We start from the raw sequence: 138956 nt of genomic DNA on the forward strand, positions 1-138956 counted from the left end.
TTATTCTTGTTACTACTAGATGACGCCAAAGTAAACAAAACTATAAACAAAGTTGCTTTGAATGAATTATGATTCATTACATCATCATCATTGTCATAGTTCTGAGTATGCCAGTGACACATTTATTGTTGTGCTGGCTGTACACACATCCATTGGATAAAAAAATTAAGCAATACTTTTGATCATCTATCAGATATACAGTGTAAGTATGGCAACTATAAATATTTCATGACATATAATTCACATATATAGCATGTATAGGTTTGGTAGGTTTGGTTAAGTAGTCCCCTTTCATGAACATTGTCATCATATTTATGCTAACGTCTGGTAGCACATATTGTGAGACTGCGACTCATAATCATCAGTGGATACCTTACGGATACCTGTACAATTGTCAGGAAAGACCTGCTCAGGTGGAATGAGGTCAGGTGACTGACTTAGCCAGTCAAAAATAATTTCTCTGTTCGGCCATTAAGCCAACATGTCGAAAATTATGAATAAAACCTGTTTAAAAACACTGTTAAATAAACCAATTTAAAGGTGTGTCGCGGTAGTATAAAACCATTAGTGACCGATTAAACCATTAAGATCAAAATGTTAAATAAATTAAATAATCATTAATAATTGAATCCTTGCCGTCACACATGCCACAAAAACAAGCAGAAGCAAAGGCGGATGTGTGTATGGGTAAACATCTCGTGTTAGCTACTTATCTTCATTTCCGGTTAGCATCGATGCTGCGTTCATTTCACCCGTTAATAGCAGATTCCACGTAAGTCAATGCTCTCTCAGCGCCAAGATTTTACATTAACTTTCCCTTCCTTGCCACTTTAGCATTATCTTACTTTTATACATTCAAAACATGAGAATATCTATTGTTAGCTGCCTTCTTCGTTTTTTCCCCGACTATCATTCCCTAATCTGAATGCTGTAGGTTCACGGGAAATTTGTTTTTACGAGCCTTCCATGGTTCCTGAATACGGCCTTACTAGCAGCTGCCTGTGCTGGTGCGATGTGGAGGAGGAGGGGGCTGGTGAGCTGAGCTGGAGGCTTGTTCAGCCATGTTAGTTTTCTCTGGTGTTCACGAACGATGAGAGAGAGGAGCCATGGCCTTGTCATTGAGCGGAGACGATGAGGAATATGATTCAGAGTCTGAGCAGGTCAGAGCTCTTACATTCCATTATGTAACATCACTGTATGCTTGTATGTTTTTTCCAAAGTGTAACGTTAGTGTTTGACAGAAAGCCTTTTGTGAGCGGGATTGTGTTTTTCTTCTTCAGGTTGAGCTTTCACCCGCTCTTCTTCTCTGTGTCTAGACGACTTGAAATGAGAAATGTGTCATTTAAACCTGCTTTTACTGTTAACTATGTTACATGGACGAATAGTCAGCTAAATGTACTGTACACAGAGTTAAATAGACTCGGGCTGCTTATCAGAACAGATAACCTGACCGTCCCAACACACCGTGTTCTCTCCACCTTGGACACCATCTATTATGTTAGCCACAACTGACCCACTTCGTACTGACCATCTCTTGATACACAACAGATTCATGTATTTTTAGCTGTGAACAGAACCTCAGCATTCTCCTTGAATTAGCCATGAGACCATCCAACTTTATATCAGCAAATACTGCGATTTACAACATGTTCTCTGACCTCCCACATTTCCTCTTAGAAAATGCCTCTCTTGTGATTAATTTCCTCTCACTTCCTTAACTTGATCCTCACCACTCTGCCTTTAAGAAGACTTTAGGCAATATGTTGTTTAGGCAGGGACCGAGGAGGGGGATGGGGAGAGGGAACAATGAAGTTGCTCTCCTTCAGTTGTTTGGGAGTCCAGTTGTTGCCAAACTCTTGTCCAGTGACCCCTCAAGCTCCCAGTGAAATGACATTTAAGAGTTCTTGGTTAACTTGTTCTGCACCAGAATGAGAATCAAGAAAATACTGGTGGTTTAAGCCGGATGTTGCACTCAGTATATTGTCTTGTGAAGTTCCTGAGGACAAAGTTTTGATATGTGAATGTTTTCTCATGGGGCTTATGAGATGTTGCACAAGTCTCCTTTAGACCCTTGGCCCGTACAACGCAGGAGAAATCTGAGACATGCTGACATAAGAGCCAGCGCTTTGTGCTTACACAATATTTATACCCAGTGATGGTTCATCAGAGAGTGTTGTGACACATTGTCGAAGTCAGTTACTCACTTCTGTGTGTACATTTGTACTGTACATGAGCAGGGAATGATCTGCCTTGTGACTTCCTCCCACTGAAGTCCACGCTGAGGCTGAGTCAGAAAACCACGCTGAGAATATAGGCAATGTTTTTGTTCACAGGCCTCAGGAACCAATCCCAAATTCCTGACATATTACTAGACAGGGTTACAGTAAAGACAGGCCAGCTGATAGCTTCTTTGTTGATCACTGGCTGGGGGATTCTTTTTTAAGCTGCTATATCTGGGTTCTTACTTTTACTTTTTTCAAGACATATGGGCTACGATTAATATTGCAATATTTTGAGGCTGTGTATATTTTTTCACCAGCTGTTTATATTAGCATTACTTTTGCTTTTGTTTCAAAAACATTACTTATTTTGACACAAGGAGACAACAGACAAATGTGACGGTGGGATCGTTTCATTTCAGAAGATTGGAGTTCACATGAGCGACTGTGTTGATGAAGCGCCAGATTGCGCTGTAATAGCAAGCGTTCCTCAAGGAATATTTCTGACATAACGGTTTCAGACCTGTGTAAGAATGCTGTCATTGTAATCAGTGTAAAATAGCAAGGTAGAGAGGTCCATTATGGAGCTGAGCACCTAAAGATTTCACTACATGTTGTACCATGTATAAGTAACTCACAACGAAACTTGAAACAACAAGATATTCAGGGAACAGATGCAAAGTTAAGTTATGCATTGACACTTAAATAACTTTGACTTTGAGACTCTGCAAACCAGACTTAAATCACTATCTTCAAAAAAAAACGGTTGTGTCAGACAAGGTCAGGAAAATAATGAGGCGACTGAACTCAAAACCAGTGTGTGATGTTGTGACAGTCACAACCACCCTGCAGCAGCAGCAGTCCTTCCTTTGATGTCCCCCTCACAAATTTCCACGGTCGTCATTTGGATTTATGGAAAGCTGTCAGATGGCTTATTCCCCATCACGTCTAAATGCTCCATCAGTAACAGCAAGCAACAAACAGCAGCTTGTGCTTGGAATAACATACAGCTTTAAAGAAAATATATCCTTCCAAGTTCACCCTAAAGGGAAATTATAATCCGGTAAGCATTAAAGGAACAGTTAACCCAAAAAAGAAAATGAATTCATAATTTTTTCATTAATTCATTATTGACCTCCTGCTTATGGAAAGTCTGGTTAAGGTTCTTAGTCCACGAAACATTTCTGGAGCTTTCTGCAGCATTCTCCTAAACAACTGAAGGAGATGAGGCGTTGTTTTAAAATGTAAACAAAAGGAAACTAACATAAAATGGCCCTATGGAGGTCGTGCAACGTAATCCAATCTCCAGAAGTCCCAGAGCCCAAAATTATTTTAAAATGTTATTTACACCCTCGATATACGGTCGATATACTCATGCACCCCCTTGCGATGGGGTGTGCGCTATTGCTTTTAGTTTAGAAGCTAAAGTGAAAACATGCACTTGATAACGGGTTTGATTTGCATCTTTTTAAATCAATTTTGGATCAAAGATGCTTCAAAGCAGTCTTAGTGTGAAGCTCCAGAAATGTTTTGTGAACTACAAAACTTCACCTGAATCAGTCATTTAACATTAGACCTCCAATGATAAATCCAACTATTGTGATAATCGGTTAATCATTTCTGTCATTTTTCAACAAAACGTGTTGGTTCGAGCTTCATACATGAAACATTTCCTGGTTCACTTTGTCATTTATTGTAGTACATGAAGAATCTTTGGGTTTTGGACTGTTGGTTGGACATAAGCAAAGATAATTGTTTAACTGGATATAATCCTGTCTGTGATTAATAACAATATAAGCAACTACATTTTGCCCCCTAAAATCAAATCTGAATATCTAATCTAGACTAAACAATGAATCTTGAAAATATCAAGCAGATTAAAAGATAATGAAAGTAATCATTTGTCAAGCCCTGTTCAAAAGGGCCAGAACTCGTTTCTCTTCTTTTTCTAGGTGTGTACATGATTCCAAAACCATTAGTTATCTTTTGCCTTGAATGTCTTGTTTTTATTTTCAACTAGTTTAACCTGTTTGACCTGTCCAAACCTGTAGGAATGAAAGCAATACAGGCTGACATGCCATGCAGTAAATCAGCGATGGATAGAAAAAAAGTGACATCAGAAAAGTGTTCACACTAAATTGTTCCCTCCTCCTGTGAGCTTATTTTTATCCGTCTGTCTTGCAGTCCTTTATTCAAACAGTTGCCACCAGCAAGGCAATCGTGTTGCCAAGGTAACCCCTCCTGCTAGAACAAGAATCGCTGTAATGGTCTGGGATTTGATAATGGTCCGTCTTATGATGTGTCTTATTTTCATGGCGGTTTACAGTTCTGCCATGGCAACAGGGAAGAGACTAAAAATAAATGCGAGAATTTCTTTTCCCTCACAAATCTGTAAAATGAGTTTAATCAGCAGGTTAGCTTCTCTTTCATTTACTCCCATGACTCACAGAGATTATTGTACAGTATGTTAATCACCAGAAATGTCAGAGCTGTAGAGCAGGTTTCAATTTGATTATATAATCATATGTGTGGTTTTGATCTGGTAACTTCTGCCAAGATTTTCATTTGATGCCATTTCAGATTCTGAAACAAATAATCCATTTTGTTTGTAAAATTTGGTGCTTTGTTCATATCTACTAAATGCAATAAATGTATATGTAAATGTTTATATCTGGCTAAATTGTTGTTTTATTTTTGGCCTTTTTAAATGCAAACAAACGGATCTGTAGATAATAAAAGTAATCTTTTGTCGGAGCCCTACACATATCATGTGTTTCACTTCACTAGCAGCATATGTCAGGTGTCTTAATAGCTAACTTATTCTTAAACTGTTTAAAAAAGACTAAGTGCAGATGTCCAGAAGCTAGTTTTTATTAGTGGCTTTTTACATGTGTCGTTATTTGCTAAGGATATGTAAATAAACCTAAAACATAGAAAACATGTTTGGTCTTGAATTTTCCTTTTCTAGCAGGTCGATTCTTGAAAGCTCCCCTTTGTTTGAATCATCACAACAAATAAACACACAGAAAGTTAGAAAATAGTAACAACTAGACATTCTAAATGGCTTGTATTTGTGAAAAAGCAGGAGGAACAGACAATTGTGACTAAAAAGAAGAAACAAATCCTTAGCATATTGTGTTAATTTGGAATGTCATGATTCTCCGAATCCACAGTTCAATTTCATTTTATATTTCAAGGTCACAATGCAATTACGTTTTCCATTAAAAAAAAAAAAGAAAGAAAGAAAAGTCAGCACTGTGCCACTGACAGCCACGCCATTGTTAGACTATCAAGTCTTGATTTGAACAGATCTTTTGTGTCATGCTATGACAAGTGTATTGCATTTTCAGTTTTTGCTTCTTATTTGGGAATGTACCTCACTAAGGCTATATAGTCAAATATAAAAAAAAAGAGAATGGAGGGTTTGTTGTTTCCAGGTATACATTTGTAACCCTCCACTGACAGACAGTCTCGACTGTGTCACTGATGCACTGTTTGCCTTCCAGCAGCGTGCGGCCAACCGGCCGAAGCCCAAGATGGGGCCAGCAGCAGCGACGCCAGCCCCCGTTAAGCTGCCATCCAACCGCAGCTCATCCGGAGCCAGGCGGAGAAGGACACGCTGCAGAAAGTGCGAGGCGTGCCTCCGGACCGAGTGTGGAGAGTGTCACTTCTGCAAGGACATGAAGAAGTTTGGAGGGCCGGGTCGCATGAAGCAGTCATGCATAATGAGACAGTGTATAGCCGTGAGTTACTTGCACATTGGAACATGTATTTTTTACATAGAGATATTTTGCACAGCTTCATAAAATTCTTTAAGTTAAATGTCTTTATTCCTGCATGTTCTTGATATTTTTTTCTCAATCCGTGCAGCCGGTCCTACCCCACACAGCTGTTTGTGTGGTGTGTAAAGAGGCAGGGAAAGAAGACACACTGGAGGAGGAGGAGGACAAGTTCAACTTCATGCTGATGGAGTGCTCCATCTGCAACGAGATTGTCCACCCCAACTGTCTTAAGGTACAGAGGGCCAGGCTGGGAACAGTCAAACTGCTCCACCTTAGTCGAGTCATACACTCAGTGATTCATTTCATTTCAAAGTAGTGTGCCAGGAATCCCAGGACATCTTAACATAATGTGAGTGACTCAGACGGTGGGACTGTAGTCACTGAAGGTAATTTGATGTGGAATGGGGTTGTTTATGTAACACACTCATCGCTCTTACATGTGGAGTTCTTATGGCTCGAGTGTGACACCATCATGTTTTGGGATTTTACTCCCACCACATGCACAATAAAACAGGAATCACTAATTAAAAGCATTTGCTGAATGACCAAAAGCTTCATTTATAGCCCGAGAAGGATGTGAGAGAGTAAACCTGAGTAGTTAAAGTGCTAAAAGCCTTTTTGTGTGGTAAAGGCAAAACAAAATGTAAAGCAGCACACACCCGGTTTGTAATTTTTACGTCAAAAACACAGCAGGTCGTTGCCGGCACATGCTTGGTCAAACCAGTTTTTCAGACAAGCCTTGTCTAGTTGTTTTGCAGCTGGCAACAGCAAGTCAGTATCTCTATTTGTTTCAGTTTTATTTACAACACAACCATTTAGACATTGCAGTTATTCAGAAATGTATTTAAGCCCCTCAAGTAGGAGTTCCAAACTCTACTTCCTTTTTCTATTTAATGCATGAAGCAAGACTCTGCATGTTAACAACAGCTGAGGTTAAACTGTGCTGACCTGCCTAACAAGTACACGCCACAGCAGTCACTTTCACTTCCCTTGTCTTGTTTGTGTTAAACAAACTGTGCATATGACTCTGGTAGAGCTTGTTTTTCTCGTCGAAGTGCAGCTCATTTTTCTCATTGGTTTATCAGGTGAGCGATGCCTCAGGAGTGGTGAACGATGAACTCCCTAACTGCTGGGAATGTCCCAAGTGCAACCACGCTGGGAAAAGTGGAAAAGTGAGTACAAGTATGTGTGAGTCACAGGGTTTAGATTATGTAACGGCTAAGAGTGTGGTGGAAGTGTTATAACAATGACTGCAAAAGATTTCATTGATTTATGGGTGATACTCATAGATAACCAAATTCACTTTCCCAAATTCTGTAGTACACTAAATGGTTTCAGTTAATATGTTTTGATCAGATTGCCACTTCCTGTTTATGCTTTCCTCATTTGTGAAAGTAATTCACATGTGACTGTCTGTCACAGAAGCAGGAAACCGCTGGTACACTGTGTGTTGTGTTTTGGTCAGAGAGAGTAGTATGCCTTGTAGCACAGTTGGTTTACCCCTGCGTGATAGGCTAAAGGTATAAAGTTGTCTCGCACTTTTTGTCCCCTCTGGTATTGAAGCAAAAAAGGGGTCCAGGGTTCAAGTACGCCTCCAACCTCCCTGGCTCTCTGCTGAGGGAACAGAAGCCTTTAAAGGAGGAGGGAGATGCTTCTTCTGCAGCCAAGAGGAGGCCGGACAGAGAGGAGACACCCAGGTACAGACCAGAAGAGTCTCTGCACCGACAGCCACCACTGCTCTCCCCCTGCAACCTGCCCCGGCCCAGGCCTGAGGACAAACTGAGGAAGAAGAGGAAGCTGTTTGATGATGATGATGATGATGATGATCTTGGTGTGAGAAAGAAGGTTTGTGTCATTTACACAATTTTAGATGCAAGTGTTTGGGAGTGATTCCTCTTTTACCAGAACAAATTAAAATAAATAATTCTCATACTATTTCTTCTTGCAGGAACGGTCAGATGATCCGTATTTTTCCAAACTTCTGCCGCAAATCAAAACAGAGGAGGATGACGAAGACGCATACGAGGAGCATAATGATGAAGGAAGAGCGCATCACTTCCGGAGTGCTCTAGAGAGGAAAGGGCGCTTTGGAGACGCTGAAGAAGACGGGGAAGACAAGGACTCCAAGAACGAACTTTTGAATCCCTTCATTAAAACTCCTATTGGTGACAGTGATCAGTCTCTCTGCAGCTCTCCGCAGGCCGGCCCGAGCAGCGAGGGTGGAAGTGAGACTCAAGAAAAGGGTCCTCGTCCAAAAGCTCGCCGTAAGCGGCGTTTACCTAATAGAGAGCTGAGCCGAGAACTGAGCAAAGCACTGAACCAGGAAATCCAGAAGACAGACGACTGCCCGGCCAACGAGAACCGCCAACCGCTCAAAGTGGAGCCAGAGACAGAAAACGAGGAACCCAAGAGGTTGTTCCGTAACGGCACTGAACTCGGGGACCAGAGGCCCCACCTCAAGACCAAAGAGATGAACGGGACCCCCTGGGAGCTGCGCCACTTCTACCCGAGTCAGATCACTCCACTGGGCTTCAACAGGAGCACTCCAACCAACCGGCCGGTGCCCCCACACTCCCCACCCAAGTGTGTCCAAATGGAGCGGCACGTCATCCGTCCCCCTCCGATAAGCCCACCTCCCGACAGACTTCCTCTCAAAGATGGTAAAACACACGTCATACAGCGCGAGGTCTGGATGAAGGTCTTTGGCTATCTCACACACCAGGAGCTGTGTGTCTGCATGAGAGTATGCAAGACGTGGAACAGATGGTAAATGCACAGCATACACTTAAAATGTCATGTTAACGTTTTTATGTTCAGCATCACAGATACTGCATGGGAAGAAACTCAAATCTTTCTGCACAAATTGGACAAAACTTTGAAGTGTAACATGCAGTACAAATCTTTCTTTCTGACATCCAGGTGTTGTGACAAGAGACTCTGGACCAAGATTGATCTGAACCGCTGCACTTCCATCACCCCACTCATGCTCAGCGGGGTTGTCCGCCGACAGCCAGTTTCCCTGGACCTCAGCTGGACCAACATTTCCAAGAAACAATTAAGCTGGCTTATTAACAGATTGCCGGGTACATGACTATGACTCTATGATTCTTGACCTACTGAAATATTTAGTTTCATCAGTCTGTTTCAGTATTTTAAAATGCTGCTTTGTCCTTCAGGTCTGCGAGTATTAAAGTTATCTGGGTGTTCTTGGGCTGCTGTATCTGCACTCTGCACCTCCAGCTGCCCTCTGCTACGCACACTGGATGTCCAGTGGGTGGAGGGACTCAAAGACGCACAGATGAGAGACCTTCTCTCTCCTCCTACAGACAACAGACCAGGTGAATCATTGTCACAGCTTATGGACGCGGACCACCCCAAGTGCACTGCGTTGCCTTGCGTGTTGCTATTGACAAAATACAAAAGCTGATCTGTGACGCTTTCCACCGACAGGTCAACTGGATAACCGCTGCAAGTTGCGAAACGTAGAGGACCTGCGACTGGCGGGGCTCGACATCACTGACACGTCTTTACGCCTCATCAGTCGGCAGATGCCTCTGCTGTCCAATCTGGACCTGAGCTACTGCAACCATATCAACGACCAGTCAGTCAACCTGCTGACAGCAGCAGGGACCACAACCAGGGACTCACTCACAGAAATCAACCTGTCAGGTGAGAACTGGGACCAGAGGAACAGCAGTGAAGAAGTGTGTAGAAATTCTAAATTCAGCAATTTTTTTTGTCTGCAAATTTGTGAACATAAACAGTTTAAAAAAAACAAAACACAAACCACTATATTTAGTGATAATATGTAGCATAAAAAAGAAAGGGTCATACAAAATGCACCTTTTTCAGACAATTTAACTGTAAAAGAAAGAAATAGTGTTGTTACAATACTGGAATAATTTAGTTCGGTAAAATACTTTGAGAATATCTAAATTTGATATCTTGGTCAATATTACAAGGACAAAATTGGGAAAACACTGACTGCATAACATTTCACAATGACGAGGTACCACTTTTCTTTACTTGGAACAGAGTGTGATAACATTACATTGAATTGTGCCATCCTGCTGTGCTTTCCCAATGTGACATATCAAAGTGTTTTCTGTCAGATTGGCTTTTGCTGTTTCACAGACTAAACTTAAATCAGTCACTCATTTAGCCATACTGGACATCCTTTATATGGATATTATAAGCTTATCCACACACACACACACCTTCCGTCTGTTCATTACCAGATCGTAGAGAAAGTGGATGGAGTATTTTAAGAATGCAGACTAGTGTGTCACAGCTCTTATTAATAATTTGATCTATGTACATTAATCAACCAAGAATGTACTTATGTCAACACTTGTGGCATAAGGAGGAGGAATTTTACGTACCTCTTTTATATTCCCTGCAACCTCTCTTGAATGCGTTATTGTAAAAGGTGTGCCATCCTTGTAAATAGGTTGTTTTTAAATTAATTGAATGTGCCCACTGGAGCCAGATTCAGCAGATCCCAGAGGACAGAGTTAGATGTTTGCTACATAAAGTGCTTTTATTCATTTCCATAACGGAAAAATCACATTCACACAAAAGCATAAATGATTACGTGTATTTCCCTGTAAACGCACAACCTATTTATTCCTGTGACATGTTCAGTGGTTGATTATCTTATATTCCCGTTGTCATGTTAACGTCAATTTCTCCCATTTCTCTTATTTCTCTCGACATTGTTGCTCTTAAGCTCTTACACTGTTATTTATTCACATCTTTCAGCCATTCATTTTGCATTGGAGGTTGTGTCTGACATTCAGCAAATATCCATATGAACATTTACCCCAAACTTTACAATTTTTAGATAAAAAAAAAAAAGGGGAATTAAATTTTTGGTGCAATAAAGAATCTAATGACAGTCTTCTCTCCACATATGACTGTTTTGTTCTCCAGATGTCCTCTGTTTATCTTCTGAAATGTTCTATTTCCCAGGGATCTCGTACATTTCTTGTGGTTATGAGGAGGAAATTAAATGATTTTCTGTGAACTCTCTATGCACTTGCCTTTTTGAATATAAAAGTTGTGACAGATTTTTGTTCTCTCTGTTTCCCCCCCCAGTTTGTAACCGGGTCACAGACCATTCCCTAAACTTTTTCAAGCGCTGCGGAAGTATATGTCAGATCGACCTTCGCTTCTGTAAGCAGGTGACGAAGACGGCCTGCGAGCGGTTCATCGCAGAGATGTCTGTGAGCGTACCGTTCAGACTGAAAGAGGAAAAACTGCTTGAGAAGTCGAGCTAGTTCCTAACAGGACAGAAAAAACAATTAACGGACTCTCTTTGCACTTAATGGAACATATTTTTTTTTTGTAACTGGTCCTGTTATAAGTCTCTCAGTGTCACGGTAAACAAACTGACAGATGCAGATCATTCACTGGACAGATAAAGAGGACGTTGCATGCATGTATTTGTGTTCAGATTGTACTTTTATAAAGACGTGCTTGTAATTGGCTGTTGGGTTGTTTATTTTTATTCTTTAAATATCCGAAAACACAGTATTTTTATACAAGCGTCAGTTTCACGAGTTTACAGTGTCTCAGGAGCTAAACGTTGCCGAGTGTGGCATGTCGGCTGAGCATTGTGTCCTTCCTCACTTTGCCTTCATGCAACAGTGTCCTCTATGTGCCAAAACCTGTATTTGACATTAATATAACTCTAGTTTCAAGCAAAAAAAAAAAAAAACCCATACATGTACAGTAAAAAATATTAGACTAAATTATCAGAAGTACTTACTGAATATTTAGAATGTATCTCAAGAATGACACAATTAGTTTCCCGTTACGCCCTCGTGTTTTCACGTACCTTCACACTCCTATGATTTGTTGAATGTTGTGATCGACGGGGTTTTCGCCAACATTTCAACATTAACTTATTGATTTTTTTTTTTTTTTTTATTACAGTTTGTATTTATTCATTTATTCAGTACCTTGACATTGGTGTCTCGGAGCTTGCAAATAATTTATCATGGGTGGTTTGAGCCTGTTGCAGCATCTAGTTTGTCGGTGGGCTTCAACGCGCTTCAACGAAGGTGCCAGGAAGTTGACAGTCGCTGTCACTTAACACGATGCAGTCGGCCTCACACATCTGGTGCTGCATACAGGTTCAGATAGAGAGCACCGTGAACGACTTTTGCAAATAACTCATTTGCATAATATGTTTGAATAATAACTCCATACAGTAGATATTGTGTGTATTTGGGGGTGTGTTGTGCTGTAATCGATCACCTCAGGTGAATGTGATAATGTTTATATTTGTAAATTCAAAAACTAAGTGCTAATATGCATTAAAAGAATTTCATTTGTACCATCGCTGAGTCGTGTTTTCATCGACGCATTGTGTTCTACTGTCGAACCTTTTGTTAATGGTTCCCTCGCGGAAAAAAGGCCCACGGAGGCGCTTTTAAGGGCGGACATTTTTGACCCGTCAAAGCAGGCACCGGCCAATCTTTGCATTTAGTAACAACCTAAGACAAATCGGTGAGTGAGCATGCACAAAACTTGAGCACTGGAGCTGGCTCACCTAAATGGAATGTGGCAATCATTACTGTTATTAATGCCACCTGTGCTTTTCCTGCTTTGATACATCCAAATGTCAGCTGTGAAAAGGGCGTGATGTGAACTGTTTGTTAGGCCGACGAGTCCAGAACCCTCAAACGATTGTAAAAAACAGAAATCCTGCAACCTGACAAGCTAAAACCAAAAGTGAAAGTTTGTCATCTTTGCCTTAAAAAAAAAAAAAAACCTTAAACCATACCTCAGTTATCATAGCTGTAGATTATTTTGAGCTGCTCAGTAAATCAACGGATCATCTCGGCTCTACCGATCTCTTTTTCCAAGATAGTACAGGGACACAGCATGTGATGCATGAGTATACAAAAACAGACTTTAATTAAAATCTTTTAATTACCAAAATAAAAAGTTCAACATTCCCAAATACAAAGACCAAATCTTGCACACAAGTTCACCCCTCTCTAAAGAAAAAGTGCAACCTGCTCTTCTACTGCTCGTGATTGTGGGGGACATCTTTTCTGTGATAGCAGCAATGTTGATTTTGTGTGGGGACAGTACAGAGCTGGATGCTTCTAAATGAGCAGGGCTGGGGCGAAAGAAAACCAGGGCAATTGAGCTTTATAGGTGGAAAAGATTTGGACTAACATAACTATACAGGTTGTTGTCATGCTCTGGTTAAAGAGGGACAAATAGTTCAGGCAGATCTATGCTCATTAAACACATTTTAAACACGTTTCAAATCACAGGAAGATGTAACTCCGTTATAGTAAACCCAATCCCAGGGACATGTCCCATGTCAGTAATCAGATATTACACCATTTAAATCAAATGGGAAAAAAATATAGATATATACATCTCATATGGATCAATATATGCAAATGTACATTAGCAAGTCATTATTTCTATATACTTTCTATGTCACATATGTCAGTAAACTCATCACTATATCTTTGAATAGTTAGTTCAATACATTTCTCCTACATGAGAAAATCAACTAAAATGCATTAAGACACTTCATTTCACTCCCAACAATACACAACAACAAAAATAAAAGACATTCAGAGTTTCACATCCACAGTTCAGCTGGAAATCAGGGAAGATGGTTTGATGAGTTAGCACCGGTTTTTGTCATTAGTCTCCACTAAAGTGCCGAGACGGGACAGAGGTGACAGCGGAGGTCGGCTATTGCTGTAATGGCAGACTTTTTATGAACATTTAAATGTGTAATTCCTTACAATAAGCGCCTCTATAGCAAAATAATGCAATTTATGAAAACTGATAATGCATCGACTTCGTCGTAAATCACCAATTTCAACCACCAATATTTTCAAACCACAACGGCAGAGCTTTTGCTTGTCCGGGGGCTAAATGACACCAAGTTTAACGTGACAAGAAAAACACACAAGCTCAATAGTTTGTCATTCCTTTTTTCCACTGACCTTAAAGGCATACTATGCAGGATTTGTCGGTGGCCATTTGTAAACGCACCATTCAAAAAAGGTGCAGTAACCGATTCTGGAGTCCATTACTGAGGCCAATAACAGGTCATTTCATTAAACATCACCAATTTCAAAGAGGGAAGTCAGACTACGCAAGTTGGCCCGGATAGTTTTGAATTTGTGGTTGGACGCTGTTTCATAAAGTTTAAAAGTGTCTCCTCACCCAGCAACTCACAAAATTGAGCAATTTCTTAAGGGAGTCTGGGGACAAAGAAGTTGCCAAAATTGGTTGATGTTTGCTTAATGTATGTTAACTGTCAATAATAACGCTGTCTTCATTCATAAATCTGGTGTGGAATGGATGAAATCAGCAAATGGCTGATAAATGTTGGCAGGTAAAACGCACTTTAGAAACAAAAGCATACAAGATACGCTTTCGATATAGGAAGCATGCATGCTGGAACTGCGGTGCCACGACAAACGGGCACTTCTTTACAACAAGAAACCACTTTGAGATTGCATTAAATGCTGAATTAACCAGAAGGCGCCAATGTTTCTCCTCATTCGACAATGCAAAATTGAAATGAAAATGGAACGATTTGCAGGGGACTCTGAGAATAATGGGTTTACTGGTTCAGTGGTTTGATCAGTTGAAACAGTCTGTTCACAAACATCTGGTGCCAACATTGGCAGGTTGAGAGAGACTACTGTCCATCTGGTCTGAAAAGGTCAGAATCGTTGGTATTTCATGACTTGGGAATGAGACTGAACAATCCAGCTCCTCTCTCCAGATCGACTGATGCCACAGCCAAAGGGCCGGGTCTATGCCGATGCAGACAATGCGACACACCTCAACACGCTCATTAGTGATGATTGAGAGGGATTATTTTTGTATGGGTCTATATATTGTTAGATTTGTTTTAGAAAAATCCTGCATGGTATACCTTTGGAAAAAGTAAGTGGCCTTCAAAACTCCATCAGTCAAGATTAAGTTATGACAGGAACTCGAGAATTAGTACACATGCTACCTCAGCCACTAATTCTGGTCATAGTTTGCAGTGGATTGTGAGTAGTGGTGCATTAACACAGTGTGAACAAAGTGCTTTCTGATAAAACGTGCTGAAGAATCGACAGACACGCACCGGCCCGACAGTCGGGGGCAGAAAACGGGTGAGAAGCATCGGGGCATGACCCATTATTTGGCACCTAGTTCGCTCACTCCCTCTCTCCTGACGTGGGGGTTCGGTGTGTGTCTGTCCTCTGTGTTACTAAGATATGTAGTCAACTTGCAGCAGTTGTAAAGAGAGGTGCTCTTAAGAATACCCAGCAGTGCTGAGCGCCGGCTACAGTTATGAGTTGAGGGTGATGAGTTGTTTTTTGACGAGACTGCTCGTGGCTGAGTGCCACACATTCTTTGCTTTGAAAATATGTAAGAAAAGTAAATCACTTCGGAATGAACACAGATTAGACATATGTTTACTTGAGGAATGACTCATAGGAGGGTATGGTCCTACACTGCCCACTGGTGAAACTGGAGTCGGAGTCTTAAGAAAAACACATTTCTCGTAATATTTCAATGTGCAAACAAAGTGAGAAATTAGGTAATACAAACATGGAACATCCACAAAATAAGTCTTTTGGGGATTTCGAGTGTTGTGAGCTGCATGGCTGATTTAAGGTACAGTCTCAGTCTGAGCTGCAGCTGATCTGAAGCAGGCAGGTGCGGCGGTGTTGGCATTAGGACTTGAAGACGTGCACGGCCCTCACGACGTACTGCCTGCAAATCGGGCACTCGTTCATCCTCTTGCCGCACTTGGTGCAGGTGACCATGTGACCGCACTCCAGGAGAACGCAGTCGATCATAGCATCCATGCAGATCCTGCAGAGGTTGTCGTCGTGGATCGTCAGCGGACGCTTCTCACCATCTGCAAGACAATGACACGGAGAGGTGACTGGAAATCTTAAAAAAACGTCACACAAAACAGATCATGCGCTGAGGAGGGACAAGGGGGCCGTTTCATGAAAGACCACATCCTATCCAGTGTGCCTTATCTTGGTAAAGTCATGCTCGCAATCTCCTTAAAAAATGTCAATGCCTGTTATGGCTGTGTGTCAAGATGTTACTATGACAACCACACAGTCTTTATCACTGGAAGCGAGCTGGTGAGAGCGTGGATACACACACCTAACAAACTGCAGTTCTCACACGTTGAACACATGAAATGATGACTAAGGGAGATTGATCATCATGGTGGATCAATGCTTCTGGAGCATGACAGGTGAAACTGAAATAATCAAATTTCTGTTCCTGGGCAGAACAAATGAACATTAATACTCATCCTCAATGAAACAGACCCTCACAATAAAAGACGTTCCGTATGGATGACCACATATATGAAGGGAAACTGTCAGAACAAGTGAGAATGGGTTCAAGGTGAATACAAATGTGGTGGAGACACTGTTTGTACGACGGTGAGGCAAGTCATAGATGGTATGTGTGACCTTGGCAACAGTGGTGAGGAATCTATAATCCTTACCTCCGATGGCACCGTTGCAGATAGGAGGGGAAGGAGGGAAGGCCACCACTTTAGTGGGGGAGGAGTAAAGCAAGCGAGAGATGTTTCAGCACGAGTCAGAATGAGAAAACTAATTTGAAGGACCCTGCTTATCATTATTATTATCATTACTGCTGACAGTATAAATTATTGACAGAAGAAGCAGAGGTATGAGGTCTATATAGTTAAAAACAGGATGTGGTATCCAGTAGTGACATCTAGAACAGTGTGCACAGAGATGAGTGACAGCTTACCTGTGGTTACAGTACTGCTCACATTTTCCACTGCAAGAAAATAAATTAAAGTTACTATAGCAATTTATTATAGCAAGCCGTATTAGAATATGTCCAAAACTCTTTGTTTGGTTGAGCCATTCTAAAGCAAATCTAATTAATTAAGACATATTATAGCCAACATCAAAGTAGAGTATTTAGTCAGGGTGACAAAGTTGATACCCACATGACTTCCTGTTCTCCTCCCTCTCTCTGTACAGTCTGCTGACGCGCTCCACCAGCTCCCACTTCTCACAGCACCCTGAATAGTTGACAAAGTTCCGGGCCAGGATCTCCTTCAGCTGCCTGACAGACAGGCCTTCGATGTCCCTCAAGCTGGAGATGTCTGAGAGAGATGCTCTGGCCCGACGTCGCGTCTGAGGACTGACCTAAAGAGGAGCAGGAACAGAGACAGTAGAGATGGAATATCATTGAGGTTTAGATTCCTGAGGCAAACAGTTTTAACAACCTTAAAGTGTTATTACTGAGGAGGCAGCCTTGTGCAAAACAGGGTAACACACGACACTCAGTGACAATATTTGCACTCAGAATCACTAAAAAATTTAAGTAGTCAGCATGAAGGATAGATTTAAAAAAAACAGCTGATATTTGCCATAATTCTCTTTGGGTTGAACCAACAGGATGCTTCTTGGAATAAAACATCTATAATTTCTTTTCATATTGAGCTTTATTACTGCTTTGAGCAAAAAAGCATTTGTTCAAATAAACCTGAAGTATATTAAGTGCTGCAATCTGCAAGATGCTGCAATTTTATTTTCGCAGCACAGGAGAAAGCTGTTTCAGAGAGCATGCTTAGCAAAACCTTCTGGCATAATCAGAATAAGTAGCAGAGTCTCCGGCCAATAAATAGTTTCATTGTTTCATATTCTTAACATTTGCATCTCATTTTCAACTCTTATATTGCTTTCCTTGCACTCCAAAAGTTGCGCCACTAAATCTTGTATAAAGCTGTGTCATCGAGTATTTCCACTTCAACTCCAGTAACAACATTTAGCAATAGTTCCGAAATGCATTCGCCAATTTTTTCAAAATCAAGTTTGATCAGTTATAGGTCACCTCGGGAGAGTTTTCGCTGGCGTCCAGGTTGAGGAGAGACACAGACGTGGCATCGCCTATATCCTGCAACACAAAAGCAGCGATAACAAACATGATTGTGCACTACATGCGAGGAACAGGCCAGTTAATTGAGGATTAGGATTAGACACTCTCAGACAGATCACTGATACCTCGGGAACAATAATGTCTCCCGCCTTCCATTCATAGAAAAGCTTACGGCCTCCTAAGCAGGCCAAGTACAAGTATTTATAGTGGATCCTGGCTGCTCGGAGCTGGGCTCGTTCTGCAGTGTCATTTATAGAGTTTCTCATTTTGCCCCTCTGCTTTCGAAAAATCCTGATCCGTTTAATTTTAGCTGGCTTACAAATTGCAGTAAAGCCAGGGTGGAAGGATGAAAGAATGAAACCTCTTTTTATCACTTTGTTTCTATATTTGTCTTTGGTGACATGTCAAGTGGTTCCCATAGACTTGTTTGTAGTAGCTCAACAAATGATGCACCTGAATTGATGACATGGTATAAGATCTGCACAAATAACCTAAAGACCTGTGGATGAACACTTACAAGGATTCTTCAGAGCTACTAGCTGTGTGACTGCCGGCCACCGTGACTAAAAATCCAGACTTACACTTGCAAATAAATAATTTCAGTTTTAAAACTTTGATGCAAGTTGTGCCTCGGCAGGATGTGGTTGATGCTTAGTGTTCATGAAAATCATTAATGGTATAAAGTCGGTCCTGACCTGGTTGGTATCAGAGCTATCACTTCTGCTGAGCGGCTCCTCCTGAGAGGCAACAAAAGTAGACAGCTCCGAGGCCGACTGCGTGGTAGAAGGTGTCGGTGTATACAGGGAACGCGAGTGAAGGCTGCCCGCGTCGGGGTCGTCCTCTTCCTCAATGCCTTGGTGACAGAGCACCAAGTCCACTAGGTCTTCCTTTTCCCTGCAGGTGTCTGTGGGGATGTTACGGAGTAGCAAGTACTGACGCAGGTCCCTGACTCGTAGGCGCATGAGCCGCGGCCGCTGAAAAGACGTCGCCTTCAGCAAGTGACATGTGGCACAAATGCGCAGATTCTCCTGAAGCACGGAGCACAGGGAGCAGAAGCTCTTCTTGCAGTCACAGCATATATACTGCAGAAAGAAAGAGTGGAAGAAAAAAAAAAAAACAAGATGGTGGAAATAAGGCACTATGAGATTTACAAACAGCTTCTACCATGTCTTACTGCCAAAACTCCCTCTAAAAGAATGTTGCATTCACTATAAAGACAGTTTTCCTGTGTTGTTTTTTTTTTTCAAATTCAAAAGTTGAATCTACATTTTAGAAAAAGACGAAGAACAGGAAAAGCCGAGTAACCATATTATAAAAAAATGTCTTGCTTTCTGTCACATCTGCTCTGCCTCTCAAGGCATAGAGACAGGACGCTGCTCATTTCTTCTAAGTGACAAACATCAAACGGTAATAAATGCAAGACGTGGGATTCGACTGGCACGGTGGAGCCCAGGGTTCAGAGAGAACGAGACCCTGAGCCATACATGAACATGAGGACTCCGAAGATGAAATTACAGAACAAGTATGTCGTCCATCTGTCTCTGCAATCAGCTAGAACAGCAGTGTTGTATTAGTAGCCTCTGGGTGAAAATCAAATTAACTTCTGCCTTTAATTCCCTTCATGCGGCAAAGGTTTGTTTCAGCTCTTTAGAAAACAGAGGTCAGACATACAATTTGAGCTAAAGGCAACACGACCACCACTTACTTTATCTTTCTTTTCGGGCAGGAAATTAAATCCCCCAAAAGATCACATTTTGTCAAAAAAGAGTAGATTTCAACACCTACTGTTCACTGAAACGTCACTGTTTTTATGTGAATTTATCAATGCAAAGGTGAATAGTGTGTTTGGGAACATACAATTTGAAAATGTTCTTTGGTGTAGTGACTAACATTCAAAATATTTTAACTAAGTAATAATTAATGTTTCATATAGACTTAATTGATTTCATTTTTGATCTCAAGTCCATGACCAGACAACATTAGAAAATAGGGAGACTCATTTCAAATGTAGCCAGTAATTAGTGATTCGGCCTTAAATATGAATCTTATATCTCCCTCTCATTACACACACACACACACACACACACACACCTTATTAACATCTCATTAAGTCAATAGACCAATTAACATGTACTGGCATCTAACAGAACATCCAGATACCTACCTTCCTCCTGAAGACCGAGAAGGCCTGACCGCAGGCCTTACATACAAGACCGGGGCTCCCTGAGCTGGTGGGCGGGTACGTGGAGTATCCCGCACTGGGGGCAAATCTGAAGGGTCCAGCACCGGCCCCAAACCCTGGCTGCTGGCCTCTGACGGCCCCGGTACCCATGACTTCATTCAGCAGACCACAGCATGAAGCCCACATGGACGAGGCCCCTGCCTGACAGGCACAAAACCCCTTCACTTTAGTGCTTCCTGTTCACATTCATCTCGTTGATGTTAGTGATGATACTTCAGCTATATGAAATATGAATGAGTGCATTTCCATCAGCCTCATTTACGTAAATGGTTACCACAGAGACAACTCTCACTGATCGTACAGAAGCCACATATGAGTGCTTATTATAGATGCGATGACTAAAAGCCTACAGCGTTAGTTTTACACAATAAAGCACACTCCGTGCGGACAGGAAGTGGAAGCAGCTAGAACTGTCAAAACAACACAAGCAGAACACAAGCAGACATTTAAGCTACCTGTGCTACATGCTAATAACATGTTTAATAACTAGCTGATGTTGCAACAGAAGAAGATAATAACTACACCAATTTCAAACAAATTCACCTACATAATTCCATGTTTAACATTACCGTCAAGTTGATGTTCAGTGACAGCTGTCAGATACCTGTCCGATCGTTTTGACGTTAACTAGCACAGGCTAGTTACCATAACGTCAGCTCCTCTTTATAATACGGCGACATTAGCTAACGTTAGCTAGCTGCTGCTAGCGATAGTCTAAGCAGGGCTAAAACTGGAGCGGAGTTATGAAAAGAAAACTGCACCTTCATTGCAGCTCCTGCTTGTCTATTGAGAAAATCCAGACTGACGGGGTAACCATTGCAATATGGAGAGTCACTTATTTAGCTGAACTGCCTGAATGCGCCTTCTTGATGCGATGAGAGGAACGATCGAGACCCGAGGACTGATGCTGCTGCTGCTGCTGCTGCAGCTTCTTCGCTTTGACGCTGCTTCAGCCTGCACGCAACTACATCTTCTTGCTGCCCCCTGCAGGTCATATGTAGAATTAAGCGACGTCGACCTCCAGCACGACTACCACCAGTGAGCAATTTTCCTGTGAATTCAGGGGTGATGTTTTTAAATTCTAAGAGAACAATCGTAAAAATGATTTGCAAATGGATTTAAGTACTCACTGAATCTGTATTAAAATGTGATATAAAATAAAATACCATCTGGCTTGTTAAGGCTTACTATTCTCAAACGGAACTGTGAAATTGTTTCAAGCATTAAGGCCTTTATGTTGAGGGTGAGAAGTTAATAATAATAGTAATAATAATAATATTAATAAAGATATACATAAGTTTGACTCTTGAATATTAAGATTTAGCCTAAAAATCCAAACAATAAAATAATGTATAATATTAATCCGCCCAATGGATAGAAATAAGCTTCACATTTTCAGCCTTTGCAACTTCACTTCCCCCATAGGTTTTTCTTTAACCATTGCCCATTTCTTGATACATGGTTGTTATTCTTTGATTTATCATCCTCTTACACAGTATTCTGTTCCTCCAAACAACATTTACACATTTACTTTGGTGGGAATCTTGTGAGCTACTTCATTGCCTTTTTAAATTGAAAATGTAGTCTGATTTGACAAGGTAAACACATCCAATTTAAGATCAAGTCTGGCTCCTCCAAATAATCTGTCCCTACTCCCAGGGACTCCAAAGGTAGGTCATATGTTCTATAACCAGAATGCACATTGTAATGCTTTACAACAATAATTCCGCAATTTTTTTTTATGTAGATTATCTATCTAATATAAACACACACACACACACACACACACACACACACACATATATATATATATTAAGCTCAAAATAAACTATTGTTAGGCTTTTATATTCTACTTTTGTTGTATCTTCATGGTATTGCTGATTCTTGTCTTTATCTTATGTGTTGTGCCTGACTGTACAGTTACAGTGTGATAAAACACAAATAATCTTGTTGAAAAAGTTGCTTATGCGTATGATGGTACTTCCGGTCCGGGCTCGAGCGCGCCAATAACAAACGTCCCCACCTGATGACGTTGACGTTGACCGACGCATCCCGGTGTTTTTGATTTTCAGCGCGTCTCCAACAACCGAGAAAGAGACTGATCCCATTTGAAGGTTCAACGATGGAAACCAGCGCCAGCGGTAGTTCGATGGTCATGTATGAGGATGAGTCGGTGGATGTTCGGTACGGAAACGGAGCTCAGCTGCAGCTGTCGCCGTGCGGATGTGAATTCTTGCTGGTGAAACCCGCAGACCCCTTCGGACATCCTCTTCAACCCACAGAGAGAGTCCGACAGAGGACAAGATTCACCATCAGCACCTATAAGGTGGAAACACTTAAGTATAAGCGTTTCTATAGGAAAATTTTGAACGCTGTTGTCAGTCCTAGTCCCACTCGTGTGTTTTTAGAGACTAAACTGGGTCTATAGGACGTGGGGGATGTTACCAGTCTTGCATTTAAAATCTTACTTGGATTAAAAGTATGCGAGTTTAAGTAGGTATTCGCATCATATACTTAAAACAGCAAAAGTACGTATTATGCAGAATGACCCATTTAACCTCCTGAGACCCGAGCTTTTGTCTGGTGTGCATATTTTATTTTTCCTTGCTATTTGGGATAAGTAGGACCTAATAAATATAATAACTAAACTTCGTTTTTGTACAGGAAGTAGTTTTTGTACAAAATGATGTCCTCATATGAGGACAGTGGGTTTATCATAACCTTAAGAAACATTCTTTGCTGTTTGGGACCAGAAGGGCCCAATTAGTGTAAATTCTAAATTGTAGCTTCATACCATAAGTAGTTCTCTCAAAAATCAATGTCCTCATATGAGGACAATGGGTCAATCTTACTGTATGACACAAATAGACACAAACATACATTATTATATTGCATCATGATACAATAAATAATGCATTCTAGGGTTGGTTAATCAGCCCAAATTCCCGATTCGATTCGATTCGATTCCGATTATTGAAGTCTCGATTCGATAACAAATCGATTTTCGATTATTAACGATTATCGATTAGATGTTCAATTATTAACGCTTATTGATGTTCCATTAAACATCAGTCAGCTGCTGAATTATTTGACTTCTCTTTTGAGTAACACCTCACAGCACCTTCAATATTGTATAGTGTTATATCAAAATTATTATTTTTTACTTTGTTTTAAATGTAGTCTTTCACTGTTAAAAGAAAGTTGCCAAGCTCAGCAGCCGGACTCATGTTAGAAGCATTGTACGTGACGAGAACCAGGTCGTGTTTCTCTATTCCCAACTCGTCTGCCATTGCTTTGAGAAACTCACACATATTTGCGCCTGTGTGGCTATCATCCATAGCTCTCGTCTGAAGTACGTAGGACATTAGCTTCCATTAACTGCTGACATAATGAGCTGTAACAGTCACGTATGAGACTGTAGCTCTGGATGTCCAGGCATCGCACATTATTGCTACCCTGTGAGCAGAGTTGAGGGACTCTTGCACGGAAAGCTTTGTCTCCTTGTAAAGATTTGGAATCGATTTGAGCGTGAAAAAGCTCCGGGATGGAACAACATATCTTGGCTTCAGAATGTGGACCATGTAGCTGAAGCCAGTAAGAGGAGGACTCCGGTTTGTATTACAATTTAAGAAAAAAATAAATAAAATAAATAAATCGATTATTGATTAGTCACAATTATAATATTGACAATTACGAGTCGATTATTACATTTCCAAAGATTGATTTAAAAAAAAAATAAAAATAAAAAAAAAAATATATATATATATATATATATATATATATATATATATATATATATATATATATATATATATATATATATATATTTTATTATTTTTTTTTTAAATCAATCTTTGGAAATGTAATAATCGACTCGTAATTGTCAATATTATAATTGTGACTAATCAATAATCGATTTTTTTCACCACCCCTAATGCATTTTTACATTGCTGAGCAGTTAGCTGGTAACGGTCTGGTAAATTTCAGCTACTTTTCTATAGATTATTGGTAGCTAATCTACACCAACATCAACATGTATTTGTTGATTTATGTTTTATATTTACAATATCAAATACATTTTGTGCAGTAAAATGTGTGAAGATGTGCGATTGAGTATAAAGCAACATAAAATGGAAATGCCCAGGTTCCAGCAACTCAGACACGTACTTAGATAAAGTAAATGTACTCGGGTACATTCCAGCACTGGTGATAGGCTGTAGTTTGCTGGGATGAATGTGCACAGTTTGGTTGTCCTCTGCATTACACATAGTCTCAGCTCACTGTATCTAAAATAATGATGTCACTTTACAGGAGTTATTGGTGGCTGCGTTGGCATTTCGGAATAAATATGCAAGTCGACCGTATCTACCAGAGGAACTCATCCCCGCTGAGTGCAAGAAGGTACCAAGAGCTTTCTCCTCAGTCATCTCATTAAGTCGTGTTTTGGCATTGATCTTAGAAACTGTACTTTTGCCTCCTGCAGCCTTTTTTCAGCATCGACTCTGACGTGCAGTGGCCTGAGTGGTCTTCCCGCGATGCTGAGCTCGTATCCGGAGGCAAGACCATCGTCAAGTCAGAGGAGGGCCGAGCTGTGTTGATGCTCTCGCCCTCAGGTGAAGAATTCTCCGTTGAGTTCACGTGCGGCCTCAGTCGGACTCAGAATCAGCACTGCAGCACGCAGGGTTTCAGAAGAGACTCTGACAGCAGCCCGGGCAATCTGATCCGTCAGACCACTAATGAGGAGACCAAAGAGGTTCATCAGGGAGGACGAAGCAGAAGGAATGAGTCTGTTAGATCAAGGTCCAGCTCTCCTCGGATTAACAGCTCTACTCAGCCAAAGGTCATTATTCCTAATACATTTTCTGCACTTGTATCATAGCTTTGATTAGATATTTTAATACCCTTCGATTCCCTTTGCAGCCAGAGGAGATGTTCCAATCCACTACAGTGGTTCAGCATCACTCCAGCTGCAACGTCGCCCGCATCTGGTGCTACCCTCTCTCCTTGGCTCGCCGGCACTGGACAGCTCGTATCTCTAAACCCGAAGACGTCGGCGCAGAGGGAGCCGGCGTTCTCACCCAGGCACTCAGCAAAATAAACATGTCAGACACATCCACTGGAGAGAGAAAGTCTTACCTCCCTCAGGCACTGCCTCTCACATGTCCGTCACCTCACCGGCACAGGTTGAATAATCAGTTGACCAGAATTAAACATTAGACACATGAAGCGCTGTTTGCCATTTTTCACTCGACTGATTAAGCTTCCTCACTCGTGTGTTTAAGGTGGAAGGCAAAAGACCCCCTGGCCCAAACAGAACATTCAGACCGAGATCTCCCAACAGAGCTGGTGAAAGTGATGTGGTGTAATGGAGTCACCTACAGGTAAGAATGCAGATTTTGAAAGTTAACAAGGAAGATCTTTTTAATTTTATGTTTGTGTACTTCACACATAATTCTGAAAAAGAACATTTAGAGGTGCATATTTTGGATTGAATGTCTACTATGTCTATTTAAAGGAACAGTTCACCCAGAAAGTAAAGTCAAATTTAGTCATTATCTACTCCCCCCATGCTGATAGAAAGTCAGCAAAACATTTCAAGAGCTTCACCGCAAAATGTCCAGCGTCCGGATGCTTGGATTATTCCAAATGAGCTGTATGGAGAAATTGTATGTATTTTTTCCATTTTAAAACGAGTCTCCATCTACCTCAGTTGTTAAGGAGAATGTTGCCACCCTGTTTTGCTTTGAAGCTCCAGAAATGTTTTGTGGACTAGGAAATCTTACCCGACTTTCGATCAGCATGGGATGAGATAATGATCCTCATCCTTTAAACCGCTTCAAGATTTTGTTTGAACACTTTGAATATGAAAACTACTCTAATACACTAACTTCTTATAGAACATTTTAAGTGTACATTTAGGATTTAGTATCTTCTTTAACCTTTCTTATGTAAGATCTAAGTAGTGATACCCAACATAAACAGCCTAAATCTATATTGAATATTGAATTTCTCCTATGTGGGATCAATAAAGGTACATCTTGGCTATCTTATCCTATCTTGTCTTTTGATATCTTATCAGATCTGATCTTGTCTTAAGTGTGTGTTTACCTGTATGTGTCCTGTGTAGGATACTGAGTGGGACTGTCTCAGTCGTAGAGGTTTCCCCTGGAGATGGGTCAGTCATCCGATCAAACGGTGTCCTCAACGCTTATTTTACCCATCACAAACCTGAGCTCCTGTCGGGGCAGGTAAATTCAGTATCTCAGTATCTCATCATAAACCCTCTTATCATCTTATCTTATCACATGCCATAAGAGTAAGCCACTTTATTTAAAGGGTAAGTTCGGTATTTTTTAACCTCAATTATTTTCCCCATACTTTTGTGTCCAAATGGCTAATGAGGACACTTTTTTTAATTGGTCCAGAATTTTTGAGACTGCAAAACAGGCTTCAGTGTTATCTCTCTGGGCAGCTGCACACCTTCAATGTACGTCTATCAACAGTGGTTGTTTTTTGCCACTGACTGGATCATTTTGTTAAGCTTGCTGGTTCTTGTACGTTATACTGGTGAGTTTCCTTTGTTTCTGTCAAGTTAATTGTAATGTCTTTTACAGCGATGAAATAATTGTGAATGTAAATGGAGTCTGGTGGCTTTGGCGAGAGCAATTTGGTGGCTGTTTTTATGGTTAAACAAAAATCTTTAACAAAAATGTATGTCTCTGTAGGGGTCCTTTCTGACAACCCCATTAGTTACTTAAACGCAGAACTGTGGGAAAATAGGATGTAGGTTGACAAAATACCAATGTTGCCCTTTAAATTAGCGCTGCAGCTAAAATGCAATGTCAGTCAAGCATCAACGTACCTGCATCTTTGTATAAATAGTCAATTAACTGATTGTTTGTATCCCTCAGGTTAAAGAAGTAACATACCATCTCAACAACCTTCCCCCTGACATTCCTGGTCAGCTGTACTCCATATGCTCTATTGTACGTCGTGCAAGCAGGTAAGCTTCTTTCATCCCCCTCTGATGAAAATGACAACTTTATTACGTCATTCCCTGACCATCACAGGGCTTTTTGACAGGATCCTCTCTTGCTACAACGACAGCAAGCAGTCACTTAAGTTCTCTTCCACGCCTAGCTGCTTGGAAGGACTCAAAGAAGTAGGCCCTGCTTTTACCCTGATATTACTAAAACTCTCCATTTTTTTTTTTCAAACTTCTAAACTGTTTATAATTTGGTTTCCAGGATGGACATTTTTACAAACCCGCAATGACTGAAGAACATCTGTCCAATCCTAAATCTGTTGTGCAGCATGTGAACGTCACACGGAGAGTAGAAAGTCGGTGAGTTATGTTTTTCTCATCACCTGTGTGGTATGAGTTGCTGTGTTTTGGAGATATCAGCCACAGAGGTGTCCGCACACTTCTTCTGTGTGATATGGAGGGAAAAAAAAAAAAGTTCCTACATGAAACGGCTCACAACGAGGTCTGTGGATCTTGAGAAACTGGGTCAGGATTTCTTGAAAGAGACGTTAACGTTGAGTGTATTTTTGGCTCACAACGAGGTCTGTGGATCTTGAGAAACTGGGTCAGGATTTCTTGAAAGAGACGTTAATGTTGAGTGTATTTTTTTTAAGTTTATTTAGTTATTCATTTGCACTTTGAGCACCAGTCTGAGTTGACCGTTTGACTGAGGTTTATATTCAGAAGAAGACGGACATCACAGATGCTGTTATCTTGAAAACCGGAATGAAAACAATCTAGATGGATAAACAGCACCATAGTTAAGAAGACAACTATGTATTTTTGATTTTAGAGTGACTGTCCCTGTTTTTAAAGCTGAATACCGCGTTAAAAGATGATGTCTGATGTTTCTTTCCATTCGATTTAGGACATATCTTGTAGCTGCAGAACTGGAGAAGATACAACGATTCAACTGTATCCTTAAACATTGAGATGAAAGCTTAAAGCGGCTGTGGACACTAATATATTATCACATCAGCTGGTTGCGTGGTTGCATGTCACCGCACTAAGGTGATGCTGAGGAGGATAGTGTGTGTGTTTCTTTAACATCCTGCGCCCAGTTCTGCTGGAGAACAACCACCTGCTAAGGAGCGAGAAGCGATGTGCAGAACCGGAGGGCAGCTCTGCGGAGGAGGTGACTCATGAAGCAGTGGATGAGAACTACGTCGCTGAAGCTCTTCAGAGAACATCCAAAGCCATAGAGGACATTGATGCTCTCATATCTGCAGCTGCGTTGACGTGAAAGAGTCATAAAGAAAAAAACTCCACTCTTCAAGCTTGACCTGCATTTGGGACACCTCATATAGAACGGTTTTACTGAGCTGACTGAAATAAAGATGCTAGCACGTGGCCTGTAACTTTTATTTACTGTTGATTGCAAAAGGCTTCATTTAACCACAGACTGCCAAAAGAAAAACTCCATTCAACTTCATTTAAGATGCCAGCATGCATACAGAAAGTATTTTCCCAGTTGCTAATAGCCACATTTTGTCACCATGCAGTCCCTTCCTGTTAGAGTTAGAGATAAGAAGTTGCAATGGTGCAAAATGAGTTTAGCACGTCGATGTTTCCTCCTACACCCATGACAGATTGTGGTTATACTGTAGAAGTGGTGACTGATTTGAAAAAGCCCCCCGCATGGCACTTTATTTCTGGGTTACAAACGTTCGACACATACAAAAGTTCATGAGTTTCAATGTAGGTCGTTACTTTGACAAGATGCGGTCTTGTGTTTAACCTCAGGTGCAATATGTAAATCAGGGCAAAATTGGGCAAAATGTATTTCACTCACTTCATAACATTTCATCAACTGTATTGACTTAAAAGAAAACAAGATTAAGTATGAATACATATATATATATACTAGAGCCCAACCAATGCTTGATTTTCAGGGCCAATGCTGACACCGATATTTTCAGCAACGATCCTTCAAACATGATTATTAAATGCTTGACAAAACCAAACTTTATTGTCAAAATTGGTATCATTGCACTGAAACAGTACACTTTGATGGGAATCTTTAAGGCTTTTTTTCTTCATAATAATCAGTGCATGTTGGGCAACATATACACCAACACAAATAAAACATATATCTATGATGGGACAATATTTGGCCAACCAATATTTTGGTCAGGTTCAAATATATTCTCTATGTTCCAAGCTGTTTCTCAGATTTTCACATTTTAAAGTTTACCCTCAACCAAGGAAAAGAAAAAAAACAATGGAAAAGAACAGTTACAGATCATTGTAGTAAGCTCATGTCTGAAAAAAAAAGCATCCAGTCAGAAAATGATGAAACCTACATGACTTTTCTCTAATTCTGATCTTATCATTCCTGTTACCGTATGTCCCTCGTCATGATTAATCACTCTGGATGTCAGAGCTTATCATAAAGATATATTCTCAATACGTACAAATTCCCAGCAACTGTGAAAGTTTATGTCTCAATAAACAATTTACTTTTACTTTTAACTTTTCAATCCTGATTTTGTTCTGTCTTTATACACAGTGTATTGATTTTTAGGTTACGTGTGAATCAGCAGGTGGGTTAGTTAGTCTTTTGACACACTAAGCAGACAGCACCTGTCTTTATTCACTCAAATGAGAACCAACTACTTCCTGTGTAGGTGGAGCATTTGTCTTTGGTGAATAACTGTATCACACTGACTCCGGCCAGACAGTCACACAGAGCTCTTCGATCAGGTGAGTGATTCCTAAACATTTTTGCCAATGCTTATTATATAATATGCTTAAAATATTAAAGGCATTGTAACTTGTGTTAGTTAATAGTTAATAAGGCCCTTAAGTCTTAAGTATTTTTCATCCAAATAAAGCAATCCATAAAGCTTAGTGAAGGCTTAACAATGTCAATTATAGAGCCTAAAATGCCGCACTATCTAACAAAATGTCTAACAACGTTTATGATGCTATTATCAACACTTCTATTGTCTTGTTCGTTTTAAATTGCATCTTATAAGGACTTTTAAGACCATATCAGCTTTTAATAGGACGTTGATATAAAACATCCCTCAATTTTCTCAAGAAATGCTCTTCATGAAATCTTACCTCATGGTTATGTCATGTTTTTGTTTCCTGAAGTATGCATGTAATGTTATTTATATTCATTCTTGTTGCACAGTAACCTCTGTTGTTTTCCCTTTGCTTATATCTCACAAAATTAGAAAGTGAAGACAAGATTTTTCAAGGAATTTTAATTTTTTTCCTCTCTACATAGAAGACAGAAGTCAGACATTTTGGGATTCATGGCTCAATTCAACACAAAACACAACTCTGTGCTGGATGATTCCTACAATCTAGCAATCCGAAAAAAAACAGTGTCTGCTGGATCATCTGTTAAAAATTTAATCGCTGCCTTAGAGGGGAATCAATCAGTTGCTGCCAAAACAACCCAAGGTTCTCCCACACCTAGCCCTGTCTTTGAGAGAAGATCTGCAGCTACGCTCACACAAAATGTGAAGCCATTTTCACTCACAGCACAATCCTTTAAACCTGCTGAAACCCAGACAAACAGTGACTCCTCTGGATCCTCTCATTCAAAAAATGTGGTGATAAAATCTGCACTGAAAGCAAAGACTAATGATTCCTGCAAAACCACTGCCCCTCTTGTTTTAGTCAAGCCAGCATGGGTTAAGCCCCAGAGCACCATACTATCTCTGGCACAGCAAGACAATGTTTCCAAAGTGGAAAGGTTGACTGATGGCAGGGTGGAAAACATCATCAGTGGTAAATCCCCCAGACCTCCGGTAAAGCAGAAACCTAACATCGGAACTTTTGGAATCCAAAATCAAGACCAAAGGGAGAGCAATGAGCTCACTGCTCCGAAGAGGCTCCTTCCTGATCTGCTCTCTCTGGGAAAACCTCCCCCGAAGCCCAGCAGGCCTCCAAGGGTTGAAATTCATCAATTTAGAAGGAATTTGCATGATGGTGAGAAACAATTTTAAATTCTGTTTGAATGAAGAAAATCATCATTCATTCTATAATTTCAAAAATGTCGGGGGTAGCTAAAGATTCAGTAAGACAGTTAAATTAAAGATGGCATTTTGTGTGACAGGGCCAAGGACGAAGATGCCACTTCCTGGTACTCCTCCACCTTCACGTTTGTGCCCGTCATCCAAACATGCAGCTGCTTTGTAAGTCTTCATGTTGTCAGTGATGGAATTTAACTTGGAGCGTTCACTCACTGTAAAGCAACAACACTTCATAGAGAATTTAGTATTTCCATTGCGTGCAAATTGACACTTCTACTCCACCGTGGATTCAGCCTTCGCAGTTGCAGCACTTTGCCTGTTGCCTCTCACAGGAAGCCGCTTGTCAGATCCTCACTGCTGTCAACGATACCCTTTGAGAAGTAAGACTTTCATTGTGCACAGTTGCAAAGACAAACCCATCTTTCTGTTTCTGACCATAATCAAGGAGTCAACAAATGGACATGGATGGGGGCTATGATGACGTCGGCATCCTGAACCATCCATCCCTCCCCAGTGAAGGTCCTACATCATTTATATCATTTTTCTGAGATATTCACTGACACAAGTCTGGTGGTTAGTGCCTAACTGTGATATGACATACAAGCTTATAGAGTGATAATGAGGGGCAAGATTGCTGATTTACTTATTGCCTTGTCTTCACAGAACATCCTTCAAAGACGACAGAGGTAATCCACTCATCCTGCCATTGGTGGCTTGCTGTATTTGAACGGTGCAATGACGAAAGCTGATCAGTGTGATCTCTTTTGTCTCTACAGGCAGATTTGAGCGATGAAAACATGTATGAAGAACTTGATCATAGATGGTAAGAGTCAGTGAGGAATGAGGCAAACATTATTTTATGCTCTATATACTGTATACCACATATCTATTTTTGATCTTTCCAAATGAGGGAACAAGCTGAGAAATTAAAAAAATGTCAGAAAAGAACAAGCGGAAATGAGGACACAAACCAGGCCAGAGAGGACAAACAGGCAGTAAGTTATTTTTTGTTGTTATAAAAAGTGTGTACTTGCTATGAAATTGGTGCTTGATTTAGTTTTGATGCAATGATAACTATGACAATCAGGATCTGAAAGGAACCATCAACTCCAGGCAAATGAAAGCGAAAGACATAAATGGTAGAGAAGAAGAGAATAAACAATTGAAACAACAGAAAGCCAAAAAGAAGAAGTATCAAAAAGAAAAGAAGAAATTCCAGGTAAAAGTACAAAGTACACTGTATTTACCAACACATTTAAGGCTGCTAACAACGTGACACGAGTATCTGTTAAATAAGATTGTGCAGAACAAAAGAAATACATCCTACAGGAGCAGTTCACCAAAAAATTTAAATTCAGTCATTATCTACTCAACCTCATGCCTATGGAAAGTTTAGTGAGGTTTAATAGTCCACAACACATATGCGAAGCTTTGGTGTTGCACCATTTTCCTCGACGACTGAAGTAGATGGGGACTTGTTTAAGGTGTAGAAGAAAAAAAAGAAAGCAGCTCGTCCGGCATAATCCAACTTCCAGATCCAAATTCCATCTCATATTGATATGAAAAGACATTAACATTCTAAGTCAAAAACATTAGCGCACACACCCTGCCTGAAGTTGGTGCGCAAGTTCAATCATGCGGTGCAAATGATGTCTTTTCACATGAAACTCAGAACAAAACGTGAAAGTTTTCATCAGCATGAGTGGATAATGACTCAATCTAGATTTCTGGGTGAACTTATCCTTTAATAAAATGAAAGATGATTCACGACTGACTAATTATCCTCAACCAGATTAACAAGAAGGGGACGAAAAACAAGGACATAAAAGGAGAAGCATCGGACTTGAATCAAGATGAGACTGTAGAGGTCATCCACATTAAAGGTACACCACGGGGAGAGTGGCAGGCCAAGAACATAAATGGCTACTACAAAACAGTCTGCAAGAAAAGAGAAGAGGCTGACGAGGAAATATGTACACAAACATAATGTCATTTATGCTGATGTATGGTCATATGTACTTTCAGATGACTATGCGAACACTAGGTCTGTCAATACAGGACATGGTGATTTACAAGATGCGGAGAAGGAGTGTGGATGGTCTGATGCAGAAGTTGAAGTTTATGATGGCATTGGGGAACGGGCTGTTTGCAGGTGCAGAATGCCTAGAAAATACACTGTACACATACACTGTAGGACAGGAAATTGAATTGAAAAGTGTCTTTTATTGTCATGAATATTATTGTGATCTTTGTGATTTTTCTCCTTTTTAGTGGGCTCAACATGCAAGATTGTAAGCTGATTTGTATCACTTTTAATTAATTTAGTTTACTAAAATATGAAAATATAACAATGATAATACGCTGTTATAATTTTTATCTCTCTCTTCTTTGAACAGTTGAGGAGGGAGTTTATGACAATCTGGCTAATCCAGACTCAAGGTTGGGCTGTTTTTGTATTTGTTGTAAATCAGTGGGTCAGATTTGGTCATTTGTTGCTGCAGAGGACAAAAGTTGGTTAAAGGTCTCTTTTATTTCTGGCATACTAATATGATCTCTTGATGATCTTATAATATATATACACACACCTTTTGTTGAATATTTCACAAAATATAGATTATGTATTGGGGACGCCTTGTGGTAAATCTGATTATTGCAGCAGTCACACAAACTAGTGCCAACGCTGTGTATTTAATCCAACATGACTCCTGATAAATACCAACTTTTAGATTTTTCAATTTACACTTATTGAGGATGACAAAGAACAGATCATTTAACAATTACCACAACCCTTTTTGCAACCATTAACTTTATTTAAATCATGTCTGCTTTAACCTACTACACTGCATCAATATAATTATTTTTTCTATTTTCATCAGCATCAGCGTTCCTCCTCTGCCACAACCAAGCACAGGCGAAGGTAGATATGACAGTACTTCCATAATATTTATGGCACTTAAGGTACATTCAGCTGACGGTCTTGGCATCATTGTTACATACTAAACATGACTTGTCTCTTTGCACACAGGTGTTTATGATGATATTGGTTCTCAGGAACCTCCACAGCCTTCTGAAGGGTAATATGTCAATGATATCTATGTCAGAATATTTTCACTCAGATGTTATGTCTCCAAGGAGGCCAGACTGCAAAACTGGTAGTACATTCTTATATTTTAGCTTCCTACGGTGTGCTCTCTATCTGATAGATCTGATTATCATTTTACACAGGTATGATATTTATGAAGACATCAAAGAAGGTATGTCGTGGACTGGTTACTCAAAATGTGATGTTAACAGAGCAGCAGGGAATTGAACTCAGATAATTTACTTTTGTACAGTTCTTTTGTTATTTCCGATTTTTGACGTGTGTTGTCCACCACTGTAGGTCAGATATTCATTAGAACTCACTGTGAAAAAACAATAAATAACTGCTTTTTTGTCTCCCTTTGTCTACAGACTGTGTCTATGAAAACTCAACAGAAGAGCACTGATCTGAATCCCGGATCATCAATATGCAGTGATTGTACATTTTCAAGAAATTATCAAAGAGCTTGGTTGATAATGAAACCCTTCAATACACAAATAACCTGATTTATGATTGATTTGACTGAATGTAATGTTGCAGCCTGTTTGCATCACTGAGTGTTACTGAAATGGGAAGTTGGAAGCTTTTGATGCTTTTACAAATATTGATAAATCCTGTTTATCCTTAGTAAGTGTAATGGTTGGGGAAAAAATATGCAATCATCAGGGTTTGTTTGTTTAATAACTTGTCACCACATGAAACAGACTGATCAATACCTTGGTATGGTTTATCCATTGTTGATGCTTACATTTGCTGTAAGTATTCGCATTGTGTTGTATTTTTTTTGAAAATTAACAATAAAGCTCCAATTGATTAATGATTGGTTGTGTTGAAGTTAATTTTGATCTATAGACATTTATTGTACTCTTTTAAATTAAATGATAGATGTTATATCTGAGATTATATATTGTATAATATATATATATATATAAAAAAATACTATATATATATATATATATATATATATATATATATATATATATATATATATATATATATATATATATATATAGTATTTTTTTTTCTGTGCCGCACTGTTAGACAGCTCCCTCTTCACATACCACAATACTGTCGCCAGGTCAGATGTACGGTTTAATCCCTGATAAGATTAAGAGGGATTAAGAAGGATCTGTCTGATCTGAGGTCTGTGGGAGGTCTGCTGCAGCTATGTCGCGACAACCCCTGTTGTCTGTATTCTCGCGAGGAGCCGCGAAGTTTCCGGTGTTGTGTATGTTCCTGGAAACATGGCGGCCAGCTTCCGCGGCCGTCCTATCCGGAGTCTTCGGATGCGAGGTGAGCGTGAAAAACTCGATTCAGTGATATGTGTAATTTCGGGATATTGCAAAAATAGAAATTCTCAGGCACGTGATGACCCTGGTTGGATCCCTCAACATGTCCGCTGTGTGTGTTTTTGACAGGTCGGAATGACAGCGGGGAAGAGAACGTACCGCTGGATCTGACCAGAGGTAAGCAGAGGCTTCATCACATCACACTGAAAGCGATTATTGTTCAAAATGGATGAGGAGCTTTTCTGCAAACACTAGCCCTGTGAAGTGAAAACTCGTTTAGTCTGTGCACATGTCCTGTCAGTGCTGCTGTCATTTCGTCAGTTTTCCCTTTCTGTTTCGTCTAATAACATTGCTAGCGATATCATAATAACAGGCGGTTGCGAGCTAACTAACTAGCTGAGTTAGCGTTAGCTAGCTGCCACGGCTAACCAGCCATGACGACGCTCTGTTGTTGTGATTGGTGTGAGTGGGCAAGATAGCCTGTTATTTAGCCAACCAACCATAAGTGATGTAGTCATGCATTGGTCATCGCTGGCTGTATGAGAATTGGGTTTCAAGGCTGTTAGCTGAGTAGCATTTATACAGCACAGGGTGCGCAGGGTGTTTTTTTTCCAGTGGCATTCTGATAAACAGTTGCACAGTCTGCTCAGATTTACTCCCCCAGAAACAGCTCAGCATACCAGTTTGTTTGCATGGATCAGCGGTCCTCTTTGTTTTTAGCACCCAGAAGCCGGTTTGAGTTTTTCCAACCATGTAAACTATGGCATGTTTTGTATTCGAAATGGCAGATGAATGCAGCACAAAAGGTCATCGAGCATTTTGCCCCATTGGCACAAGAAGAGATGGGGTACACTTAATCTGCTAGCTGTTTCATCCTAGATTTACAAAATGAATAGAACATGTATAAGATGTACCTCAGTCTTCCATTTCAGGTCTACATCTCCATTACATTATGGTGCTGTGTCACAAGAGTTTTGTACAATCCTGGATCTGAACACTAAACCGTGTTTGTGCCCAAGAGTTTAAGATCATGAAGCCTTGAATTTGTATGCAAAGTCTATGCCAGTTGTTTTATTGCTTACACATTCTTGCATGATGGGACACGTGCTCAGACTAGTCCACTCCTGGTCCACTTGCAAGAGACTGTAGGTACAGATAAATACCCATCACTGTCGCTGATGGACCTCTAATTATACACGACATGGACTTCTGCATGACATTTTACTCTTAAGATTGAAGGTCCGAACATGTTTTAGTCGTTTTCTCTTATGGATAAAAAAACATTTTCACATTTAGAATTGATTTGGGTAGAATTGATTCAGTGATTGTAAAGCTGTTTGAAAAAGTCCAATATTATCAAGCATTTAATTGTCTTTTCATGCTTGCATTGTTATTGACTAAATTAAACTATATCTTGCTTGTCCCCCTCTTGCCACTGAGAAACATATTATGACTGTGATGCATTAAGCTGGTGTATTCATAGTTTCTGCAACATTTATCTTTTTGTTTGAATGCAGTATCCGGTTGTTACCATGCAGACTAAACCACTGTTAAGGCACTCCTTTTTGCCAAGAGAATGCAGTTTTAAATCAGAGTCTGTCCTATCTGAAGAGTATCACAGTAGGCACCTAATAGTTGAAAGGAAGTAAAAAATAAAATAGAACACTTCCCTGCTCAGGTCTTGCTTTTACTGTCTAGACCTTGTTTTGCCTGTACACATCAAATTAGTTTGACCAGCTTAACCAACTTCCTTCCTGCAACATCTCAATTACGGTTCATTGACTGATATTGTGACAATACCGCTTCATGCTTGTCTTGGATACATTGTATTTCCTTTTTCCTTGTTCTGCAGAACCGTCAGAAAACTTTCGTGAAATCCTTCAAAATGTGGCCAAACCGCACGGAGTCAGTAACATGCGAAAATTGGGACACCTGAACAACTTCATAAAGGTAATGCTGTCAAGTTATTTTTACCCTAGTGATTCTTTATTTATTTTAGGCAGCGTTGACAACACCTTGACTCAGTGAAAGTGCCAAAGTTGCTGAGTTGTTATCTCCCTAAACCACCATGAAGACCTTGATGAAACTGTGGCTATGATCAGGATTTCTAAGCTTTCAAGAAGGTTGACTCACTGTTCAGATATCCATGAAGATTGACTGCCGTGCTCCCCTTCCTCTGTGGTGTCACCGTCGTCCTCTCCTTGATCCTCCTCTCTTGGGTGTTGCTGCCAGCAGGCCTAGCCGTGCCTGTCATTGTGACGCTGACAGTGAATGTAACAGGAGCTCTAGGGATGCAAAAGCACTCTGACCTAATGTGCATCAAGAGCAGCACTCTGCAACCTGAGATTTCTAATGTCTAGATATTGTTGTTATGACCCTGAGATACTCATTTGTAAAATCCCAACTTTATTCTATTTGTCTGTTTTAAAAGTGAGCCTTTCCTGCACGGATGGTAAGCTATAACGTTTTTCAAGTGCACACTGTGCGATGTACATCCGCATTTCTCATGAAAGCAACTAAATTATATTCAGGTAAACCGAAACATAAAAAAGATCATCAGTGAAAGTAAGAAGCATCAGAAAAGAGGTTTCAAATGCTGATATGGAGCCAAATTACTGAGCTGTGTTTGTCCCAGTTATCAACAGCTGACGGCTGGGATGCTCAGATTTATTGTTTGCAAATGAAAAGTGAAGATGGAAGTTATTCTTACATGTAAACAGTGGTTTGACATTTTGTTGTTGTTCTTAGAGTGAATACAGCCCTGATTGACTTGTGACTTCTTCCACCTGACACATGCATGCATAGTCTCCAGAAACATTATGTATTCACATTGGTGATTTCTGCTATCAACCTGCTGCCTTAAATCATGTCTGACTGTCTGTCATGGACATGTTTTGTCCCATCGTTAGTGGCCGTGCTGGCTTAGTGGAGCTGGCACTGTAGGTTGCTGCTGAAGGCTGAGTGTGGGACTGTAGTCTGTACACCTAACTCTCTTGTTTACAACTGACAGGAGGGTAGTAGCCATGGTGTGTGTGTGTGTGTGTGTGTGTGTTGGAGCACCATGCCTCCTGATTCCTTATAAGGGTTCCAGGACAGCGAGGGTGACCTAATCCCCCCCCCTCCGAAGAGTGTCACATGCCCCTCTCCCCGTCTCTTCTCTCCTCCTCCTGCCTGCTTAGGCTCTGACATCACAACCGGTTTAACACCCCCTACTCACCATGTTCATGCATCCCCTCCTGCTTCATCTCTCCTGCTCTGATCGGCAGTGTACAATGTTGGAGAGAGGGAGGTTTCATGTCCAGCTTGAACTGGAAATTTCCGTCCTTTTAAAACCTTGGCCCTATATTTACATGTTTTGGTGTGAAGATGATTCATACTTACTGAAAGTTTTGGAATTGGTCCATTGGATCGCCTCGGCTGGCAGCCACAATAAGGCTCCAATGGCTGCAACGTGATTCTTTATCCAACCTTCAAAGTCACATCCACTAAAGTTTTGTTTTTTTTTTACTGCTCAAAGGTTAAGGTTGTTAGCGTCTGACAACATTAATGAAACTATAAACTATTCCAATAGAGATATAAGTTCTCCTCTCTAGAGAAAGATAGTTGATTGTTGAGTCTCATTCCCATGTCATCAAATACTGACCCTTTGGTGTAGCATTTCAGGCAAAATAAATAAAGCTTTGGTATTTGACAACCTGGGAATGAGTCTCAACAATCAGCTATCTTTCTCCAGAATCGCCTTCTCTACCTTTCTCTTACCCACTCCCCTGCTGGTGCTACATCAGGATAGAAAAAGGTAGACTGAACTGCTCTGATGGAGCAGCACTCAATTGTTGGTAGTGTGCAGGTCCCTCAGGGTGCCTATAAGAAAGGTGGCAGCCACAAAATGTCAGCTTCCTTAGCCCAAGGAGTTCATTCCTTTGTGCATGTAATGACTTTCAGACGATGCTGTTGTTACTGTTGGCCTCCAAGTTGACATCGACTGTCGCTAAAGACTTATTGTTCTTGTAATGAACTGCTTCCACGTATATACAATTTTAATCTTGTATACAGCAGCTGTGTGTGGGCCTTTGATAATGATGGAGGACCCATGGTGAGGGAGCTGCTAAAAGTGGCTTCTCATGCTCTGAACAGGTTTCTTTGCCAAGCCTGGTAGAGCACAGAAAACAGAAGCAAACATTCAAAAATACCTATTGCTTAGTTCCTGTTATTATCACCCTCTCTTTTCATACACATATCCATATAAGCGCATGCCTTCATAAACAACAAATGCTGGAGGTGACACATGGCAACACCCACTGCTGGACCAGTGAATGCGTTGCCCCCAACTCTTTTGTAATCATAACCTCCATCTACCACCAGTGAATCTACTCCAAACAAGTCAGCATAAAACAGACAAGTGGAAAAATACAACAAGCACACCTGCATGGCTCCTGCAGAACTCACTTTGGAAATTGTTGTTTGTGCTATTTGTCAGTTTGGACAGTCACCTATATTGTTGCTTTTGATTCAAAATCTAAACAGAGACTCCCAGGTGAAGGAGGAGGCAATTTTGGAGTTACTGAATTCCCTAATAAACATTTCAAGGGGCCCTAGTTCTGTAATAATGCCTGTGCTAGGCTTACTTCTGTCCTTGTCCACAGCCATGTTAATGCATTCCTTGTATCAACCAAGTCATTCATTTTTTGTCCTTTCTCTGTGTTGCAGCTGCTATGCAGCGTAAGCCACCGTGAGGAAAACTTTGGGTTTACATACGAAGAAATCATCATTTGGTAAGTTTTGTCAGCTGCTAGTAAAGATTGTGCACCGTGTCCTTTCGTCAACATTTCATATTCATTAGCTTAAGGTCTGAATTGATTAGTTCATTTTGTTGCTAACTATAAAATGAATCACAGGCTATTTTGTATAATTGATTAATGATTAATTGAGTCATTTTCAATTAAAAAGTTTCTCTCTAAATGTGAACATTTTCTAGTTCTGTCTCCTCTATGACATTAAACTTAATATATTTGGATAAAGGCCAAAGCAAGACATTTGATGACGTCATCCTGGACATTTTTAACTATTTTGTTACTTTTTCTAAACCAAACACATATTTTATTAATCGAGAAAGTAATCGGCCATGAAAAAAATTACTCATTGCAGCCCTACATTAATTCAGGAGTGGTCGAACACTACAGTTAGAACATTACAGCCAAAACCAGAGGAAATGGGAAATTGAACATTATAGTCTAGACAACAATACAAAAAAACATGGACATCGCCTAGCCAGTATCCCTTTCATCGCAATCAAGTAACCAAATTAAACACCATTAGTCCTACAACCACGTATTGTAAAAAAGCCCAAATTAAGACCAACAACGGTGGATGTGGAACAAATATTTAAAATCACTGCTTTCCCATATGTTGCTACAAAACAGGGACACTGACAATAGTTTGTAGGTCTTAGTAAATCTTTTGTCATCTTTTGCAGTTTTGGGCTCATCTAAATGTTTGATTTTTAATCCCCAGTCTGCGGCTAGCTCTTCTGAATGAGGCTAAGGAGGTGCGGGCTGCAGGGTTGCGGTCTCTCCGCTACCTCATTAGAGACACCGTTGTGCTGCAGAAGGTCCTCAGACTACAGGTGGACTATTTGGTAGCCAGGTGAGATCCTGCTTTGACCACCTCAGTCAAACGGAGTGCTGTCAGGCTGACTTTTCATTTTGTCTCTCTAAGAATATTCCTTTTTATGGGAAGTCACTTAATTTGTTCAAAGCTTTGCCAGTACACTGAAATGTTTCTGCTTCAGTCACACTTGTTTTTTTGCTGCTGACAATTTATTTTTCTTTTACTGGCCAACTGTGTAAAAAGACACAGGCATGACTAATTATTTTTGTGTGCTTGTTTAGATGCATTGACATCCAGCAGAGCAATGAGGGGGAGAGGACTCAGGCTCTGAGACTAGTCCGAAAGGTACAATATTATTTCTTTTTTTCTTTTAATTCTGTTCCTCCTCAGCCATTCTTACTCTAATTGATTCAGTCACTGTTGTATTGCTCTTGAGATTGAGTGGCTGCAAAGTTGCCACCTGAAAGATCCTTGTGTTATCAGTAGGGTCAGTTTATGGACAGTAGGCACAAGTCTGCAGGCAAGGCTATTTATAGCTCTTGCTGTAGTTTACTGTAAACTCTCTTCACACATACACACTCAGACTCGTGCACACGCACATAGAGTCAGGGTCTGGTTTCAGGAAAGTACTACTGGCCATCCAGGCTGAAATTCAACCCCTGATTTCATTCCATGACATCTACTCTTCTATCATAAAATGCATGTCTGTTATTAATTTTTGGATTGTAAATTCTGTGACCCTCAGAATTCATTCAGTTACTGATTTTGTATTGTATAAAATCATCTTCTGCCTGGAAAATAATAAACAGGGTAGTTATTTTTCTGCTTCAGTTTGTTTGATGTTTGATGGTAAATTTTTTACCCCTCTCCCTCCCTCTCTGTAGATTATCACCGTCAATGCAATGCTGTTCCCCACCTCTATTGCAAACTCTCTAATTGCTGTGGGCACTGATGGATTACAGGAGAGAGACCGCATGGTCCGCGCAGCCATCGCAATCGTGTGTGAGCTAGGTGAGCACTTAGTCTTTTCAGAGGAAGAAACAAATCATCTGCGCAGTTTGCTGTGAATAACTGCTTTTTCATCTTAACACTGAGGCCTGTAATAGTGGATGTTTAAATGTAAAATCGGCTGTAGTTATCTTGTCTTTGGTTTCCATTCTATTTTATATATATATATATATATATATATATATATATGTATATATATATATATATATATATATGTATATATATATATATATATATATATATATATATATATATATATATATATATATGTATATATATATATATATATATATATATATGTATATATGTATATATATGTGTATATATATGTATATATATATATATATATATATTATTTTATTTTTTTTATTATATATATATATATATATATATATATATATATATATATATATATATATATATATATATATATATATATATATATATTTTTTTTTTTTTGGCCTTTTGGCCTTTTGGCTTTATTGATAGTACAGCTGAAGACTTGGACAGGAAACAGGATGAGAGAGAGGGGGAGTGACACACAGCAAAGGGACCCGGGCCGGCAGTCGAACCCTGGTCCGCTGCACCGAGGACAAAGCCTCTGTACATGGGACTCCCGCTCTACCCACAGAGCTAAACGGCGCCTCACCATTCATTTGTAATTCCAGAAAATGATCTGCACATGTGCATTCTGTCGCGCAACTGTTTAAATCCCAGTTACTGCAGATTATATCGTTCCTATCAGTGAAGTGCGCTGTAAGGGCCAACTAGTTGCCATCGCTCTCAGTAGTCCAATGGTCCTCTGTAAAACATTTCAATTTAAGTTTTTGGACATTACTATAAAATAACCATTAATTCGGTGCGCACAGTGGCTTTGTGAGAAGTCCTAAGGAAGGTGCGATGATAGAGGACAGGAATACCTTGGAAAATTTGCAGATAGTTATGAAAAAAAAGTCTCTAATATTACTGTCAATGATTTGCTGCTTCTATAGCCCTGAAGAACCCAGAAGTTGTAGCCAAAAGGGGAGGCCTCAGCACCATCCTGAAGAGTGTGATCGACTGTCAGCTGAGCCGCATCAACGAAGCTCTGATCACCACCGTCCTCCATCTACTCAATCACCCACGTACCCGTCAGTATGTGCGTGTTGACGTGGAACTTGAGGTACACACACACACACACACACACACACACACACACACACACACACACAGATATGAATACAAGGGAAGTTTATAAATGAGCCACTATGCTGGGAGTCATTCCAGTCAGGATTAGCAGCCGCAGGTTGCCCCTCTCTTTCCCATGGAGCTTACAGTAATCAGTTACAGCATTTCTCTGAAGACTCATTGTCCGTAAACAGACACCTGGGACAGAAACTTCTCATCACCACAGTCATAATATCCACATGGGTGTCATATGAGATCCAAAGCAGCTTAGTTATTACTGCAGGATGTTGCATGGGAATATTTAACAATTAATTTGCAGTGTCATAATGTCTGTTGTGTGTTCTTCTCATCCTTCTTTGGTGTGTGTTTGATCCTGCAGCAAATCCTCGCGCCTTTCACAGATTTTCACTACCGGCACAACGCAGACACGGCTGAAGGGCAACTCAAGTAAGTGTGTGTGTGTGGGTGTGGGTGTGTGTGTGTGTGGGTGTGTGTGGGTGTGTGTGTGTGTGTGTGTGTGTGTGTGCTGTTGTGGTGGTATGAAGAATGTCACTGTTACAGCAGGAGCAAAAAAATAATGTTCTGACATTTCCCTCTGTTTACCATTTGCTGTGTTCCTATAATGGTAACACCATGCATAAAGAAAGTCAAGTGTTTGTATCATTTTTTTTGTGATCTGACCCTTGTAATCAGGGCTGTTTGACTTCAGCATGACTTGCCTGAGGATATGCAGAAGCAGAAGTCACGATAATCCTTTCAGTCACTGTAAAAGATTTGCTTTTGATATTAAAAGATCTTTCATTGATTCTCCTTGACTCCCTTTGATGCATGTTGTATGACGCTCTGTGAAAGAGAGATCATAATGATGCTGTGTGTATGGAACATGGTGTCCTGTTTTTAACATGCGCGTGTGTTTTGTCACGTCCACAGGGAGGACAGAGAGTCCCGTTTCTTGTCAAGTAGAATGGCCATAGTTGCAGCCTTTCGCTCCTGGTCTGGTAAGGACTTCAGTGTTGTAATAAAATGAGTTATTTAAGTGTAAATACTTTGATTTATATCACATGTGATATACATGTGCTTTACTTTTGAATGCACCTTAAATGTCTTTCTCTTTACTCAGGGATTATCAACCTATGCAAGGCTGGAAATTCTGGGATCCAGTCTTTAATTGGCTTACTTTGCATACCAAATATGGAAGTTAGGGTAAGTATGGAAACACATGCAGCATACAAACACTGTTCTCTGCAGAAATGATGATGTTTATTCCACCAGGCTTCATTTTACAGCCTGAGTGTTATGTTAGCACAAATTTTATCTGAGAGCTTGGAGCAATCCGAGTAACAGCAATATCTGTACACTGATGTAATTCATCCAGATTCTATGGTCTGATTGATTGCCAAATTCCCACTGGACTCATGTATTGAAATCTATTTTCTAAAAACATAAAAGGAGTTACCCTGACATGCAATGATGCAAAATAAAAGCACTTAATAACAAGCCTTTTTTGGGAGGAGGAGGAGGAGAAAGTACAGATATGTATGTTATTATGTAGCGAGCAAAAGTAAAAACAGAAAGAAGTATACCAATAAAGTATTTGTATTTGTTACTTCCTACCACTGCTTTTTATTAGAAAGGCTGTGTGATTTACCGCACCCTCACGTAACCATACACATCTTCAACAACAACAATAATAACAGTTGTAATGATAATAATAATATTCAAGAAAGGGGTTCTGGTATCCGTATCGGGACGATATCCAAATTCAGGGGTCAGATTAGAACTGGAAAAAGGCGGTGCATCTCTAACTTCTATGACCTGAATTACTCCACTACTACTGGTGATGACATGAGCCTTATTGACCTGTTTAATTTTTTTGAAAACATGGAGTACTTGTCTGGCTGGAGTCACTATCAGAGTACAGAGTGAGATCCACTAAGAGGCAGCTGTGGCACAGAGAGATCAATATTCTCACTCTGATATTATCAGAAAAACAAGGCTACTTTCCTGTAATTTGAGTATGATGCTACATAAAAGTGACACTGAGATATTAGAAGTGCTTTTTGAGTGCTGGCAAATGCAGCTAGTGTTGTATTGAATGTGTATCTGATCGCTCTAATGTGATATGCCCTGCAGAAAGGCTTGTTGGAGGTTTTATATGAGATCTTCAGGCTCCCTGTGCCCATTGTAACTCAAGACTTCACGGAAGCTCTCTTAAGTGTTGGTGAGTAAACATCTTTTGTATCTTCAAACCTTTTTTTTTCCTTCCTCCCACTATATCGGTAAGAAGTAATTTGTGGTTTGTTTGTTTTTTTACATACTGCACCTAATCTGCAAATGCACTCAGGCTAAGTGGCTCTGTGTTCATGATAAAGAGCATACCCAAAAGTCTTGCACAAGAATGCTAAGGGCTGCGCAGAGTTTTTGAATGATGGTTTGGAAATCTGTCCTCATATTTTATAATGTCTTTGTCCTTGAACAAAAGTCTCAGTTTGAGAAAAGTGAATGATCTGATTAAGAGGATCACTGATTGAATGCAGACGCATAAAATGGTTTGTTTATATTTATTAACAACTTAAGTAATAAGATATACCTGAGTTAGAACCTGAATACATTCTTTGTTATTGTGGTCATGTAATACTATTTATGATGCTGTTATATTCCTGTTAGACCACTCTGATAATACGGGTTCTGAATGCAGATAAATATGGATTGAAGCTGAATTCTTTGTTATATATAAATGTTATGTGAATTTTGGAAGGGATCAGATCTGTCTCTCTTCAGTACATTTTGACTTTAGGCTTAACAACACTCTGGAATTATTTGAAACAATCCTACACCGCCAACACTGCAATCTAATTCCTCGTATGGTTTAATACCACTAATACTATAAAAGCCTTTTCCTTATCTGCAACTGTGCAGAAATAGCTGGCATAAACAGAGTGATTAGACGTGCAAAAACAAATGAAACTGTGCAGCGTTTCAATTGTTGATTTAGAATTTGAATGTCAACATTATAAATGAAACTTTAAGATGAAAAAGCTAATCTTTGCTGCGGTCTTCCTCAGACCCTGCCAGGTTCCAGGACAGCTGGAGACTGTCTGATGGGTTTGTTGCTGCTGAGGCCAAAGTCATCCTTCCCCATCGGGCTCGCTCAAGGTAAATGATAAAAGAGAATAGAAATGGAACAGATAAAACAAAATGTAACAGTTCAGTGTTTAAATGAACCATGAAACGATTATTTTCTGTTGCTTCATTAGGCCTGATCTGATGGACAACTACCTGGCATTTGTTCTGTCTGCCTTCATCACCAGTGGGCTGTTAGAGGTGAGCTGATCATAAGGCTAGTCTATAAAAAAAAAAGACTTCATGGCTTTTCTGATTGTATTTTGTTACACTTTTACTCCAAACATTCGTTCACAGCAGTTTTAGGTTGGAAATGTTGCCATTTAACCATATCCTCTTTGTCACTTTAGGGTCTTGTTGAAGTTGTGACCAGTAGTGATGATCAGCTTGCTGTCAGAGCCACCATTCTCCTGGGAGAACTTCTACACATGGTAATATTGAAATGCGGAAAGCATCTCTGAATCGTTTCTTTATATTTAGCATCAGTTGGCACCCTTAGGTCTAGCACACTGAAGAAGAAGCTAACTCTAACTCTGTCTGTGCTTTTGTTTCACTGCAAACTCAACATGGTTTAAGTCTAGAAGATTGGGGTTTTTGCAAAAGCCATCCTATTTATTGTGATTCTCATACTAAATGCATTTCTTCTTCTTCCTCCATGCACCTCTCTCTTGTTTAGGCAAACACCATCCTTCCTCATTCCCACAGTCACCACCTGCACTGCCTCCCCACCCTCATCAACATGGCCGCCTCCTTTGACATCGCACAGGAGAAACGACTGTGAGTGCAATGAGACATGCAAGTCTGTTGTCCCTTCAGAAATATTTTTCAGTCCTCACACGTTTATTTAGCAGAACTACAGGGTATATACTCTTTCAAAAAAAACTGCTTTTATCTGTAAACATCCCCACTTGTTTAATGTTGCTCCAGTCGGGCGAGTGCAGCGGTGAACAACCTGAAGCGTTTCCACGAGAAGAAGAAGAGAGGTTCGAAACCACACAGTCTTTACCTGGACCACATCATTCGCAAGTCTGTGTCTTCACACAACCGCAGAGAGTCTCACTCGCGTTCCCACAGGGACATCTATGTCATTAAGGTAAATATTTTTTGCCCTCTATTCCTCAGCATTATATTCATGAAATTTAAATGAGTACATGTTGGAAGAAATGCTTGATGTCATATTCATCTCTGTGCAGTAAGTACAAAGGTCTTGGGAGTGTTCATTTTAACTTAACAGCCAAATTCCATCACAAATGATAACAATACCTTGTTTCAATTTCAAAATTGTCCTATTTATATGTTATGTTTTAATAAATAGCAACCATAAAGCAACCCGTCCATCCAAGAGTGACCTGCATTTTCTGTAGACACAAATTAAAAACATGCAATTGAATTTCATTGCTCATTTGTTTGTTTCTTCATATGACAATTAAGCTTCGAAAAATGTGCAGAGCCAGCTGTGTGTAGCCAGCTGTTGTTAGTCAGCAGATGGCTTTAATGTGTTTTCTAACTGCTTCTTTAATCACGCTCTGTCATTTCCTATTTCCTCTTGTGTTAAACACACAAGATAGGATGTGAGAATGACACAGCTTTCCAGTATTAGAAGAGGCATGCTTTACAAAGCAAGGCTAGCTGTTTGTGCTAAGCTGAACTAAACGTACCAAAGAGGTTGTAGTTAACTGTAGTTTTAGGACAGATGCTGTTTTTCACAACAAAAAGCAGGTGATTGAGAATAATATAATGAACAAAATTATTGCAAAGCTTTTGAAATTCAAATTCTTTCTTTGTTTACATTGTCACATCACTGTTTTCTGTATTTGTGTGCAGGACACTGAAGAAGCACTGATGATGAACCTGAGAGACAGTCATATTCTCAACCACAAGCAGAACCTGGAGTGGAACTGGTTGCTTATTGCCACCATCCTTAAGGTCAGGCTGCTCTCATGTAACACAACACACCCAATGTCAGTTTTGTTTCTCTTGTCTGATATTAAAATGTTGTTGTTTTTTTCTCCCCCAGTGGCCAAACGTAAACCTCAGGAACAACAAAGATGAACAAATGCATAAGTAAGACTCATTCATAGCCATCGCAACATTGTAAATACTTCTCTGACATCTTGTTTTAAATACTTTTGTATGTGTTTTACAGGTTTGTGCGGAGGCTGCTGTACTTTTATAAGCCCAGTAGTAAGTTGTACGCAGGGCTGGCGCTGGACCACTCAAAGGCCAGACAACTCACTGTGGTTGGCTGTCAGTTTGTTGAGTTCCTCATGGAATCAGATGAGGTTAGAGAAGTCTGCACACAGAAACACACACTCCCCTTCTGCACGTTTCTAATTTTCTAACTTGCATCTCTTCTCTGTCACTTTCACTCTCCTCTTCTCACCATCACCAGGATGGTCAGGGCTACCTGGAGGACTTGGTGAAGGACATGGTGTCATGGCTTTCCTCGTCCTCGGGGCTGAAGCCTGAGCGCTGTCTGCAGAGCAATGGCCTGCTCACCACTCTCAGCCAACACTACTTCCTCTTCCTGGGGACACTCTCTGCACACCCACAGGGAGTCAAACTGCTGGAGAAATGTGGCCTGTTTCAGTGGTGAGTATACAGTAAAAAATAATTTCATGGGTTCTGGTTAAACTCAAATGCTTCATGAGTTTCAGAAATGTTTCTCTAAGATCCTGCCAATAACGCTTGTTTTGTGTCTTTGCAGCCTGCTGAATCTGTGCTCTGTGAAGAACCAGGATGCAGTGCTAAAGCTTGCTGTATCCACACTGGACTACAGTAGAGACGGTCTGGCCAGAGTGATCCTCTCCAAGATCCTCACTGCTGCTACTGATGTAAGAAAGCCACAACAAAAAACATACATAGTGTCATACATAACCAAAAAACACTCATAAAGCAGTGATAGGAAAAGCAGTACAGTCCAGTATTGGGTGTTACAGAGACTTGGAAGACAGTTAGAAAATTGCCAAGAAGAACAAAAAAAATCACATTTACACTGCATTGTCCCTACACCTACAATTTCATAAACATCTAAATGTCCCCTCTTTCATCCCACAATGCTCCTTGTCTAACTGAGCAGACGTGCAGGTTGTATGCCACCAAACATCTCCGCGTGCTGCTGCGTGCAAGCGTGGAGTTCTTCAGCAGCTGGGGCATGGAGCTGCTGGTCACACAGCTCCACGACCACAGCAAGGCTGTGTCCATGGAGGCCCTGGATATACTGGACGAGGCCTGTGAGGACAAGGTGACTGCTTTAAAAAAACACATGCTTCAGTTGTAAGATTAAGATACTTTTGATACATTTTCTTTTTCATCCCTCAAACCGTGAAAAAACCCAAACATGTATACTGACAGAGGCAGTGCAGAAATGTTAATGTTATGAAAGGTAATGACATTAAGTTGATGGTGTTTGTCTGACTCGTTATGTTTGTGCTGGTTCGCAGGCCAACCTCCACGCTCTTATCCAGCTGAAACCAGCTCTGTCCCACCTGGGAGACAAGGGCCTCCTGCTGCTCCTCAGGTGGGTGTTTACCACAACAGATTAGCTTACCAGACATTATATGTATCAGTCTTTGATGTAGTCAAGCAGCATGACTTACTTTCATGAATCCACTCTTGTTTCTGCTGTTTAGGTTCCTGTCCATTCCTAAAGGGTTCTCCTACCTCAACGAGAGGGGTTACGTCAGCAAACAGCTGGATAAATGGCAGAAGGTACTCTCAGGAATTTGGCATACAGCAAAATGAATTCATATTTGTGGACAAAATAGTACTATTTTTAGAATTTCAAGTAGCAGCTATGTTATAACAATAACCCTTCCAAACTGAAAAAAAAACCTTGCCCCCACTAACATCTGGCTTTTGTATAATGGGAATGATGAGAAAGAAGTGAGATGTCTCACTTCTTAGCAACTTCCGTCATCAGCTGCAGAAATAAATATTATAGAATTTTCAAAACAAGTTAATGTCTTCTGGGTCCTGCGTTGTGAGCTGTTTGATCTGATGTTTTCTGCTGTTCCCTGTTTTTTGCGGCAATTTTGTGACACACACACAAAAACAAGCAGAACAGCAAACTCGTCCACTGACGACAACTAGAAAGGAGTCAATTGTCAATTTTTAGCGGGTTTAACTGCATTTTAGAAACCTGCATACACACTCTAATTTTGGTTTTAAAACATTATAAGACCACACACTAAAGAGATCTTTGTTTTCAATAGAGCCTTTTGTTTTGTTTTCCCTCTCACCTAAATGCCTTTTTGATTGCAGGAATACAACCTAAAGTATGTGGATCTCATAGAGGAGCAGCTCAACGAAGCACTTACAACCTACCGCAAACCTGTTGATGGAGACAACTATGTCCGACGCAGCAACCAAAGGTGATGTGATGGAGCTTGTCATGACGTAACAGACCACAAGATTCACTGCAGAGTGCAGGCCTAATGTCTCTGGTTGTTTCTGCAGGTTACAAAGACCAAATGTCTATCTCCCTGTGCACTTGTATGGTCAGCTGGTCCACGATAAGACTGGCTGTCATCTACTGGAGGCTCAGGTAACTGCTTTCTTACAGTCAGTGTTCTGTGGTTGCACAGATTTAGCAGCTTTTCTTCTTCATGACTGTCTCTTTCCGTCTCCAGAGTGTGGTTCCTGACCTCAGCTACACGGTTCGCTCCCCGATGCTGGACACCTGGGAGGGCATTAAACAGCTGAAGGCTGCTCTCTGGGCTCTGGTCAGTATCACTTACTTTCAATCACTGTAATATTAATATCAACAGAGAGATGGTTCTGATCATAATGATGTTGTTTCTCCTCTCAGGGCAACATTGGCTCTTCAAACTGGGGTCTGAATCTCCTGCAGGAGGAGAATGTCATCCCTGACATCCTCGCATTGGCTCAGCACTGTGAGGTGCTGTCAATACGAGGGTAAGCTCATTCTTTTCTTTTTTTATATTAAGAATATATATATATTATTGTAACCAACATTTTTATGAAATGAATCAGGGTCTTGCTTAGTTAGCTCAATGAGTTAGACAACACAAGATTTTAACTTAAGTAACACAGTAAATAAATATCTAGTCTGTATGTCAGGTATTGGTGCAGTGTTGATTGGATCTGTGGTATTGTGGAGCCAAACAAAGAGGAAAACCAAATCAAAAGGAGAGGTGATCATCAAGAGACTGAGGAATCACCCTGAATGATGAAGGCCATTTTACAACAGATTTGGGCACCTAATCAGCTCCACCCATCTCTACCTGCAACGACCTGAGAAGAAAAGGAGCACTGACAGTCACAGGCTGTCACAAGCTACATTTAATTGTCATTTAATAGTCATGTTGACCTTTAACATCTCTCCAACAAAGCAAATCAAGCAATTGCACATATTCCTTCAAGTATACAATGGGTTGAGAGAACATATTTGTAGGTATGTATACAATTACTGACATTCTCTACCATCCACAGGACGTGTGTTTATGTGCTGGGTGTGATCTCAAAGACCCGGCAGGGTTGTGAAGTGCTGAAGCAGTATGGTTGGGATGCCGTCAGACACAGTCGCAGGACGCTGTGGCCTGTCACTCCAGAAGAGATCGATGCACAGCTGACCTCTGAACTGTCCTCAGTGCCAAGCACACTCAGTTTGAACTCTGAATCCACCAGCTCGCGCCACAACAGCGAGAGCGAGTCTCAACCAAGTACGTAGGACTCACATCAAATCCTTATTTAAGTAGCATGAACCAGCAAAGATTTGACATCATTTCTAGAAGTTGGCACCTCGTTTTCTTTGATGCACTTTGATTGAAAAACATGACTGCGGCTCTGATTTATAAACAGTTTGAAAAACTCTACGAATTGCATTTATGATCTTCTGACATCACAGTAATGAGGTATTTTTGATAAACCCAGGGAATTATTTGCCCTGTAATGCTTCCATTGTGTTTTTAATTCACTCCTTGTGCTCTCAGACATGTACATCCTGGACGATGACAAGTGTGACGTTCTGGACCAGTCAGACGAGCCCCCTTTCTATCTACACTCCAAACCAGTCAAGGACCGCAGCCCCTTCACGATCCTGGCCTCCACACGCTTCGTTCGCACTCGCTTCCTTAACTCCTTGTCCCTCCCCAGCAAGAAACTTCGCTCCACCAGTGACCCTAAGACGCCATCAGGCTCTCGCACTCCTACTGAACTCAAGACGGGGAGTATGAGGCGGAACAGGACAGTGACGGAGCCCTCTGTCTACAGCCCAAACCAGGGCGATGTCTTCACATCTGTGTTTAATGGCAGAGGGATGCCGAAGAGTCCCACAGTCAGCCTGGAGACGTCCTTTGTGGGGAACAGAGGGGGCTCTGAGGAGCAGCTTGTGGATGGCAGGCTGGCCAGAGGAGGAGGCTCAGGCCTCGGACTCAGCGGTCTGGGTGGACATGGGGTGGTGGAGCATCACATTCGGGAGAGGGAGCAGAGCAGCCGAGAGCGTCTAGCAGGAGATGGTGGCTCCTCGTCTAGTGGAGGCAATGTAGGTGGGGGTGGAGGAGGTGGCGGAGGTACGCAATTCAAAAGCCGCAGTCAGAGCTTTAATACGGACACCACAACCAGCGGCATCAGCTCCATGAGCTCCAGCCCCTCCAGGGAGACCGTTGGAAACCCTGAGCACCCCGAACATGAGCCAGACTCCTCTGACTGCGTGAGCCTGAACACGGTGGTGTCAGCCAAGACTGTCAAAACACTCTCCTCCCTCACCCCCCAGTCTCAGACCAACCACATGTCCACGCCGAAGTCCTCCACTGTCTCTCTGGTACCGCCCGGCTCCTCGCACACTCTCCCCCGCCGAGCTCAGTCTCTCAAGTCTCCCTCAGTGACCACCATCAAGAGCCTGGCTGACTGCAGCTTCATGTACACCAGCCCACGGGACGCGCTGGGCTACGCTACACTGAAGAGGCTGCAGCAGCAGAGGATACACCCGTCTTTGTCTCATAGTGAAGCGTTGGCTTCACCGGCCAAAGATGTGCTTTTCACAGACACCATTACTATGAAGACCGGCAGCCTGGACTCCAGATTGACGCCTCGCAGGTAAGTCAGCCATCAGAGGAAAAAAGAGGACAAGAATTGGATTCTTTTGTTGACATGAATGTGTTAACTCTTTTTCAAATTATCTGTTTGTCTTGGAGAAAAAACTCAGTCTCCATTTATGCTACTGTAGCTCTAGCCGCTGTGTGTCTGGGGGTGGTGCTTTCGGACTGCCCAGAGGTGTGAGTGTGTTTTCTGTGCACCTTCTGCTGTGTCCGTCAGGTTATCAGATAGGAGGGGTACCTGTCCAGAGCCCGCCGTCTTAAGTCCATACCGCAGGCTGTCCAGAACACTCGTTCCGCGGTGGGTCGACCACCCCAGCGCCCTACTCAGTAGAAATGTAGCTTCTAGCACCAACCCAGAGAAACGTCTCGCTGCTTTTACTTTAATAGATACTCCAGCGCTGTGCCCGCAGTTGTTTCACCATCGCTTTGACTCCTGCAACCCTGTAGTGTGAGTCTGTAGATTGGTCAGTTGTTAGTTGTTCCCTCCTGTTTGTTGAGTTGTAACCCTTGATAAAGGATGAACAGCAGAAATGTAGAAAGAGGTGTCATAATATAGACGTTGCTGTAGTGTTATGGTGATAGATAATAATCCTGCACAGCATTTAAGTCACATTCTATACAAATTATGAGGGAAAGAATGAACCACTTGATTTCTTGATTAATCCAATAGTGGTTTGGTCATTGAAAGGAAGGAAAATAATGAGAATAGAAATACACATAATTTCCCAGAGCCCATGAAGACATTTTTGGGTGTTATTTCTGATGAATTGATTATTTACAAAATAAGGTGACTACAAAGTGTCAGAAAAAAGTGAAGAATGTTTTAGATTATTTTGACACAACATTTTTAACTATATAAAACAGGACAAATCTGCAATTTAAAAAAAGAAAAGTTGGAAAACTATTCCAGGAAGAAAGGGCCTAAATGATAAACAAATTCGTAAGTTGTTGGCGAAAGAGTCGTTAGCATTTTTGCACTTCTGGTTCTCTCGTCTTGAAGTCGATGTTTTTTTCAGTGGGATTCAGATTAGATGCCTGAAGGTCTACGCTTAACACAAGTTTTACAGTTTTTTTTCACGTGTTGTTCTTCGACATAGAACACCCCACATTTTCATTAGAGTTTAAGTGTCTTAAAAAAGGTAAGTGGTTGAATGAGACTATAGGTTGTTGAGGACATTAAACAACATCATGCTGAACACGGACTCATCTACACTCTAGTCCGTCCAAACTATTCTAACTTTAACTCTACAACTTTTATCAATTTATAGTAAAATATGTATAGTATGGTGCAGGAAGCCGCTCAGTGGTGACATTGAAGACATGCAACTGTGATGAAGTTTGTTTAAAGCGTTATTATGATAGCTTTTAAGTTCTGGCAGTTGCATTCATGCTTCAAGACTCATAAAAGTGGAGCGTGTTGTATCTGATTTGTATCCTCTCTGGCTCCCCACATGTCCTCTGCTGCGAGTTCACCTGTAGCTGCTGCCCTGATAGCTTGCTACAGTATGTTGGGCTTTAGCGCCCCTTGTGATTCCCTCTCACTGTCTGTTCACTAAGTCTGTGTTTCTGTGTTTCTACCCAACACTTTTTCATTTATTCCTCCGGTTCCTTTTCTGTCCCAGTCTCTCCCCCCGGATCCTCTCACGCACCTCTCCTCTTGCCCTCCCTAGGTTTCTGAAGGCTCTGAGCTTTGCCTCTCTGGATAAAGAGGAGCTACTCAGTCCCATCAACCAAAGCACTTTACACCGCTGCTCCTCAGTCCGCTCGATGGTCTCTAGCGCCACCTATGGGTGTAACGATGACTATGTTGGCCTAGCACTGCCCATGGACATCAACGATATATTCCACATCAGAGACTCTGCCTACTTTCAGCAGAGGATCAGCCCGCCGTCTGAAGAGCGGAAACGCTTCGTCTTTGGCGATGGAGATGGTAACTGCAACTTCGTGTGTGATTAAATTCAAATTAAATCACAAAAGTATGCCAAGATAAAAGTTTTGAAATGGATGAGCGTGTTTTTGCTCACTGTGTTTTTTCCTTCTCCAGGTGATCGTCCTGCTCTCCCAATACTGAAGCAGCAGTTCAGCATCTCTGAGTTGATCGCGAGCCGAGGTGACGGCCAGAACCACACGGTGGGCTCAGAGGAGACGGGACTGCAGGATCACGCTGATGAAAACTGTCTCTATTGCGTTGGAGCCATAGTCCTTGGATACCCCACACAGCCACAGGTCAACAGCACACACCCTCGGACAGGTGAGCCTACACACACACACATGCGCACATTCATGTCGAAGCAATGTAAACTCAGAAGTTGACAAATGATGTTTTTTTCTTCCAGACTACATTGACTTCCCATCGTGGGGAGGGCAGAGCGGCCATCGTCTGGAGGTGATGCCTCAGTCCAAGTTCTCTGGGGTGTCCGGTTGCAGCGATGCTGCCGTGTCACAAGGCTCAATCTGCAGCACGCCCACACCTGGTGACGTTGTCTTGGGTAAGTCAATGATGAACCAATAGTTCTTAAAAGAATTTCTCCTTTTTTTTCCTTTTTTTTTTTTAACAAACAAAACACGACTTTTGTAAGATTACAAAAATTATTATTATATTTACAAAAATTATTTCATGCTGTAAAGTGCTGTAAAATTTGATAAATTCTAAGAGTATGTAGTTATATCATAAATACAACATTTCATTATTAGATTAGTTCCAAAACAAAAGATACATTAGTTTTTTATTTTCACCACAATGAATTTTAATTTCAGTTACTGCTACAATGCTGAATTGTCAAAAAGAAACATGAATCCCTTTCCCCTTTATTCATCATTCATTCATTTTTAGATATTAACTAAACTTTAAATATATTTAAACAAATAAAAAGTCAGCCTTCTGTTTCCAATATAAAAGAAGTAGCTGGTAGCTCCAGTTCTGTGCTTGAAAATGCAAAAAACAAATTAAACTACAGTCAAAGAACTAAAGCACAAATTCAACGCACAAAGCAGCCAAACACACCTTGAGTCGACTTGACTGGAAGTTCCCCTAAACTGCTTGACAAAACAAATCTTTGCAGCCAGTTTTGGAATTTTAGCGCAATCAGTACCCACCAGACAAGATCAGTCCACCATAATGAGTCAGATTAGTACTTACTCAGTGTTACTGCTTGATAGAGCTAGAACGATGCTGGCACCAATGCGACGCTGATATTGGGGAGTAAAAACACTGATTCCTCAAATGTGGTTACCAAAACACTACTACACATACGCAATGGAGTTAAATAAAGTTAAACCCAAATTACAAAATAAAATGTTAATGTGTAATAATAATCGTAAATTACCTCCATCACCTTCTACTGCAATATGCAGGCCAAAAGTTTTCATGTCGGCTGCTATTGGACGACACATTTGTCATACTAAAATCTCCAGTGCTAATAATTTTAGCCAACCAATATCTTGGTCGCGCTCTACTGCTTTAATGAGTCATATTTATTTTGGTGAATACTGAATATTTATGTGTCATTTAGGTGGCAAGGCAATATCAGAAGATGGCCCTGCCTCCCGAGTCTTGCTGAGGAAGGAGGTGCTCCGCCTCATCATCAACCTCAGCTCCTCTGTAGGAACCAAAGGCCACGAAACAGGACTACTGACGTAAAGACCCCTCCCCCCTATAATACATACATGCATAAAGATACATACATTTTGAGTTGCATTATGATTTCAGAGCCATAAAAGCTTTTGTTAAGGGTTGTTAAATTTCCCTGCAGGATAAAAGAGAAGTTTCCCTACGCATTTGACGACATCTGCCTGTACTCCGAGGTTTCTCACCTCTTAGCCCACTGTATGTTTCGCCTGACCTCGAGACGTTTCATACAGGAACTTTTCCAGGATGTGCAATTCATGCCAGTAAGAAATTCTACTACGCCTTCCCCTTCATATTCCTCAACTCTGCATCTTTGTGTTTACTATCCCATGCATTAAACTCTTATTTGCTCTTTTTCAGATGTATGAGGAAGCAGAGGCAATCCTGACAAAGCTACCAAAACCCGTCGAAGAGGACGTTGACCCTCCTGCAGAATCCTGATCACGCTCGACCCTTGTGTCCCCTGCCACCCGACGAACATGGAAATAATGACTGATAGAATATAAGATGTGGCTATAAGGATGGGGATTTTTTTTTTGTATTGCTCAAAACAGAGTACCATTGCCAAGGAAGAAGAGGAAGTGGTCATCGCTCGCCTGTCTTCTAGCCAACACAAGCGAGAAGGAAAGGACTTCGGTATCTGTAAACGAAATTGAACCTGGCACGCCTAATGCTGTCTCAGATTTTTTTTTTAACAGGAAAAAGGGGGAGCAGTTTAACCAAATACTGTTTTCAGATGGGCTGGCAATCTTGAGCAACACTCAATAATACATCAACGTAATATTTAAGGACAGGCTTGGATCAATAAGACAAAAGACTCGTGTTTAAATAAAAGAAGAAGAAGAAATTCTCTCAACATTTTATCTCTTTCCAGAGGTGGTGTTTTTCTGTAATGAAATGAATAAGGCATGTTGTTGTGTCTACCCAGTGATTCCTCGGACCCCTGCGTTCTTCTTTTCTCCTTATGAAACAAAACACTACAGAGGGGGTCCTGCTGTTTTTTTTAATCTGGAGCCTTCCCGGTTCATATCCCACCCCGACTTGCGATCTCTTCTAGCCAGAAATGTGCTTACGCTTCTCTCGCTTCACCACGTCCTACAACCTGTAGCCTCTTGTCAGCACAGACAGCCAATTACTTTTCTATTTTCTTGTATCTCAGACAATCAAACATCACTAGTATTGTATTTTCTAAAGCACTATACAAGCCACCATTACACAGTACATAAGGAGAATAGCATGTATTTCAGTGCTAGTTTATTCCATCCTTTATTTGCTTAGGACCCTTTCATATTTTCCTTCAGCAATTGTATTATTAGTAAGCATCTCAGGAGGTGGAAAGTTGGACGAGTTATCCATAGGGTGATTCGTTAAAGATTTCAAAATGACAGATGTTTCCAAAAACCTGCAGCAGCTACCCGACTCTACGCCTTCTTACCTCTGTGCTCCACTTCCACTGCATGTGCTACGAGCATGGCAAAGTTGTAACGTCACCTTAACGTGTTTCTTGCTTGTAAAACTTTTCTTTTTTTTTCCTGAAGAAAAATAGGTTGCCATTACATGTTGCCATCACATTGTAGGAATATAATTACCCCTGAATCTGTTTCCACAATGCAATATCACTGTCTGTCATTGGCTGAGGAAGGGGAGGAGGAAGAAGAAGAAGAAGAAGATGGAGGGGGTGTGATTACTAAAGGATTTGTAAAAGGTTTCCAGGGAAACGGGGGATCTCTGTTTCCATTGGCTTGTTTTTTGTTTTTTTTTGCTATAATGCTGCTACACAAATGGACTCATAGAGAGATGATTCATAGATCAGCTGAGTGATGTCAGATCCGATCTATTTATTATATGTCTGTACCATAGAGTGAGCTCAACCAGAGAAGAAAAAAAAAAAAAGTTATTTATATTTTTTCCTCGAGACTGTATTATAATTTAAAAAGATTTTTTTCTTTTTTTTTTTTCTTTTTTTTTGCCTGAATCGTGGTTTCCCTTGTATAATGTGTACAGTATGTTTTGGGGGCATTGATGACCTAAAGAAACATACAATCCTATCAAAGGGATGCATTGTTAATAAAACAAAATTTGAAATACCCAAAATATGTCATGCTCTTTTCAATACTTTTTATCTGTAGGTGATGAAGTGATACGACATAGATTTTCTTTACTTCTGACTTTTGAAAAAAGTCAGATGTTCGTCGAATGGTAATATTATTTCTTGGCTCAGTTGTTGTTCAAATAACCATTGTGATCCCATATGGCATCCAGTAATTGTGCAAAGCTAAGGGGGGTTTAGTGGGCACCTTAAGCCCATAGTATCTGACTCCAAGACCCCTGGCTGAGTGTCTAAGAGCGCCTGAAGAATTTTTCATTTTTCAAAGTATTACGACATGTTTTTTGTTTTGTTTTTTCTTTACAGCTGACTGTGAGAAAGCCAGGCAAAATGGCTGAGACAACTTTGGGGAAGCCCCAACGAAAAAGGCTTTGAGTTTCTTTGTTACTGCAGTGATCATTTAAAGCTGACACTGTTGGAAGGAGTACTCGGATCCTTCCGTAAAAAGTATTCGTTCATTCACTAGGCTCATGTAAAGTAAAGTACCTCAAAATTGGACTCAGTCATGTAATGTAAATATGTTTACTCAAGTACAAATTTGAGGTATTTGTACACAACCCAAGTATTTCCATATTCTGCTAGTTGGTGCTTCCAGTTGTCTGCATTTTGGAGCTAAATGTTGTAGTTTTTGCTCACTACATTTATTAAATAACTTTAATCAGAGCAAGAAATCAAATGTTTTAAAATAAAACTGAATACCAGAGCGATAGTCTGCCAAGCGGTATAGGTCGACCCACTGGATATATTTACATGTAAATATATGTGTTATTCACTTATACCATTTATTAAGACTTTTACTCAACCACTGTTCACATGGTTCACCTTTTACCAAATCATATTTCATCATGATATTGTTACTTTTACTCAGGGATGACTTTTGGGTGGTCTTTACAACACTGACTGTACTTATACAGTATTTACTCACTAGTTAGTTAACATACTGGGTTACATTCCACCACTGTTAACTTGGTATTTTACGCTAAATATGTGCGCATAGCTCCATCTATTCATCCTCTTCTTGATGCTGCCTCTTAACAAATAGGGTGTGGCTCTGCAAAATATTAGAGCACATTAGAAAATGTGGATAAAATGGAGAGAATGGGAACATTTCTCAAAGGGGAAAACATTTTGAAATAAAAATCATTACAGAAAAGTGTCCAGCTTTCGCCCGGCTGACTTTGCTAGGAGCTCGAAGATCAACAACAGGTGGTACAAATAGAAACATCCACACACATAAATAAAAATTCCATCCACAAGCTTTCAGCTGTAGATCACATTTTTACGGTGCTGAATCTCGTGTGCAGAGGCTCCTTTTTGTATCATAAATAACTTAAGAAAACTTCTGAATGTTTAAGCACATTTAATACTTTTTCAGTGACTGCACATTTTACAGCAATGCCATCATACTGCTGTTGAAGAAACTAAAATAAGAAACGGAGTGTATGTTCCATTAAATCACTCTACACAACATTAATGTCAAACATTCATGCATACAAAATAATTACATTTATTTAAAAAAAAAAGAGTAATTCAAGAACATTTGTCGACTTCCTGTCCCATCAAACAATTCCTGAATGAACAACAAATCTTGCCCAGCTTGCAGTGCTCTGAAGACAGACGTGTTGTCGAGACAGGGAGGTCGACTCTCATCGCAATCGTTCACTCACGCTTTGCTCAGAAATATTGCACAACTGTGTCGCTGTCTTCAGTCCCACTGGTCCGTTTCTGATTGAGGTACATAGTTAAGTTAATGATTTCCATACGGAGCTTATTACATGACTCTTTGCTTGCTATACCTGTCCTTTTCTGTGTCCACTCATGTTCAGTTTGTTACAGAGGTATTTACTCATGACAGCAGTTTTGTCGTCGGTGTTCAGAAACGGTCAATTCTCTCCTCTTTCACCTCCACTTCGCTTTCTTTCATTTTTGAAGGCCCGTCGACGTGTTTGGAGGGCTCCGTGCAGCTCGAGTCTGGCTCCTGTTTTGTCTCCGTGTCTTCATAGCTTATGTTCTCATACGCTTGTTTCAGATTGTTCTTCATCTCTAGCGCCCGCCTGGCCTTCTCTTTCTCCTGCTGGAGCTGCAGCAGCACTGCTTTGTTCACGCCGGGACCTGAGAAAAGGAGACATGACAACAACAACAACAACAAAAAAAAATCACAAAAAACTCTTCACACCTCTTTGATGCAGACATACAAAAGACCCTATAAAGTACGTACCAAAGTAGCTGAGCAGCACAGGTAAGAATACGAGTCCGTGAGCCATCCCCAAGAGTGTAATGATAAGGTTTAATCGGAAGAAGAAGATCTGGATGAGTTGGGCTTTGGCAAGCGCCAGCACGAGGATGCCCGGAAGGTTGGTCATGGCAACACCGGCAAACACCTAGAGGGTACAAATAAACATATTCAACACAGGCAGCTGTTACTGTGAAATGATATTTATACAAAAACTGCGTGTGGCACTAACTAACGAATATTTAATACCTCTGCCACAGAGGTTGTGTTTTCACCAGGTTGGTTGGTTTTGTAAACATTTTTGCAAATTCCTTAGGAAATAATGCACGGATCTTGATGAAAATCAGACATATTAAGGTGTCTGGTTTCTATGAGTGAGTACAATTTGACGGAGATCCTAATAAAAATCCAGATCTAGTGGATTTAAGTGTGTGTTATTTGATATCAGATGAGGCTTGATTCAATTAAAGGGTGACTGCTGGGCCTTGCCTTTCTAGTTACCTCTATAAATGACTTACCGCACTGCCCATGTTGGCCGTGGCCTCCTTTGCTCGTTCCACATGTGTGGGCTTTATGCTGAGGGCAAAGGATCTCGTCATATGGGACACAAACTCCACCGAGATGCCCACAGCCTGCAAAAAACACAGAGATTGTAATAAAGTCAAACGATAAACAACCATAAAAATGAATGACCTATTATCTTTTATGGAGCAAAGCGATGTTTTTTGTTAAGGTTAATTACATTTTCATGAACGTAAGTCACCACTGAAAGGTCGATCAAGAATTTTACTTGTGGGTTTCAAAAGTGAGAGCATGTTAAGTACAATTAAGGACATCAAAATGAACCTATGACACGTTATGTTGATGATATGGATTATGAACATCTTGCTCTACGGAAAATGAAGGATAAGACCACAGATTGATTTTAACAGGACATGGGGAAAATACAAAATGGACATTCCTGTGACTTCAGGACTCAAAAGCAGGGGAGTGTAACTAAGTACATTACTTAACTTCTACTTTTACCTGAGTATTTACATTTTCTTTCACTCCACAAATGTTGTAAATGTACAAAAAAACATCATTTTAACCCCTTTCATAGCAATGTTCTCACCGTGACCAGATTGATAAGGGCCACCGCGTTGTAATCGATGCCCCACAGTGTCATGACACCAACGGTATCCACGGTGATCATGATTATGGTAATGAGGTTGAGAAAACCAGATCGCAGATCCAAACCCAGCAGCAGACAGCACACCACGAAGGTCGGCACCAGACACTGAGAGATGGTGAAGAATCCCTCAGACACAATGGTCAGGTACTGCTCGTAGAAGACATTAGTCACCCTTGAAGAGGGACGGAAGGCAAGTACTAGTCAGAAACTACAGAAAGCTTAGATTTAACAGTCCTGTAAGTATTGAGAAGAGCTATAGAAGATGAGACGAATGCGCTTGGGAAATTAAAGTACATACGTGTAAGGAAATACTTCAAAGTCAGGAGCGGTGCCCGGTATTTGCCTCATGCCCATGGTGATGTTGTGCGCGAGCTCTCTGGCCCTCAGCAGTGCAGCAGTGAACTCCTGAGAGTTTGTTAAAGGCGTGTGGTAAGCCATGAACCGAGAGGCTGGGAACACAGGGAAGAAAAGATTCACTTAGAGCAGGCAGATTTAATAAGTCTTTTAAGAAGGGCCGAGTTAAAAAAAAAAAACAAACAAAAAAAAAAAAAACTGAAGTGATGCCGGGCATCAACACCAACAAGGCTGTGACGGGAGGTCCAGTCCAACCACGAGATGACTTACCTATGATTTCTCCAGTGTCTTTGTCCATCACCACAGCTTTGTCATAGGCTCCAAGACCACTGTTAAGAGACACACAAAGCCGTCAGAATGTTGTTTTTATTCTGTGATGTTTTTATGTGCGCAGCTACAATACACACCCTTTGGGGCACTGCAGGTCAGGCCTGTTACCCAGGAAGTCAGGGAGGAAGCGGTTGAATTTTGGCACGTTAGGCCTCGATGACAAAATACCCAAACAGTTGGACTTGCAGATATCTTTTACTGTTGAGACATGGGTAGCAAAGTAGGTGTTAATAAATCAAGTGTTAATATAAGGTACAAGGCAGCTTCATTCCTTCACTCTGAAGGAAATTCACAGTAAATAATGTGTGTTATTGTTGCGTTTTTTTCTCAGCAGTGATTCTCACCTTCGCTCGCGGAACAGAAATTTCCGATATTTGGACCACTTGTGTACAGACGACAACATCCGGATCCAGGGTTCAGCCAGTCAATATAATCGTCTACCCAGGAGTTAGCGGGAATAGCCAAGTAGGATCTACAGATCATCAGTGAGATAAAGGAAGGTGGATACACAAATGTCTGTGTTAGTCCTAACAGAATTGTGAGACTGAGATGCAAATCTTAAAAAAAAAGACAGTTTACACAGAATGACCAGTTTCATTTCAGTTACTGAAACAGGAGTAAACATTGCATTTGTTAGCAAGTATTTCAGGCGTGGATTAACACACATTTGATGTTCCACTGAATATTTAGAGCAGCAGGGTGGTGTGCGTGGGATTGACTCAATAAACTACAATGCCCACGTTAACTGTCATGAAGAAAAACATCGCTCGGTGCAAGGGTGTGACTCCTACACGGGTCTTTAACAGTTTTTGGGCAACAATGGAGCTCCATGGCACAGAGGACAAAGCTATATTGTGCTCTTTCAGTCTCATGTTTTTCTGGACAAATTCCCCCTTCATGAGAGAGCTTTGCTTGTTTTCCAGTAAGCAGCTGATAACGGTTACAATAAGACGGGCCCATAATTCCTTTTTATCTCAAGGAAGCAAACGTGTGTTGATAATTATAATCCCTCTTATCACAGTGTTCCAACTGCTAATTCAGGTAGGCTGTAGGCTGTTTGGTGGACGGAGGAGGGACGTAACAAATCTGTATCTGTTCTTTACTTGGGCATTTATTAAACGTCTTACTTTTACATTCGAGCACAAACATCTGTACTCTCTTACATTTTTTAATACAAGTTTGTCACTTTAGTTTTAATGCATTTGAAGGGTTATTGGCAATTACTTTTATTTTGCGCCATTTCAAGAGAGATAGGGAGGGAGAGGATTTTCTTATTTTTTTCAGTTTGTTGCTGCTCGGAACTCTTTATCAACCCAAAATGTCGGGATTTGACGTCAACAATCAACTACAGCTCGGACAAAACCTACTGATTCCACCTTTAAGTTAAATATTTTTTTCATTATATTAATATGGCGTGAGGTTCAGTTAGCTTTGCACAGAAATGGCTGTCAGAAAATGTCTGAACTTTATTTGTTTTACTTGACCGAAGATGCTGAATCATTATCTGGTATCTGTGCGTCTACTTGAGGAGAGAATGTTTGTACTGTTGCCCCCTCTGTTGGTGGAGAAACTTTTACCCAAAACATCAGGATACTTAAGTTTTATTAATGATATTAATTAGCTGTTTCATAACCATAACACGCTGTTTCCAGGGATTATTTTTCTTCATTTGATTGCTTATTAAGTGGATGTTTTGGGTGTTTGCTCTCTCTGCCTGGCACAATCAGTTAGAGGCACCCTTTATCTACTTGGTGGCGTTCATGTAACTGAGTTTATCATTAACTGATCTGATTGGCTGATGGCTTGTGTGTAAGAGGTTGCTACTACGATATCAGCAGGTTCAAGGATTTGTCAGTCAGAAATAAAGATGTGAAGGACAAGGTAGACAGTATATATCCCTCCTGCCCAGAATATGAAAGTGAGCAGACTCACTGATCAGGGAATTCAGTGGCGTACTGAATCTTCTGGGTTAGCGAGTACTCATCGCAGCCCACGCTGGAGCAGACTCCATTCATGCCTGCCATGGTGGAGAAGTTGTAGCCCTTTTTTGTCACAAAATACACAGGGACTCCCACTTCAAAGTACTTGTACAGGTACTGGAAATAGTCCAGCATGTACGAGCCCTGCACCAGAAACAGAAGAATCTTTGTAAGGTTACATTGAAGGAGGAGTGCGAAGGTGTTCATTTATGTCTATAAAGTGTGCGGTGCTTAGTGACCTTTGGCATAGCCAGCTCCTGATCCAAACCCACGGTCACATGAAACATGAGGAATAAGGATGCGCAAAACATGAAGATGAAGACCACCATCTGAAGAGAACACAGGACAGAATGTATTCATCTCCTCTCCGTGTTGTGAGCAACTTCATCTTTTGATGGACAGCACAAGTTCAACAGAATTTAGGGTAGTATCTTTACCACAATGATCCTGCTGTAACAGTTCAGCAGGGCAGGGGCGTAGTATTTTCTCATGAGTGGCAGCAGGAAGCCTTCATTTGGCTTGTTGGCACGCTGCGTTTTCACCGTGAGACAGCAGACCAGTTCACAGCGGTTGTTGTCCTGGCGCCGGGCGTCCAGGGACAGCAGCGCCACAAAGGCTGTCATCTGGAGGACGAAGTCCATGAGTACAGCCAGTGCAGCATACAGAGCGAAGGACTTTACTGCCGGCATGGTCGACAGGCCCCCTTAGATTGGCACAACAGACACAAGTAGAGATAAAGGCATTGTGTAGAAAGTTCAACAAAAAATAGGAAATACAGTCATTAGCTACTCCTCATCAGGTGAAGTTATGTAGTCCACAAAACATTTCTGGAGCTTCACAACAAAAGAGTGCAGCATTCTCCTAAAGAACTGAAGTAGCAAGGGAATTGTTTTAAATGTACAAAAAAACCTACAAAAAAGGAAACGTAAAGTGGTTCAATACATTAAAGTGCCATGACCGAATGATTTGCTATGACTTCTCCACATGCTTTTCTAAGCGGAAATGTTCAGTGTAGCTGCTCAGCTAAAAGCATCTGAAGTGGGTCTTTTCAAATCCATTTGGGATCTCCGAACATCCAAAGGCTTGGATTATGCTGGAGAACCATTTTATATTTTATTTTTTATTTTTTTACATTTAAAAAGAGTCCCCAGCTACTTCAGTTGTTTAGGAGACTTCTGAAATGCTGTTTGGCTATGAAGTTCCAGAGATTTTCTTTGAAAGATGAAACTGTTTTTTTTTTTTAAATATGCATTTACCTAAAAAGAAGCAGACAGACTCAGAGAGACTGCACAGGAGCATGCTGGGAGCCACGTTTCCAAGGATACGGCCAATGTGCTCCTCTCTCGTCTCTCCGGCTCTCCGCACATCCCTCTGCAGGGAAGAGTTGGGCAACATCGGTCAAATCGGTGTTTACATCTTACAAAAAACGCATTACTATTCATTTACGGTGCGCACTAATACACACACCTGGTACTCCAGGACGAAGATGAAGATGTTGTCGGCTCCAACGGCAAGCACCAGGAAAGGCACGACCTGCAGAATGACCAGCGAGGAGGGAATGCCGATCCAGGAGTAGAAGCCCATGGAGGCCAGGACTGAACAGCCGACCACCAGGATCCCACCAAGACCCACCAGGAACTTGGAGTCCACCTACAGCACACAGAGATAACAATCCAGCCATACATTCAACTTAGTAAACCTGTGTCACGTATCTTTTACTGTGTATCTTCATGGCCAATAAACCTGCCTCACATTAGAGATAAACCCTCTACAGCTGACACTGCAATGATAAAGCAGTTCTCCATATCATATATGTGATAAAGTACTGTTTCATAAATTGTACTTTCTTAGTGGAGGCTTTATCGTATGCCAGGCATGTTATATATCTGTGTTTTCATAGTAAAACAAGTTATTGAGCAACAGCTTAACAAGACTAAGAGTCTACTGAGTGAGGGTGTACACAGTCGTGCCTAGCGAAATGCTGGCGTCAGCATGCTAACATTTAATGTTTAAACATTTAATGTTACCATCTTCGATTAGCATGGTAGCACGTATGGGATCACAAAAAAAGAGTATGATTCAGCCTTCAGACATGAATGCTCTTGTGACAATGCATCCGATAATTGCTGACTAGTCCGGAACAAATGTAGCTGGCTTTAAATAGCTGGATAGAGATATTCTATGTTTTTTCCCCATCTACCTCTGTTCTTAGGAGTTTTGCTCTGAAATGTTTTGTGGACTACAAAACTTCCCCCAACTTTCCATTTGACTAGATAGTAACTGGTTTATGAGTAACCTGTCCCTGTGATATCTGAAGACCTACCAGTATGCGTTTCAATGAAGAATACTCCCCCAGTGCCACTGCAATGTAGACAAAGATTACAGCATAGCTGATCATGAAGATGGGGATATCCTCTGCTGTGGTCCGATTAATTTCATCCTCCAGAGACCTCTGCAGACAGACAGAGTGAAGAAGGGATTATAGTGAGGACATCAAAAAAAGAGCAGACAACTGATAAAAAATTTGACAGCAGGCCAAAAACAGATGTTACTGTACCTCTGCCATGAACGCAAAGGTAAAGTTGGTGTTGGGGTTGTTCCGGTACTCCTGGACCATATTAATAAACTCTTGCTCCCACTGCATCGCCACTTTGAACTTGACGTTGTCGCGAGCATAGTTGTTGAGGGAGAAGGTAAGGATGAGGGCCTCTGCGTCAGTGAAGTTTTCATCTAGGAAAAAACGAGATGCTTAATTTCCAACTGAGTGTTCTCATTGTACGGGTATTTCAATGTGTAAACGATGGTGCTGAAAGGCACTTACCTTTATAGCCTCCCACAGCCAGAAAGGGGAAGACTGGAGCGCCATAATCAGCCATGCAGCTCAGACCTAAATCAGTGATGTCCTTGAAGGACAGGGGAGAGCTTGAAAAGAGATGGAGGAAGGTAAGTGAAGCTCATGTTTAAATTCCTGAGCAACTGCAAATGAAAACGCTGTTCAATTTCAAACTCTATTTTGAGAATGCTTACTTGAGACAGTAGATTAAGTGGTCTCTCCAGTCCACCTCCGCGGTCACTCCGTTCTCAGTCATGTTCACCTTGGCGTTAATGTTGTTCACGCTGTTTTGGAAGTACTGCGGCAAGCTGTTGACGGCACAGTCCGTCAGGGAGGAGTTGACGGGGTTCAGTGGTGCGAAACACACATCCTTCAGACTGGCAATGCGGTTCAGATCCTCTGACCAGAACTCAATGTTCTAAAAGATGGGTACCAAGAGGCATTAATGTGTCAAAATCATACGGTAAGCTTTTGTGAACGATGTCAGCTGTTCTGAGCTCTTACCTGTATCCGTGTCTGGAGCTCCAGCAGCTGCATGATGAGCTCTTTGGATATAATCCCGCTAAAGTTCGTCGGTCCAAACAGCAAAGAATCGTACTGGTGGCCTTTTCTCCCCGGCGCTGTCAGGATCAGCTGGTTGGTCCTGAAGAAGGGGTCAAAGGTTGTGTCATGGAATTCTTTCTCCATGCGGGCGCGGCTGTTGGTAGCAGACCACAGCTCAACTGGGTCGGTGGTGAGCTCAATGGACTTGAGGCCGGCAGAGAAAACAGCCACGACTACAGCTGACAACAGGAGCACCTTAAATGAAGATGGAATACAAAACAACTGAGATAAATCCTTCTTTAATTAGCTGCCTCTTTTTCTGAATGGGGTGTAGAATTTAAATCTGTTTATGCATGTTAAAAATACTCACGGTGAGGGGATAAGTAGCCATGAGGGTTCCCCAGAACTGAAACTTTGAGCTCAGGAAAGCTTGAGCAACCAGGCTGTTCCTGTCAGTGCACGTCACCTCTGCGGGATCGATGAGTGGCTGATTCACGTCGTTGCTGTTCTGGTCTTTGCCTCTCCCCTTTCCCCTTCCTTTCTCCTCATCCTTTCTATTCCGCCGAGACCTCAGGAAGCACGCGACGAACAGGTACAGAAGGAAGGCAAATGTCAGGAGACAGAATAAGATGATAGAGACCACGAGGTAACCGTCCGCCCCCAGCAGTGTGAAGGGGCTTGTGGTTGGGGAAATTTGTATCATCTGACATGACTCTGTGCAGTCCTGGCAGGAGCAGGCCTCTCCTTCGGTCGGTGTGGTCTCGTTACACTTAAGAGCACGTCCATTGTAGGGAACCACACCCGCTGGTAGTCCAGTGGTGTTTCCCTCGTTGATCAGTTTGAAGTCGATGTCCAGCGGAGCAAGGCCGTTACTGGAGTCTCCCTGAAAGTCATACCAGTACTGAGGGGTGCACTGCGTGGCGCCATACGGGCCACACATGGTGCCGATGGCGAAGCCCCCTGTGGCCGGGATCCTGACATTCTTACAGGACCCGAAGGCGCTGTCGGCGAAGGTGGTGCTGATGAATGCCTTGTAAGCTACTACGGCTGTGTCCGTCGTGTTCTGAAAGGTGGTGATGTTCATGACCTTTGTAACTTCTACTGTTTGGGTCTGGTTGGGGCTGCAGGTGTTGATGCAGTGCAGGTGGGCAAAGTTGTCAGCGCAGGAGGGACAGCGGAGCAGTATGACCTTGGACAAGCGCAGACTACTTTCCAGGGATTTCAGCTGTTTGATGGAGCAACAGGCGTACGTGTTTGACTTTCCATTGTCCAGCATGGGACAGACCTGCGGCAAGAACAGGTTTGATTTTGCATTAATAATGATAATAACTTCAAGAAGGGGAAGGCAGTTCTGGTAAAGATAGTTGATTGTTGAGTCTTATTCCCAGGTCGTCAAATAGAATACACTTAATACTTAAGAAGAGACTTTATTCAGTCCTCTACTTCACTCAAACACTCGGCAGCACCCACTCACCTGTTTGAGTTTGAGGTAGTGGGCTCCTGTGAGGTGACGGGCTGGACTGTAGTTGAGACAGGGGACGGTGGGAGGAATGAGGGCAGTCGAGTCATCTACCAAAGGGTTGAAACCACACTCCTCGTAGAAAGCACAGAAGCCTGGCTCATGTTGGGCCTCGGACAGCACCTGCATGGAAGTGAAGAAGAAAGCACACTTGTGACAACCAGAACAGAGGAGGAAACAGTTTCTACTCAAGCGCATTTCATGTCGAACTCAAAAAGTTTTACAATTGCATGTCGTTTGGATCAAATACAGTGTTTATTTCAGGTACTTTTAATTTACTCATTTACTCTCATCTTTTCTTGGTCCTTTCTAAAATATTGCATTTTTACTCCACTTCATTTATCTGACAGCTTAAGTTACTAGTTACTTCAGAGATTGTGTTTTCACCCATGTCTGTTTGTTTTATAGTTGGCTTGTGAGCTGAATAACACAAAAACTACTGTTCCACGACATTTGGATGGAGGATGGGTCAGAGCCTGGAATAGACAGCATTAACTTTTGGTGCTGATCCAGATAAGGGGATGATTGAGACAAAGGGGACTGCTGGGCCATGGCAGAGGTATGCACTCTAATGGTTGCTATTAGAATTCATTAAGATTAAGATACTTTTACTTTTAACACTTAAACAAAATTTTTTCTGATTATACCTGCCTTTACTTAACAACTTTCTCAGTGTAGAAATTCTACTTAACAGAGTATCGTTACGCGGTGTTATTGATACTCTGACACAAGTTAAGGATCTCACTACTTCCTCCAACAGTCACTTTATTTCATTCTGAAAACGTGAAACATCATAAACCATAATAAATACTTTAAATAAAAAGTTTCGGGGAATATAATTTTAAAACGCTGCATGTAGCAACAATTTTTGCTTATCATGTTATCATTTACAATGTCATTACAGGGTCATATTGACCTAAAGAGTGTACGGTGTCCTCCCATGTCAGCTGATTAACAACACCTTGCAGGTTACAAGACACATTAAATGGAACATGTTCAAATATGTTCAACTTTGAATATGCTCACAATCAGAAATCAGTACAAATCGATACATTATTTTAATATTAAATTAACTCGTACATTTTTGCCAAGGCGTGAGTAAAATGTACAATAAATTACTCATGTGACGCTCACTATTAGACCTTTCCTGTTCATTTGTATTTTCCAAAGCCCTTTAAATTTTTTATCTTTACTTTATTAATTTACATGATTCTATCTTTCTTCAAACTCTTTGTATAAATTGAACTGTTGTTCTTTAATATATACAAAATGTAGACTCTTGGAACATGTGCTTCATCAAATGTAATTCATTTTAATATTCAAGTTAGGTATAAGTATGTTACAGAATGAATTAATTCATTCAGTGCTCTTAAGAGATCATCAACCAAAACCAACAACAGTAACAAAACAGTCGCGATTGTACATTTTCTCACACTTATTGAGATGAAAGTCATGTTAAAAAATGCCATCTTTTAAAGAGTACAACTAGTTTACATCAGATTATCTAATATGAATATAAATGTTATTATATAATTTGAAAATGAAGATGTCTGGAAAAATGTTAAAAGCCAAATGAAACACAGATTGAACAAACCCAATACACAAGTACAGGAAAACGTACAACACATTTCAATGTGTGCTGTATTTCTCTGCTTCTTGGTTTGATTTGTTTTAATTTCGACATTCAACATCTTCTATACAGTTCAACTTCCAACCACAGAAGATGTTTGATCTCAGGATCTCATTTATCTAAGTGACTTACTGCCTACAAAGCACTTCTCTAACCTTGTGACAAAGAACTCATATAATTTTCCCCCATGTTATTTATGGTCCTTTTGTCATTACAAACACCTGGCTCTGTATTTACATTTAAACAGTGTCGGGGAAAAGTGTACTACATGTAATTAAGCAAGAAGTTTAATTACGTTGTTCAATAGCCTGCTGATAGTTCAATGACATTCATTTATAACGTGATTCGATTGGTGAAATTACTTTTTTTCTTTTTAATGCTTGTGTTGTTTACAACTAAAACTATAAAGCAATTTGAGGTCATAAAAGAAAGATTTATTTTATTTTACTGTTGCCTCTCTACTGTAATTCAAAGCTGACGTTCCTTGCACTTTCTAATGAATAGTGGGGAATTTCATTTTTCACTTTTATTATTTCTGCTTCAGGCATGACCTGTGAACAAGTGGTCACTTTTTTGTATTATATTACATTTATTTGTTATTGTTTTGTATCACGTGCACATTGTCAGTTTGATATTTCTTTAGAAAGTAGTTTAAACTCGTTTTTCAAAATGTACTATAGTAGATTTCTCTCTACTGTTTTACTTTCATTTTGTACTGAAGCAATTCAGTGTCTTCTAATACTTTTCAATCCTGGTCACAGATCATATCCTTGTAAAAATGTGTAGTTTTGAATAGAAGTGGAGTCTGAGAATAAAGCAATGTGAGGTTATTATGCTGTTGCAAAAAAAATGGAAAGTGTAATTATTTCAATATTTTGCAATATTTTTTTTAGAGCAAAATGACCATTTATTTGGCATGTATTGTCACATAAATCAGGATTCCTTCCACGTCTTCAAATGTATTTTACATTTTACATCATGCCATTTATTATATGTCACTAGGTGCTTGCCCAGTAGGTGTATTACAGTTTCCCTAAAAAAGAAAAATTCCAAGACCAACTTACCACACATGCCAGAAAAGTAATCAGAGCTGCGACACGGACCATGATTCCTGAGAGTCTGTCAGCAACAGAAGTTTCAGGGTCCCCGGGTAGACTAAAACGGAGTGTCTGTTAATCACTGCCGCCCTATTTGTAGATACGTTAGACAAAGAAAGACAGTGAGAGGTGCTCTGTGGGGTCTGAGGTCTCCTCTCCTATCATCTGTTTGTCTGTCTGTCTGTCTGTCTGTCTGTCTGTCAGTGGTAGGGTTGGGGAGGGAAAAAAAAGCATGACATGCCCAGCGTCACCACTCCTGTGATGTCACACCTGTCTTATCTGGCCTGATGCGACGGCTGGCCAATCACAGCTGTGGATGATCAATTCCTCTGTCTGATAATTAACACAGAGTGATAGATGGATAGGGTTGCTTAGGAGATCCAAAGCAGCAGGGAGAAACTACAGGTGATTCCGAAATAACGACCGCACCCAGTTTTTCCTCTGAGTCATGTTTTGTTATTGACCCTCTGCAACTCATGGAGACGGATCAGCACATAGACTTTGGTTGGCCTGAATTATATCATTCTGCATAGGATAGAATTAAGCTTTTTTATTGTCGTAAGTACAGTACTTTACAGTGGGTCTGAAGATGACCTTTAAACCATAATCTATAGAATGTGACACAGCTCCCTGATCTATAACGTGCAGTGAAACGTGTGTCACGCCACTGATCCATTTTCTGTCAAATAAATATTGTTCTTACTTGCTCTTGCATCAAACCCAGTGTAAGCCTGAAGACGGTTGCAGGCCGCCATGCCCAGAAAACAAGACTATCACTTCCTGGATCCTACAATAGGATTAACTTCATAATTAATGTCCTTATCACATGTCAAGGTCATAGCTGCGATAAAACGTTTAACCAAGGCTATCAAGGCGAGGTGCGTGAGCATTTCAATTTGTGATAAACAGAGATGGTAAAATAGACAAGGAGAAATGGGGCAGATATGCTGATGTTCTTTGTTCTTTGGCATGCTGATAAGTCACGGCAACGTCTCAAATTTTGTAACTTGGAGAGCACACCAAAAACTGTTATACTGCTGTGTATTCAAAGCAAATGGTAACGTATTTATTAAACATTCATAACATTAACATCAGTGCTGCAACATACAACCATGCAGAACACGGACAAGCACCAGATGCACTGCATTTAGTGTTTATAGCAAGATGCTAATTTACGCAAAAGAAAAGAAAAGAAAAGAAATGTACTGTATAGTCTTGTAAGCCTTACCAAATTAAGGATAATGGACATGACAGATGCTATAATCAGTGCAGTTTTAATTCTTTTTTCAAATGTTTCTACCTTCTGGAAAATGTTCTCCTCCAGCACCATATTTCTATTTAAACTGATGGGTTCATAAAACATGACCAGCAACATTAGAATACATATTACACTTGTTTGTGTTGGTTTGTGAGACTGTCTATTTAACACAAGTATTGCATTCCATGCATGTTGCAGCCAGAACAGCAGGCTGGTATTGTTTTGACCGTGTGAGTATTCAGGAGTTTTCACACTGCACATTCTTAACCCAGGGATATCCTCTGCCCCAGTTAAGAGCTAGTCCTGGGATAACTTAGCCCCTTTTCACACACACACAACCACCCACACACACTCACTCACACACACACACACACACACACACACACACACACACACACACACACACACACACACAAAGTGTTAACCCAGGGTTAGCCTCAGCCCAGGGCCATACAGTTCTCACTGCATTTCTGCTAAGACTGTTGGAACTGGTGACAAGCTTGAACTTTCTGCCATCACATGTGACTACTCTGTTTACTTAAGCCCTGTTTCACATTGGCATCTTTTAGCCCCTGGTCCAATTGATTTTCAAAGGTTTACCATGAAAACTCAGGGCGAAACTTTCTCTTGCGCAGGGCCAGCAAACTCTGAGTTATCCCACACTGGGTTGTGCCAGATTTGTGCACATGTGAAAGAAGGCTCTAAATAAGGAAGAGTTGGTGACAAACAACGTATAAATCACTATGATTTTCTACAGTGCTTCTCATGATCAGTATAAAAAGACAAATCTAAAGTTAGTTGTAAATCAAACCCATTACCTACCTGAAGACAGTGGCAGGCCACCATACCAGGACTACATCCTAGAATAAAATCATCTTTCAGTTGAAGCTACTGCAAGAAATGTTGTTTTCTTTTTTTTTTTTTTTTTTTTTTATTGGTGAAATTAGGTGAAAGACAAGGTGACATGGGGGACAAGTACATCATACCACGAGGATCGACGAATACAGATAGTGGACATACAGTACAGATAACAAAAAAAAAAAAAAAAAACGAAACGACAAAAAGTTATTATATGTGTGTGTGTGTGTGTGTGTGTGTGTGTGTGTGCGTGTGTGTGTGTGTGTGCGTGTCTGTGTGTGAGTGAATGTGCATGCCTGCAAGTGGCTGAGAGGCAGATACTATGGTGTTATAAACGTATGTAGGTATAGATAGATGATACAATAAAAATAAATAAATAAAGTAGGGCTGTCAAACGATTAATTTTTTTAATCGCGATTAATCGCATTTTGTCCATAGTTAACTCGCGATTAATCGCAAATTAATCGCAATTTTTTTGGCACATTTTTTTCTGTTCTAAATGTACCTTGATGTATTTTTTAATGTTCTTAATACTTTTAACAACATAAGAAAGGGCAAATATGCTTGCATTATGAACATTTTTGGCGGGGGGGGGGCCTCTCTGCATCTGCCCTGTGTTTGGCTTGCAAGTGATATTTTAGACTCAATGTACTTCGATAGTAAGTCATTTCATGTCGATAGTACATGCAGATAACTTTTGTCCTATCGACCGAACCATCTGGCAGTGTTTCGAAAGTAGTTTGCCGTTCATACCGTAAATGACCAAATAATATACGGGTTTCAATTATCCACAGGGTCCCTTTAAACGCCGGTGCAGATGTATATTTTGGTAAATAACCGCCGATTCCAAATAAATGTCGGGTCTAATTTTTTATTTTTTTTTAAATTAAGGAAGAAGAGGTGTCCACTGACACTGCACGTTTTTCTTCTTCGCCTTTTTTACGCAGTGTGCTGCTTTCTGTCAGTCAGTATCACACTGATGATCACCATGGCTCCGGTGCAGCAAAACAATAAAAAGTACCACTTGAAATTCAAACTTTCTGTTAAAATATGCAGAGGAAAACTCGGGAGAAGCAGCCGCTAGATGTTTCTCTGTCGACCAGAAGAGAGTGAGAGAAACGGAGCTTGAGCGTCTGTCCGAGGAGGACAGCAGCAGGGCCAGGCTGCCTGCTGGAGGGAGGAAGAAGGCTAGCGAGGAGCCTGAGATAAACATGCGGGGATGAGTTATCAGCAAACGGGCACGCCACGAGAGAGTGTCCCGCAGAATGATCAGGACGATGGAGAAACAAATGTCCGCCACCGTGAGTGACAGCAGAGATGAGGAGTTATCCGTGAGTGCTGGTTGGATGAATCGTTTCCACCGTGTTTTTCCCGAACCGCCAACCCTGCTGCATCTTCTTCTGATTCCCTTTCTGCCACCCTCTGGATCAAGACTACAGGTGCCACTGACGGCCGTAAATCTTTCAATGCGCGTTTTGTTTTTTGTTTTTTTATACCGAGCGTTAATCGCGCGTTAAAAAAATTAACGGCGTTAAGAGGATGTTGCGTTAACGCGTTATTAACGCTATTAACGCGTTATTAACGCGTTAACTTTGACAGCCCTAAAATAAAGTATAAATAAGAAAAGAGAAGGAAAGTGAAACTGAAGGGAAAAAAAAAAAAAAAAAAAAAAAAAAAAAAGAAGAATAGATCAATAAGTTAAGTTGGGATTATAATAAACAAATTATATTATGTTGATGGTTATATATTGCAGAGAAGGGCGAAGCTGGACCGGGGTATCAGGAAGGCAAGTGAGGGGGCCCCCTAGCCGGCTCCCAGTAGCCCAGTTGGCAGCCCCAGCGGGAGACAGGCGAGGCGGTAGTGAAAAGGCCCCCCCACCCCCTTTTTTGTATCGTCTTATCTGTTGTTGTTGTTGTTGCTGTTCTTTTTGTTTATTGATTTATTGATTTATTTGTTTAGATTGTACATTTATTTGTTTAGATTGTACTTGAAATGTTGTTTTCTTCTTATTCTGGGGGCCCTTTAGACAAGAGATGATGATGGTGAAACAAAGTCAAGTTAGCCCCTGCTTTCCTCAGGTTGTAAGACCCTTCCATTCCTCCTCAGCACTCTGCCATAAATGATTGTCTCCTTTTCTAATGTAGATCATATATAAGTAATCTCTGTATTAAACTGAGACTATTTAATACCCACTTGAAAGCTGCATTATTTGTATCATTGTAGACTTTGAATGCTATTCTAAATGTAACGATCTGCATATATGCTCTATTTTTTGCGTAGTGTCGTATAAGGACAAATAAATAATCTTGATATCTTGAGATAAAACTTTCAACCGAGGCTATCAGGGCAAAGGTGCAGAAGCATTTCAATTATGCGTGAACAGACAAGGAGAAATGGAGCAGTTATGGGGATGTTCCCTGATCTTCGTATGCTGACAAGTCACGACCACACATGAGCACACCAAAAACAGCTACTCAAATCTCGCCAGTCATTTATCAGTATAAGTATCTTGTTTATCTACTTTAATCAGGTTGCAATATGAATTAGTGGCTGTGCAGCGCTAAACTCATGTTGTGTTTGTAGCTCCTTCTTTGGTGAATAAAATGTATTTCCATCCTTCATTCACTTATGACTTGTTTATTCCGAACTGTGTTGTGTAACACTCATAAAGAACGGGTGCCAGCACACTCTGAACTGCCCAAGGACAAGATGATGATGATTATCTCTGCCATGGATCTCTGCCAGTTGATAGATTATTTCTACAAACATTAAGCCCGAAAAATCAATAACAATCTGTAGTTGACAATTGAGCTTGTTTTTGCAGTGCTTGGATTGCATTTGGCTTTTGAAGAATCTTTATTTCCTGTTACGTGGAAAATCAAAAGCTTCTTGACAGATCTGAATGTGTGCCGCTACATTTTTAACTTCAGTGTAGTAGTAAAGGCTTGACAAGCAGTATTACATTAAGCGTCACATATTCAAGAATGCACAGAAGACTCACAAATAACATGAAATATTCATGTAAAGCTTTGCCACCTGGAGCATGTTTTTGAGAACAGTTTTTACATCAGGCACCAAAGAGACTTTTATGAGAAGAGGAAAATCTTTATTGATTTCTTTTCTTGACTGAATAGATTGAGTAAACAAGCTTTCTCAGAGGACATGCTGCTTTAGTTTTGCTTCAATTTGCAGGATCCTTTAACGTAGCCATCTTTCTAGCCTCAGTTAGTCAGGAGACAGAATAAGATGATAGAAACCACGAGGTAACCGTCCGCCACCAGCAGTGTGAAGGGGCTCGTGGTTGGGGAAATTTGTATCATCTGACATGACTCTGTGCAGTCCTGGCAGGAGCAGGCCTCTCCTCCGGTCGGTGTGGTCTCGTTACACTTAAGAGCACGTCCATTGTAGGGAACCACACCCGCTGGTAGTCCAGTGGTGTTTCCCTCGTTGATCAGTTTGAAGTCGATGTCCAGCGGAGCAAGGCCATTACTGGAGTCTCCCTGAAAGTCATACCAGTACTGAGGGGTGCACTGTGTGGCGCCATACGGGCCACACATGGTGCCGATGGCGAAGCCCCCTGTGGCCGGGATCCTGACATTCTTACAGGACCCGAAGGCGCTGTCGGCGAAGGTGGTGCTGATGAATGCCTTGTAAGCTACTACGGCTGTGTCCATCGTGTTCTGAAAGGTGGTGATGTTCATGACCTTTGTAACTTCTACTGTTTGGGTCTGGTTGGGGCTGCAGGTGTTGATGCAGTGCAGGTGGGCAAAGTTGTCAGCGCAGGAGGGACAGCGGAGCAGTATGACCTTAAACAAGCGCAGCATATTATCCAGGGAGTTCAGCTGTCGGATGGAGCAACAGGCGAACGTGTTTGTCTCTCCATTGTCCAGCATGGGACAGACCTGCGGCAAGAACAGGTTTGATTTTGCATTAATAATGATAATAACTTCAAGAAGGGGAAGGCAGTTCTGGTAAAGATAGTTGATTGTTGAGTCTTATTCCCAGGTCGTCAAATAGAATACACTTAATACTTAAGAAGAGACTTTATTCTGTCCTCTACTTCACTCAAACACTCGGCAGCACCCACTCACCCGTTTGAGTTTGAGGTAGTGGGCTCCTGTGAGGTGACGGGCTGGACTGTAGTTGAGACAGGGGACGATGGGAGGAATGAGGGCAGTCGAGTCATCTACCAAAGGGTTGAAACCACACTGCTCGTAGAAAGCACAGAAGCCTGGCTCATGTTGGGCCTCGGACAGCACCTGCATGGAAGTGAAGAAGAAAGCACACTTGTGACAACCAGAACAGAGGAGGAAACAGTTTCTACTCAAGCGCATTTCATGTCGAACTCAAAAAGTTTTACAATTGCATGTCGTTTGGATCAAATACAGTGTTTATTTCAGGTACTTTTAATTTACTCATTTACTCTCATCTTTTCTTGGTCCTTTCTAAAATATTGCATTTTTACTCCACTTCATTTATCTGACAGCTTAAGTTACTAGTTACTTCAGAGATTGTCTTTTCACCCGTGTCTGTTTGTTTTATAGTTGGCTTGTGAGCTGAATAACACAAAAACTACTGTTCCACGACATTTGGATGGAGGATGGGTCAGAGCCTGGAATAGACAGCATTAACTTTTGGTGCTGATCCAGATAAGGGGATGATTGAGACAAAGGGGACTGCTGGGCCATGGCAGAGGTATGCACTCTAATGGTTGCTATTAGAATTAATTAAGATTAAGATACTTTTACTTTTAACACTTAAACAAAAATTTTTCTGATTATACCTGCCTTTACTTAACAACTTTCTCAGTGTAGAAATTCTACTTAACAGGGTATCGTTACGCGGTGTTATTGATACTCTGACACAAGTTAAGGATCTCACTACTTCCTCCAACAGTCACTTTATTTCATTCTGAAAACGTGAAACATCATAAACCATAATAAATACTTTAAATAAAAAGTTTCGGGGAATATAATTTTAAAACGCTGCATGTAGCAATAATTTATCATTTACAATGTCATTACAGGGTCATATTGACCTAAAGAGTGAACTGTGTCCTCCCATGTCAGCTGATTAACAACACCTTGCAGGTTACAAGACACATTAAATGGAACATGTTCAAATATGTTCAACTTTGAATATGCTCACAATCAGAAATCAGTACAAATCGATACATTATTTTAATATTAAATTAACTCGTACATTTTTGCCAAGGCGTGAGTAAAATGTACAATAAATTACTCATGTGACGCTCACTATTAGACCTTTCCTGTTCATTTGTATTTTCCAAAGCCCTTTAAATTTTTTATCTTTACTTTATTAATTTACATGATTCTATCTTTCTTCAAACTCTTTGTATAAATTGAACTGTTGTTCTTTAATATATACAAAATGTAGACTCTTGGAACATGTGCTTCATCAAATGTAATTCATTTTATTATTAGTTATATTCAAGTTAGGTATAAGTATGTTACAGAATGCATTAATTCATTCAGTGCTCTTAAGAGATCATCAACCAAAACCAACGACAGTAACAAAACAGACGCGATTGTACATTTTCTCACACTTATTGAGATGAAAGTCATGTTAAAAAATGCCATCTTTTAAAGAGTACAACTAGTTTACATCAGATTATCTAATATGAATATAACTGTTATTATATAATTTGAAAATGAAGATGTCTGGAAAAATGTTAAAAGCCAAATTAAACACAGATTGAACAAACCCAATACACAAGTACAGGAAAACGTTCAACACATTTCAATGTGTGCTGTATTTCTCTGCTTCTTGGTTTGATTTGTTTTAATTTCGACATTCAACATCTTCTATACAGTTCAACTTCCAACCACAGAAGATGTTTGATCTCAGGATCTAATTTATCTAAGTGACTTACTGCCTACAAAGCACTTCTCTAATCTTGTGACAAAGAACTCATTTAATTTTCCCCATGTTATTTATGGTCCTTTTGTCATTACAAACACCTGGCTCTGTATTTACAGTTAAACAGTGTCGGGGAAAAGTGTACTACATGTAATTAAGCAAGAAGTTTAATTACGTTGTTCAGTAGCCTGCTGATAGTTCAATGACATTCATTTATAACGTGATTCGATTGGTGAAATTACTTTTTTTCTTTTCAATGCTTGTGTTGTTTACAACTAAAACTATAAAGCAATTTGAGGTCATAAAAGAAAGATTTATTTTATTTTACTGTTGCCTCTCTACTGTAATTCAAAGCTGACGTTACTTGAGCTTTCTAATGAATAGTGGGGAATTTCATTTTTCACTTTTATTATTTCTGCTTCAGGCATGACCTGTGAACAAGTGGTCACTTTTTTGTATTATATTACATTTATTTGTTATGTATCACGTGCACATTGTCAGTTTGATGTTTCTTTAGAAAGTAGTTTAAACTCGTTGTTCAAAATGTACTATAGTAGATTTCTCTCTACTGTTTTACTTTCATTTTGTACTGAAGCAATTCAGTGTCTTCCCATACTTTTCAATCCTGGTCACAGATCATATCCTTGTAAAAATGTGTAGTTTTGAATAGAAGTGGAGTCTGAGAATAAAGCAATGTGAGGTTATTATGCTGTTGCAAAAAAAATGGAAAGTGTAATTATTTCAATATTTTGCAATATTTTTTTAGAGCAAAATGACCATTTATTTGGCATGTATTGTCACATAAATCAGGATTCCTTCCACGTCTTCAAATGTATTTTACATTTTACATCATGCCTTTTATTATATGTCACTAGGTGCTTGCCCAGTAGGTGGATTACAGTTTCCCTAAAAAAGAAAAATTCCAAGACCAACTTACCACACATGCCAGAAAAGTAATCAGAGCTGCGACACGGACCATGATTCCTGAGAGTCTGTCAGCAACAGAAGTTTCAGGGTCCCCGGGTAGACTAAAACGGAGTGTCTGTTAATCACTGCCACCCTATTTGTAGATACATTAGACAAAGAAAGACAGTGAGAGGTGCTCTGTGGGGTCTGAGGTCTCCTCTCCTATCATCTGTTTGTCTGTCTGTCTGTCTGTCTGTCAGTGGTAGGGTTGGGGAGAGAACAAAAAGCATGACATGCCCAGCGTCACCACTCCTGTGATGTCACACCTGTCTTATCTGGCCTGACAGATATGCTGCTGTTCTTTGTTCTTTGGCATGCTGATAAGTCACGGCAACGTCTCAAATTTTGTAACTTGGAGAGCACACCAAAAACTGTTATGCTGCTGTGTATTCAAAGCAAATGGTAACGTATTTATTAAACATTCATAACATTAACATCAGTGCTGCAACATACAACCATGCAGAACACGGACAAGCACCAGATGCACTGCATTTAGTGTTTATAGCAAGATGCTAATTTACGCAAAAGAAAAGAAAAGAAAAGAAATGTACCGTATAGTCTTGTAAGCCTTACCAAATTAAGGATAATGGACATGACAGATGCTATAATCAGTGCAGTTTTAATTCTTTTTTCAAATGTTTCTACCTTCTGGAAAATGTTCTCCTCCAGCACCATATTTTTATTTAAACTGATGGGTTCATAAAACACGACCAGCAACATTAGAATACATATTACACTTGTTTGTGTTGGTTTGTGAGACTGTCTATTTAACACAAGTATTGCATTCCATGCATGTTGCAGCCAGAACAGCAGGCTGGTATTGTTTTGACCGTGTGAGTATTCAGGAGTTTTCACACTGCACCCAGGGATATCCTCTGCCCCAGTTAAGAGCTAGTCCTGGGATAACTTAGCCCCTTTTCACACACACATACCCACCCACACACACTCACACACACACACACACACACACACACACACACACACACACACACACACACACACACACAAAGTGTTAACCCAGGGTTAGCCTCAGCCCAGAGCCATACAGTTCACACTGCATTTCTGCTAAGACTGTTGGAACTGGTGACAAGCTTGAACTTTCTGCCATCACATGTGACTACTCTGTTTACTTAAGCCCTGTTTCACATTGGCATCTTTTAGCCCCTGGTCCAATTGATTTTCAAAGGTTTACCATGAAAACTCAGGGCGAAACTTTCTCTTGCGCAGGGCCAGCAAACTCTGAGTTATCCCACACTGGGTTGTGCCAGATTTGTGCACATGTGAAAGAAGGCTCTAAATAAGGAAGAGTTGGTGACAAACAACTTATAAATCACTATGATTTTCTACAGTGCTTCTCATGATCAGTATAAAAAGACAAATCTAAAGTCAGTTGTAAATCAAACCCATTACCTACCTGAAGACAGTGGCAGGCCACCATACCAGGACTACATCCTAGAATAAAATCATCTTTCAGTTGAAGCTTCTGCAAGAAATGTTGTTTTCTTCTTATTCTGGGGGCCCCTTTAGACAAGAGATGATGATGGTGAAACAAAGTCAAGTTAGCCCCTGCTTTCCTCAGGTTGTAAGACCCTTCAATTCCTCCTCAGCACTCTGCCATAAATGATTGTCTCCTTTTCTAATGTAGATCATATATAAGTAAGTAATCTCTGTATTAAACTGAGACTATTTAATACCCACTTGAAAGCTGCATTATTTGTATCATTGTAGACTTTGAATGCTATTCTAAATGTAACGATCTGCATATATGCTCTATTTTTTGCGTAGTGTCGTATAAGGACAAATAAATAATCTTGATATCTTGAGATAAAACTTTCAACCGAGGCTATCAGGGCAAAGGTGCAGAAGCATTTCAATTATGCGTGAACAGATAAGGAGAAATGGAGCAGTTATGGGGATGTTCCCTGATCTTCGTATGCTGACAAGTCACGACCACACATGAGCACACCAAAAACAGCTACTCAAATCTCGCCAGTCATTTATCAGTATAAGTATCTTGTTTATCTACTTTAATCAGGTTGCAATATGAATTAGTGGCTGTGCAGCGCTAAACTCATGTTGTGTTTGTAGCTCCTTCTTTAGTGAATAAAATGTATTTCCATCCTTCATTCACTTATGACTTGTTTATTCCGAACTGTGTTGTAACACTCATAAAGAACGGGTGCCAGCACACTCTGAACTTCCCAAGGACAAGATGATGATGATTATCTCTGCCATGGATCTCTGCCAGTTGATAGATTATTTCTACAAACATTAAGCCCGAAAAATCAATAACAATCTGTAGTTGACAATTGAGCTTGTTTTTGCAGTGCTTGGATTGCATTTGGCTTTTGAAGAATCTTTATTTCCTGTTACGTGGAAAATCAAAAGCTTCTTGACAGATCCGAATGTGTGCCGCTACATTTTTAACTTCAGTGTAGTAGTAAAGGCTTGACAAGCAGTATTACATTAAGCGTCACATATTCAAGAATGCACAGAAGACTCACAAATAACATGAAATATTCATGTAAAGCTTTGCCACCTGGAGCATGTTTTTGAGAACAGTTTTTACATCAGGCACCAGAGAGACTTTTAGTAGAGGAAAATCTTTATTGATTTCTTTTCTTGACTGAATAGATTGAGTAAACAAGCTTTCTCAGAGGACATGCTGCTTTAGTTTTGCTTCAATTTGCAGGATCCTTTAAAGTAGCCATCTTTCTAGCCTCAGTGTCTCTCTGTGGGCAGCTGGTTTATTCAGTAATGGAAAGTCATTCATCAAATAGATACATCTGAGTTTGTGTTATTTCCTTATAAATAATGTAAATGAAACCTTTTGTGTAGGTCACATTTAAGCAATCTTAGCATACAATATAAACATTTTGTTGGTGATGCACCGTATGTTTTTTTTTTTTTTAAAAACACACCAAGGAATGAAAATTACTACCCAGTCGGTCCTTAATGAGAGGACACAGACTAAATATGAATTATCTGAGGGAGAGAATTCAGGAGTGGACATACTGGGAGCAAGTGGTAGCCATGCAGATACTTAAAACAGCTAAAATGACCATTACTAGTAATACGCACTTGCACACCTGCACGCCCACACACACGCACTGTTGACTTTAACACTGGAGGGGAAAAGGGACCATTTTTCACAATTTTTTCTTGCTTTTCATACAAGTTAGTACCCCAGGCTGATAATACTTCTTTGTTTGTCAGTAAAAATGCATTTTATCTTTATTTCAATGCTTATTTTTCTCAATAATTGTACTTAAATTGAGACAGAAAATGTGTTATGTGCACCAACATCTTCCTTTGTATCTGCATGTTTTGGTAACATGCAGATACAAAAGATTCACACACAGGCAATGATTACTATAGAGATTATACTTAAAATGAATCTTTAAATTATAAATGTATTTTAAAAATCCTGCAATTTCAAAGAATACTGCAGGGTCTGATTCACTGAGTCTGATCATGCAGGCTTGTCCATGCTGTTATATAATTATGCAAATACAGAATGTGAAAATATAAATCATAATTCGTGACTAACAATGACTGAATCACTGAGCTTTTCCAGGCGGCGGGCTCAAAAGTCTCTGTTTCAAGTTTTTCAATATAAAAAGACAAATCTTACACAGAGAGCTGTAGAGAATCTCTCTCCATCTGCCTTCCACAGTACAGTGTGTCTAAAAATCATCTAAATTCTTTTTCTCGCATACCTCACAGATCTCACCTTACAGTAACACACTCTTCCCCTCTTTACGATCGAGTCCTTATCAGTTATTATTTATGATGCTCTTATTGTCCTGCCTTGACAGTGGAAAAAGCTGATAATCTCGGCGTGTTGGACTCCGATACAGGTAGATACAGGACAAGGGTAGTTTCCGCAGAACGTTCTTGGCTATCAGCTGCAAACTGTCTTAGAAGATAATAAAAGGTTTGCGTGATGGAGATAGGATAATCCTCGATATCTGCAATTACCATCAGATAGTCTCTTTTATCAATGAGGGTGAAAAATCACCGTACAGCTGGACTTGCTGACATTTGGGGAGTTTAGCAGGGGGGTTAACGTGTTTTCATTCTCTCATCTACCACTTACCACTGTCACTTCCCTGACTTTAATCTTTAACTTTTTCTATCGATGTTTGGTTTTTTACTGCTAAAAAACTGCTGATCCTCCTCCACAACAACACCCAGTGTGATCAGATAACCTCGGCTCTTTTCACCTCCCTGGTCTGGCACATGTACGCTGCTGTGTGGCTATTATGCAAGCCTGAACAGTTTCAGTCAGTCTTCTTTCATCAGCACGGCACTCGTCTACGAACCAGACTTTGCGTTTCTGTTTGGGTTTCATCTAGATGAACGATCTCCACATGAAACTCAAACACCGCAGCGTGATGTGCGTTACAGATTGTTGACATGGCATGGAGCGGTATACTGAAATCAGCAGCAAGCTGAAAACAGCATGTAAAAACTCTTAATACACCGCTGAGATGGATGAACTTTGTCCCTTTAAAGTTTGAACACAGGACCCAACATGAGAGTCTATCTCACCGTCAGTGGTAGAATGCAGCAAAAATACATTTACTCAAGTACTGTAGGCTACTTAACTACAAATTTGAGGTATTTGTCCCTACTTGCAGAGGTGGGAAGTGAGGAAGTAAAAACTTTGTTACTGTACTTTTTTAGGTATCGGTACTCGACTGGAGTGTGTTTTTTTCTGACAACTTTCGACTTCTCACTACATTTGAGCACAAAAATCTGTACTTTCTACTCCTTAGGCTTCAGCTTGCATGCCCTCTGCCTGGATAATCTTATTTTCTCAGTTGCTGTTGCTACTGAGTCTACCTTTAAGTTTAATAGTCTTTGAATTATAATAATATGAAGTGAGGTCCAGTTAGCTTTGACCAGAAATGGCAGACAGAAATATCCCTCAGAGGGATACTATTGACTTTTACAGTTTGAGTACATTTCAGCCTGTACTTTATGACTTTCACCTGGGTGAAGAGGTTGAATCAGTACCTCTACCTGAGTAAAGAATGTGTTTACCTCTCTTACTTGATTTTTACAGTGTATCTCAGAGGCAGATATTGCTCTTTTAAATCCACTATAGTTGTCTGGCATCTTTAGTTACTATTCAGATTACAATTCTTCACACACCCCCATCCGGTGAAAACCACGTATCTCCAGATGTTCGATATTGAACGTTTGTGATAAACCGAAGGATGAAGTGTCCCATTCCGTGTTGGGAGCTCAACCCTTAAGTAGACACACACATACTGCATGTTGGGATTATCATTGTCAACGCCTGTTTTGACGTGAATACCTAAATTGAACTTTGTTATTGTTTGATAAGCTGTGTTTACCCTGCTGTGATACATCAGTGTTAAAGGACTGGTTGACGTCTCCAGTCAGCCAGCATTCATCTCAGCAGGACTCTTTCATATCATGTTATCTTTACAGGTCAGGGCAGGAAAAGCACAGGAGGAATGAATATTAATTATGGCTCTGCTAGATTATTAGACTGTACCACTATATAGTTATTGAGACCCATTACAACAGAGCCATAATTAATGTTATAAATTATACCTGCTGCTTTTTTCTTTTCTTTTTTTTTTTTGAATAACGGCTGACTCGCTGGGTCAGACACTGCCTGCCTGACCAGACGTCTCATGACTCATCTAATCAAATATGAACCTGACGCAGTGAACGCTGAATGAGGAATGAAGCACAGTCCAAACACAGTGCCCACACAGTCTGAAGTGACACTGAGGGCTGTGACTCCTGCATGCCTCACATGAAACGCTGGCTAATGATTTCAAGGAAACGCAGGTGTGTTGTTAACCGACAGTAGGAGGAAGTAGGAAGCTGGGCGGATTTAATTCAAACACACATTTTCTCTCTTTTTTTTCCCTCTTTAATAAACAGGAAGGACGAGGGACTCACACCAGAAAATCAAGTACTGTGCTTGTATTTTACGTCAAGATTTCCTTTTTTTAATCACTTTTATACTTTTCCACTCTGCTACAATTTGGAGGCAAATATTGTGCTTTTTACTCCAGTAAGTCTATTGGATAACTTTATACAGCAGTTACTTTGCAGATCGCATGTTGCATGATCATTTCAAATAAATATATTTTATCAGCAACCACATTTAAAAAAAAACAAACAAAAAAACAGACTCCAATCATTACTTAGCTGTGTTTCTGATAGCAGAACATTTATTGCCAGAAAACTACTTTTGATACGCATTTATCAGATATCAGATACTTTACTACTTTTACTCAAGCCCTATTCATATGGGCGATTTTCACTTTCACCAAAGTAATATTTCAAAATGATAGCTTTACTTCTATTAAGTATTAATGTGGGTACTTTTTACAATCACAGCTTCAGTAGACATATGTAAGTATAATGAACAAAATGGACTTTAAGTATTCCAAGTAATGCCTTGTGCAGTAGAACGTTCCCTGGTGTTAACATTTCACTGTTATATCAGATGTTTTCGGAATAATATTGCTGTTGCATTAAACTAGAAGCTTTTAAGCACAATTTCAAAATAACGTCTAACGAGGTCAAAAAGCTCCCGCAACACTTCCAGGTTATGGAACTACTTTATTAGACCGATGTGTTTCGCTTCTGTCCTTCCTCGGGGCATTATGAAACAAATTACAAGCAGTATTTACTTAAGGTAGGAATGAAAATGAATTAAGTATATAAAACACAACCAATCATAAACATCAGCACACACACCATTTTCATAATTTTTTTTAATGATGACCTGGATGGCCACAAGCTCAGTCTAATAATAAAGTCGTTCTTCATACTACAAGTGTTGCTGAAGCTTTTTGAACTCATTAGTCTTTTTTCCTTATTGATGTACCTTAGAAGTAGGCAACGTTGTGCCTGAAACCCTCTACTCTGCCTCTACAGGATCATTTCTAACCAAATTCAAGTAAAATCATCTTTATCTTATTCAAGCATTAGAGGTAAGTAGTATATATGTCCCATGCAGAGGTGGGTTTTATGTAGGAATATGGTTATTACAGTGATAAAGACAAAGAACAGATTTGTGACATCACAAATGGAGATGTTTTATGCAGGAAAGCTTGACCCATTTTGACAAAGATAACTTGTATTTGTTTGTGGCAATTAAGAGCTCACAAATTCATACTGAGACTATTAAATGACTTTAAGGGCCTAATAACTATGTCCATCTCTTGTATTTAAGACATTACAAGGACAAGCAGACACCCAGCCAACATAACCTGAAATGTATTGTCAATCCAAATCATAATCTTTCTCTATTCAAACTGACCGATGAGCTTTGTTAATTGTTGTGTTTAGAAACATTATGTTACAGTTTGAGCAGCTCTTTAACTTTTTGCACCATCCTCTGCTGGACTTACTGGAGTTTATGTTGTTGATGTAACATTATATGCAAGCCTTGGAAATGTGTTTCAGGTCAGTGATCAATCAGTATCCCAGTGTTCATAAAATCAATACTCTACCAGCAGTGATTACACACTGAACAAAGACCCAAATGAGGAATTGCTCATTTTCTGCGGTATCGCTACACCAGCACCAGCTGCACTTACCCGGTCTCTTTCCTCTCTTTTTTTATCTAGAGAAAAAAATGTAGGTTTCTGCTTTGATATCTACAGTATACTAAAGCCTTTCTACATTTCTCTGTGATCAGCCAAGAAAAGCAAAAGGTTGAATCTCAGACATCCTATGACCACGTTATATTTATCTGTTAAAAGAAACCTAAAATGTTTAAGTCCTAAATAGGTCAATTTTCACCATGCTAGCAAAACTCGTACAGAATGGCAACATTTTTCAAGATGATGTATCCAAGTTAGAAATTGTGGTTTTCTGACAACACTGTTTAAATAATAGTGTAAATACACTGTGTTCATCGATTAGTTTTCAACTGGTTAACTGCCAACCAGGTTCAGATCGATTCATCTGTTTGAAGATTTTATGAAATAAAATATACTGTCAAAATACTCTGATTCCAGCTTCTTAAATGTGAATAGTTTGTGGTTTCTTTACTCCTCTGAAGATGAATATATTTGGGTTGTGGACAAAACAAGACATTTGAGGCATCAAATTGGGGTTTTTTCACTGTTTCTGACATTTTTCATACCATACAACTAATCAACTAATCATTCAGAAAATAATCCTTAGTTACAGCCCTAAGAAAAATGTGTCTTCATCCCGTCAATTTTGTGATTAAACCCTGACCTTAATGGAGAAATCTTACATGGCAAACAGGAATCTTAGGGAATCATGAATTTATTCCAGAAAAGTCAACATATCCAGGACAAAAACATTTCCTATCCCTATGAAAAATACATTAAAGGTGAAAAATAAAGCAAAATGCATGGCTCATTTGGAGAGTTAGGACAGTTTAGTTCTAAAACGTAACACAAAAGTAAAAAAATTAACATGCAACAGTTGTCAAAGTTCAAAAAGTAACCGACTACGTGAACTTTAAAATACAGTATGAAAAGGGGAGGAGTAGACATATCATTCAAAATCTGCGCTGTTTGTTAGGTCCATAGTCTCCAGGCCCGGGGAGGCCTCTGGGGAAGCCACCCTGGCCTCCTCCGGGCATGTTGTTGTTGTTCCCTGGCCCGGACATCATTGGAGTATTCTCAGCAGCCATGCCGGCAGCACCACCAGCAGGACCGGAATTGCCACCCAGCGAGGATCTGTTCATGGCCATCCCATGATTGCCCATATGCATCCTTATATCTTGCTCCCTGTTTTCATTGAAGTTGCCCCTGAAGCCCTCCTGCTGCCTCTTCATCATCTCTTCGTTGCGCATCCTCATCTCCTCCTCTCTCCTCCGGCGTTCCTCCTCCTGCCGGAGCTCGGCCTGTTTCCTCTTCTGCACCTCCTGACTGTGGAGCTCCTCCATCCTCCGCAGCTCCTCCTGGCGCCTCAGCAGGTCCTGCCTCATCAGCATCACCTGATGCTCGTGCCTGGCCGCCTCCATCTCAGCCTCCAGCTTCTCCTGAGCCTCCTTCATGTTGCGGTCCACCATTTCGTACTGCTGCTTCTCCATCTCCATCAGGGCCTTCCAACGCATGGCATACTCGTACTCGAAGGAGCCCGGCTGAGCGAATCGTGGAGGCTGCTCGCGCTCTTTGTGATACTGCTGGTTTTTGTTTATGATCTTTTCTGACAGTCCCTCCTCCTCATCCAACTGGTCCATAGGTTCCACTGTGATAGGTCGGGGGAAAGCTGTGAGAAGATAAGCACCATCACCACACTTATCCAAAGCCTTTCTTGCAGCTGGCTTCGAGGTGTACTCCACTATCCCCTTCCCCGTGGGCCTCCCTCGGTCATCCACTATGACCACAGCTCTCTCTATCTGACCAAACACCGCGAAAGCTTCTTCCAGCAGCTCGTTGGACACAAACTCTGGCAGATTTTTCACACTTAAAGCAGCGCCGTGTGTGGCAAATCTCACCCGGATGGGCCTTCCTCTGAACGGAGTATCATCCAGCTCGGCTCTGGCAATCTCTGCAATGATCCTGGTCTCCAGCCGGATGAAGCCGAAGCCCCTTTCCTTGTTAATAAAGATCTCATTGGCCTTGCCGTACTTGGCGAATAGCTTCTCGAGTTCCTCCTCAGTGACTCCGGTGGGAAGGTTACCTACAAACAGCCGGCTGCGCTGAGTGAAGGTTTTCTCCCCGGGCTTCCTGAAGCTCTGCAGGTCCAGGGTTAAGGCCTCATTGGGGCTAATATGTTCGCTGGGATCAGGCTGCTGCCCGTTCGTGTTCCCTCCGGGTCTTCTCTGCTCTCCCTGGCGGTTTGGGCCATGATTCTGCTGGGGGCCTCTGTTTCCTTGCATTTTTCGCAATTTGATTAAAACCCTGGTTTGTGTATAGCTCGATAAAAGGAGCAAATAGTGGCGCACAAAGAGCTGCGAAAATGGCGAAGCTGCGTGCTGCCGCGACGCTATTGTGACCTAATTTCCGTGCGACCTGTGTATATAAATCCGTGACGTCATGTGTGTGCGACGGCGCGAGAAAAACAAAAATCGTCTAGGCTTTTTAAACCTTATATTTTATATACCCAGTATTCTCTCATTTACTCTAAAATATAAATATATGTCATTTTCGTTTAGGTTGTATCGTTCTTTGGTCATTGTGTCACTCCTAAATCATATTTTGTCTTTCTTTGCACGCAGTTCTCGCGAGAATACGCGTTCGCCTTAAGGCAAACCCCAGTGATGTTTAGGGGGGTAATTTCGCGGGAATCGTATGTTTTTTGCTCGCTGACAAGAATTCAGTTATCAGAAAATATAGCTTATAACCTGATTTAAGACAAGTAATACCGCAGCTCGACTTTACCTCTGTAAAGGTAAGAGTGTTAAAAATGTCACATTTGCCGTACTCTCAGGAAAGTTGGCACGTTTTGGTAGAGCTCACGCAGCACGACTAGCTGTCATTAACGTTAAGTTATGCTAACATCCTTGACTTGCTAGAAACAAAAATAAAAACGCTTTTCTGGCAGCCATCAACTGTATATGTACCGACGTAGATGCAAACTCATCTCTTCATCTGCTTCAGGACAGTCATGTTCTCCGACCTGAGCGCCCAGACGGAGGGCTCCTCTCTGCTCTGCCGCCCTGCCTCCGAGGACCAGGGCCCGGTGTTTGAGAGGATGTCGCTGTCCTACAGTCTCTGCTCGGATCAATACAGAGTGGGGGAGAGGAGTTTTAGTCGCCAGTATGCTCACATTTACGCAGCACGACTCATGCAGATGAGGCCGTTGCTGTCAGAGAGAGCCCAGCAGAAGTGGGGTAAACTGAGGACATCTTGGACTCTAAAGCATCTGAATCATATGTCCATACATATTCTAATCATTGTCTTTTTCGGTCTCTGCCAGGATCAAATGTGCTCATCAGGAAGCTGTGTGATCTCCAGACAGGGGAACAGTGTTGCATTGTGGGAACCTTGTTTAAGCGTATGGACTTGCAGCCATCTATTCTGAGGGAGATCAGCGATGAGGTATGTAGTCATGCAAAACACACCAGCTGACGAAATATAAATCAGCTGCTGGCGTGTTTCATGTGTCCCTTCTTTGCCGCTTTTTCTCTTCTTCAGCACAACTTACTGCCCCAGCCTGCAAGAGCCAAATACATCAGTGAGACAGACGAGCTCATCCTGGAGGACGAGCTGCAAAGGATCAAACTGGAGGGCAAAATTGACAGAGACAAGTGTGTCACAGGTCAGGACCTTTCTTGTGGTCGAACCAACGAAGGATCACAGTAATGCGTCACTCACATACAGCTGTGGTCACGTCTCTTGTCAGCCATGGGGTCTCCTCTCTTTCAGGTAGCGTTATTGCAATATATGGAGCCGAGAGGAACGATGGGAAGTTCACAGTTGAGGACTTTTGCATGGCCGATCTTCCTCTGCAGACACCAAGGCCTGCACTCAGCTCTGACAGGTAAACACACACACACACACACACACACAGACAGCTTAAACGCTCGACTTTTAAGGTTAAAGATTCTAATGCCGTTATCTGTGTCATCCAGGTTTGTGCTCCTGGCTTCAGGACTTGGTCTTGGCAGTAGTCATGCCGACAGCATGCTGGGGCTACAGTTGCTAATTGACATGGTGACCGGGCAACTCGGCGATCAGGGGGAGCAGAGTGGGGCAGCAACCATTTCCAGGGTTCTACTGGCTGGAAACCTGCTCAGCCAAAGCACCCAGGACAAGGACGCCGCGACGAAGGTAGCTAGCACTGCTCTCAACCTGACACACATATATTTACATTCTGTATCTCTCTTACTAGTTTTACTCTTTCAGAAAAGAGGTTGAACGTTTACTGAAATACCTGTTTTACCCTCTCTTTGTGTCAAGCCCAAGTACCTCACCAAGAAGACTCAGGCTGGTAGTGTGGAGGCCATTCGTCTGCTGGATGAGCTGCTGCTTCAGCTCGTGGTGAGTCTGACTCATCGAATTGAAACAAGACTTATCATTCATAACAAATGACTGAATAGTTGATCATGAAAATCGTTTTTAGCTCCAAATTGAGTTGTCATAACTACAGAGAAAGTGTCACTGTGTCACTGCCTCCTGCTGTTCCAGGCCTCACTTCCAGTGGATGTTATGCCGGGCCAGTTTGACCCCACCAACTACACCCTCCCACAGCAGCCTCTCCATCGCTGTATGTTCCCCCTGTCCTCGGTGTATCCCACACTACAGTTGTCCTCCAATCCATACATAGCTAACATTGATGGAGTGAGGTGAGCAACACCATACACAGTCACTATCTTCCTTGCTTCTAGTCTTAGTAAGTGTGTGGATCCTGGAGCTTGTTTGTTTGTTATTCCCCAAAGGTTCTTGGGCACATCAGGTCAGAATGTCAGTGACATTCAGAAGTACAGCAGCATGGACAGTCACCTGGAAATACTTGAGGAGACGCTACGACTCAGACACCTGGCACCCACAGCGCCAGATACACTCGGTTAGTCAGACAAATTGATGCAGGATATGACAAAAACCTTTTGCGTGATATTGGTTCGGATTGTCACAATGTTTTCTTTGCATTTTTATGTCAGGTTGTTACCCATTTTACCAAAAAGACCCTTTCATCTTGGAGGAGTGTCCCCACGTCTACTTCAGTGGCAGCGCTCCAACTTTTGATTCCAAGCTCATTAAAGGTCAGTGTGTAATCTGAACATGTACATCATAATATTCTGTCTTTAGACTGAACATAGAAACCCTCTTTTTTCATTTGAAGCTTCTCTTTTCATGATTTCAAATAAAGCCTCAAATGTCTTCATCTTCATCCTACGTGGTGGTTTTGGCTTGTTTAAATAGATAAACCGTCTTTATTGACTGTAAATGAACCAAACTAGCGTTTTATTTTATAAGACACATTTCTACAGTCATTGTGGTTATCAAACTGATGACATCTTAATGGAGCACGGAGCGCAAAGAAAAAGCAGACCCATACTATGATCTATTTTTTAATTACTGAAGAAATTTACTATAGTATTGCTCAAGCAGAAATCTGTGTGTTTGTATTTTGTGAAAGCACCAATAGTCATCCCTACAGTATTGTCTCGATATCAAGGTATTTGCTCAAAAATATTGTGATATTTTATTTAATGGTCCAGTGCTAGCATTTATGAAGTGATTTGTGGAGATTTCAAAATATTTTGATACATACGGTGTATCCAAATATAGCCAAAAAATATTGTGATATTATGTGCAGGCCGTATTGCCTAGCCCTACTGTTTTCCTTCTTAATAATGTGCCAACATATTTCCTCTTCTCCTCTTCTTCTGCCAGGTCCGGATGGCCAGGAGGTCCTTTTGGTCACTATTCCAGAGTTCAGTAGCACCCAGACAGCTTGCCTGGTCAATCTACGTACTCTTGAGTGTGAGCCCGTCAGCTTCTCAGCTTTCTCTGCTGACGAGGATGAGGAAAGTGAGATGAACATCAGCCACTGAGGGTCCACATCCACACACGACTGCAGTCCACACATACACATTCAGACTAATTTCTGTTGATCACAGACTCATCACATCAACATTGGGCTGATTATCACACTCCTTGTTACACTGCTATCAATGTCATGAAGATCAAGGAATTGTTGTTAAACAGAAATCAGTGTTCACGAAGCTGCTAAAAAAAGAGAAGACTAGAGTTGTGTATTAACAAGCGTTTATTTGAAAAATAACTCTTCTGACCCAACTTGTCTGAGGAAACGTGACAGAAGATTCTTTCCCTCTGACTCTGTTACCAGCTTTGAACAAATGCTTTTTAAAACCTTTAGTGACGGTTTATACTTTAAAAATATGTCTGCCATGGATGAAAACAGTGTAAATAATTAAACTCTGGTGAAGTAAAAAAAAAAGTCATGACTTTTGCTTATGTGTATTTGACAACCCTACAATATAAAACCTGTTCATGAAGCAAAAAGACAGAGCAAGTCAGAAAAATGCAATGTGATCTGTCAAAGTGAACTATGATTAATTAACAGGGTCCATTTCTATGAAGAGACACTTTGGTAAGTATTAGATACACTATCTTTATACAATGAATGTAGTTAATATTCAGCACCTTGTCATTACTTATACACAAACCTGTGACCCTTGTGTGATTCTTTATGAACCTGCTCAAAGTACAACAAGGCAACAAACTACAGGAGGAGAGAACAGCTGTGTGTTTACTGAGTCGTGTGTGTTTAGTTTAATAGTCATCGATCTTGTACTCATAGTTATAATCCAGGAAGGAGTCTGTGAAACCGCCAGGTGTCGAGGACTGACCCTCCCCTATGACCCACGAGTCGTACCAGGATGTGGTGGTCTCTGGTGTTGTGGGAATTGTAGTTGTCGGGGGCAACGTCGTTGTCGTTCTTAACCTCAGTAATCTCTGTTGGCGAAGGCGACGGAGACGAGCTATCCTGAGCCTCCTCCGCCTCTCGGCGCTGATTCTTGAGTTCTCTGAATACCCGTTGTTGCTGTCAACCACACGCCTGTTGCCATTAGTGACTGCAGGGTTCTGTACTCTGTTGTTACTGTAGCTGAGTCGGATTGGCTTGTTGCCGTGGAGGGCCATGATCTGTAGATAAATGATGAAAGACACTTTAAGAACAGGGTTTATACGAAGTCTTGAAAGTTTAGAAAATGCTTAATTTTAGACTCAACCAATTTATCGATTGGCCAATATTGGCCTATCACAGATAATATCGGTACCGGCGCAGTATTGTCTGAAATGTGGCAATGTGAAAATATTCTTGTGTTTTTAATGCAGTGAGATTTTAATGCAAAAAAGATGCTGGGGGTAGTTTATAATAAATTACAATCCCAGGAGAAGTTGACTGTTTCAGTGCTCTGATGTCATTTTGAACAATAAAGGGTTTGGTCTGTGCCTCACCTGTTTAATGCGGTCCCAGTTGGACTTGGCCAGGTTGAAGCTGCAGGCGGTTGCTCCTGACTGGTAACCCACCACACAGAGTTTGGTCACAGGGGAGAAGCCCTCAGCTCGAGCCGTCACGCGGTACTCGCCCGGGTTGAGCAGCCGCCAGTAGTCCCCTGTTGGTGCTACAATGACAGAGGAGATAGACCTTTTGTTTCAAGCACAGAGGGTGTATGTTGTGGTTCAAAGTTAAAACATGTTAGAGTCAGTAAGGGGAAGACGAGAAATCCGTCAACAGACCTGTGGTGACATCATGGTTTATTCCCTCTACAGACACTGTGGCATTTGCAATGGCGTTCCCTTGCTGGTCCTTCACAATGCCCCTGATGCCACGATGCACCTACATAGAGAGGGCAATAGTTTAATAAACCTGTTTATTAAAGAGTTAAGTCATGCTAGCAGCTCTGCATTGCGCTAAATGCTAAAAGGCTCACAATGACGATGTATAGAATCTACCTGTATAGCTGGTAGAAAATGTACCATGTGCACCACCATAATTTAGCATGTTAGCGTGCACATTTTGTTTTAATCGGCTCCTAACACAAAGTACAACTGAAGCTGATGGGAATGCCTTTCATTTCATTCATTCATGGAGAAAGTGACATTTTGAACTGATGATGATGGTGCTGGATGAAAAGTCAGGGGATCACAAAATTCAAGAACTCATCCTTCGGGGCCAATTTATATTTGTATCAAAGTTCTTGGAAATCCATCCAATAGTTGTTGAGAGTTCACCAAAAGCCAAACGTGTAAAATGGTGACAGAGGATCAATGCATCCACTTGGGATGTCTTGGCAGCAAAAACGTGTTACCTTACTAAGTATATTTGTCTTACTTCAGGTCAAAACTATCTCATTATACTTAAACCCCCCCCACTGCTGGTGGAGTAGCAGTGATAGACATTATCATCCTATTACAAGACGCTGTGCCATCAAAATGAGTTTGAAGCTGTTATTTTATGGGGAAAAGTTACATAATGTTTTTATATAAGAAAACAATTAGCAAAAAAGTTGCCTTCCATTAAGGTAAATGGAACTCGTTTGTAGATTTTTTTTTTTTTTTTTACTTGTTCCAAGCCAGAACCACCTTGCTAGCATACTTAATTTAGAAGTGGCATTACGGACATTGACTTCCCTTCAGCCATGCTGCTAAAATGACTGAATACGAAAGGTTGGCAAGTTGAATTGGTTCCAAATGTTGCTAAAGTTAAAATATGATGAGTAACATTTGACCAAGTGTTGCTCAATTCAATCTTCTAAAGAGCTAACTCCAAAAAAGTTGGGTTGCATGTAAAACAGAAATAAAAGCACAGAGCAATGATTTTAAAATCCAATCCAAAACCTGTATTCAATTAAACACAGTACAAAGACAAGATATTTAATGTTTAAACTGATGAACATTGTTTTTGTAAATACAAACATAATTTGATTCCTACAACATGCAAAGCGAGAAGAACCACAGCATCCTGGCTTTTTTGGAATCAGAGCTGTACTTAAGTGCCTTTGATTGCATACGTTCTCATAAAGACGCTTAACTATGCATTCCAACCATGAGAGTTCAGAGACGCCAGTCAGTATATCATGTGTCTCATGCTGTGTGAGTATGTGTGACTGACCTGCTCCATGAAGATGAGCATTGCTTCTCTGTTCTTCTCCCACTCATGCACCAACTCATTCTGATGAGGGAACTTATCACATCCCAGGAATATCGACAACTCAAAACAGTTTGTGTTCAGATAGCTGAAATCATTCATACCTGGAGAGGGGAGAACACGCACATTAACCTCAGAGCCTGCACTACACATATTGTCCACCAGAGTGTGTTATAAATGCTTGCAGACCTGCAAAACATATGATGAGCCTACTGGCATCCACTTACTTCCTGTGACTGGCTTCCATTTGGCCCGGTTGACGATGCCATGCCCCCCTGCAGGAGTGCCTCCGTGGCAGGAGCCGTGGTAGTTGTGTGTCATAGACAGGTGTGTAGAGGCGTACGAGACAGCCAGCCATCTGAACAGGGACTCGTCTGCAATCACCCGAGGCTCATCCTCAGGCTCAGAGTGCTGGTAGCCAGCGCTTCTTCCTCTATCATCCTCTTCCTCCTCTCTGTGGCCGTAACCTTGGTTGTAACTGTGGTCATAGCCGTGGTCGTGGCCGTGGTCGTGGCCGTGGTCGTAGCCGTGGTCGTAGCCGTGGCCGTAACCACGGTCATAGCCTTGGCCCCTCCACTCCTCCTCCGGCTCTGCGTATCCCCTTCCCCTCCAGTCCTCCTCTGGCGCCTCGTGATAGCCCTGTCCCCACTCTGTCACATCAAAACCTTCATCTTCATACCTATGAGAAATGATTGTAGTTAATTAATAGGATTGTAACTTGGAGTGTTTTGTGGATGACAAAGGTGGAGGTAAATGAGATCTTAGTAATAAGAGTGTGAAGCAGGGTGACAACAAGTCATACTGTCTCTTCTTGCGGCTGTGGGGTTTCTGGCTCTCGGCAGGCTTGTTGAGACGAAAGCTGTCATAAGGATAGGCCACAATTGACTCCCCGCCCTGGAAGTTCGCACCCAACACAAATGGATAGCTTTTCATCCAGGAGATTATGGCCCTGGTTTCCACAGCAATCTGGAACAAAAACAGGAAGATCAGGATCACACAAACAGTGGAGAAAAAAACTAGGTGAGCAGTATATCCTCATCTTTGTTTGCTGAGTACACCACAATAATTTTTATACAGAACAAAGGTCTTTATTTATACTAAAACATACACTTGCCTATGAGGAGAGGAGTTTTTAAGGGGAAACTCAGAGAAGTCTACAGTAAAATGTAATTGATTTTTGTTCACTACAGTAGGGGTTCTCAACCTTTTGTAACTTAACTCTTGCAACCACCTTCCCAAATAAATGAAAACTGAAACATAAATAAGGATAACAAATATAAGATGTTATCATATTCAATACTTTGCTCAGCACTTATGAGTGCTCGTGTGGTCAAGCTCAAAAGAAGGAGCATGAGAATATGAACAGATGTTTCCACCGGATATACAAACTTTCTTTGATCATGGAGTGTAATGTAGCTTTACAATTTTGTGGCTTGTCACAGAACAAAAAAATGATCATATGATACATGCTGAATTCACAAGAAGGCCCATTTACAATGACATCATCACATAGACTGCCCCCTAAGCACCTCAAACTGTGGCTGACTTCCTGCGTCCCTGGGCGCAGGGTTGTCACCGGCAAATTTTTCATTTAAAAAACTGATCCATTTATGTGTCACCACATCTGAGGGAACATTAAAAGTAGCTAACTCTTGCAAAACGTTTGCTTCTGCCTGATGATGTGCTGTAATTAGTACCATATTCAAACGTAGACGGTCAATAAAAAGATGCTTCTTATTATATGAATTCTTGAGCACACAGATATAATTATAACAATGACTAGTTTTGCCCTAACTGGAGATCTTCTGTCATCAGCATTTTTGAATATCCTGTTCTAAGACACAACAATACCCTGGTCCTTACTGAGCTGTTGAAATCAAAGCCCTCTGGTATGGGTATGTGGTGATTGGGGGTGAGTTTGGGCACCATGCCCTTTTCTTCAGCATCCCACAAGATGCTATTCAGGTCGGGGAAGTTCTGAAAGATGTCAATGCCCTCGTTAGTGAAGTGCCCCGTGGTCCATCCGCTCAGCTCTGATCCCTGCGGGGGAAAAAGTGAGATGAGCTACACATGGAGAAATGTCACCCCAGACCACCAACACAGCATGATTCACTGGCATTTCCCGTTTATTTCTCTCTTTGTTACTTTTTGTTTGTCAGTTAAGAAACATTTTTTTTTTATGAGCACAATCACTGACCGCCTCAAAAGCTTCCTCATGTCCGTCAGGGTTGAGCGAGGGCACCAGGTGGATGCGTATTCCCTCGACCAGCTGCTGGGCTCTGGGGTTTCTGTCTTTGTACTCTTTGCACAGGTACTGCATGAGAAGCAGGATCATCTCCCGTCCCACAGCCTCGTTTCCATGGAGACCCGCCGTGAAGCGAAACTCTGGCTCACCTGCAGAGAAGACCAGACAAGACTGTAGTTATTTGTCTCCTTACTGTAATCAGCTGACTTCCACCTGGTGTTTATTAAGATTTACAAGAATCATCGGTGGTGCCTTTGAGACCCAACAGTCCTCTGGTTTTGATAGAACTAATTTCAGACTGTTGGGACATTGGAGAAACAACTACTGGTTTTGGATTTCCCTAGAATGAAAACGCCCTTTTATAATTTGGTATTGATTGTGAAATATATTGCATGATATGCTGTGTATAAAACATTTTTATTTGCAAATTTCATGGTCATATGAACACATCCCCACCTATTTCGTGCTCTGTCGGGTTGCCGGAGATGATCATGGCCATTATTTCCCGTCCCTTAGAGCTGCGGCCCAGGCTGTAGATGCTGGTGATGTTGGGACACTCGTCGTGCACCGACTTCATAAGCTTAACACATGAGACGAAGGAGACAGTCAGTGTTGAAAGTATCGACTATCATTATATTAACACATTATTTCTGAAATAGCTGATGACTATTAAAACCATGAAACAAATATGCAGCCTATTAAGTTAAAAGATAAATTCAACAATACACAGTAGGCCAATCTGATTTATCTGTGCTACTGAAAAAACATTACAAATCATCAGTTGTTCTCTGAAATTTGGGAATAAGATGGACTCTGTTCTTTTTCAGTCTAATGTTCATGTGGGAGGGTCATTTTGCCTTCCTGGTTTAATGTTGAATTCTTCCTGGGAAATCATGTAGTCTCTGGGAAAATAACTGAGGATTTCTTGTGGCATGCAATCATCCAGCAGACGATGTGAGGATGTAAGGGGTACTCACTGTAACCATGTCTGAATAACTGTGGTGTTTGAACTCCAAGTAATCGACAGGAGTCACTTCGTTTTGCCTGTACTGAACATCAGCTGGATCTGTGAAACAAGAGCGAACAAAATGTGTAATTAATTTCACGTGTGTGCTCATTTTTTAAGTGGGTTCATGTTTTTGAGTCTCACCATGCACGGGGCAGCCGAGGACCTCCAGCCTCATACACAGAGAGCCGTTCCAGCTCTGAGGAATGATTCGGATGTAACGGGCCAGCATGGGCTCTGCCAGCTGGTTCATCACTGGAACGTCCTTATCACTGTTTCCAAAGAACAACTTGGCCAGAGAGAAGGAGGTAATAATGAGTCAGAGAAAGAGGGGGGGAGCAGGATGCAATATTAACTTTTTGTTAAGTGCTAGTTCCAATTTCACTGACCACTCAATGGATTCCTACTGGTTTTTTTTGCTGCTGAGTTAAGCAAATCTACCAGCCACCAGCATATTTCACCAGCATGTGATGTGGTGCATGAGGAAGTGGCATCATTTTAGGTGAACTCACCCAGTCAGCGTATCCATCGTGGATGGTGGTCCATTCTCTGCTGTCATTGCTGAAAGCCAGGAAGTAGGACGTCACAAAGTCATTCCTGAAAGAAAATGATGAGAAGGGTTACAATGATATTGCGATATTTTTGGCGATATCTTGATACACAATATATATTTAGATATTTATCTCAAACAATACTTGAGGCGACCAAATTTAATTGATATTGTACTTTTGCATATCATCACGTCTGAATCAGATTTCTGATGACTAATCATCAGTAATGTCGATATAATGTAATATAAATAAAGTGCCTAAAGGCAGGTAGTTGAAAAGTAAGACACCCTGAAAGTACACTTACGCCATATCATGATATAACAATATCAAAAATCCAAGACGATATGTAGTCTCATATCAGAATAACAATACAGTATCCATTTGCTGCCCAGCCCCAACATCCTCAAAGCAGTACGTTGAGTTTAAAAAAGGGCAGTGTCTTTTTTGTCTTACTCAATAGCAGAGTCTCGTCCTTGAGTTATGACCCCTGTAAACTCTGTCTCCTTGCGAGCGTCGATCTCAAACCAGTGGTTGCTGTCCTCTGAGTTTGCACACCACGCTCCCCCTCTCATGTCATCTTCATCGTCTGAGCCCTGGGAACCACAGAGACCAGAACACATACTGCTAGGTCCTTTGACTCGGTAACAGATTGAGCTCACACACTTTACTGTGCAAATTCAATCCACATATCAGCTTATCATGCACTGACATGCAAGTTATTTAACTCTGCACATACATCACAGATGCCATTATCATTCTGAGTTCAAGGAGGGTAGACAGCAAAAACCTTCAAACAGTTAATCAGCTGATTTAAACATTGCTGAACATAAACTGCCAAAGCAGCTAATGGAAATGACAGACTCAGCAATAACAGTATTTTCCGACATGTTTCCAGTAGCTGGTGCTTATTCTGAGGCTTGGCTGTATGTAAGTGATAGCTGTAGTGTATGTAAGCAGTCCTGCTCTGATTGTTGTGTACCTGCATGTTGAGGCGCGCCCTCTGAGGTGCAAAGCTATACTGAGACATTGACGAGGCTGTGAGCTGGTCTGGCTCGATCTTATGGGACTCCATCCCCAGGGGAGGACACTCTGCCACGTACACAATAGAGAGAATCGAATGATATGTTATTAATTGTATTAGCAAAGTGTATGCAATGTTTTCCAGCTTCACTCAAACTTACTCTTTGGCTCTTTGAAGACACGAGGTCTGTTCCTGGCCCGCTCCTCTGCCTCCTTCAGCTTCTGCACTCTCTCTGGCAGAGGTCAGAAAAACAATCTTAATGCCAAATAAATTGTGCTGTCTTGGCTGAATATTTCCGTTCCCTCCCTGTGCCCAGAAATGATCTAGGAACTCATCATTATTTTGCAGATTTGATATGCCAAAAGCCCCCAAGATGAACTGGGGGGCTGGAAGGCAGTGGTAAAACAACCCAGATGCTCTAATTTCCCTCCCAGTCCACTGTGCTCTGAACACAACTCGGATCATCTTGACCCAGAGGGTTTACTGTTGAAGAAAACAACTGAATCCCATCTATCATTGTCGTCATTTATATTTTGAAATACACCGACCTGCGTGTCACATTGACACGCTAGTTTATTGCGTCTAGTATGCCTGCCATATGTCTTACTGACAGTGGGAATGTGAAACATGTTCAGCTCATGTATAGGCAGACAAGCACATGCACCCACTGAGTGATTTCAGGGGGGCGTGGGTGACCTGTTCAACGGGTGGACGAATAGTTTGTAGATGCTTTCGTGCTGACCAATGATGAAATGTAACATAAAGTACATTCACATTTACCAAAATGTAATCTTAACTGTAGCTGCAAAGCTAAAAGCATTAGCGCACATTCTGTCTGAAGTAGGTGACTGTGCATCCAGGAGATAATCACATCTTTGCAGATTGATTTGGGATCTCAGGGCTTGAGACTTGGATTTCGCAGTATGACCTGTATTGAGGCATGTTGTGTTTTTTCCATTGGATTTTTTCGTGTTTTAAAACAAGCTCCCAGCTGCTTCAGTTGTTTAGCAGAATGCTGCAACGCTGTTCTGCTGTGAAGCTCCTGAAATGTTTTTTTGACTATTACATTCAACTTTCCATCAGCATCAGTTTGAGTAGATAATATCTCAATTTCATTTATGGGTGAACCTTTGACTAGACTTTTACGGTACCTCTTTTTTTATACGTCCACTCCACTTCATTTTTATCTGCAATCAGATCAACAACAAAAGAACCCTGATTCCAGTTGTCAGAGAAATGCAGAATATGGGATCCAATAAAGGGCCAGCCCGATAATCAGTTGACTCATAGTATTTTACTTTTGATACTTAAGTACATTTAATATTGACTTTAAGACTTCACTCAAGTACTATTCATATGGCTGACTTTCACTTATATTAATATCTTAACATAATATCTTTAATTTTGCAATGCAATTTTATTTGTAAAGCACATCTAAAGCAATATCCTGAAAGCAATTCAATGTGCTTTCCAGGATAATGGAAATACATCATCCAGGCTATCCAGATACAGCGAAAGAGAACAGATTTACACTGCAAAACTGTAGAAGTACAGGTAGTTTTTTTTTGTTGGAGTTTAACAGCGTTGTTAACTGCTGACCTTTCTTTCAATAAAATTCAACTCTGATCCTTATTTATCAGTTGCTAGGGTGGCGGGGGGAGGTGGACTTTTTTTGGCCTCTAAAGGGGGAATATCTGAAAACTTTTGAGATGATGTAAGTGTCGACACACATCTGCATTTGTGCCTCTGTGTCACAGATGAGTGCTTCAAGACTCATAAACGTCTGAATTTATGCCCAAAGTTAGCTAAAAATGCTTTTCACTTCAAGCACAGATAGCAGCGAAGCGTCCACACAGGAAGTGCCCCATTGACACCGGTCTCGACAGTGTTGTATATCATCCTCTCCAGACTCGCCTTAACCGCCGCCTAACCTCACTACACACAGCCGACACGTGGCAAAAAGGAGCTGAATTTGATGTGCATACTTCAGAGCAAAACATTACAACATCATCTGCCTGCTATTCACCCATGGTGTGTTTTTTCTTTGTTACTTTTTACGAATCCACTGCATGCACATCATTCTCAGTTGACCCCCCTCCCCTCATTCGCTTTGCTTCAGCCCAGCTCACAAAAGATTTATGACCTTTTGTTTTTTGGCTGATCTCCATTTTGTTTCGGAAGGATTGAACTCCTGTCCCTGCCAAGCAACTTAAAGCAAGTATCACAGGCCTCCTGACATTGGCATGGCGGGAAATCACATCTGCATTCTGCTATCACAGAAATGTGATCAGAGGCTGGAGACACATTAGAGCTGTTGTCTCTTAGTACTTTTGAACTGAGGTCGCAGGCCACGTTCTCTGCATTGGCAGCGACAGTATCGCATGGAGTCTGACATGACTGTGCAGAGAGCAAGAATAAAAAAAAGGTCTACATCTGGGTTTTCTTACCTCTCTCCTGCTTCTCTCTTTCTTTTTGAGCTCTCTCCCTCTCCTTCTCAACCCATTTGTCGTCTGTCTCGTCTTCTTTCCTCCCTGTGGAAACAGGAAAATCAAGGATAATTTTATGTAAATGCCTTTAAATAAACTAGTGTTTATGCATGTCTTTCTGGGTTTTAGCAAGCCATTAGGAACAATAAACAGTAAAAAGGTCACAAAGGAGCAGTTATAAATCTGGAAAGTTGTTGACCAGAGTTGTTGACCAATTTTCATTGCTGCCTGTTTTGTTGGCAGGAAGTCTCACTGCAGATTAAACAGTGGATCTAATATACAACATTTGTTTACTGATTTGTTTCAGTTGTGTGTGTGTGTGTGTGTGTGTTATGTGTGCACATACTTCCATATTCGTCGTAATCCTCATACCACGTTCCTTCATAGGGAGAAGTGGTTGTTGGCTCCTCTGTGTAAAAAAAGACCAAACATGGAGTCAGACGCCTCATTCAATCACTGAGATGCATCGCTACGTCACAAGTAAGATTTTATGAGAATACATGGTTTACTATGCAAAGTTTTCCAGGTTAGTACAGCCCTGGTTTACGCAACCACGACAACTGTTTTCTATTTGGACGCTGACATGTAATTAAGTTGTTAAATCTTTAATTTACATTTACGAGAATCATAGCAGAGTTCGGATTTGATGACTGAGTAACGTTTTGTTGACTCTGCGGAACCAAGCAAACCCACCCACTACTGTTTAAATAAGTAGGGCAGGTTTGCTCACAGTCTCACTATAATGTTATTCCCATGTGTTGCTCATGATTTCTCATCTGCTTCCACCCGAAAAGGCACAGATGGAATGGACATTTCGTCTACATCTCAAGCCTATAAAGATTTCTTACTAGTTACCTGCCTAATTTCAGTTCAATTTGATGTATTTCTAATGTGTTTAAAGGGACCGCAGTTACCTGGTAGGGTTTCTACTTCGATTTCAGGGCTGACTTCTTTACCATCAGGGAATGGAAGATTATCTGGAGCCTCAACTGCAGGGGTGTAAAAACAAAACAATAAAATATTTAAAAGGTCAAACAGGAGATTAAATTAGTGTCAGAAGCAGACGGGGCAACAGGAGAAAGTAACTCTGAGTGTGACTGAATCAGTGGAAACGTTGGAAGCGCAGGGGTGCTGTACAGTTTGCTGGAAACACAGAGTAATGAGAACATGTCATTCTGGTCCAGAGTGTCGCAGAGCCACAAGACCCACTGTTTCCTACATCTGATCCTGTGGAAAATTAGTTCAGTCACTGCTGAAGATGAAGATGGAGATCCTGAAAAGGATATTTGTACCTGGTATTACCTATTCAGCTTCATACAAAAATAGTAGAACAACGACTTTTGATTATCAGAGAGCTGACTTTGGAGGATCCTGTGCAATAAATATAATCTAATGGGTGTTGATTTTGAATTACAAGTTGTCTAGAAAAAAATCACTGATCATTATTTAAGATAACAAAGCAAGCCGGTCTTTTGCTTCAACAACAGTGGGTGATTAATGATTACTTGAAATCTTTAGCTGCAATTCATAACAAATGTTTTGTTTGCTTGGTTTCTTTAACTTCGGAGCCGTTCTAGAACTCATACCATCCAGAATGGTTGACAGAATGTACGACAGATCATTTAAAGACCACATCAAATCAAGTTGTTTAGAAAAATCGGCAGCTTTTTGTGTTTTCCCAAGCAGGATTTTTCTAATTTAAGGAAATGTACGAGTCTTTTTCTACAAGCGTGCAGAGATGAGTCATGTGGTGTTCTCTCTGATTCAAATCAAAATGTTATTTACTGATGGAGAACAACTTCCTGCACTCTTTCTTTGAAACACATTTTCAGCCTCAGATCTCAAACCTAGAATCACTGATCAACTGTATGCTTGGCTATTAGCAGCACAGTAAAATAAGCAGCGATGAGGCAGCGTGGTGCGTGTAGTAATCAAACTTGAAACCGCTGGTGAAAAATGCAGTGCAAACAAGCCCTATAACTAAACAGTTGTTCGTGCAACATTATTTCTTGTTTTTGTCTACTTTATCAGCTGACATCACAAGCAATTTTGAGTTCATTAACACCAGCACGTGAGTCAACACAACTAGCTGGCCCTAGAGTTAAAGCAGCTATATACAACTTTCCTTTTTGCTGATTCTGGTGGACCCTGTGGACGAAATTGGTAAAAGCACCATTGCAAAGCTCTCGATTTGGCTATTAGAGCCAGAAACACACTACATGTTTTATCATTTTGTGATGTGTGTGATCACTATGTGAGACTACATTCCCTATTAACGTTATGACTTCATAATAATGCGCTGTTGTTAAGATAAAGCTCAATAACTATTGTAGGCCTGTTGTTCTGCTGCTCTCCAGTAATACATAGGAATCACTGCCGTGCCACCAGACTACTGATCAGCTTCTTTCCTCAGGCAGTGAGACTCTGCAATTCATCCTCAGCACTCTACCATAAAAAATGGTTTTCATTTTTGGAATTCAACCTGGTAACAGGCAATAAGAAAAACTAAGAACAATACAGAAATATCAAAATTCTTGCTGATGGTCTCATTTGCTTATCTGTATCATATAAAGGCATCTTTATTACGTTGAGAGTGTTTGATAACCAGTTAAAAAAGGTCCTCAAAAATATTTTTTTAGTTTAGTTTCAGTCTTCTCAGCCTCAACATTTGTTACAGTTATTATTAATCGTATAATCTGTTTTTTTTCAGCACCTACTGTCTCTACTCAAATCATTTTCTTTGTTGAGATAAATGATCATCGCAACGATAATGGTCCTCATTATGGTTTCATCTCAAGCTATTCATGTTTGATAAACTGTCACCCCACAGACATTCTGATTCAAAACAAAGCAAGAATATGAGTCAGACATACATGTGGCGTCCCAGTAATCACTGTCATCTGTCCCTGCCTTCCCATCAACCTCGGGCGCAGGGGGGGTAGGGTCCACCTCTTGCCAGTAGCTGTCATAGTTGTCAGTCACAGGAGCATATGGTTCCTTCTCCTCTGGTTTCCAGTAGTCATCATAGTTGTCAGGCGCTGGAGTGGACAGCTCTGTCTCCTCTGGTTTCCAGTAATCATAGTTGTCAGGTGCTGGAGTGGACAGCTCTTTCTCTTCTGGTTTCCAGTAATCATCATAAGCGTCTGTTACTGGAGCAGATGGGTCTTTCTCTTCTGGTTTCCAGTAGTCATAGGGAAGATCTGTCATTGTAGTCTCAGGCTCAGGCCTGGAGGGTGTGGGATCAACCTCCCAGTAGTCATCGTCTGGCTTCCAATACTCGTCTGACAGAAAAACAGATGGAAAGGTAGACTAAGATGTCAAGACTAAAATATTCAAATGGTTATTCGATTTAGACACTTTTTACACTGCTTTTTAGTTTTAAATGGGTTGTGAATGTAATATGCAAGGCTTAAAATGAACAAAACATTCTTAGAAATACGATACAGCTACCATGATACAAACTGTTCCTTCTCATTTTGGGGAGATCGAGAATTGTCTTTTCATTGTTCATCACCCCAAGCGTTTATTTCACTAATTCCTTTTACAATTAATACAAAAAAGTCCTCAATGAGTGACACATGGTTGGTGCATGGTTGGTCATCAAGGTGTTGACTATGTAATTCTCTTGTTTTGCCCAGTAAATGTGCACATTTTAAAAAGCTTTCAAGTGACATCACTTGACGCAGTAATTGCGCAGCTCCCTCTGGAGCCTAATAAGACTATAAAAGGCTTTATAAAACTTTAACTTTTATAAAACCTTCTGCATACGCAGCCAAACTTCCAAGGAACTGTAAACACAAATAGACTTTGATGTTAGAAAAGGGTGGAGCGCTCTTTAAATTCTTCATGCTTTGCCTTTTTTGTTGTAATAATGGAGGAAAGTATTGGAACAACCCAGTGGTATATTTTGAGATATAAGGTATAAGGGTCCAAATAATTTTTTTTTTTTAAAAAACAATGTGAAGGGTATTGCCAATCCCATTTATTTGTGTGTCACTCACCAACATCAGGATAGGGGTAGTCTGTATATGGCTCAGTGGGTGGCTCAGTCGGGATCGCTGGAGGCAGCAGACAGACACAAGGTCAACAACATTCATCCAAGTCATTCAAGTACAAACTTGGCTCACTGCTCTGTTCTGTCCTCACGTGTTGTTGTTGTTGGTGGTAGAGTTGTGGTCGTCTGCCTGTCCTTCTTCTTTCCCTTCTTGTCAGTTTTGGGCTTTTTGGTGGCGTTGGGGTCCTTATTCTTTTTCTTGTCCTTCTTCTTCTTTTTGCCTTCCTCTGGCGCTCTCCTCACCCTGCCCAACAAACCTGGAAAGAGGAGGAACACAGGAAAAGAGGGAGGTTTTACATAACTAGAATACGTATTCATGCATTAATGATGAATGAAACTGAATTCAAAATGAACCCTCTTCAGCTGTTATCACTTTATTTTTCATGTGCTGAAGACCAACATTTTCTCAGCAGGTCAAACTCTTTCCAGTACCAATCAGATTGTTAATCTGAAAAATTGTTAATCGACGATTCATAATGAGGACTGAAGTGAAAACTCCAAGCTTATGCAATTCTGATTCTTATTTTTTTTTTCTTGTTGTATCTCAATTATTTCTTTCCTGCAAAGTCATAACTCAGCGATGGCAGGGAAAATCCAGACAGCCAGAAGCATTTCAGTGGTTGCTTGAGGTCCATCAGTATTTCCCCCTGAGGTTGTCTGAAGTTCTGAGGCACTTCATGGAAAACACTTCTCTCTCTTTCCACTCGTTGTGCTCCGTCAACCACAATTAAGTTTTCTTTGATGTCACTAAATCCGTCCAAATACCCAATAAACGTATCACTATCACCTCAGCTACATCCTGCCATAAAGCAAAAACCCATCAGTGAGACTCATCAGAGGGTTAGTTTGGATTTCAAGCTTAGTTAGAAAGCTCCGGAGAAGAGGTCTATTACACATATCGGGCATGACTGTGCATCAGAGTCAGCATTAATCATGTGGGGCGCACAACGGCAGTGGAAAAGGTCAGTGTCATAAAAATCTGCCTGCAAGATGCTTGACTCAGTGTCTTCTCCTCTTGTCTGGTGTGAGCCAAAGAAATCCATCTAGTCTAGTTGTTCCCTCCTGTGTAGTGGACAAGGGAGGACCTGGACTTGCTTGTACCTGTTGGAGCTGTTGGCGACCGAACAGTTTTTGGGAAGTTTCATTTGTTCACTCACAGTTTTTCACACACAGGCCTGAAATACACATGCATGCACAAACAGGACCTATGTCACATGCATAAATGTATATAGCGATGTCAGGTCGAGGTGTCTGTCATGTAGTCAGGCACCCTGAGCAGTTAGGAGGCTCAGTGCCTTGCTCGAGGGCAGCCTGACAGTGCCCAGGAGGTGGACTACCGGCTACCAGTCCACGCTACACGCTGACTGGTCTGTGCAGTCTTGAACTAGCCACCCTCTGGTCCCTAAGTCCAGTCTCCACAGACCGAACTACAGTCCCCCCAACCACCACCCTATCTCATCTCATCAAGGGTAGGAGGGCTTCCAAGGAGCTCCATTCATTGGACAGTATGCACTCAAATACTGAGCGTTGTTTTTGTTGAGTTTTTTTGTCTTTTACTAAGCTTTATTGCCCAGCTTGAAACATTTGTTGGAGAGTAATCAAAAAGTAATCCGTTGAACAGGTGATGTTACTTTGAGGAAGTGATTAAAAGTTATATTACTTGTTCTGGGCTGACCAGTAATCTGTCACCGAATACATTCGAAAGCAACCTTCCCATTGCTGTCTGCATTCTATGGTTAAAATGACGTTCTTCTCCACTCACCTGTCTGTGCAGCCTCATCTGTGTCTCTCTTGTGCTTGTTGCTGCTTCCCAATGGGTCCACTGCGAGTCCCTGCTCACTTTCTGGGTCATCCAGGGACTCATCTCGCAGCTGATCCCCTGCCTGCCTCTCCTCTGCAGTCTGCCGGAGAGAAACTATCCCCCCAGCACTCTCCCCTCCTCTGGGGATCAGTAGGCAGCACAGGGCCAGCAGAGCCACAGGCACAACCACAGTCTGGCTTCTCATATCTGCTGCTCTTCCAACTGCAGAATCCTTTGGTTTGGAGCTTGTTACTTCTCGCGCTCTCTCTCTCAGCCGTCCAGTGCCGAATCCAACGCCGTCTCTCCACCAGAAGACTTAATTTTCACCCTTTTCCTCCCTTGCAATGTGATCCACACTTTTTACTCCAGCAGGGAAACTTCTGGAGCTCCTCACAGCCACAGTGTCAGGCACACTCAGACAGGGCTAGACAGAGATGGAGTGGGAGGGGGGTAGGGATAGGCAGGGAGGGAAGGGAGGTGGGTTAAAGAGAGGGAGACAGAGGGAGAGGGATGCAGAGTAAAGTAGCAATCCAGTCAAATGAATAGACTGAGTTCCTAATTGCCCCGCAGCTAGGGTCAGCTGAGAAAACAGCATAAGGCCAGAGGATTCCCCTCACCTGGCTGACGAGTCACAACAGGTGCAGAGCTCAGACAGGAGATGGGGGGAGGAGGATAAGGGAGGGCAGGTGAAGCCTCAGACAGCAGGGGTGGAGATAACAGCTCCAGCTCTTCTTCGCCCAGAGCTCCTGCTGAATGCGTCGCCGGAGAGCTTTTTGCCCTGCAGACTCACCAAAGAGCAGAGCTGCAGGAGAGAAGTGACTCCCAGGACACTGAATTCCACAACAAGAGGAGGAGGAGAAAGGGGGAGGTTAGGGATTTTGTGCGTGTGCGTGTGTTAACAAAACCAAACACCACTAATCATCAGCAGGAGGAATTCAAAGAAAATGAAAACAGGCAGGAGTTGAACATAAATTCTTTTTCAGTCCAGGACTTGTTTTAGTTGGGAGAGGATATTTGCTTTCCATCTCGTTTCGAGGTGCTCCGTCACTCTTTCCTCAGTGTGTTGCGTAGCTCACTGTCTGCTTTCTGGAGAAGAAGTTATGGAAGGCAGGGGGGCCACGGAGGAGCACACACACAGGACGGGAGGATTGTTTGAGCAGATGACAGAATTATAACCTTAAGATTTGGTGTTTTCTTTGCCACCCCCCCCCATCTTCTTCCCCCTCAGTATACTGTTTGGAGAGCTTGTTAGGGCCTTGAACGTCTAGTATTTCCAGTAGTCTAGTCAAAGCACATCCTCCTGTCCTCCCTGGTAATCTAGAGCTGTTCTCAGTGCTCAGTGACGAATGATAGATCCATACAGGGCCCGAAATGAAGCTCGAGGTGAAGATGTAAGACAGAAATGACGACAATTTTGGTGAAACACCCAAATTCTCAGCAACATCAGACTGTGCAAAATATGCCAGAGTAACAAGGGGTTATTTGTGCAGACATTCCTACAAAATGCAATGACCTCAGCTCCAGTTTTTGCTCCAGTTTAAAAAAAGAAAACTCCATCATCACCTGCACTCGTCCATGAGAGGAGGATTACTATCCAGGAAAGTCTGATGTTAAAGCAAAGCAGTCTGTTAAAAACACTGTACAGCTCACTGAAGTCCTGTTAAGTCTGCTCAGACAGTCATGAGAATGACTTCCTCTGAATGGGTCTCAGACTGAGGAAATATTCAGACTGAGGGAATATTCAGACTGAGGCACAAACACCTGCTTGAGTAATTTAGTGCAAACACACTCAGATTGTGAAGAAAATACAACAGAAATGCACTGAAATGAAAACTGACCGTCCATGATTGGATTTTGAGAAAACTATTGCAAAGTGCAACCGTATCCGTGGAGGATATGACTAATACTGTGAAGAATTCAGCAGATAATTCAGACTACAGTAAGGTCAAGCAGAGGCCCTTTCTACTGGCAAGGAGTCAGCCACACACAGGGGAGCCTGCAGGAAAGCTTTTCTTCTTTTTTCCCCCCTTAACTATTTCACAATACAGACAGAAATCTGTACCAGCACTGTCCTCAATAATAAGAGCCAAATTAGAGCATGAAAAACAACACGTGAATCATTTCAGTTACTCAAAGGACATGGATTGGACACAGGCCACAGCAGCTACTTCTAATGGGAAATATTCCTTTTATAATGGAGGGAAGATGATATGGAATATGACAGATCTCATTGGCAAACATATTGTTCATGTTTTAGCTAGATAGCTAATTCATTTTGTAAAATGTGATTTGCTATCAGAAAGAAGGCCTAGGTAGTGAGCTATACGGCGGCAATACATGTTAGCTCTACTATTGACCAGCTACATGAAAGCATGACTATACAGGCCTAATATGAACTTAACTTAAATAATAAATGACACACATGCTTACTTTTACAGTGAAAAGTTGACGTCATACAGATGAAAAGCACACACATTCTCAAGTTAGGACACAGCCTTACCTGTTCTGACGTCACGTTAACCTACAGTATGTTAGCTAGAAGCATTTTAAAATAAACCTAGCTTTTGTCTAAAAACCCAAAAGTTGCAACCAAGACTTTGTTTTAATGCTAAAATGTTGTTTCCAAGTGTAGAAGACTCATAAAGTCAGTTAAATGACTCAGTAATGTCAATTAGCAGTTGGAGCAATTTCTGTCTACAGCTATCTAACAATAATTAGCGGTTAATACTAGCTACCATTAGCTACTGCTAGCTCGCAGCAAAAGCCTGACTAATGTTGGGTGTTGCTGCTTATGAGTCATGCTTTAATGCCTTAATAATGGAAAACCAAGTGGTGGAAGACATATTCAGATGTATTACTTAAGAAAAGGTAGCAATAAGCTAGCTAGCTTACATGAAGAAAACTGTTAAGTAACTTAGTGGTAGTTCAGGATTGGCTACTTAAAAATAAAGTTGCTACTCAATGCAGAAAAATGGTTAGCAGTTATTATGCTTTTGTTGTTATTGTTTAGATTATGTATATCATTGGATTATTATTATACTTTTACATTATCTTGCAGCAGCATTTTATTGTTGGATGTTAGCTGGATGAGCTTAAAGCTAATTTACTGTTTTATTGGTAGGTTGTTATTAATATGGTATATAATAATGATAATACATAGTTCTTTTTTAACTAATCATATTTTGTAAATGTTAAATCTGTGTAAATGTTTAATTTGAGAAGCAACTAGTAACCGTAGCTATGTGATGTTAGCAAATCAAAAAAAAGAAAAAAGAACAAGACATACAGTGATCATGAACGCTTGAAGTCCTTAAATTGACTTACATGACAAATGTTCACACTTGCCATACTTTGCACTTAACTAGCGCACACACTGTAGTTTGATTGCAATGCAGAGAAAAGACAGCAACACATTTTCCTGATGGAGTTTGAAATGGATGTGACATCACTTTTATTTGCTTTTGTAAATTCCTGTCAGTCAGATCCAGCAGGAGCATACATTAATTTCAGGGTCTGTGTGCAGCCTTGAGCTGAGCGTCAGCATCTACTGGGCAGGAAACAATGACATCAGAGAAAGAGAGTTGGGGGGAGGGAAGGCAAGAGAGAGCAAGAGTGAGAAAAAAAAAGCTGTATTCCAGCAGGCTCACTAGGTACAAATGGAAACAGACTTATAAAACCCCATCCTGTTCCTTTCTCTTCATTCTCATTGGGCATGTGGACACCTAAACACTCCAGCAGGACATCTGACACATGAGGAGTGTCTGTATATTAGATCATTAACCCTTCAGTGGCCTTCTGAGTTACATAATCGCTGTTCTCACTTGATTTGTCCTTTGCTTATCACTGAAACCGCATGCACATTAAAGAACACTTACACAAGCACAGACGGACTATTAGCAGATATGAAAAACGGTTTGTGTGTCATTTCGACACACATTAGTGATAAAAGGTTGGCGGGAATATTTTTTCCATCCTGTGTGTGTGTGCTGTGATTCAGCAGGTCTGCCGTAGCCCAGTCATCTGGCACCGTGGGACTGGAGCCATGAGTCTGATTAGGCACAGATGTAGAAGCACACAGCACCAAGATTCCTCTGGAGGTATCCCAAATTCATTGACCCAGGACCAAAATCTCCCATTTGTGATCACTTACGAATATTTCAACATCACACCGCCATGTCCCTGCATAATGGCAACACAAACGGGAAAGAAACTTACTGGAATTTATGTTTTATCTGGCTTTAATGCCACCTCAGTAATTATTTTCACTGATTATAGATGGAGTGCAGACTGAAAAGTGTTGGACTCTGGCTGAGACTTTCAGGAGTGTCTACACAGCCTGCCAGCACTGGTGCTCCTCCCTAATGATGAAGCACCAGAGGAACTTATGAGGTTCAAACAAACTAAACAAGCAAAGGGAACATAAATAAGGATTAAGTTTGAATTTCACAGCAGTTAACTGACACAAATTTGAAGGCTGAAGCACTGACAAGCAGTTGGTTTTGTAAAACAGAACAAAGTTTGGCTTCTGCCACTGAACAGACTATAGAGTCTGATCGTTATTGAAGTACATAAGGGTATTTTAGACATGCAAACATGTAAAAGAATCGGTGAGTAATGGAGGACATGTAGATGGTGAATGTCCTCTTTCAGTTTTGGTCCTTCAACTTCAGATCTGTTAAAGTGTGCCCTCTAGTGTCTGAACATCAGAACATTACCTAACTCCAATCTACATAGTAATTCTGCACAATTTGAAGTATTCAAGATTGTCAGTAAGCAAACTAAAACCCTTGATTGGGGTGCTATTGTCAAAGTAAAGCAGTAACATCTTTGAGCGGTTTCAAGCTCTTTATTCACTTTCTATGCACGTTTTAGACCTTAAAAAAAAAAATACATACCAAATGATCATTTCTTCAATGCAACTTTCATCACCCATTTCACTCCTTTTTTCTCTATTTTGTTATAAGAGGCTGACTCAGGTAGGCCAAGAATTGATGCTTCTGACAAAAAAGTGTGCATTGTGCTTGTACTGTATTTGTATAATGTTCAACATCCAATATTAATGCTTAATACATGCCAACACATGCCAAAGTTCAAGCATTTTCAAGGATTTCCAGCTCCCATACAAACCCTGGACTTAAACGATTATTTGATAATCAAAATAGTTTGAAATCTATTTTCTTTGATCAACTTAATGATTAATTTACAAATTGTTAAGGCTCTAATCATTTTCTGTTAGCATGATACAGTAGTACATTTATGCTAATAGGGAAAACATATTATAGAAGTGCATATATGCATACTATCAGTAGATAGTGTGCAGAAGTTCAGTGAATCCACATTGAAAAAACACATTAGTTTTTAAACAGCATTTATTTAGCTTTCTCCATACAATACATTTAATGTACAACAGCACATACTGTATTCTGAAATAACTCTCAGTATAAAATAGGGCTTCTACAATCAAGGTACAGTCATAAAATGCTCTGAGGGACATGACAACGACGGCAACAGTAAACACCTTCATATAAAGCGCAGGATCTTGAGAGAAGTGATTGTATTTGCCGAGCTGCTGCTGCTTGTAGGAAGCAGAACTTCACACACCACACCTCTCAGAGCATCCGACATCCTGCAAGAACCCGTTTTTTGTTTTTGTTTTTTTTTCTCTCTTGGTTCTGGTTTCACAACTGAGGAGATTCCAAATGATGATCAACGCATAAGAATATGATCTATTACAACTGCTGAAAATATAACTTTTGGTAACATGAGAGGATAAATCAGGCCTTGTTCGGATACTGAATATATACCAAGGTCAAAGCATACACCGTATTATGACTGCTAATCAAGCCTATATCTTTACAATCATATAGTGAACTGTTTGTTTGTGACTGTAGCTGTAAAATTGTTTCTGAGTGTTTTCCGGACATCAAACACTTAAACACAGCAAAAGTATACTGTACTATCACTGAAGCCACAAGAAAACCAGCTTATTTCAAACATGGTAAACATCAGCCAATTATAGTTCGTTCGCAAACGTTTTAAAAAAGGAATTTTTATCTGCAGCTGTGCATCAGAGCGTGTGAGGGCCTATATAGTGTCTATAAATGTGTCTTTAAATAGAATACACGTAACATTGACCAGCTTTTGTGTTAGTTTGCTATTACGTAGTGCTTCAGGTGTCGAATATACATTATATAACATGTCCAATTGGTATGAGAGAAGGCCTAGGAGGAAGAAAACATAAAAAAAAAAGAGTCTGACTTAAGAGGCCAAACGAACATCAGGAGAGAGAAAGGAGAGATTTGTCTCAAGTCTTGAGGTAAGCAATGTGTTTCAGTATAATGCCCTACAGACAATCATACAGTTACAATCATTAATTCTCTATATACAAACTTCCTGATTTACATACACTGTACTGCTCCTCAGTTTGAAATTTAATAAAACTAAATGTGAGATTATATCCGTCGTGCACTTTTTTTTTTAGAGCAAGGAGGGGAATCCGCAAAGCCTGTTTTGCAATGAGGTGGGCGATAATGGACATTATGGCTATTGAAGATGGCCTGTTTCCTCTTGCATACGTCACACATACTATCAAATATCTACAACAGTGCAAATTTTCCTGTTCAGTCACAACACTCGCAAACAATTGGCTAAACTAAAACAGCTCATTTGGTGGAGAACGGAGATGGCAAAGCATGAGTACGAGTAGATGTTAACAGAAAATGTACATGCCTGTGTATTTTATGTATGTATCCATTAGGCCTGCATGTTTTAAGGGTCAACTCTTTTAACCGAGTTTCATGAGTGGAGGGAGTCTACTGTGGCACGGTGGCTCAAATGAAAGAAGAAAAAAAAAAAAAAAAGGGATGCGAGGACCGAGCAGCACTCTACCTCACATGGCTCCACTGGATGTAGGCACCTTTTTTACTTTTACCTTCTTAGAAGACAGGGTCAATAACATGTCAAGCCAATCCCACATCTCTTCGAAACATACTCTGCGCCAACCTTAATGTGTGTCTACTGAAGGAGACTTGATGCAAATACGAAATAAATGTGCTATCGTAGTAACAGTTTGCGCACTCATGACACTACAGACTGTAACTGAGACATGACATCAACAAGCTTTACGAAGAAGAGGAGGCTATAGGATGCTACAGTACTAGTGCTACCTGAACATGCTACTGATTGAGACTACAGCGATGGGAGGCGGTTTCACATTAGCACAAAGCAGGAACCAGCTTTGCTGAGCAGCTCTACCCACTCCAGGCCGCACAGCCGTGTCCAGAATAGGGATGCAGCGATTAACAGTGTTCACTATTACCACGTTTTACCAACATAGTGATTTTTTAAGGCTCACCTACACTGAGTTTTAAGGTTCATACTCTCAAAAAAGAGACACTATGGTACATTATATTTCAATGAATAATGGATGTGCAGTGAGGAAAGTTAGACAAAAATAATAGACATAACTTTGGTTAATGGATACTTTAAAGATTCAGAATATTCAATGTTGATAGGCTATTACTTGTAACCAATCGTGTAACCGATCGTCTGCTATGTTTGTCTATGCAGGGGAATCCAATTTGTTTGTGTCCGCACTGTTTTTTTGAAGGGATCGGATCTGATTTTGGGCTCAACAACATACGTATCTGCATGGGTTGCTGTGGTACCACTTAGGCGCCAGTATCTCTGTACGCTGGTAACGCAGCTTTCCAACATGGAATCATCACACTCTGCACTCATACCACTGTGAAGTCAGGGGGGCAGACAGTTAATTTCTGCTAGTAGCAGCACGGATTCTGCCCAGCTGCTCTGATGCACTTCTGTTTCTCTGGATTTGACGTTGTGTGTGGCACTAAAAAAGACACTTCGAAATCCAATACGAGCGGCCAGAGCTTCTCGACTGAAACACATCAGAACAAAGTACTTGCAAGTGTGGTTTTGATTCAATATGCAAAAAAGCATTTAAAGGGTGCTTTTTTTTTTATTTCCAGACTTCCTAAAATCAACCTGGATATACTCTGGATATACTCTGGATATAATCTGGATTTACTCCCCCCCACAAAAAGTGGGCTGGCAGTTTGAACATAGCCCAGGTGTTATTGAATGAATTGAATGAGACCACTGACCAAAATGCCATGCAAGAAAAGTTCAGTTAAGCAAAGTTACACACGCTGTCACTAGGGTGGCAATGTTCACTAAACAATTACCGAGGGTCCCAACACTGCAGAAAAAACCTTGAGTTGTTGTTAAAAGAGCATTTTGCATACACAAGTCAATCATGACCAATCTTCAAAGCTTGCCTAAAGAAGGCGCTGCTTAAAAGGTCAAACACTTTGATTTTTACTTTATTTTTTGTGTATTATTTCTTACTGTATTATTTCCATATTGAAAGACTGCAACTGTTAAAACCTAAAGCCAACTAATAAATGTTGTGGGATCAAAACAAAATAAAACCTTGGGTTAAACATGCTCATGTGATTTCATACTGCCATAGTGTTGTGAAATAAATTAATGCATTATAATCTTGAAACCAGAAATCTTCCTCAGACTATAATCGTACCATCAAAATCTATAATCGCTGCATACCTAGTCCAGACCCTACGTGTGGTTTTTACAGAAGCAAACCAAAGAGTGTGTTTTCTCAGGATAAATCTTGTCCTCAGAAATGTTATGTACCATTTTGAAAATGAAAAAAAAGTACCGTCTTTGCAGCTTGATGGATCAAGTACTTAGTAAAGCTGGCTTATTGTGTGTGCAGAGGAAAGCACCCCATCTGTAGTCAGTTCCTGTCATATGACACACACGCACACATACACACAAACAAACAAACACACACGCACACAAACACACACCCACGCACATACGCACAAACCCTGAAGTTAGGAACGATTTCTATCATGACACAGCACGGTCGTTTTGATTATCATTGAGTAAGAGCTGCGATTGCATACTGTACCATACATCTCCGAGGAGAGGCACCCTTCATCAATATCAGCTCAGTCATTTCATTTCACACGCACGCACGCACACACGCACGCACGCCACACACTGGAATAAATTTTGAACTGGTCAAATAAAATTACAATCACATGCTTTATAACGGAATGTAGAGAAAGCTCATACCAGACTTCTACTTCAGCCGGGACCAAGCAAAACACACAGACTCTGTTATGAAATGTCTCTTCGGGCTTTTAACCGCGAAAGTTGATAGGATTTCCGATGTTCTGGTTGAACTTAACGGTTTTAAAAATCCTTCTCAGTCACTCAGCCATCAGTTTAATAACAAAGTTCTAAAGTTATGACAGCTGTCCCTTCAGAAAAAGACTAAAATAGTTATTCTTTAAATTATTTAAAATAAATTCCCCCATATTAAGTGGGAGCTCTTGAACTAGTCTAGCAGACGCCTGGCAACCATGAGTACAACAGCTGGCTATACCTCCACACATCTGGACTGAGTATGCATTCTTGTACACACAACATTTATTTCATCCGCACTCTAACAGAGAATGCAAAGTGATCAGACCTTCAACGCAAGCTGCATTCAAAGTCTACTCTACAATATATGAGAACAGCCTCTACTCGCAATTTCTGCTCCCTGCTCAAAAAAATCTGTAACCTCTCTGGGTTTTTTTCTATTTGCCACTCTCCACTCATGCTGTGAGAAAACCTGCTTGTGTTTGCTCTGTAGCTCTGGTTCATTTCTCTCTTATCAACATAAAGTTAACAGAGCGTTTAACATTATGCCTGAATGCTGCCTTTAGCTTGCATTATGAGCCGTTTGCGTGGAGTTTTATCTTGGAACAAGAGAGAACGCCAAGCCTGTTAAGAAGCCACTCCATGCCATGCTCACCCTGCAATGCTAACATACCCTGACTGGGAGACGCTAGGGACTCAAGTGTGTACGTTGTGAACTTCTAGGCAGGTCGAGTTCAACCACAAGAATTTGGCAGCTATTGATTTGGCTACTAAATCCACACAAAAGTGCAAACATTCACTTCCTTGTTGTTTTTTGTGACATCTTGTGTTTCTGACCTGCATCAGCTCTTTATATTGTCGGTTATATGTTCTCTGTTTAAAAAAAATAAATTAATCAATTAAAAAAAAAATATCACATAACTCTGAAGCCCCCCCCCCCCGCCAAAGCTTTATCTGATCAAAGTGCAGCACCCCAGCATCAGTAGAAGGAGTTTAAGTGTTTGAATGGGTTCAGATAGCAGGTCCTAGATCAGGGTCTGGTGGGATTCTAGCTCTCTGAGAGGAAGCCACTCGCACATAGATATACTCACAAACAGGATTTCTCACTCACACACACACTCACACACACTCACTCACGCACTCACGCACACACACACACACACACACACGCACACACACAGAATCTAGCTTAGATGAGTCTGGCCTCTCCCTCCATATCTGGCGGTAGATCACACACTCCTGTGAAGTGCATCTCCTTTCCTTTGCTTCCCTGTCCGGTCCCGGCTCTGGCCCCTCGTTCCCCCAGGCTAGGAGACGGCTGTTGGGCCTGAGGGTCTGGCGACGTCCCACGGGGGATTCCACCTGCCCGCCTCTCTTTCAGGAAGACCTCTAGTCGGCGCAGCATCTGCTTGGGGTTCTTTTTGGCAAACAGCTCCACCTCTGAAGGGGTAGAAAACACAGACTGTGGGACTCAAGCCGGGACAACAATCTGTGTTAACTGTGTTTCTGCAATCTGAGCACTGAGTTCAACACACAGACCCGTGACCGATGATTTAAAGAAAGAATTCAGTATTTTGGTTACTACATTGATTAATTTTTTTGGTTGAAAGCTTTTATTAATTTTTATTTATGTTTTTGAGCTTGTCATATTCAGCCCCAACCATCACTGATTCTGAGCCTTTGAGGCAATTTATCAGCTCCCTCTGGAGACAGTGAAAATGTTTAAACAACCTTTTGTGCTCTCCAAGAGCTGTAAAGAAACTTTGATGTGTAAATTAAGTGAAATTCCCTTTAACTGCTGCACTCACTTTATCATAAAAATAAAAGAATTAGAGGAAACCCCATGCAGCAATTTTATCTCAAATGCAATGAATCTGCAACAGAATGATAGATGATCATCATTATACTAGGCCTGGGCGATAAACCGAAAATTTACCGATACTGAAATTTACGACGATAACCGACGTCATTTTGGCCATGTCGGTATATTCGGTGTCATAGGCATAACATCCACTAGGAACAGGGGACATGTTAGGTCCGCTTGATTAATCTACCCCGGCGTATACCGATGTGCTTATTTTACATTAATTTGATGGCAAACTCCGCCTGCTGATGCAACACCAGCTATGCCAGGTTAGTAATCAAGTGAACCCACTCTCGCTGTGAGTCGCGGACAGTTTGTGTAATGATGCTGCGTTCAAAGGCTGCAACAGGCCACTGTCTTCGGCCGGGCCGGTACATTGATCAAACATTTATGTTTTGTTTTTTATTCACTCAAAACGACTGTATTTCCAGCTAGAAAACGCGCATCTCTCTCCTCCCTCCATTGTTATTTGCATTTGTGTCTCTGCCTGGTATGACACGTGAGTGTCCTAATGCTGGAAAACGTGACTTCTCGCGTACGTGACGTCACTCCCCGAGACGCAAGAAGAAAGCAAAAATATATATTTTTTACTAAGGAAAATGACAAAACTAGTAACACGTTACCGGCATCACTGATTGTGTAGCTTAAGTGCAACAAGGAGCATGAAGATGTAAAGAAAAAAATAAAAACAGTAGAATTAACTTTGAGCAAGTTTGGAGGAAAGTCGGAGGTGTGGACCCATTTTAAACAAGTCGTGGGCCGTGATAATAACATTTGTCGGCTTTGTCGAGTGCATTAAGTGCGGCACTTGTTGCATTATTCATTAAGATTTCTGTAGTTCAAACAACTCGCAATTGTAGTCGAGAACGTCAGTTATAACAGCCCACGTATTAAACTGTTGTCGGGTTTAAATCGGTCTCGGGCTCATAATTACATTCAATGTGTCGGGCCGGGCTCGGACACAACGTGCACGGGCTCGGGTCGGGCTTGATTCTAAGCTCTACTCGGGTCCAGCTGAGACTTTAGGGAGGTTCACCCAGTGTGAGCAGCAGGAGGACGGTTAGCTCACCTCCCAGAACATGGCACTGAATCGCTGGAAACTGATTTAGGGACTGTCATCAAATGACTAAATATATTAATACAAAATAATTGCAGTTCTTTCAATCTTCCATGTCATGGGGCCCAGTGACTCCAGCAGCAGATTGTATTAGTAAACTGGACGAATGAGACACAGCTATGTTTATTGTACTTTAGTGCTTCCTCTATTTTATATGAATATTAATATGTAGAAATCTTGATTTTTTTTCTCAATAGCTTCCATGTCATGTGACTCTCTGACTTCTGAAACAGATTCTGTGTCTATCAAAAATATATAATGATAAAGAAAATAATGGTAAAAAAGTTCTCTAATGCTCAAGATGTTAACATATTATTAAGCAGCAATGTCAACTTCTCTACTATTTTGTCTCATGTCTTAGATTCTGATTCTGAAGTCCTCAAAATGTTTATTTACATCCAACCTCTTCCACCACCTGCAGTACAACCACGTGATTCAATTCGAAGAAATAAAAAAGCGAGAAGCTTAGAATTTGTTTACAAGGGACTGTATATTTTATACTTTTAAACTTGTTCAGTTGTTGTCATTTCAAGTAATCTGTGCTTTTCAGCTGTTCAATCGTGTGCTTATCAGTTGTTCTTAACTACTAAATAAATAATATAGATCTTAACTACAATGTAGTTTTACAGTCCTTTAAAGTGGCATTTCTGTAAATACACAGGATTTTTTTCCCTTTTTTTTAGGTGCGGGGGGGGGGGGGGGGGGGGGTTTTACTTATTGTTCATTTATCGTTATCGAGGTGAGTTGCTCAATATATCGTGATATTGATTTGAGGCCATATCGCCCAGCCCTATCTTATACTAAATTAATTAACAAATAAGCATGATTTTTTAAAAGAAATACCACTCCATTTCTTTTACCTTTTAGTACAAAGCCAGAGTCAGCAATGGTCTTCTGTTGGGTCTTCCACAGTTGGTACAGGTGCAGATACGTGGCAACGTAAAACTCATTCAGCACACCAACCACTTGCTGACGACGATTGCACTCCCTGTTATGTAGAGAAGACAGAGAGGAGCCCTGGTATGAAGAGATACTGTGACAAATAGAAAGAAGATGCAGTTAAACAAAAACTGAGGACCAGTAACTCACTTGGACAAGGCTTCCTCTCTGAGTACTTGCAGAGCAATGCGGGTCATGTTGATTGACATCACACTGAATGGAAAGTTCTGAACCAGAAAACACACAAGGAAATTTAGGTCCACGGGGAAAACTTACAAAGGCTACAAGAGCAAGTCTTGGAACATGCCTGTCTTGCAGCCGACTTTATTGATCCCTGAGGGGGAATGCTTATTTTTTGCTATAGATCTCTCTGAAGGGAGACAAAGGTCAGGGTCAGCTACAAAGCCGCATCCCCGAAGAAGAGGAGTTTCAGTGTCTCTCTGAAGGATTGGTGAAATCTGAGTTCTCAATCAGTTGTCCAAAATGAACATAAACCAGGGTCTCTAATAAATCAAACACATGCATGCATGGAGTGAACTGAAGTGGGGCTACCTGTGTAGGGTGTTGTGACAACTTATAGATGTCTCTAGCCAACGGCAGAGTCTCTGGGTCCATCACAAAGTACAGAGTATGCATCAGTCCCAGGAAGCCAGTGCCACGTAGGTCAGTAGCTGGGTCTGTACCTGAGGTGCAGAAATCAAACCAACACATGGAGTCATAAGTTGCTTTAACACAGCCTGCTGAAGAGGGGAATGTTGTGCTGTTTAAAGTGTCTTACCCTGAAAGCCGATGTTTTCCCAGTGCGCCCCGAAGCGAGGACAGTCCAGCCTGCTGCCTATCAGCCTCTTATAAATGGTCTGGAGGACACGCATGTGAACTGTTTGGCTATTGTCCACATGGCCTGTAGAAAATCAGTGGTTTAATAGAAATACTCATGAGTTTTACACCTGGGATGATCACACAAACACACACTCACACTGTGCAATGGCAAAGACCAGATCCCTCTCCTCCAGGAGTTCTCTGTGCAGCCGTGGAGGTCCGAAGAGGAAGTGTGTGATGGCGGCCAGACCAGTCCTGCGAATGGTTGGCTGGATGTTTTTCTACAAATGCAAGGCAGGGGACAAAAATACAGCACAGCTTTAATAATCATAGTTGTATGTTGTGAATACAATTCTTAATCATTAACATTATTTGGACATTTATAGCATAATGACCAGATTTGGCTGCAATAATTGTATGATGCCTTTTTCACTGTGTTTACACTACATTGTTCACCTCGGTGCAGTCTTCCTGTGGTTTGAAGCCACTGCAGATAAAGTATGTTTAAGGGGAAGTTTATTCTTCTCTTACAGTGAGACAAAATTGTTTCACTCATACACTATGCTGAAATTTACCATATGAGTGATCACAGTGCAGGTAGTTTTTGTTTTCCAGCCTTTATTTGTTCTATAAACTGCTCCCGCTGCTATTGTTTAAGAGTTGGCCAATACTGATATAACAGTTTTGATTTGAGATTTTTTTGGTATGCTGCATCCCTTACCAGCAAGTCCCCAAGGTCTGTGGTCTGGAAGTACTGCAGGGCTTCATTGAAGGAGATGATTGGGGTCGGGTTTGAGTCCTCGGTGAGAGCTGGTACATTGCATAAAAAGTTATTCTTTTAGAAGAGCAACAAAAAAAAAAAAAAAAAACCCCAAAAAACTACAAAGTTATAATTCTCAGGATCCAAACAGGTAAAACAGCAAGATAGATATGACCTGGTTGGATGTTCTCCAGAGCCTCCCACTCCTCTCTGGCCTTTTCCAACTCCACATTTTCTTCTGTACAGATAGTTAAAAACAAGGTAAAAAAAAACACCAAACCAACACAAGTCAACTGTGTCACAGACATCACACAGAAACTTCAGAACCGATAGGCGACAGAGACATTATAAGATAGGAAACAAACCACTTAAAGCATTTTAAATAGAAAACTCTGTAACGCAAGACATGGTGGTTGTATCACACATATCCCACCCTTTCCCCTAAAAAGTCAATAGTCTGCTTTTAAAAAGCTAAAACAGGAAATATCCGCCAATTGTGTTGTTGCACGAGGCGAGCGCACAGTTAAGATTCAGGGCAAATTCTGACCAACTTGCTGACAGGAAAGAGTGTGGCAGACACACTTTGAACATGTATGGAAGAGGAGGAAATCTACTAATGCAAATGAAATAAAAAATAAGAAAAAACATTTTGTTCAAGTCCTCGGGTACCATGACCTAACGTCATCACGTCACTCTAGATTGAGCCATAAAATCGTGGGCAAGGCGTAGTAAAGGTATAACCTGTGGGACAAAAAAGCATTTTAAACCTTATTTTGGGGCAAAGTGGTTTACATCAGCCTTGACTGATGATTCTCAACATTTGAGCACTGATAGTGGAGCTGTGACTCTCTCCCAATTAATTTAGATAAGGACTTGGGGCATTGCCAAGATGGCTGCCGATTGGCAAGACTCACCTAAAAGGATTTTGTAGGGGATGAGTATCAACTCATCCAATCAGCTATGGTACAAAGGGCATTATCTATCTTGTTCATTCTCAGTCATAAATCCTCTCTGTCTGACGCATGCCACTGAGTGCCACTGAAACCCTGTGCATCCTCCAGGCAGACAACCTGCGCTCCTGAGGGAGGTTTTACCTGCAACTGCTGCCTGGTATCTAGGATACACTCACAAATCCCTGTGGGAAGTGGATGTGAGACAGAAGAGGTTGTGTGAGAGTATGTGTGTGTTACCTGCAGGCTTTGGCTGATCCTCTCCGGTTGCCAGGGTCTGCAGAAGACCATTCTGCTTCAGTGCTGAAATCTGGACAATTATCAAACAATAGATTACCCTACATTCAAGCAGGGCCATTTCAGTTGAAGTGAGCTACTAAGAACAAAATTCAATTACCGGCAGGGATCTGAGTGGAGCGCTGCCGTTGGTGTGGTCTTTGACATTATGAGTAATTATCACTCCATTCATGACCTGAGAGGAAAAACATTCATTGAGGCAATTTCTGAATAAAAGACCCTTGAGAAAAAACAAATTACAGTGGATCAATGAGAGGTGATATTTAACTGTACTCACAGGCTTATGGTTAGAGTGTCCATTGGTGATTTCCTCAAATGGTTTACATTCTCGAGACAAACCGTTCAAGCCCTAACAAAGAGGGCAGCAACACAGAGCAGATGCTTCAGACATGTTCACAATGCAGAAGTAGTGCAGCTTCCACTGCACTTAAAATAGGTAATCAATTACCAAGCCATGCTTTAAAAATCTCTCTCGTTTATATGACATTCCTGAAATCAACAAGCCAAATAAAATCTCAAAAAAAAAAATTGCTTTATGCTCTTTAAAGGAACAGTTAAAAGATGAAAATTCCGTCTTTTTCTACTCCCCCTCATGCTGATGAAAAGTCAGACGAAGTTTTATAATTCACAAAACATTTCTGACGCTTCACAGCAACAACTTAAGTGGATGGCAATTGTGTTAAGACCTTAAAAAACGACCAAAATAAAATTCCAAAATACAAAATGGCTCAATACTGCTAGTCCGCCGTAATCCATCTGGAAGACCTGAGATCCCAGATCGATTTGAAAAAAAAAATAATTTTTACTTGTTTTAAGCTGGAAATCTTCACTGAAGCTCCTAAGCTAAAAGTACTGGCTTGCACCCATCTGTAGTGGGTGCAAAAACTTGACCACGCATCTAGCATAAAAACAAAATCTTTGGGTTCTTAGGGATTCCGTAGACCTGTATTACGTGGTTTTAATGTTCTCAAACAAGTCTCCAGCTACTTCAGCTGTATAGGAGAATGCTGCAACACTGTTTTGCTGTGAAGCTCCAGAAAGGTTCACCTGACTTTCCATTGGCATGGGGGTGAGAAGTAATAGGCATAGGATGATATGAACATTTTCATAGTTATCTTGGCCAAAATAATTGTGTTTCACAATATTAACTAATTTAATAATAAAAACTGCATTGCCTTTGTGGCAATTCATAATAAATAGGGAAATTGTTGGACTGTACATCAGTGATGTAGACACATATATAAGGATATACACACTCATCCACAATCAACTTTTTTTATCACAATTTGTAATAAAATCTTTCATTTTCCTATCTTCAGCAGATAATGGTTACATTTTCATCTTTGAGTGAACTGTTCCTTTAAGAATTGGCCAGTTTAAGGATGCACTTCCTTTGAGGATAACTGTCCCTGCCCTGTTACGTTGCATTCAATGAGACTGGGGAAATACTTATCCAACTGTTTACAAAAGAAGCGATACAGAAGGCTAGAGGCCAGGCAGCAAGTAATGTTATGGCTAGAAAACCAAGCTGGGGATAAGGGAAATGCCCCTTCAGCTGCCGACATGCCAACATGCCAACATGCAAAGTGAGCCAGACCACAGATTACAGCTAAAGCAGAGAGAACAGTTGACCTTTGGAGGTTAAGTTAAACACAGATCACAGAACTGCTTAAACAAATTAGCTCTTAATTGTTTAACATGATACAACAGTGTGGAGTAGTAGGGGAACATTTGTCTATGAGGGGGGCTAGACTACATCAAGATGGCAACAATGGTCATACAGCACCTACTTCTATTTTGTTGACCAACAAAGCAGGTTTAGCATGCTGTTCTAATGGTGTTAAGTTCTGTGAACCCAAACACTGGAATGAGATTAAATGTCTTAAAACTAAACTTAAGACCAAAGGTGAAATAATATTACCTCAGTGTGGGATGTGACATCAATGTCTTCTTCCATTGCATATGAGTGTGGTGGCTGGCAAGGGTGTTCCTGATCTGGCCTCTAAAGGCTTCCGTAGTCATGGACTGAGATGGGCTGAGGAGCTGATGCAAGGACCACCATGGTTTCTGTAGTGCACATTTGTAGTGACTGCAAGTATTTCCACTTTTCTCCACATAAACACAGAAAACCTCACAGTCACCAGTATGATTTCACAGAACTGTCACTGGCAGGAGAAATCCATGTTGTGCACATCATATTCACCTTTTCAGTGCAACAGTGATGATAGCGTGTGTGTTTAACTACTCCAAAGTCTAACCTTGAGTGTGTACACTGAGAGGAATGCAGGTAGTGCAGGTATCAGTCTACAAGAGCTGACAGGAGGAAATGGCGATCCATCAATACACACGTTTCCTGGAAACCTGCCTCCTTCCTCTCCGCCACAGATCTGCTTGGCCAGTGGGTGCACTCGTCAGCCCCATCAGAGGTGCAAAGAAGTTGGATGATGACATTGCTTTTCAGGGCTGGGCTCACCCTGTCCAAGACACTCCATTACTTCGGCACTTAAGACAAATCCAGTACGCACCTCCAGGTACCAGTCCAGTTGCACTTTAATTTACGTGCACTGCAGCTGTTTTACGTCTTCAGCCTCAAATGAAACAGCAGCACATGTCCAAATTAAGAAGTGCAGATGTCCAGTGTGGCTCATGGATAGAGTTCTTGTATGGTCCTGAGGAGGGGCTGTCATATGTACACAATATCTGAAAATTAGAATAAAGAGAGTGATTTACAAGCATTTCCAAGTGGCGTCATTGTTGCAAGACTTGTTGTAAAAACAACCAGATTGCTTTCTGTTTTCCTTAGAGTAGCAACTACAAATAATACAGGACGAAACTTTTTTTTCCTTCATCAGTTTCTCCATTCATTTTTCTCTATAATGGAGACAAGACGGCAGAGAGAGATGTGCCAAGGAGCCAGCATGACTGGATCGCCAGTCAGCCTTCATTTCCCAGTGGACTTTGTGACTGGTGGCAGACAAAACTGTATGGGGAAAGCAAAGTTTATGGGTAGCCAATCTAAACACTACTGGCATCATTACGCTATAGCCATTACATTACTTCATAATGATACATTACAGCAAAAAACGTGTCAATAGTCAGTTTACCTACACAACATTTTAAAAAGTCTGTCGATTAACACAAAAATCAGCACTTTTACTCTTTACATGTTTACACTTTAAAAAGTACCCAAAAGTCTAAGATATCATGTTTAAATATAACTTTGGTAAAAGTGAAAGTCATCTATACAAATACTGCTTGAGTAAAAGTCTCAACGTATCTGATATCAAATGCACTTAAGTATTAGGTAATGTTTTTGTCAATAAATGTACTTAAGTACTCAAACTACAAGTAAAATGTAAACTCTACATATATTAACATGTATCTACTGTATACATTTGGTCAACTATTTATCTGTTGAACCCAATATTGAGCATTTTTCTGATTGTCAGAATCAGCTGTTTTTTTGTCCAGTTGCCAATAAGAATAATTTCATTTGGCTCTGATACAGCATGCAATCTGAGGTAACTAGCAACTAACGTTATCAAATACATGTAGCAGAAAAAAGTACAATATTTGCCTTCATAATGTATTGACTGGAAGTGTGAAGTAGCAGAAAATGGAAATACCAGTACCTAAAATTGTACTTTGGTACACTACTTGAGTAAATATACATTCCATCATTGCGTTTACCATTTGTGGTTCAACTACACTACAATTCACTCTCCATTCTCCACTCACATTTATTTGACAGGCAGCTGTACTAATTACGTTATAAGAACGAGAATTGTATTTTCGTCACATATATATAACGAGCTAATGTACCAACAGTATCAGACTCACGCGCACTTTTATTTTTCATTTCATCGCATGAGTTAAGGTTAATTTAATTTGAATAATTTCAGTAGTACTGTAACTTTCACTCAGGAAACAGTTAAAGGATCTGAATACTTACTCCACCAGCGTCTGAATCGCACAGATTTTTTTTTCTAGTGGCAAAATTCGTTACAATTAAATGTCAAAGTCGAAGTACAAGAAGAGTATCGCGACAAAAATCCCAAAACGTGTCGATAAACTCCATGGTCGCCAGATGACAGTTGACTGTATCGCAGCTTTGACAGCTACAGTCAGCTAGCCAACATTATCTGTAGCAACCAACAAGCTAGCAATATGTCAGCTAGCAACCCCGCAGGCACAAAGACGCAGCTAGAGCTTCTCCTCAAACCAATACCGCAACGACTGCGTGCAAACCGACAAAATATGACCGCGAACAGCTGAACGATTTTTGACACGATTTTTAAGTGCAATTAAGTAGTTGAGACCTCACTAAGACAAGAAAAGCCAGCTGTCAGGCTAACTAACGGGCTAGCAGTAGCTCTATTGAATTGTAACGGGGATGGAGTACTGTGCCCAAATCCGACGGCACCAAACGGATTAATCTGATTTTGTCATTAAGGTATAATTAAAACGAAACAAAACATAGCATGCTGTGGCCTGTCCGACTATATTATGCGATATGAAGCATTTCAAAAGTACCTCAGTTTCTGACTGTTTCTCCCTCCAATCTCAGCTTCCCTTCCCCCGTCCAGTGGCTACGGTAATTTCAAGTGCATCTTGGGAATTGTGGTTTCCTGTGTCGGACTGTAGCTTCATTACGTCATTGCTCTCTCACTCTCTCTGATACTGAGAGGAGGGAGCCTGTGACCTCCTTTTCTACCTCCCATCAGCACAGATACACTACTAGCTCAAAATACAGAAGAACATAACAATTTTCGCCTAACCAAACTGTTAAAATGTTGATTAATACAACAATTATGCTATGAAAAGCCCTATAACATAAAGAACTGATGTGGTTCTGATGTTTCTAATCAAGCAGGGCTCAGACTGGGACCTGCATACAAAAGTTGGTCCTACATATGGTTCAGTTTGGCCTGCTGGATCCTTCTAGGGAAAAAATATTTAAAATGCATTTTAAAAAACTCATAATGTTTAAATGGTTTATTTTTTGTCAGGTTAAAGAATCCCCTGCTATTTACTTTTCGTAAGTACTGTAGGGTAGTTTAGTAGCTACTTTTTTGAGGTGATTTAATCATTTCCTGAGTACTGCTATTTCATTCCCACTTTTTACTTCCACTCATTACATTAACAGATAAATATTGTACTTTTTATGCACTACATCAATTTGACAACTTTAGTTAGTAGTTACTTTACAGGTTACATACTGCACCCGCCAAATCAGTGCATTTTATAATTGGATCGGTTAAAAGAAATACTGATTTCAGATTATCTAAAAATGCTCAATATCAGTTGACAGGAGAAGAAGCCTCTTGGACGAGAGTGGATACGTCTTCAAGACACTGAAACAAGTCCAGTTGCCTACGATATAGCACTTAGATTAACCAGTTGTCTAGGCGAACGTGTGGTTAAAAATGCAAGTAGCCAATCTCTCCAGCCTAACATTAGCTACTGTTGCTCTCTGTTAGCAGAGTGGGGAGAGGCACTGAGACAAGGCCCTCGACAACGTGCATACTGTCATAGTCCTTTGGACAGTTGCAAAAGAAGGGGGCAAGGTTTCATTTCCACATCACGGTTTAATCTGCTCACCAGTAAAAAAGTGATTATTACATGTTAATCGCTGCAAATTGTTACAGAGAGCCCCTTTAAAAAATAATCAGTGCCAGAGATTCGACATAACTGCAAGATTCTGCTGGGCTTCTTTTTTTTTTGTCCTGGTTGTCTCATTACACAACACATTTTCCCTTTCCCACCCCAGAATTTCTCCGCTCATTTCATTACACAAATAATGCAACAAGATCTCTGAGTATCTACAACTCTCCTCACATCTGTTTATGTTCAGATTTTAAGGGGTTTCAAGCAGATGTCAGTTATTACCCCTCTGGAACATTCTTTCAAGGAAAAAAAAAAACAGTGTTTGTTTTGCATTGCGCAAACCAGCTCTTGGAATTATTCTGCACTGGTGTGTTTTATTTAGAGAACACTGGAGTTTGTCTTTGGCCTTAATTCTAAAAGAAGTGAATATGGAAAAACAGCTACCATAGTTCACAGGTTCAGCTCTCTTCGCAACATCCTTCAGGCCTTTTAGTGGTGTGTCATAATAACTCTGAAGTAGTGCTGGTGAATATCTCGCAGCCCTCTTAATCATGTGAGACAGAAAGTGAGAATCCTGGCCCCGGCACTGTGCACCACATCCAAGAAAATGAGCTGTTACAAAACATTTTGGATCGATAAAAACTGCACAAAATGGGAGAAATGTTACACAACTGGCAATAATGGAGGACAGATTTCCTGTTTGGGACGAAATCCACTGTTAACTTGATCTCAGGGAATGTGCTGCTGGCTCGCGCCGAACTGCTCGCTGCTGGGCTCCTCACACATCTGAATGGCCAAACACCTGCTCGTTCTGGCACACTGTCAGTCTGAAAGCCCATCAAGGAACAGGAAGACATTTTTATGTGCTAGATTTTAAAAGAGAACCTTTAAATTTGGCCGTCTCCTCCCTTGTAGAAGTGGAATTATTACGCAATTGCTGTGTATTTTCCAGCTTTTCTGTTCAGTTTTGTGTTTTGTTTTCAGTCTTTCGAGCCAGCCATGACCACTGACATGTTTTCTGGGCTTTTATTTCTCATGCATCATGAAAGGACAGAGTGATCATTATCCAAAACGGCTTTTCTTCTCCTCCACCAGCATTGTAAAAGCATAAAGGCATAAATATCACTGACATTACAATTGTTTATTCACTTGGCAGTTGTAGTAGTGTGATCAATAAATCAATAAATAAAACACTGAAATAAAAGTGCAATTTCACAACAGAGAGGGGGACAATAACTGGAGTGTTATCATAAGGAAACAATGTGCAGTTTGTTACATGTTTTACTGCTCACACTGACTCCGCAAAGGTGGAGCGGAGTGAACGTGTCGGAAACAATCGAGGCACACAAGTGCGTAAGATCTCATGACAGATTTTCTATTAAGAGGGGTAGGAAAAACACCAATTTGCCAAATGAAGCCAACATCTGTGCTCAGATTTTCACAAGCATCATCTTCATCACGACCTCCTTGATTCTCTCTGGATTTTCGTATTCCTTCAGCAGTTATAAGCAGGTTTTTATGATTCAGTAATGAGCAGGGCTTGCTCTCCTTCCACTGCTGAGTGCACGGTGCCAAAGCTCGAGAGGCACCTTGTGTCAGCAGGCATGAGCCATCTCCATAGAAACATTATTAGCCATCCTTTGCCTGAGGTGGTTGGCAAAGTCCACCTGCGTCTGAGAGAGCACTCTGTTTATGATTGTCTTTGGGATCCAGCCCTGCAGACGACACAGACAAAGACAATGTCAGACTGGGTAAGCTTGCTGTTTTGCATTTTTTAGTCAGTGGTAGAGGAGGTATTCAGATCCTTTAAAAGTACTGTCCCCACACGATAAACATACTATTATGAGTAAAAGTCCTGCATTGAAAATGTATGTAAGAATTGTCAGAAAAATGTACTTAAAGGATAACTAAAATGTAGTCATTCCACTCAAAGCAAAGACGGAAGAAGTATCATTGTCCACCAAGCAATAATGGATCAAACAATATATATAGCAAAAGGGTGTTCTCTAAACAACTGAAGTACGGTAGATGGAGAATCATTGTAAAATGTGAAAAACAACCAAGGAAAACAACAAACAATTAACTAATCAGGAATAATCCAAGTCACCAGAAGACCCGAGATCCCAAATTTCCTCAGTGCGCGTTCAAGCTTGTGCACCCACTGCAGACGGGGTGCATGCTAACACTTAAAGCTAAGCAGCTACAGTGAAGATTTCAGCTTTGAAACGGGTATAATGGAAGACTTTACACATGTCTTGTTTTATTTTAGTTTTTTACATTTTAAAACAAGCCCACTTCAGCTGTTTAGGAGAACGCTGTTTTGCTGTGAAGCTCCAGAAATGTTTCGTGGACTATGAAAGTTTACCTTACTTTCCATCAGCGTGGGGGTGAGTAGATAATGGCTGAATGAAAATATTTTTGGTCCCTTTAAGGTATCAAAAGTAAAAGTACTCAATGCTTTACTGTTACATTATACCCGCAAATGTTTATTACCCATGCAGTAACCCCTAAGCAGTTTTGTACTGTTGTAATTGGTTGAAGTGGATGTAATTTGCAGCCAATGATGTTCCTCCTGAATCAATCTCCTGATTATTTTCTCAAGCTGCACCACCACTGAGGGGGAACACCAAGTCAGTTGTCCCAGAGCCTAGGTCAGAGGCCCCTTGATGTTTGGTTTGTAAAATGTCAGAACACATTGACACTTTTACAGTGTTTTTGTCTCACCAATGGTCCAACACTGACATTTATTTATTTTTTTAAATACATTGAAATTAAAATAATTTCATCTAGATGCATAAAATAGCACTGGAGTAAACTACACTACAAATGAGTACTTAATTAAACACACTTGGTTACAATCAACCACTGCTTTTAGTTCTTGCATACGTCTCAGTGTAAGTCAGTGCAGACATGGAGGTCACTTACCTTTAAATCTATATTTAGTAACCAGGTGAACTTGGTCTTATTCGGGTCTTCTGCACACGGCTTCATGACTATACAGGTGGGTCCATTCTCCGCTCTGAAATAATGTCATCATCGGCATCAGTTTCAGTCAGTAATTCCCATCCATCCATTGCACCTAAATGGGCTGATTGCTCTGAATACATCCAAATGCTAACAACAAGACGATTATTTCCCCTTGACTCACCTGACCACTCCCCTCTGCTCTGGCATTTTCGGGTGCTGAGTGGACATCCCAGCCAGGAAGCAGGTGGAGCCCCGGCGCTTGGCACAGCGGACGCTGACAAAGTCCCTCGGTCCCACCACATTACCAGGAGTCTCTGCAGACACCTCATGGGTAACCATTGTGTCCTGGCCAATCTTTTGAAGAATCTGTGGGATTTTTATTGGTTATTAATTTTTTTACATTTTTTTTTTTTGTCAGAATGTCTTTAAGCCCATCTCAGTCCTCAAGCATTAAACATTACGCAGCTACAAGAAGACACCAGCAAACTGCAAGTCTTACCTTGACCTGTTTGACATTTGGGTTCCAATCCCCCATCTGCTCCATGTTTCCCACAAGCTCTTCGTACAGATTGTCAGGATGTTGCTCCAGCATCACTTCCAGCTTGAACACCTTCCCGATGTCTGGCAACGTCTTACTCAGGACTTTGTCTCCGTTTGCCTGAGGAGGTGGGTTAAACAAGAACTGGAATTACTCACACATTTTCTTTCACATTAGATAAAATTCACAATGGATAATGCCAAAGGACCTGTTCTCATCAGTTCTTTAGTTAACTGTAAATCTACTCCGTGTGTCTCGTCTTTATACTCACAGCCACAGTTTCAATGGTCCAGCCGTCCTGTTCGCTGAGGATGCTGATGGCCTTCTGCAGTGCATCCTCACCTTGCTTCACATAAGACATCTCCGCCTCGCTGTAGCCCTCCACCTCTCTAATACGAGAACCTCGAAACAAAGAACACAGCAAGTAAAAATGCGCGTCAGCTTCCACTATCATGTCTCTACATTATCAGGATAAATACCTCACAGGCAAAACACTGAAGTATCTGTTTATTTCTTAGTCCAAAGCTCTCAAGATCACCGTTTCAGCTGTTATATCAAGTCTGTTACTCCATTTATTCCATCTGTGTGATAGAAATCTGTGATCACATGTAATAACTTACTGAGAAGGGAGCTCCGCCGGCGGACTTGGCTGATCCAGTTACTGGGGCTGGGACCTGCCAATCTGTTCAGCTCATGGTGAATGGCCACCATGGCATTCTTCCTCAAACCTGGCAGGGAGAGGCACGTTTTTAAATACATTCATTACACAAGAGGCTTTTCAAAATGTGGGAAAACACAAGAAAAGAAAAGAGAAATAAAAGCTTTGCTTGATTCTTTAGTCCTTGATTCATTCAGCCACTCTGATTCTAGGCTCGATGCACAACTCCATTAAGGAAATGTGCATTTTTGAGTGTAGAAGGAGAAAGCAACGACCAGAGGCTGAATGTCAACCAGAACAGAATCCTCTCACTCACCTGTCATGTTCCTCATGTGCCTGTAGGAGATGCCAGCGCACAGTTTGAAGGTTGCAGGCAGCATTTTCTGTAACAAGAGCTTTAGGAGAATTGGACAAGTAAATCACAAAGGTTCAAAATCAGGCTGAGCTGGAATTCTTCTTGAGAGAAGTGAACGAACTGCTGGCTGTGCTGTAGAGAGGACTTGGATTTCTGTCTGTAGACGTTTTAAAAGTGCTGTATATATAGGAGAACTGCTACAAGGCCGCCGCGCTATCACCACGTAGATAAACACACACACACATCACCTCACTTCCAAGGGCCATGTTGCCAAGGTTGCCTGCATGTGGACACGACGAGCATGTCTCTGACTCTCACAAACACTGTGTCAGATAACGTGCAGTCCCCCCCGGCCCACTGCACTGCTCCCACACACACACACACACGCACACACACACACACACACACACACCAGTACACACCAGTGGGTGACATAGGGGGGCAGCCTGGAGGTCAGTAGGAGAGACCCTGAGTGACTCATCCATCCCTTCATGGTCCATTACCAGCTAAACACTCACTGGAATTTTAGGGCAAAAATGTTTCCACTCAGTTTGGCTTGTTTCTTCCCTGTTATGATTGCTATCTTGGTGTGAGCTGGAGTCGTGTCTCTGCTGTCATTATCACTGAGCGGAGTCATAAACCTTAATGTTCTCTTTGAGGTCTTGGAGCCGAGAAACTTTCTTAACATCGTTTCATCACTCGTATACTCAATTATTTCTCTTAATTTTATGAGGATTGCTTAGAAACATGATTTTGAACTGATGACATGTGCCAGACATCCGCAGCAGAGATGCTTCGTCTGAAGCATTACTTCTGTTTGGAGTTCCAGAGAATGTAAAACATGGTTTAATACAATGAATATTTATCTACATCACTGAGTGGCACTGACGGGACTTTTACTCTATTTGGATTTCTATTATTGGAGTTTTGCTCAAGAAATGTATAAAAGAGAGTCTAATTGACCACATAAGTCACAACATATAGACATTTATAACTGGTGGCCCATATCAACCTCATTTGGACCATTTAATCTTTTTGATAGGAAGCTAATTGGCCCATTCATTCGTAATGTCAGTTGCTAAGCACAAAAATACTTTGATTAAAAAGTTTAAAATTACCATAACTAATCAACTTCAGCAAATGTGCACATCCACTTTGTGTGAATGAATGAATGAATGAATTACTTTTATTATTGTGTCATG

The 138956-nt window shown here is 40.9% G+C and overlaps 12 protein-coding genes across 20 annotated transcripts; 5 read left to right on the forward strand and 7 right to left on the reverse strand.

The window, feature by feature from the left end:
• The first annotated feature begins 998 nt into the window (after positions 1 to 998).
• Positions 999 to 12341, forward strand: LOC115582009 (lysine-specific demethylase 2B-like). 3 transcript variants are annotated; one of them, XM_030417649.1, is made up of 10 exons: positions 999 to 1160; positions 5729 to 5962; positions 6090 to 6233; positions 7087 to 7173; positions 7556 to 7846; positions 7950 to 8767; positions 8921 to 9084; positions 9178 to 9339; positions 9452 to 9670; positions 11099 to 12341. In XM_030417649.1, exons 1-10 carry the CDS (start codon positions 1107 to 1109, stop codon positions 11278 to 11280), a joined length of 2355 nt encoding a protein of 784 aa, XP_030273509.1. In that variant the 5' UTR covers positions 999 to 1106; the 3' UTR covers positions 11281 to 12341. The 3 variants fall into 3 exon arrangements, with proteins under 3 accessions (XP_030273509.1, XP_030273508.1, XP_030273511.1); XM_030417648.1 differs by having other exon boundaries at positions 1000 to 1160; positions 5726 to 5962; XM_030417651.1 differs by having other exon boundaries at positions 1000 to 1160; positions 5726 to 5962; positions 7565 to 7846.
• A 565-nt stretch (positions 12342 to 12906) lies between these two features.
• Positions 12907 to 21128, reverse strand: LOC115582093 (E3 ubiquitin-protein ligase RNF34). Of its 3 annotated transcripts, XM_030417829.1 has the most exons (8): positions 20939 to 21128; positions 20100 to 20318; positions 18631 to 19017; positions 17891 to 17953; positions 17001 to 17202; positions 16796 to 16825; positions 16524 to 16571; positions 12907 to 15911 (listed from the first exon to the last, which is right to left on the reverse strand). In XM_030417829.1, exons 1-8 carry the CDS (start codon positions 20942 to 20944, stop codon positions 15724 to 15726), a joined length of 1143 nt encoding a protein of 380 aa, XP_030273689.1. In that variant the 5' UTR covers positions 20945 to 21128; the 3' UTR covers positions 12907 to 15723. The 3 variants fall into 3 exon arrangements, with proteins under 3 accessions (XP_030273689.1, XP_030273690.1, XP_030273691.1); XM_030417830.1 differs by lacking the exon at positions 16524 to 16571; XM_030417831.1 differs by lacking the exon at positions 16524 to 16571 and having other exon boundaries at positions 20747 to 21128.
• A 1083-nt stretch (positions 21129 to 22211) lies between these two features.
• On the forward strand, positions 22212 to 28551 carry c5h5orf34 (chromosome 5 C5orf34 homolog). Its single transcript, XM_030416068.1, has 11 exons — positions 22212 to 22503; positions 24489 to 24578; positions 24661 to 25017; positions 25098 to 25360; positions 25460 to 25558; positions 26305 to 26425; positions 27089 to 27180; positions 27261 to 27339; positions 27425 to 27522; positions 28070 to 28116; positions 28263 to 28551. The coding sequence occupies exons 1-11, from the start codon at positions 22300 to 22302 to the stop codon at positions 28442 to 28444; spliced, it is 1632 nt and encodes a 543-aa protein (XP_030271928.1). The 5' UTR covers positions 22212 to 22299; the 3' UTR covers positions 28445 to 28551.
• Positions 28552 to 29888: 1337 nt separating this feature from the next.
• LOC115581268 (FYN-binding protein 1-like) lies at positions 29889 to 35092 on the forward strand. The gene is made up of 16 exons (XM_030416212.1): positions 29889 to 29904; positions 30437 to 31146; positions 31274 to 31352; positions 31636 to 31709; positions 31854 to 31876; positions 31967 to 32013; positions 32101 to 32185; positions 32278 to 32409; positions 32983 to 33073; positions 33216 to 33342; positions 33462 to 33481; positions 33587 to 33629; positions 34067 to 34107; positions 34216 to 34264; positions 34416 to 34444; positions 34644 to 35092. The coding sequence occupies exons 2-16, from the start codon at positions 30465 to 30467 to the stop codon at positions 34676 to 34678; spliced, it is 1557 nt and encodes a 518-aa protein (XP_030272072.1). The 5' UTR covers positions 29889 to 29904; positions 30437 to 30464; the 3' UTR covers positions 34679 to 35092.
• Positions 35093 to 35447: 355 nt separating this feature from the next.
• Positions 35448 to 59249, forward strand: LOC115581976 (rapamycin-insensitive companion of mTOR-like). Of its 3 annotated transcripts, XM_030417596.1 has the most exons (38): positions 35448 to 35565; positions 35691 to 35738; positions 37414 to 37511; positions 40269 to 40333; positions 41073 to 41204; positions 41450 to 41513; positions 42053 to 42179; positions 43169 to 43338; positions 43723 to 43790; positions 44274 to 44341; positions 44464 to 44546; positions 45477 to 45564; positions 46409 to 46499; positions 46601 to 46667; positions 46817 to 46897; positions 47143 to 47243; positions 47394 to 47559; positions 48291 to 48392; positions 48484 to 48530; positions 48613 to 48748; positions 48859 to 49058; positions 49174 to 49300; positions 49546 to 49710; positions 49910 to 49986; positions 50099 to 50177; positions 50730 to 50839; positions 50925 to 51012; positions 51098 to 51190; positions 51277 to 51383; positions 51921 to 52150; positions 52421 to 53525; positions 53745 to 53825; positions 55150 to 55457; positions 55572 to 55778; positions 55864 to 56016; positions 57040 to 57163; positions 57280 to 57418; positions 57516 to 59249. In XM_030417596.1, exons 1-38 carry the CDS (start codon positions 35517 to 35519, stop codon positions 57594 to 57596), a joined length of 5325 nt encoding a protein of 1774 aa, XP_030273456.1. In that variant the 5' UTR covers positions 35448 to 35516; the 3' UTR covers positions 57597 to 59249. The 3 variants fall into 3 exon arrangements, with proteins under 3 accessions (XP_030273456.1, XP_030273457.1, XP_030273458.1); XM_030417597.1 differs by lacking the exon at positions 53745 to 53825; XM_030417598.1 differs by lacking the exon at positions 53745 to 53825 and having other exon boundaries at positions 55198 to 55457.
• Positions 59250 to 60605: 1356 nt separating this feature from the next.
• On the reverse strand, positions 60606 to 73151 carry npc1l1 (NPC1-like 1). Its single transcript, XM_030418320.1, has 21 exons — positions 72922 to 73151; positions 70183 to 70350; positions 69079 to 69993; positions 68670 to 68963; positions 68360 to 68583; positions 68154 to 68254; positions 67890 to 68062; positions 67656 to 67784; positions 66800 to 66982; positions 66589 to 66703; positions 65770 to 66035; positions 65572 to 65661; positions 65286 to 65476; positions 63698 to 63825; positions 63431 to 63551; positions 63294 to 63352; positions 62968 to 63118; positions 62610 to 62841; positions 62014 to 62127; positions 61481 to 61643; positions 60606 to 61374 (listed from the first exon to the last, which is right to left on the reverse strand). The coding sequence occupies exons 1-21, from the start codon at positions 72961 to 72963 to the stop codon at positions 61136 to 61138; spliced, it is 4098 nt and encodes a 1365-aa protein (XP_030274180.1). The 5' UTR covers positions 72964 to 73151; the 3' UTR covers positions 60606 to 61135.
• Positions 73152 to 77907: 4756 nt separating this feature from the next.
• Positions 77908 to 82200, reverse strand: LOC115581140 (NPC1-like intracellular cholesterol transporter 1). Its single transcript, XM_030416015.1, has 3 exons — positions 81888 to 82200; positions 79162 to 79329; positions 77908 to 78972 (listed from the first exon to the last, which is right to left on the reverse strand). Exons 1-3 carry the CDS (start codon positions 81927 to 81929, stop codon positions 78292 to 78294), a joined length of 891 nt encoding a protein of 296 aa, XP_030271875.1. The 5' UTR covers positions 81930 to 82200; the 3' UTR covers positions 77908 to 78291.
• Positions 82201 to 90196: 7996 nt separating this feature from the next.
• On the reverse strand, positions 90197 to 91914 carry nono (non-POU domain containing, octamer-binding). The gene has a single exon (XM_030416585.1). It carries the CDS (start codon positions 91779 to 91781, stop codon positions 90453 to 90455), a length of 1329 nt encoding a protein of 442 aa, XP_030272445.1. The 5' UTR covers positions 91782 to 91914; the 3' UTR covers positions 90197 to 90452.
• A 56-nt stretch (positions 91915 to 91970) lies between these two features.
• Positions 91971 to 95809, forward strand: pold2 (polymerase (DNA directed), delta 2, regulatory subunit). The gene is made up of 11 exons (XM_030416584.1): positions 91971 to 92293; positions 92503 to 92735; positions 92822 to 92943; positions 93040 to 93163; positions 93271 to 93385; positions 93477 to 93675; positions 93805 to 93885; positions 94033 to 94190; positions 94284 to 94411; positions 94506 to 94607; positions 95242 to 95809. Exons 2-11 carry the CDS (start codon positions 92510 to 92512, stop codon positions 95400 to 95402), a joined length of 1416 nt encoding a protein of 471 aa, XP_030272444.1. The 5' UTR covers positions 91971 to 92293; positions 92503 to 92509; the 3' UTR covers positions 95403 to 95809.
• On the reverse strand, positions 95600 to 112523 carry aebp1b (AE binding protein 1b). Its single transcript, XM_030416583.1, has 23 exons — positions 112306 to 112523; positions 111650 to 112112; positions 109980 to 110144; positions 109835 to 109891; positions 108707 to 109114; positions 106748 to 106822; positions 106180 to 106242; positions 105795 to 105878; positions 103508 to 103579; positions 103306 to 103415; positions 102780 to 102919; positions 102288 to 102372; positions 101920 to 102064; positions 101747 to 101835; positions 101226 to 101349; positions 100722 to 100918; positions 100388 to 100564; positions 99327 to 99490; positions 98752 to 99203; positions 98489 to 98628; positions 97114 to 97213; positions 96832 to 96998; positions 95600 to 96516 (listed from the first exon to the last, which is right to left on the reverse strand). The coding sequence occupies exons 2-23, from the start codon at positions 111891 to 111893 to the stop codon at positions 96145 to 96147; spliced, it is 3630 nt and encodes a 1209-aa protein (XP_030272443.1). The 5' UTR covers positions 111894 to 112112; positions 112306 to 112523; the 3' UTR covers positions 95600 to 96144.
• A 4516-nt stretch (positions 112524 to 117039) lies between these two features.
• Positions 117040 to 132286, reverse strand: elmod3 (ELMO/CED-12 domain containing 3). 3 transcript variants are annotated; one of them, XM_030416886.1, is made up of 14 exons: positions 132163 to 132286; positions 129888 to 130329; positions 129551 to 129696; positions 127907 to 127978; positions 127730 to 127804; positions 127573 to 127642; positions 126558 to 126620; positions 126344 to 126432; positions 125780 to 125903; positions 125582 to 125704; positions 125356 to 125486; positions 124954 to 125030; positions 124725 to 124852; positions 117040 to 122323 (listed from the first exon to the last, which is right to left on the reverse strand). In XM_030416886.1, exons 3-14 carry the CDS (start codon positions 129584 to 129586, stop codon positions 122073 to 122075), a joined length of 1239 nt encoding a protein of 412 aa, XP_030272746.1. In that variant the 5' UTR covers positions 129587 to 129696; positions 129888 to 130329; positions 132163 to 132286; the 3' UTR covers positions 117040 to 122072. The 3 variants fall into 3 exon arrangements, with proteins under 3 accessions (XP_030272746.1, XP_030272745.1, XP_030272744.1); XM_030416885.1 differs by having other exon boundaries at positions 129833 to 130329; XM_030416884.1 differs by having other exon boundaries at positions 129551 to 130329.
• Positions 132287 to 134247: 1961 nt separating this feature from the next.
• star (steroidogenic acute regulatory protein) lies at positions 134248 to 137935 on the reverse strand. The gene is made up of 7 exons (XM_030416072.1): positions 137716 to 137935; positions 137362 to 137469; positions 137013 to 137143; positions 136703 to 136861; positions 136385 to 136569; positions 136162 to 136255; positions 134248 to 134951 (listed from the first exon to the last, which is right to left on the reverse strand). Exons 1-7 carry the CDS (start codon positions 137777 to 137779, stop codon positions 134832 to 134834), a joined length of 861 nt encoding a protein of 286 aa, XP_030271932.1. The 5' UTR covers positions 137780 to 137935; the 3' UTR covers positions 134248 to 134831.
• Between the last annotated feature and the right edge of the window lie 1021 nt (positions 137936 to 138956).

This window comes from Sparus aurata, chromosome 5, assembly GCF_900880675.1.
Source record: "Sparus aurata chromosome 5, fSpaAur1.1, whole genome shotgun sequence".
NCBI lineage: Eukaryota > Metazoa > Chordata > Actinopteri > Spariformes > Sparidae > Sparus > Sparus aurata.

What these genes read in the sequence shown, in the direction of transcription:
- nono (XM_030416585.1), bottom strand. Translation starts at nt 91,781, where the DNA reads ATGCAAGGAAACAGAGGCCCCCAGCAGAATCATGGCCCAAACCGCCAG.
- LOC115582093 (XM_030417829.1), bottom strand. An exon ending in ATAGCTCTGATACCAACCAG is followed by an intron (nt 17,954 to 18,630) that starts GTCAGGACCGAC and finishes TTTGTGTTGCAG; the next exon opens with GATATAGGCGATGCCACGTC. An exon ending in CTGCAACGGTGCCATCGGAG is followed by an intron (nt 15,912 to 16,523) that starts GTAAGGATTATA and finishes ATTGTCTTGCAG; the next exon opens with ATGGTGAGAAGCGTCCGCTG.
- LOC115581140 (XM_030416015.1), bottom strand. Translation starts at nt 81,929, where the DNA reads ATGGTCCGTGTCGCAGCTCTGATTACTTTTCTGGCATGTGTG. An exon ending in TTACTTTTCTGGCATGTGTG is followed by an intron (nt 79,330 to 81,887) that starts GTAAGTTGGTCT and finishes ACTTCCATGCAG; the next exon opens with GTGCTGTCCGAGGCCCAACA. An exon ending in ACTACCTCAAACTCAAACGG is followed by an intron (nt 78,973 to 79,161) that starts GTGAGTGGGTGC and finishes TTCTTGCCGCAG; the next exon opens with GTCTGTCCCATGCTGGACAA.
- LOC115581268 (XM_030416212.1), top strand. Translation starts at nt 30,465, where the DNA reads ATGGCTCAATTCAACACAAAACACAACTCTGTGCTGGATGATTCCTAC. An exon ending in TCCATCCCTCCCCAGTGAAG is followed by an intron (nt 31,710 to 31,853) that starts GTCCTACATCAT and finishes TTGTCTTCACAG; the next exon opens with AACATCCTTCAAAGACGACA. An exon ending in GAAGAACTTGATCATAGATG is followed by an intron (nt 32,014 to 32,100) that starts GTAAGAGTCAGT and finishes TTTCCAAATGAG; the next exon opens with GGAACAAGCTGAGAAATTAA.
- LOC115582009 (XM_030417648.1), top strand. Translation starts at nt 1,107, where the DNA reads ATGGCCTTGTCATTGAGCGGAGACGATGAGGAATATGATTCAGAGTCT. An exon ending in TCCACCCCAACTGTCTTAAG is followed by an intron (nt 6,234 to 7,086) that starts GTACAGAGGGCC and finishes TTGGTTTATCAG; the next exon opens with GTGAGCGATGCCTCAGGAGT. An exon ending in CACAGAAATCAACCTGTCAG is followed by an intron (nt 9,671 to 11,098) that starts GTGAGAACTGGG and finishes TTCCCCCCCCAG; the next exon opens with TTTGTAACCGGGTCACAGAC.
- aebp1b (XM_030416583.1), bottom strand. Translation starts at nt 111,893, where the DNA reads ATGAGAAGCCAGACTGTGGTTGTGCCTGTGGCTCTGCTGGCCCTGTGC. An exon ending in GGATTACGACGAATATGGAA is followed by an intron (nt 105,879 to 106,179) that starts GTATGTGCACAC and finishes CTGTTTCCACAG; the next exon opens with GGAGGAAAGAAGACGAGACA. An exon ending in GCTTTGATTTCAACAGCTCA is followed by an intron (nt 99,491 to 100,387) that starts GTAAGGACCAGG and finishes TTTTTGTTCCAG; the next exon opens with ATTGCTGTGGAAACCAGGGC.
- star (XM_030416072.1), bottom strand. Translation starts at nt 137,779, where the DNA reads ATGCTGCCTGCAACCTTCAAACTGTGCGCTGGCATCTCCTACAGGCAC. An exon ending in CAAATGTCAAACAGGTCAAG is followed by an intron (nt 136,570 to 136,702) that starts GTAAGACTTGCA and finishes AAAATCCCACAG; the next exon opens with ATTCTTCAAAAGATTGGCCA. An exon ending in GAGCAGAGGGGAGTGGTCAG is followed by an intron (nt 136,256 to 136,384) that starts GTGAGTCAAGGG and finishes ACATTATTTCAG; the next exon opens with AGCGGAGAATGGACCCACCT.
- c5h5orf34 (XM_030416068.1), top strand. Translation starts at nt 22,300, where the DNA reads ATGGAAACCAGCGCCAGCGGTAGTTCGATGGTCATGTATGAGGATGAG. An exon ending in TCACCATCAGCACCTATAAG is followed by an intron (nt 22,504 to 24,488) that starts GTGGAAACACTT and finishes GTCACTTTACAG; the next exon opens with GAGTTATTGGTGGCTGCGTT. An exon ending in GCTTGGAAGGACTCAAAGAA is followed by an intron (nt 27,340 to 27,424) that starts GTAGGCCCTGCT and finishes TTTGGTTTCCAG; the next exon opens with GATGGACATTTTTACAAACC.
- pold2 (XM_030416584.1), top strand. Translation starts at nt 92,510, where the DNA reads ATGTTCTCCGACCTGAGCGCCCAGACGGAGGGCTCCTCTCTGCTCTGC. An exon ending in GAGAGCCCAGCAGAAGTGGG is followed by an intron (nt 92,736 to 92,821) that starts GTAAACTGAGGA and finishes GGTCTCTGCCAG; the next exon opens with GATCAAATGTGCTCATCAGG. An exon ending in TGATTCCAAGCTCATTAAAG is followed by an intron (nt 94,608 to 95,241) that starts GTCAGTGTGTAA and finishes TTCTTCTGCCAG; the next exon opens with GTCCGGATGGCCAGGAGGTC.
- LOC115581976 (XM_030417596.1), top strand. Translation starts at nt 35,517, where the DNA reads ATGGCGGCCAGCTTCCGCGGCCGTCCTATCCGGAGTCTTCGGATGCGA. An exon ending in ACCTGAACAACTTCATAAAG is followed by an intron (nt 37,512 to 40,268) that starts GTAATGCTGTCA and finishes TCTGTGTTGCAG; the next exon opens with CTGCTATGCAGCGTAAGCCA. An exon ending in AAATGTGGCCTGTTTCAGTG is followed by an intron (nt 49,059 to 49,173) that starts GTGAGTATACAG and finishes GTGTCTTTGCAG; the next exon opens with CCTGCTGAATCTGTGCTCTG.
- elmod3 (XM_030416886.1), bottom strand. Translation starts at nt 129,586, where the DNA reads ATGGAAGAAGACATTGATGTCACATCCCACACTGAG. An exon ending in GACACTCTAACCATAAGCCT is followed by an intron (nt 127,805 to 127,906) that starts GTGAGTACAGTT and finishes TTTTCCTCTCAG; the next exon opens with GTCATGAATGGAGTGATAAT. An exon ending in CTCCACTCAGATCCCTGCCG is followed by an intron (nt 127,643 to 127,729) that starts GTAATTGAATTT and finishes ATAATTGTCCAG; the next exon opens with ATTTCAGCACTGAAGCAGAA.
- npc1l1 (XM_030418320.1), bottom strand. Translation starts at nt 72,963, where the DNA reads ATGGTCCGTGTCGCAGCTCTGATTACTTTTCTGGCATGTGTG. An exon ending in TTTGAAGTATTTCCTTACAC is followed by an intron (nt 62,842 to 62,967) that starts GTATGTACTTTA and finishes TCCCTCTTCAAG; the next exon opens with GGTGACTAATGTCTTCTACG. An exon ending in CCCTTATCAATCTGGTCACG is followed by an intron (nt 62,128 to 62,609) that starts GTGAGAACATTG and finishes TGTTTTTTGCAG; the next exon opens with GCTGTGGGCATCTCGGTGGA.